Here is a 144,179-nt window from a genome sequence, read left to right as displayed (position 1 = left end):
AGAAGGAAAAGGCTGTAATGGAACAGAAGAATAACCTGTAATGTGATACAAAATGTGAAAATAGCATGCTACGCCAATTTTATGTACTTAGAAATGAGAATTTTAAGATAGTTAAAATTGTAGTTCGTAATAAAAGTTAAATGATGTGCATAGATTTCTTATTTTTTTCTTTCATTTAATACGGGTCCATCTAGTAATTAATGTATCTGATAACCAGCAATTTTTTTCGATTTTTATTATTTCTGAAAGCTTTGAAGCGCTTTTGAAACCAACAAACTTTTGACTCAAATGAATCATTATAAGTATGATCCGAAATTTGAAGCATGTTCTAGCACAACTTTGATTTCACGCAGTGCAAGTGCAAATAGTGACAATGTAGACTGAATATCTATGTGTAACTGCAACAGGCTAGAGTTCATGGGAACCTGGTAAGAATATCGCCAAACTATTTTAAAACTCTTTGCTCTAACTTTGTTCATGGTCACGCTACATAGCAACTAGAACTGCTATGAATATATTAGCTTTCGGCCGACGCGTGATATTGTTGACTTTTACATTTAAGTTATTGTCAGTTAATGAGGTTGTTAGTCTCAACATAATTGTATGAGCTGACCTGTAGGTGGATTTTACAGGAATATACATGCGGCCTCGTTGAAGCAAATGTGTAAGCATTCACCAGAATGAACTGAAATAAAACACTCTGCCATTGACGAAGCACAGTAATCGCCCAAATAGAGTTCATCGTTGGTGAACGACGACATATAACTTCCAAGAAAACTCGATTGTTCTTTATAGGCAGCCGTTTCTTCAATAATTAATTTTGCTGATATATAGAGCCTATTTCCTAATTAGCGAACTTCCTGCTTGTTCGTACAGTCCTTACGACGTATACTGTGTTTAGTAGGGCAAAAACATTCGCTTACGTCGTTCATCATTACCACTTTAATTTTTGTACAGATACAAAAGAATAAGCTATCTGCTCTGCCTTGAGTGACATTGGCCATCGGTGTCAGCCACCAATATTTATAATCCTCATAATGACTGTAGCACTTCAATGAACCACGGAGTGTCGCACTTGTCTGATGTGTTAAAAACAGTTAGTCCATTACTGGAATTATAATCCCTAGAATCGATTTTATTCTCGAATAACAGACAAGGAACAACGAAAAAAAATTGGCCTCTTAGAACACTTTATGAATAGTCGTACCCAGAAACTTCATCAGAGTAACTCAATAATATTTAATACTATTAAGAAGATATTGTCCACAGCCATTACTGTTAAGGACTGTTCGATCAACGAATCAGGATTTTCCATTAGCTAAATTGAGAGTACGGCTGAATCTCACGGTTACAGTCAGTCCACATGAGCAGACCGAGAGCTAAGGTTCCGCCTCTGCAGATGTGGGGACAGAGCGCCGCAGCTAAGAGCCTGCGGCCGGTGCTGCTGCTGTCTGCTGTTTTTGGGGTTCCGCTGTGTCGCCCGCGCAGCTCCTCCCCACTTGCTACCTGCGCACGCGCCTACAGCCTTGCCGTGGTGACAGGGGTCTTCTACTTAGGTTTCAGAGCACTACAGGAAGTGATTCTTCTAATGAACAACGAACTTTGGCACCGTTTTACATTGCCAGGTGCCATTATCAGCATACTGATGACTTTTATGACAGCCGGATCCATTCTTCTGTTGCACAGTCACCGCAAGAAAACAATCACGGAATTCATTGAGGACTTCCAGCATGTGGACAGATTGCTCGCACGTCTTTCCCAGCGAGGCGATGGGAAAGTAAATCTTATCCTGGCCATAATGCCATCAATCGTCCTCATTCTTATTATTGCCAGTGTCACTTTTTGTCTCCTTTCCAAACAAATCTATGTCTTGTCTTTTGTGATCGATAATGTCCTAATATTCACGGCTTTGCTACAGTTCATAGCACTATGCATCATAACAGGCAAAAGATTAGGATCACTTATCGAGTCAATCGGGGAAGTGTTCCCCTATCAGTCCGTGGAAAGTACACCACAAGGATTAATAACCCTGCTTGGAAGGCCCGTCTCTCTGTCGATTTCCACAATGAGTCAGACTCGTCCCACACAGACAGTCTTATCGTATATCTGTAACCGAGTGGTAGAGATTCAAGTTTTGCACATGATGTTAAGAAAAATGATTTCATCTTTGAATGATGCATACTCAGAGGTCATCGCACTGCTTGTTATACAAAACATAATGGCAAGCATACAGTTTTTGTTCCTCTTGTTTGCAATTTCTTTGTATGGATTTGATGGTATAATTGCTTATAATGTATTTTTCTTGTTTGTCATCGTTGTACTAGTTGCAGAATTAGCATCCTTAGTGTCTGCCTGCCAGTCGACGTCATCAGAAGCAAACCGAATGGCAACAATCGCTGAAGATTTACTTACGTGGAATGTTGCAGGTATGTATGATGATGATGATGTTTGGTTTGTGGGGCGCTCAACTGCGTGTGCAGGTATGTAATTTATGCCTTTAGCTTTCAACAATGTTGGTGTTACTGCTACCCTTCTTTGTATCCTTACGTTTGAAGGAAGCATTGAATCAGTGAGACATTGTTCGCAGTTAACAAGGTGCGCAAATAGCCGCGCTGTCAAAGTGATTTCCTGTCTCTGGGATGGATACAGCTGCCTAATGTTTTGCTTTGCAGTTTAAAGGTAGGGCATTTAATGTACCATGATTGTGACGGTTCTGTTCCCAGGACTGAACTGCCAGCACTCCAACGCCAGATAAGCACACTTTTACAACTGGTTCATTTGGGGTGCTTAGTATTTATATTTAAGCTGCGTCTCTCTTGTTGAGTCCCTACACATTTCTCTAAACATAGTTTCAAAAAATTATCTGGTGGGAGTTCATCTATCGTAGATTAACTCCTTAATCAGATCATCAAGTTTGATTTTCCTTTTGTATGTTTATAGGCTCTGTATCTATTTATTTTCAAATGTATATTACAAATAGGTAATTCTCCATTTCACTTTAGTTAGATCCATCTGTTTGTTTATATGTACATGATATTGTTGTTAAATAATGTTTCTCAAATTACACACAACGTTTGTTTATCTGTTTGGGTGGGTCTATTCAGAAAATATTAAGATGCTCAAAATGTATCTTCATGTTTCTACCGACTACTGTATTGTTACGCGTTTATCTTGTTCCCTATAGCCACAGAAGTTATATACGAAAGCCATTGTGCGAAATTGACAAATATAAATATGTTCTCTATGTCCTGTCATGGTCGACTTCCACCCCCCCCCCACCCCCCCCCCCCCACCCCCGCCCCCCCATGAACCATGGACCTTGCCGTTGGTGGGGAGACTTGCGTGCCTCAGCGATACAGATAGCCGTACCGTAGGTGCAACCACAACGGAGGGGTATCTGTTGAGAGGCCAGACAAATATGTGGTTCCTGAAGAGGAGCAACAGCCTTTTCAGTAGTTGCAAGGTCAACAGTCTGAATGAATGGCTGATACGGCCTTGGAGGGGTGCTACTGCAAATGGCTGAAAGCAATGGGAAACTACAGCCATAATTTTTCCCGACGGCATGCAGCTTTACTGTATGGCTAAGTGATGATGGCCTCGTCTTGTATAAAATATTCCGGGGGTAAAATAGTCCCCAGTTCTGATCTCCAGCCGAGAACTACTCAGGAGGACGTCGTTATCAGGAGAAAGAAAACTGCCGTTCTACAGATCTGAACGTGGAATGCCGGATAACCTTGATCGGGCATATAAGTTAGAAAATTTAGAAATATAAATGGATAGGTTAGAGATAGATATAGTGGGAATTAGTGAAGTTCGGTGGCAGGAGGAACTGGACTTCTGTACAGGTGAATACAGGGTTCTAAATACAAAATCAAATAGTGATAATGCAGGAGTAGATTTAATAATGAATAAAAAAATAGGATTAGAGGTAAGCCACTATGAACAACGTAGTGAATGCATTATTCTAGCCAAGATAGACTCCATGTTTACGCCTGACAAAGCAGTACAAGATTATATGCCTACTAGCTCCGCAGATGGTAAAGAGATCGAAAAAAATATATATGATGCGATAAAAGAAATTATTCAGATAGGGAAACGAAAATTTAGTAGACACGAGGGACCGGAATTCGATAGTAGAGAAAGGAAGACATGCAGAAGTAATAGTTAAATATGGACTTGGGGTAACAAACGAAAGAGGAAGCCGCCTGCTAGAATGTTGCCCAGAGCTTAATCCAATCATAGCTAATACACTACTGGCCATTAAAATTGCTACACCAAGAAGAAATGCAGATGATAAACGGGTATACATGGGACAAATATACTAGAACTGACATGTGATTATATTTCACGCAATTTGAGCGCATAGATATTGGGAAATCATCACCAAGAACAACCACCTCTGGCCGTAATGATACACCTGGGCATTGAGTCAAACAGAGCTTGGATGGCGTGTACAGGTACAGCTGCCCATGCAGCTTCAACACGATACCACAGTTCATGAAGAGTAGTGACTGGCGTATTGTGACGAGCCAGTTGCTCGGCCACCATTGACCAGACTTTTTCAGTTGGTGAGAGATCTCGAGAACGTGTTGGCCAGGGCAGCAGTCGAACATATTCTGTATCGAGAAAGGCCCGTACAGGACCTGCAACATGCGGTCATGCATTATCCTGCTGAAATTAGGGTTTTCACGGATCGAATGAAGGGTAGAGCCACGAGTCGTAACACATCTGAAATGTAACGTCCACTGTTCAAGTGCCGTCAATGCGAACAAGAGGTGACCGCGACGTGTAACCAATGGCACCCCACACCATCACGCCGGGTGATACGCCAGAGTGGCGATGACGAATACACGCTTCCAATCTGAGTTCACCACGATGTCGCCAAACACGGATGCGACCATCATGATGATGTAAACAGAACCTGGATTCATCCCAAAAATGACGTTTCGCCATTCGTGCACCCAGGTTCGTCGTTGAGTACACCATCGCAGGCGCTCCTGTCAGTGATGCAGCGTCAAGGGTAGCCGCAGCCATGGTCTCCGAGCTGATAGTCCAGGCTGCTGCAAACGTCGTCGAACTGTTCGTGCAGATAGTTTTGTTGCAAACGTCCCCATCTGCTGACTCAGGGATAGAGATGTGGCTGCACGATCCATTGACCCATCCGGTATAAGATGCCTGTCATCTCGACTGCTAGTGATACGAGGCCGTTGGGATCCAGCACGGCGTTCCGTATTACCCTCCTGAACACAACGATTCCATATTCTGCTAATAGTCATTGGATCTCGACCAACGCGGGCAGAAATGTCACGATACGATAAACCGCAATCGCGATAGGTTACAATCCGACCTTTATCAAAATCGGAGTAGACAACATCCCATTAGAACTACTGATAGCCTCGGTAGAGCCAGCCATGACAAAAGTCTACCACATGGTAACCAAGATGTATGAGACAGGTGAAATACCCTCAGACTTCAAGAAGAATTTAATAATTTCAATCCCAAAGGAAGCAGGTGTTGATAGGTGTGAAAATTACCGAACTATCAGTTTAATAAGTCACAGCTGCAAAATACTGAACCGAATTCTTTACAGACGACATAGGGGAAGATCAGTTTGGATTCAGTAGAAATGTTGGATCTCGCGAGGCAATATTTACCCTACGAATTATCTTATCTAGCGTTTGTAGACATCGGGAAAACTTTTGAAAATGTTGTCTGGAATACTACCCTCTTCCAAATTCTAAAGGTGACAGGGTTAAAATATCGGGAGCGAAAGGCTATTTGCAATTTGTACAGAAACCTGATGGCTGTTATAAGAGTCGATGCGCATGAAAGGGAAGCAGAGGTTGAAAATGGAGTGAGACATGGTTGTAGTCTATCCCTAATGTTATTCAATCTGTTTACTGAGCAAGCAGTAAATGAAACAAAAGTAAAATTTGGGGTAGGAAATAAAATCCATGGAGAAGAAATAAAAACTCTGAAGTTCGCCGATGACATTGTAATTCTGTCGCAGACAGCAAAGGACTTAGAAGAGCAGTTGTACGGAATAGACATTGTATTGCAAGGAGGCTGTAAGATGAACATCAGCAAGTAAATAGAGGATAATGGAAAGTAGTCAAATGAAATCAGGTGATTCTGAGGGAATAGGATTCGGAAATGGCACACTTAAAGTAGTAGATGTGTTTTGCTATTTTGGGAGCAAAATAACTGACGATGGTCCAAGTAGATAGGATATAAAATGTATACTGGCTATGGCAAGGAAAGCGTTTGTTGTCATCGAGTATAGATTTACGTGTCAGGAAGTCCCGTCTGAGAGTATTTGTATGGTGTGCAGCCATGTATGGAAATGAAACATAAACGATAAGTACACTACTGGCCATTAAACTTGCTACACCACGAAGCTAACGTGCTACAGACGCGAAATTTAACCGCCAGGAAGAAGATGCTGTGATATGCAAATGATTAGCTTTTCAGAGCTTTCACACAAGGTAGGCGCCGGTGGCGACACCTACAACGTGCTGACATGAGGAAAGTTTCCAACCGATTTCTCATACACAAACAGCAGTTGTCCGGCGTAGCCTGGTGAAACGTTCTTGTGATGCCTCGTGTAAGGAGCAGAAATGCGTACCATCACGTTTCCGATTTTGATAAAGGTCGGATTGTAGCCTATCGCGATTGCGGTATATCGTATCGCCCACATTGCTGCTCGCGTTGGTCGAGATCCAATGACTGTTAGCAAAAATGGAATCGGTGGGTTCATGAGGGTAATACGGAATGCCGTGCTGGATCCCAACAACCTCGTATCACTAGCAGTCGAGATGACAGCCATCTTATCCGCATGGCTATAACGGATCGTGCAGCCACGTCTCGATCCCTGAGTCAACAGATGGCGACGTTTGTAAGACAACAACCATCTGTACGAACAGTTCGACGACGTTTGCAGCAGCTTGGACTATCAGCTCGGAGACCATGGCTGCGGTTACCCTTGACGCTGCATCACTGACAGGAGCGCCTGCGATGGTGTACTCAACGACGAACCTGGGCGCTCGAATGGCAAAACGTCATATTTTCGGATGAGTCCAGGTTCTGTTTACAGCATCATGATGATCGCATCCGTGTTTGGCGACATTGCGATGAACGCACATTAGAAGCGTGTATTCGTCATCGCCGTACTGGCGTATCACCCGGCGTAATGGTATGTGGTGCCATTGTTTACACGTCTCGGTCACCTCTTGTTCGCATTGACGGCACTTTGAACAGTGGACGTTACATTTCAGATGTGTTACGGCCCGTGGCTCCACCTTTCATTCGATCCTTGCGAAACCATACATTTCAGCAGGATAATGCACGACCGCATATTGCAGGTCCTGTACGGGCCTTTCTGGATACAGAATATGTTCGACTGCTGCCCTGGCCAGCACATTCTCCATATTTCTCACTAACTGATAACGTCTGGTCAATGGTGGCTGAACAAATGACTCGTCACAATACGCCAGTCACTACTCTTGATGAACTGTGGTATCGTGTTGAAGCTCCATGGGCAGCTGTACCTGTACACGCCATCCAAGCCCTGTTTGACTCAATGCCCAGGCGTACCAAGGCCGTTATTACGGCCAGAGGTGGTTGTTCTGCGTACTGATTTCTCAGGATCTATGCACTCTAATTGCTTGAAAATGTAATAAAATGTCAGTTCTAGTATAATATATCTGTCCAATGGTTACCCGTTTATCATCTGCACCTCTTGGTGTAGGAATTTTAATGGCCAGTAGTGTACATTAGACAAGAAGAAAATAGAAGCTTTCGAAATGTGGTGCTAGAGAAGAATGCTGGGTAGGTCACGTAACTAAAGAGGAGGTACTGAATAGAATTTAGGAAGAGAAGGAGTTTGTGGTACAACTTGACCAGAAGAAGGGATTGGTTTATAGGACACCTTCTGAGTCATGAAGGAATCACCAGTTTAGTACGAAGGTAAGCGTAGAGGGTAAAAATGGTAAAGGGAGACCAAGAGATGAGTACACTAAGCAGATTCAGAAGGATGTAGGTTGAAGTACTTATTCGGAGATGAAGAAGCTTGCACTGGCTAGAGCAGCCTGGAGAGCTGCATGAATTAAGTCTCTGGACCGAAGACCACAGTAGCGGCAACATGTCCGTAATGAATTTAGGTGGCAGATAATTTATGCATTGTGACAGGATATTATTTTACAAGATACTCGCTGCAGTCGGTGTTACCTTACTATATTTGCGCTGCTTTAATTTGTCTCTATTCACTTCTGCATCTCTCTCATTGCTCGAGAAAGTTAGATGACAATTAAGTAGCCAGTTTAAAGTAGATATAACAGATTATGTATCAAATTCTATGTTTAATTTCGCATGAGGTTCTTATCATGTAGAAAAGAACAGAGATGGTTAATGCTTGATGTAGACATTGGTGAGACTGCAATCGGGACATAAAATTCTTGACCTTGCGATGATTTACAATTTCTGTATTTTATGCAATATCTGACTTGTGTGTGACGCCTATCTTAAGCAACGTCGCCATGAATTTTCACCTATGAATACGTTGACGAGCCTGCCTTAAAACGGACGACTACTGTTGTTGTTACCTGCTGAATCATCACTCACACTTAATGGTCAAATTTCAACACCTGCTACATTCCTCGCCGTCTTGTTTTTAATTTCAACGTGGACATACATCAGGAAACGATATGTTATGAGATTCCAGAATGGTTTGTGAAGAATTAAAGCCATGCCAACTGCTGTATATTGCTGCAGTACTGTATTGTCTGATACGACATGGCATACATCACATATTTCCTGTGCAAGAAAATATTTTACGCCTGGAAATATACAGGAATCAGCAAGGATAGTATTTTCTCTTAAGTCTATTAAAGTGTGAGGGGGGGGGGGGGAAGAGAATCGATAATAAATTATGGGGAGACAGTAAATGTGAATGCCAAATAACAGCTTCCACCAGCGATAGAGTATTGTTTATGGACGAGAGCAGAGAATGGAGTAACTGTAACGTCTCAAAAGGTAAATAAGATGGAAAACAGTGCTATTAAAAGAGCTGCACACACAAGTAATATGGCTTTCCATTTCATCTGTGTTCAACATCCTGTAAATCGTCCATATTGTAGTGAACTGAAACATCCTGTTGTCTGATATGAAATGACATGCATCTCCTTAATTACATTGCAACATGTTTTGCACCAAAAATGTAGTGATGTGACATAGTATGCAGATTAATAATGGAATTGCCCGACGTTGGCAGCCGAAACTGTAGTGAATTCTTCAAAAGTGCTCTTTGATGTCACATCGCTTGCAAATTTCCATCGATATTGTTTCACACTGGGAGCACATACTTAAGTGACATCAGTAATTAAGTGAAATCAAACATCAAAGGTTTATGGGATTAAGAGACTGGTAGGCAAATGGATTTGACGGTTTACAACATTAAAACACGAAGTATTTGCGTTTATTACAGCACTTTTCGAACACAAAATTACAAAACTCAGGGCCGACTTGATTGGGTGCGGACATGACACAGTTATTGTGAGGGGGAAATGAATCATTTCACCACTCTTCGCGGACATTCGTCTTGCGATGACGTCGGCTGCAGATGTTGGGCTGAGACGGCACAACGCATCGGAGCTGTGCGGTTTCGAGTCTGATCCCTCATCAGTGCCCCGCAGTTTTACAGCGAGGCCCAGGTGCGGATTCCACATAGTCGCCTTCAGTTGCTGTAGACGAAGCAGCAATGTTATGCTCTGTCCGGCGCATATGAGGCAAGGAAATTCCATGCTCAGTCGAGTGCTTCATTCCGAGCACTGAGTACTAAGGCTTCGTCCATTTATCACCACCGAACAGGAGTACAATGAGTCGTAAAGTGACACTGAACATTGGGATGTATCAGAATAAGATTCAACGCCAGTGGACTAAGTACTCAATGGAAGGGCCTCCACGGCGTCTTCCTCCCCTGCTGTCTTATTGACTTCCCACTTCTCATTACACTACTAAGCTCAGCGACACCTCGAATTTATGCCATTGGCACAACAGATTTGCAGTGCCGCCCAATAAGTGATCAGCATTCTACGACCACGCATCCAAGTGCAGGGTGGTACGTTTCTATCTTTTGTGGGCTGGTGTGTGACTTGAGAATTGGCATCTTTCTGACGTTTTCACCGCCAAGCTGTTCCCAGCCTGGGTCGCAGATCGTTCACAGTTTTTGTGCATTCCCTAACTGCTGTGAAAGCAGTCAGACAACACTTCGTTGTAACGACTACCTCGGCATGAGGGCTGGAGAGTCTCCTGCTTGTGTGCTTCGTCTAAGAAGTTTCTGGCATTCGTGATTTGTATGCAACCTCTTCACTGCCCACCACACAATTTTTTTTTTATATTGCGCTGACTTCTTCCGCAGATCTTTAGATTAATGCGCCTCCCTGTGACAGTGTGCTATTAAACGGTGTCATGGGATCAGGTTCGGTACAACTGTGGTGGGCAAGTGAGAGAAGACTCAAGGACACAGCCGTTTAAAGGTGTGTCACGCTCCGACAGTGGAAGTACAGGGGCGAATTCTTAATGCTTTGTGTTTACGCTCCATCGTAGTGCCTGCGAGAGTTCATGAATTATCGACACGTTCTCGGTTTTTAAGGCAGGTGAAAGTGGCTGCAGCCAGCCACGTGTTTCAGATGCTTCCCCACGTGAGCATCCTCCACCTATTTGTGTGTTTGCTTTATCTTAGTGCTTGCAAGCTCTCCGCAAGATGTAGAAAGTCCACACGTCCGCGTCTCTCCCAGCCGCTGAACTGGGTCTGACTTTTCCCCCCTCCTTGGATGCAGCGGCTGGAAAGTGGTCAAAGTGACCACTGGTGAAGCTATCACAATATGGTTGACATTTTTCCTTTTCACAGCAGTGTTAGGAGGTTACTTGAAACTTTACCCGCTCATAGTCTCATGTTAACTAACCTGCTACCCTGTTCCACAGACACTCTGCCTCGTGATGACTGGGTGTTGTGTGCTGTCCTTAGGTTAGTTAGGTTTAAGTAGTTCTAAGTTCTAGGGGACTGATGACCATAGATGTTAAGTCCCATAGTGCTCAGAGCCATTTGTTCCACAGACATTCACCAGAATAAGACACGGAATAGTTTGTATCACAGTACTTCCAATGCTTACTGCTTCACTCGTGGAAGTCTTTCTCTTCACTCCTCTGTGAAGATTTCTAAACTGTGCATGCAACCGAGTTCATGGAACGACATGGAATAATTACTGTACGAATCATCATCTGAACAGGTCAACTGCTGTGAGACGTAACAAGCAGTAGTTTAGTTTTCTTGTTTAATCAAAATAGGTATTTTTGAATGCGAGTGGTGACCTATGAGCTACTCGCCCTCAGTTATATAAATTTGACTGTTTCTGGCTGGTTTTCAGTAGTCTCATGCCCTCGAGCAAAATTGTAGAAGGGGAGCAGTCACATAAATAACGTCCTTTATCCCATACTTTCTTCTTCCATGAGAGAGAAACAAGAGTAGCTACTTCTAAAGAAGGAAGATGGCCTCTTTCCTAAATAGAACATCATTCATATAAATTAAAATTTTGATCGCACTTTTCCACGAAACTTTTTGTAAACATTCCATTTTCTGTAATTAGGTAATTATTTCACACCTTAAAATTAAAATTTTGTTTCTTGACGAAGAAATAAACAAAATAGTATGCAAAAATAATTGTACCCCTTAACCGGATGAATCTTAAGCTTCATAAAATAAAACTGAGATCTCCTCCATTCGTAAAAAGTGATTGTTAATACATCGTCTTTTTCAAGGTTAAAACTCATTCCTTCACAAATGGGAATAGACATCATCCTTTTTAAAAAGTATAAACGTTTTATCCTGAAAATTAGATTTTATACAGAAATTTTAACTGTCGAATAATCTCTGATATCCAGCTAAGTTTAATTTCTATGAGTAAATATGAATTTACAACTATTATAAAATGATTAATAGTAACCTATCACACGCTTTGTGTGTTTTCCAAGCTGCTGGAGTCTCTAATGTTCTTCATAACATATAACCGATACTCCTGTAATATGGATGGTTGAGTTGCGATTCTGAAGAACATACAACACCTAAATAATCAAGTAAGGCTATAATTTTTCACTCCTGGGAAAACGTTTTAATCCGTTATAAGACACCTGTTACTGACGGGTTTCTGCAGTTCCTTTTATTACAATAAATATTTTCTTTGTCTGACTCCAAATCCGTATTTCATTCTGATTCATAAGAAGATGCTCTATTGTTTCTACAGGTAACAAATGAATTAAGGCAACTATAAGATTCTGTTATTTATAATTCTAAGTAACAATTGCTCATATTGTATTATACATTTCAGTCCCTATAGAATAAGATTTAGTTGGTACAGGGATTTTTCTTTTCTACAGAATGGTTCATCGAAGAGTGATATATCTTCTTGATTCTTTTGCATATTTATTAGCTCTGTGCAATATTTACGTACATACTTTAAGACCTCATTACTTCGATCGGCGTAATCAGGTGCTACTGCACCCTTTCGCTCCAAAACCACAGAGAAGAGTTTCATTATCTCAGAGGTAAGGATGAGCATAAAGCACTATGTTATATCGGAAATTCTTGGTTCTAAAACTTTCGTCATTAATATGTGCAGCTGGTCTGTGAAGGCAGAACGTAAAAGTAGTTCCCTTACACACAGATCACACTTTACCAATGTTAATAGGTAGAATCCGTTAATACTGCTAACATGATGTCTTTCTGGGTATAATGTGACGAGTTCTTTCATTGTGGCACACAGGATGTGGACCTCTTCCAAGTTAGAGAATCAATAAAGGCATGCGGGCATGCTCCAGCAGCTACGCAGATTCTCAGTGACCGTCATCCAGAACGATTTTTCACTCTGCAATGGAGTGTGCGCTGATTTGAAACTTCCCGCGAAACTGAAACTGTGTTCCATTCCAGTTCTCGAACATTGGACCTTGGCCTCTCATGGGCAATTACAAGGCATGGAGTGGTACTAGAGGAAGTAGAATTTCTTGGACGGTTCTGGAATCGTAACTGGATAGTGGGTAGAAATATGGCCAGCAAAAGTCAATGATCCCGGGTTAGAGTCTCGGTGCAACACACTGCATGTATTAGAATCAGTCGTCAGTAATATTTTCCCCGATTTTTCCAAACAATCAACGACGCGTTACCCCACAAGATGTGTGGGTTTAGCACTACCTAAAGATCTTCTACGATGGGGGGCCAAATAGATTCTGCTATAGACTGAATAGAGGCACCAGGACTGGAAACAGTATGGCATAAAAACGTTGGTCCTGCAGTGTCGTATGATATGAAGATTTATGCCAGATCCAGGTTTTGTATTGTTATCTGTCGGCTCAGCCAGTGAGGCCCCTGAAAGGTGCCTTCGGAACCGTATTCGTTACTTCAGCAGACATTCAAAAATTGGAGAGATAATTGGGACGATGTACAAAGGATGACTAGAAAATCCGTGAAGCATTCTTCCTTTCTTCCTCATCCCGAGCGTTGAGACAGGTCTCATGCGCTCTGTAGGACTTTGCGAATGGTTATTGTGCCACATTCTGTTCAGTTGGTACGTTAAGTTCTCAAAATGCCATGATTGTTACGGGGCTGTTCCCATAATGCTCCATATACCCTCAAGTGGGGAAGGATATGGAGACCTTGGCCAATATAGGGTTTGAAAGCATGAAGGCAAGAAGTAGAATATTTCGCAGTCAGTGGGCGAGCATCATCTTGGTGAAATAGGCCTAGGAAGCCTCGCTGCGCTGTGAGCGTGACACAGAGAACTGTTATGGAAAGGAATGGCACACCAGACCATCACTCCTGGTTGTCGGTCCATACGATGGGCAACAGTCAGGGTGGTTTCAAATGGCTCTGAACACTATGGGACTTAACAGCTTTGGTCATCAGTCCCCTAGAACTTAGAACTACTTAAACCTAACTAACCTAAGGACATCACACACATCCATGCCCGAGGCAGGATTCGAACCTGCGACCGTAGCAGTCGCGCGGTTCCGGACTGCGCGCCTAGAACCGCGAGACCACCGCGGCCGGCAGTCAGGGTGGTAACCCATGACAATTCATAGCATCTGCAGACATCTCTCCGCTGGTCATCACACTCAGATCGAAGTGGGAGTCATCACTGCAAACAATTCTACTCCAGTGAATGACATTCAACGTCTAAGACGGGTCTGGTGACACCCAGTCAGTGTTGGGATATCAGCTTGACTTTCACCCACCATATGGCCCGACAACCAGAAATGATGATCTGGGGAGACATTTCTTTTCGTAGTAGTACACTTTTGGTTGTCATCTACGGCATCCTTACAGCACAGCAGTACGTCAACGATGTTCTGGTCCCAGATTTCCTGCCCTTCATGGCAAGCAATGCTGGGCTTACATTTCAGCAAAATAATAATAGGTTCGAGGTGCTCCCTGGTCCATAGTTTTGATTATCCAAGAAGCTTCTGAAATTACGTCCCTTGCAGTGCCTGTTTCTAAAGTTTAGGGTATCATATAAAGTATGAATAGTTTTTCAAATGATAACCAGTAGAGTCTGGCCTCATCAAGATCGAAGTACCTGGCTAAGTTTATATGCCATCCAGGGTTAAATGTCTGCACGAACCAATCAGTGTGTGTATTGCAGGTGGCGGCAGCGAACAGTTGACCCAGCAGCTGCGGCAGCTGTCACACCAGGTGCGCTGCAGCCCCGTCTCGTTCAGTGCGTGGTCCCTGTTCACGGTGGACGGCCGGCTGTTCACAGGATACGTGGCTACAGTCGTCACGTACACCATCATCCTTCTGCAGTTCACCGTAGACACTACGGTGAACAGTGCACCCACATCCTCTCCACGGGCACCTGCTGAAAGCTTGTGAATGAAGCATTGTAATCCCGATCAAGGATTTCTAATGCTCCTTACATATTAATCTACTTACTGTCCAATATGTAGCAGTCTGTTCTTATACACAAAATAATTTAATATGTACATCAAAGTGTAATTCAGATAAACGCGTAACAAATGATAAAAACTACAGGAATAAATGGCAGCTGTTGTCCTCATAAGAGGAATTAATTTTACTGACATGAACTGAATGCTGTGGTTGAATTCATTGAAGCTTCAGTGACATGGTATGATATCTGTAAAAACTAATCCAGGACGATGAACCTTCTATGTCGTGAAAGAGAGCAGGGACAACTGTAAATTGTAGCCTGGCCGAGATTCAAAACCAGAACTCATTAACAATGATTTTATTTGAGCACATCTCTACGCCCATCTCAAACTCACATGGTAACAGATGTTTTCTATCCATGACTTCTGAATACCACTATTAGGGGTTCCACGAGAACTCAGTGAAAGCGATATGTAATTAGCACATATCACTCTCAGAGACTAGGCAGGGTCCTCTTCACATACCCTGTAGGGGAACTTCCGGTAGTACTGTAGGGAATTCACAGAGAGAAATATTAGCGACAATGAAAGATAGAGGTGAGACTGTAGAAGAGAGGGACTGCTCAGATAGCCTAATGGCCAAAGGATTTGCTCACAATTGCTATGAAAATAGATATATAGGGATCGTACATTATATAAACTCAAACATAAATAGTGTGAAAGAAAAATTCTGTATGGCCACGATGTTGAAGTATGTACCTGTGAGGTAATATTGGTGTACGTAATATTTGTGACTGCTACTCTATACACGTTTCCGCTGGAAAATTTTGGTAGATTACTATGCTATTTGACAGAAAAGAGGTGTCAATAATTTGTGCTGATTTTGACGCAAATTTCTTGAAGTAATCTGACATACAGCGCGACCCACGAGACAGCCGATTGGTCCGCACCAGTAGCCAGCCCACTTACTGGTTACTTGTCGCATTGACGTTCACTGTCATCTGTGCTCAAGTAGGAGGTCGCCTCAGGGCTTGGCAGGCTGTGAAGACTTCCCTGGGGGCCAAACGTAACTCTTCTGTGGCCAGCCTGCAAACAGCTTACATGTGCCGCCTTTGGCCGACAATGTCCCTCCGCCATCTGCATTCGCTTGTCCTGTTCCAGAGGAAACTTCTCAGGCTGCAAGATCCCGGCAGTCACAGAGAGTGGGATTATTGGTACTTAGGAGCACCAGTGTTAGGCGTGTCATGGAACGCTTTAGGGACAGGTCTTCCTAGGTGGGGGAGAAAGCCACTGTGCACTTCGTGTGGGTACTGGGTGGAGTTAATTCATATATGAAATGGGCCCTTCCAGCACAGAGAGCAGCCAACTGCAGGTCATGGCTCACGTCATTACGAATGGTGTGTGTCGCTTTTGATCAGAAGAATTCTCTCTGGTTTCCAGAGGCCATCGTGCTAAGGGCCGCCAGTGTTGCCTACGAGATGAAAGCGGAGCTCGTCATTTGCAGCAAAGTCGACATAACCGATTGGCTACGTTTTGCAGCCGCTCGAAATTTAGGGGGGCTTTCAATGGAGATGCTTATAATAGTTTCCGTGACCAAACTTTGTCTCGAAACCTGACAGAAAATTCAAAGGGATTCTAGTCGTATGTAAGATATGCTAGCGGTAATACGCAGTGAATGCCTTCCCGGCGCCATAGCAATGAAATTACTGTGGTAACAGTGCTGCTAAAGGAGAGTTACTAAACACAGGATTGTGAAATTTCTTCACCAAAAAAGAAGAAATAATTATCCCAGAATCAGAATCAAGAATAGCTACCAACATGCGTAACTTAGAAGAAGATATCGTGGCACTAGTGAAGCTACTTACATCACTTAATAAAAATAAGCCTTCCGATCCAGGCTGAATAACAATTAGGTTCCTTTCAGAGTACGTTGATGCAGTAGCTCCAAACATAACAATCATGCACAACCAGTCACTCGACGAAAGATCCGTACCCAAAGACAAAAAATGGCACAGGTCAACAAATATTCAAGAAAGGCAATATGAGTAATCCACTAAATTACAGATCCGTATAATTAACGTCGATATGCAGCAGGATTTTGGAACATCATGAGTTACCTCGAGGAGAACGGACTGTTGAGACACATTCAACATGGGTTTAGAAATCATCGTTCTTGTGAAACCCATCTAGCCATTTACTCACAGGAAATGTCGAGAGCTATTAACCACTGATATTGCTAGACTTTCAGAAGCCTTTGTCACCATACCGCACAAGCGTTTTGTAATCAAATTGCGTGCTTATGGAATGTCATCTCAGTAATTCAAATGGATTCGTGATTTCTTGTCAGAGAGGTCTCAGTTTGAAGTAATTTATGGAAAATAATCGTGTTAAATGAAAGCGATTTCTACGATTCCCCAGGTTAGTGTTACCGGCCTTCTGCTGGTACTTCTCTACATAAACGATTTAGGAGAGAATCAGATCAGCCGTCTTAGGTCGATAGCAGATGATGTTGTCGTTTACCGTCTGGTGAAGTCATCAGAACATCAAAACAAATTGCAAAACAATTTAGATAGGAAATCTGTTTGGTGAGGAAACTGGCAACTGATACAAAATTACGACAAGTGTGGTGTCATCCGCATGAGGGCCAGAAGGAATCCGTTAATTTTCTGTTACACGATAAATCAATCAAATTTAAAGGCCGTTAATTCAACTAAATACCTAGGAATTACAATTACGAACAATACGTAGAAGACGTCGTGGAGAAGGCGTTTTATTGTCAGAACACTTAGAAGATGCAACATATCCACTAAAGGGACTGCTTTCACTACTCTTGTCCGTCCCTAATCTTGATCGACCTCTTCTGGAGTCCTGCTGCGCATTCTGCGATCCTTTCCAGACAGGGTTAACAGAGTTCGTACAGAAAGTTCAATGAAGGGCAGCACGTTTTGTATTATCGAGAAGTAGGGGAGAGAGTGTCACGGATATGATAAAAGTTATGGGTGGACATCATTAAAACAAAAGCGTGTCTCGTTGCGGTGGGATCTTCTCACGAAATTTCTATCAGCAGCTTTCTCCTCCGAATGGGAAAAGATTTTATTGATGCCGACCCACATAGGGAGAAATGATCATCACAATACAATATGAGAGATCAGAGCACTCACAGAAAGGAATATGCCTTCGTTTTTTACGCCCGCTGTTCGAGAGTGGAATAATAGAGAATTATTGTGAAGTTGGTTCGATGAGGCCTCGGCCAGGTATTAAGTGTGACTTACAGAATATCTATGTAGATGTGGATGAACTTCCTTACCTGAGCTACGGTAATAGTATTCAGTCCAAAAACCGGTTTCAAGAAGATCCCCACGCTAATTCATCGCATGTAAATTTCTTGTCATCTTCATCTTTCAGTAACTTCTGCAACGTACATCTATTTAGACCCGCTTACTGTATTTATGACTAGGTGACCCTCTACAATGTTTACCTCCCACGCCTCCCTCCTGTCTAATCTATATGAGCTTTTACTTTAGATGGAGCTGTGTTTATTTCTCTAATTGTTCTCTGTACCACTTCTTCTTGTACTGTTTTGCTTGCTGTTATGAAATGTTTGCAACGGTTTCCTCACCTTTCTTAAAAAAATAATTATTAAAGATATCTACTACAAATACATTATGATTTACAATACGCCTGTTCCCATTAACCGAAATACTGCCATCTCCCATGGATTGTTTCTGAGTCTCTATGTAATAATATTGTATAATGATTTAATGTCTCGTCAGTAAGTCCCTTGGAACATGTGCAAAATCTTCATGATTTACGATGTGTCCTAACGAGACATGGCTCGTTTTAGACTACAGTGACATAAATAACGTGTTCCCCTAATCTGATTCAGTACTCTCTCGTTAGTTTCTTGATCTGACGATCTGCCCTTCATCAGTCTTCATAGCATCACATGTAGAAGGCCGCTATTCTCTTATTGTGTGAATTGTTTATCTTGCATAGTTCTCTTCTATAAAAGGCAACACTTCAGAAAAATTCCTTTAGAAAAGAATTCCTAACGCTTTGTGTTAGATCCTAACAAAGTCCTGATTTTCACAAAATTCTTTTCGTGCTACAGCAATTCATCATTTTATATCATCCGAAATTATCAGTTTATTGCAGCCCAAATAGCTAATCTAGCCTATTACAGATATTGCCTTATTTCCAAATCTAATTCCTTCTGCATCTGACTTATTTCGACCTCGTTCCATTTCCCTTTTTCTATATGTTCATCTTGTAACCACTTATCAGGGCAGAGTAAACTTCATTCAGATGCTCCTGCAAGTCATTTGCTGTCTCTGACAGAGTTAGAATCATCAGCGTCTTAACTTCTTTTCTCTGGACTTTAAGCCCCTCTGCAAAATTCTCTTTCGTGTCCTTTACTGCTTGCTGAGTATACGTGCCGAAAAAGATAATGGATAGACTATATCCTTATGACTGCTACGGTGTACTACACTCGTAGAAGTACCTCAGTTCCCACTAGAGGTCCGTTTATTGCAATGGCATCGGTGGTCTCATGCGAAAGAGTCTGGTACGTCAAAAAAGTAAATAAAATGATGATCTCATTCAGAAACCACTGGTAGAGTCCTTGAACAATAACGTGGCTGGTAGATGCACATTCGGCATGTGGGAGGAGAGGTGGCGGTGTGGGTTCCAGGCAGGCGCTGCAGGGGAAATGCAGACCGCTGGAGGCGAAGTGCTTTCTAAACTGAAGCTCACATTTTTTTGTAAATATTAAGTGCAGCCCTTCTACGGCCACCCTTACGTTGTGACCATTCAAAAAGATCTGTCACCTCTGTTTTGATTACTGTCTAAAAAGGATCCCATTGGAAATTCAACAAAAGCAGCGGTGTATTTTCGCCTGGCTTGTGACGTGTAACTTTCAGTGAAGCGTCATGAGTAGCGAATTTTGAGTAAAGCATACACATTTCTCCTATTGCCACGGTAAAATTTTCTACTTTTGCTGAAACAGAGCGGAGTGTACACAGTGTCGCCTCACTAACATATTGTGCAGACATAATTGAGAGAGAATTCCGAATTATTAAATTTATTAAGTGGGGAACTGAGGAAAAGTAAGGTCAGTAGTTAACGCAAAAGCACATGCTCGGTAACTAAAAAAACGTGTAATGCCTTCTCAGATGTTGTTCCAGAGCCCATAGCATTTCTGCTTTCACCAGCTCTCGATGGCCCTTAATAATTATATTCTCTCACTGAAAAAGTCTCTAGTTAACGGAATATGGCGGTAAGTAATGAACTTTTGCATAACATCCTTATGTCAAAGTATTCTCCTCTTTAACAGGTTTTCATCTAACATTTTATGGGAAGTCTATAACCACTGTGTTCCATCAGTATTCATAACAGCTGCAAGCACATTAATTCAGAGTACAGCTCGTCAGTTAAGAGCAGTCATGGGGAAAATGTTGTGACTTGGCAAGACAACCAAGCCACTCTGAGGAAGCCGAAAGGCACGCGTTTAAGCTCACACAGGCTGGCGTGAGGTCTGGAACAGTTAAGGGAATTTATAGTAGTAAAGAACGTAATTAACTACTGGAATACTTAACTTTAATTCATAATTGGTGAACATCGGTCTGACGGTACATGCATCACAAGATAAATAGCAAATGGTAATGGCGCCTTGCTAGGTCGTAGCAAATGACGTAGCTGAAGGCTATGCTAACTATCGTCTCGGCAAATGAGAGCATAATTTGTCAGTGAACCATCGCTAGCAAAGTCCGCTGTACAACTGGGGCGAGTGCTAGGAAGTGTCTCTAGACCTGCCGTGTGGCGGCGCTCGGTCTGCAATCACTGACAGTGGCGACACGCGGGTCCGTCGTATACTAACGGACCGCGGCCGATTTAAAGGCTACCACCTAGCAAGTGTGGTGTCTGGCGGTGACACCACAGAAACATCTCCTATATGTTCCAACTGCACACAGCCGTTTTACAAACATGGTGACGGGCAAGACGGATCGTCACGTCCTTGTTGGTTGCTCAGTAGACGTACATTTCTACTCATGGTCGCTGTGTAGTGCAAAGCATTCCTTCATGCTTGCCACTTGCAAACGTCACACACACACGCACACACACACACACACACATACACACACACACACACTCGCTGCACAAGGTAAGCGTTACAATTCTTTACAAGAGCAGCTGCAGTTTGTTGTTTTTGACTCACACCACTGCTATTCGAAAACCTACATGGTAACAATCCTGTTATTAATGCAATTGATCTAACAATGTAGACCCATCATATGAACTGCAAATATAAATGCGATAAACTCTCTTAGAGCCTGTGCTCCACGACTGCCTTATATACGCCCTTGTATGGGAGTTTGGCATGTTTTTGCAGACACAGACGGCACAGAGTAACATGTGTTCCGTTACCTGTGTATATTCATATTGGTCTCCCTTGATATCAAGTGCCATGAGACAAAAATCGTATGACAATAATAGATCAGTCAGAAGAATTTATTGAATGAATCAAGTCAGAGTAAAATCCTGGCCCTAACTCACTTGGAATTTCTTAAAGGCAGCAAACTTTTACGTATTATTGACTTACACAGTAATGTGCTACTCCTGTTGCCACAACTTTACGTAATTACTTTCTTAGTAAAGTTTCGGTTTTCATCATCTCGTCCTTCTCCAACATTTAAATATGTAAGTAGTGTATGTGCTCGTAACACACAAAATAGCTCAGCAGTGTATTACTTAAAGTACTACACTAGTTACACACGAAAAATTTACTTCTTCTGTAGCTAGTACATGATAATGATCGTCTTTAGCTCATTCACTGGAACTGTATTTTTCACCATGTACAAATACTAATCTGTGGCTTCAGGTTCTCCTTCTACGTGGAATGTCTTTACTGCTTGTTGTTTTCAACGTGTCCAAAAGAGACTGCCATTACTCGAGCCACAAATGTACAACTTAACTTCATAATATAATTATTTACATACCACACTTGGTTGCTGTTACACAGAAAAACGGATCTCTATACACGCGCATACTTGAAACTGCTTCATGTAAACGTTTCCCATTCGCTTACACGACTCAGGGGCAACGACATATAATTGTGCAATACTCTTGCTATTGTCTTCCTTAATATTTTCACAGTATGACAGGTAAGGCAAGGAAATGCAGCACTGCGAGTTATAAGACTGTAGAAACGACGCCACTTCGTCTCACTTTCTGCAGCGCGCCAGATTTCCGATAGCTATGTCTCTCAGGTGGCATAAGTGACAAATGGCGAGTCATAAACCCGTCACAAGTCGAGTCTACAAGACCTGGCACAATACACGATGAACATCACTGCTCAGCGGTAGCCATTAGAATTCCAAATTAAATTATTCCGAAGTCTCGTTTGCAAAAGCTCTACAATCTCCTAAATACGATTCATTCAATCACAATATGTTTAAGGAGTTTATTTAATATATTGGGGCATGTTTCAGAGCGAAAAGTGGTTCGCAATTGATCATGAAGACACTGATTAATCAACAAGAAATGGTAGATTTCTCAAGTTTCTTGGAATTTATCCTGAAGAGGGCGCTCATCCCAAGTTCAGGAACCATAACATCGTTTTAGGGGAACGTTTTGGGTTTTGCTACGTTTGTCATCAATTATTGATATGCTGCTTAAAAATCTACGGTTAGGATTTTGGGCAGAAATAGGTGCAAACCTCCACAGCAGATTTCTGCTTTTGGTGTGTATCGAAGTTTTGAAAACTGGTAAAAAAAAGAAGAAAATTACGATCGAATTGAGTTCAAGAAGAAAGAAGTGAATGACTATCCACAGAATTGTGTACATCTGTTTGGATGATTATGTTGGTGGACAAGTTCGCAACGTTTTTGTTGTGCTTGTTCATATTCCGGTTGCTATGGATTTATCTACCGAATGTAATTTTGTAGTTCACTGTTGCTATTTGAGTTTACGTATCCTCATTTTCTCGTTTGGAGATAGTGAATGGAGCTGTGGATACTAGGCAGTGGAGTACCAAGTAGAGAAATAGGGATATTTTCCACGGATTCTTCTGTCTGAGTTCAGTAGATGGATGGCAGCTGCGGAGGCAGCCATAATCATTTGCTCCGCATATGAAGCTAATTGCCATTGGGCAGAGCAAGGCGAGAAAATGGTTTTCTCGTTTTAAGGAGGTTCGTTTTGGCATTACTGACGCTTCACGCTCAGGAAGACCGTTTAAACGGATTAATCCACAATGATCCGCATTATAAACGAGGGCGGTTAATAACTCAAGTTTAAGGGTACAACAGGCCCTAAGCCAAAATCACTAAAATGAGAAGGTGGCCGTATGTGCGTCTCTGCTCGCTCTTCATTAATACGCTCAACAACAATACCAACAATGCCTATCCTGTATCGTTACTGATGACGAGAAATGGTGACTTCTATGATAAGGAATGATTGAACCCAAGCAAAGCAGCAACCTCCCATACAAAGACCTGCCAGCAGCCTGAAAATATAACATTGTGCATGTAGTGGAACAGCGACGTTGTGGTTTATAATGAACTACTTCCCCGAGATTTAACAGTGACTGCTTACATTTATTGTCATCAACTGAGACGCCTTGCAGACGTAATCCAAGAGCAGCCACCAGGAACTGTGAGAACTGATACTACCGCACAATAATGCCCATCCGCATTCTCCTAGACTGACAAAAACAGTACGCAGGAGTTGGGATGGGAAGTCATTCCGCTCTCGCCTTATTCACCTGACCTTGCGCCATGAGATTTTCACCTTTTCCGGTCTCAATCGAACAACCTTCAAGTAACTTTCTCACCGGATGAAAGAATGTTCCGAAATGGCTGGACGAGTTCCTCATCCAAAAATCCCGTGGTTTGTACAGCAGAATCGATAAGTTAGCTCAGCCGTGGCAGACTGTAGCAAACAGTGAAGGAGAATATATTATTGATGACTACGTTTCTGTTACGTTATGTGTGGTATTTATTAAACTCACTGAAAAACGGCTCGAACTTATTCACCAACCCAATCATTTTCTTATATTCGTGTTTATTCTTTGCTAATTGTGTAGCATTTCATCGTTGTATAGATTTCAAATGGTCTGCAACAGCATCTGTATCTACAAGACTACTCTTCATTGCACACTTTCACTTTCATAATGTTTATCTATCTTTCCAGTCACGAAAAGTGTGCTGCAAAAACGAACGCATAGATCTTTCCGTTTGAGCTCTGATTTCTCTTATTATTATGACCATTGCTGCCTACGTAGGTGTGCGTCAAAAAACATTTTCGCGTTCACAGATGATTCGAGTTAAATTTCGAGAAAAGATCTCACCGCAACGAAAAACGCCTTTATGTCAATCATTATCAAGCGCACTCACGTGCCACATAGCACTCCCTCCCATGTTTCGCGACAGTACAAAACTAGCGCCCTCTTTTGAACTTTTTCGATGTTCTCTGTCAGTTCTATATGGTAAGGATCCTACACTTCGGAGCATAACTCTTGCAAAGGACGGACAAACGTAATGTAGGCAATCTATTGATTGGAATTGTTGCATCATCTAAATGTTCTGCCAATAAAATGGAGTCTTTGGTTCGTCTTCCACACACCATCTATGTGACTGCTTCAACTTCAGTGGTTCCAGATTGTTATAATGAGGTATTTAGTTGAGTTAACAGCCTTTAGATATGTGTGATTTATCAAGTAACCAAAATTTTACTAATTCCCTTCAGCACTCAAGTGTATGGCCTCTCTCTTTTCATTGTTTAGCGTCAGATGCTATTCTTTTTTTTTTTTTTTTTTGCATCATACAACTCTCTAATCTAAATATTTTGCAATTGGTTCATACCTTCTGTTGACTTTACTAGACGGTACGTGACAGTATTATCAGCAAGCTATCTCAGATTAACTGCTAAATCGTTTATACAGTTTAGGAACAGCAGAAGGCCTGTAACATTTCCTTGGGGAACACTGTATATCACTCGTCTTTCACTCCGTGACTTTGTGTCACTTACTGTGAACTGGGGCCTTTCTGTCGGATAATCTCGTATCCAGTCACACAGCTCAGACGACACTCCACAGGCACACAACCAGATTTATTTTTAGCATTGTAATCCATATCCCTTGGTGTGTTAGAACTTTACCCAGTGCCTCACCGGGCATAGTTGTATTTGTCAAAACTGGTAAATAAACAATATAAAGTTGCCTTTCACGAAATATTTTGGGTTCTGCAAACGTGCATATTAACAACATGATCACTTGGTAAGGTATTAACATACCAACAGACGTGTATTGAATTATTAAAATTTAATGAATTTATACATGGTGCCAGACTTACTGTATATGAACTCGATAACAATGTGTTAGTCTAAATCGGCAAAATGCACTGCAAATGAACGCCAAAAATATAAAGCCAGTAATGGGCAACGTTTTGTTTACGAAATGAAATAAATGAAATGTTAACGAAATGAAATATTTTCTTTTGAGACCAAACAACAGTTGTATATAAACGAACTTCAAAAAAGAGAGAGAGAGGGATTTGCCCAAGTTTCCTATAACTGCTACTCTCTAATTAGATTTAACTATCACCAGAAGCACGAATCAACATGAGGTCCTAATTGAAAAAATGTTTAGATGAAATAAAAACAGGATTTACGTTAGAAGTTTTCGAGGCTGTTTCGTTCTCACAGAGAACAGTTGGCATATTTAACATGATGATCACAAATTATTCTACCAATTTGAGTTTCAATAAACCCATCAGATAAATCGAATAATCAAACTTCAACACGAAACAAAGCTTAAAGCTCAATTTACAGAAAAATTTTAAAAGCAGGAGTACTTTAAATAATGGATATGTCTACCTTGAAGTTATAAAAAATGTTACAAGAATGTAGACGTTTACTTTAATTGTGCTTCCTTCAACTTACCTTTGTGGAGTTTCGTTTTCAGAAATGAACTATTTGAGCAATAAAGAACATAATCAGTAACCCAGCCATTTGGAAGACACAATGAGGATCGCATTCAAGTGCAAATGACGCAAATGTAGATGAGGTAGCCATAAAGGGCAGACATCGAAAGTCACATCAACGATTGGTATGTAAAATTTATGTGAAGAGAAGAGGCTCATTGGGTTTAAGTTATTTTCATAATTTGAGTTCAGTGGCATCAGAATTTTTGTGACGATTGGATTAATGTAAAATAGCGGCTCAATAATAAAACTAATTTTAGGGACAAAATACACTGATTCCAGACTCTTTTTCGATAATAACTCAAAATTATCAAAGCACTAACAAATTCTTAGTTTCCTGCACCCGTTATATGCACCTGTCAAGTAACATGAACAGTACAAGGCTTTATACGACAGGTGAACTTTATTTCACAGGGATAAGATGGAATGGACTCAGAGAGGAATACTGTATTCTTTTAATTCATTGAAAATTTGTCAGCAGCAAAATATGTTATTTTCTACACTCCGAAAGACGGTGACAATCGTCCTGTGGCATTCCATGTCAAATCCCATCGCTGTCACCAAGATTGTTCCAGCCAGCACCAGCGTTCGACTCTCATGAACACATCACTAAAAAATTAATTGTGGTCGAAACGGTGCTCGACTCCTATAAATACATCTCTGGAAATCTAATAACTGGGTTATAGTTCTCAAACCAGCGTGCGGCATTACCTAATTCTTATTCTTTTTAATGGAGGACGTTAATAACTTGGCTGAACATTGTCAGCAACTACAGTATTATTTTATTTGGCAAAGCATTCTGGTACACAAAAAAGCTGAGAAGGGTAAGTGTTTAATCTTCATCAGTCTCGAATATACATTTCCTTTTGTAATTGGTGTTACGCTTTACAGTTTCTGAAGATGGATTACTTATGTATATCCTAAATCGGTAAAGCTTAAATATTTGCCATCTGCAACTGCTGAAGGTACCTGACTCCTTCGTTGGATCAAAGATGTACAGGAGGAATTACAGTAGGCGTATAAACGTTGATCTATAACCTCAGGGGAGAATCTAGATGCAGGGTCACACAGATCTGCTGTTGCTCGGTGAGGAGACTTTGGAGAGGAAATGTTTTCGTGTTCGTCTTCCGTGGCTGACAACTTATGACCATGTGCGCCTTGTCCTGATCAGCTGGCTTGGCATAAATATCGAATATTATTCGTGAATTCACACTACAGAGATGCTCATCTTCTCATGCATTCCATGTTTTTAGTAATTAATATAAAATTAAAGTAAAGCACAGTGTAATAATTAGAAGGGAAATGACATGCAAATAATTTAGTAAACATTTGTAACCGTGACACATGTAGAATAATGCATTTAAATATCAATTTCTGTTATTAATCAGTTAGTCACCCTGTAACACAAGGAACATCACAGGCACTTACAGAGGTACATACTACTGGCGTGAGGTTGACTTGGAGTGGAAGGATCGGCTCAAGTAAGAACTGAACAGTATTCGTAAGAAGATTTTATTAACACTTGCCAAAAACATCTTCATTAATTATGCCTACAGGACGTTGGCATATCAAGGCAAACCTGTTAAATTAATTAAAATTACTTAAGAATTACAGATAATCGTTCGACGATGTCTTCAAATATTTCATTTGGATCAAATAAGAAAAGGTTTTAGTGTTTACTCAAATACTTGCTCTCAACTCATAGGAACATGAAGTATGAAAAATTGAACTTACAACAAATGTTGTTCTCGTTCCAAAAACAAACAAATCTTGTTTGCCACTCGTTTAAATTTTTACAACAAACTGGAATAAGAGAAGCAAGGTAATATTTTATCAATTGAAGTTACATAACGATCTCTTCAAAGGTTTCAACAGTCTTCGTATAGATAGATCGCAAACGTCTTTACACTCTGTTTCACTAAAATACAACGAATGACTGATGTTTAACTGAAAAGGAATTCATAAAAAGGAAACAAAAAGCAAAATAGCTGCTCGATATGAATCCACCAAACGTCTGGAAAATGGAAAAATTGATACAAAATTAGTCAGAGCAGCCCATCGGGCCATCGACATTGCTCATCTTACTCCTTCTTTCCTAATCAACCTGCGGGGACACGCCCCAAGGCACATACGTACAATGATTACCTGATGAACAGAGAATCAGATTTTAAGTAAAATGCGTAAAACCCAAGTCGTCAGATTATACGCTGGTGGCGTAGACAAATTTGTATAAAATATCGCTAAAAGGTAGTAGGGTAACCGGCCAACGCAGACACTTCCACTCACGTTCTGCGGCCAACCGAAATTGAGCTTCAAATTATATCGCGAGGCAGAAAGGGTAAATACCTCGCCACAGCGTGGGACGGACAACATAGGCGGAAAAACACGCGAACCGTAGGCTGGTGAATCTAACCCACGTGAAGAAAAGGTAGACTTGGAAGCGTAAGAGTACTAAAAGAAATCCGATAAATTTTGGGTATACGATAAATCTAAGGACTGTCAATTCGGCTAAATACCTAGGAATTACAATTACGAGCAACTTAAATTGGAAAGACCACATATATAATATTGTGGGGAAGGCGAAACAAAGACTGCGCTTTGTTGGCAGTACACTTAGAAAATGCGACAAACCCACTAAAGAGACAGCCTACATTACACTTTTACGTCCTCTGCTGGTATACTGCTGCGCGGTGTGGGATCCTTACAGATAGGGTTGACGGAAGACATCGAAAAAGCGCAAAGTAGGGCAGCCCGTTTCGTGTTATCGCGCAATAGGGGTGAGAGTGTCACTGATATGATACGCAGTCATTGAAACAAAGGCGGTTTTCTTTGCGGCGAGGTCTAGTTACGGAATTTCAATCACCAACTTTCTCTTCCGAATGCGAAAATATTTTGTTGACACCCACCTACGTAGGGAGAAATGATCATCACAATAAAATAAGAGAAATCAGAGCTCGAACGGAAAGATTTAGGTATTCCTTTTTCCCAAGAGCCATTCCAGAGTGGAATGGTAGGGAAGTAGTATGAAAATGGCTCGATGAACCCTCTGCCAGGCACTTAATTGTGAATTGCAGAGTAACCATGTAGATGTAGATGTAGATGTAATCCACCGTAATGCAAGCAACAATATTTTGCCGGCAAAGCGCATAAGCATAACTATATATATATATATATATATATATATATATATGTGTGTGTGTGTGTGTGTGTGTGTGTGTGTGTGTGTGTATGAGCGTATGGCATTGGTGGCCGGGAGACACTTCGCGGGGCGGTTCGGTCGCCGCTCCACAAGTTCTTTAACGCCACTACGGCAACTTGGGAGTGAATGAGGATGAAATGATGATGAAAGACGCACAACACCCAGTCATCTCGAGGTAGAGAAAATCCCTGAGTCCGCCAGGAATCGAACTCGATACCCCGTGCGCGGGAAACGAGAACGATACTGCAAGACCACGAGCCGCGGACAGCATAACTAAAGAAAGCGGCTTGGCGATTTACTACGTAAGGTAAATGAAATGTCGTGGGGCTAGGGCTTCCTGTCGGGTGGACCTGGTCTCCTGCGGCGACTTGCGTGTCGATGGGGATGAAATGATGATAAGAACACAACACCCAGTCCCTGAACGGAGAAAATCGCCAGCTCAACCGGGACTCGAATCCGGGCCCCTTGCATAGCAGTCTCCAACAACCAGGGACATAAGCCAACAACGGCGTCCATCTGTGATGTGCACTATGCTGTTTTCCTACCACAGCGATGACAATATCGAAACTCAACAGTCAGGCCATCCGTGGCGCCGACAGAGTGTTGTGGAGGGTGTTCGGTTTTCATTCGATTACCCCTAATGGTTCTGTCTTCGATTTGAAATATTGTCGTTGTTAGTACAAATGTCTTTGAAATGTTAACTGTTCTAATTGATCCTCATGTAGCTCGGCTCAAATTTAACCATGGCCAACTCTAGCACCCTTCTGAGTATGGCGCGGCAAGCGTCCTCTTTTGGTTCCAGGACCTTAAACCGGCACTGAGTGTATATAAATTACAGCAAAATACATTGTCACATACAGTATGGTATGGCATGTGAGCAGATTGTTTGAATCGAGCCCTTAGTTTGTGGCCGGCCCGAGTGGCCGTGTGGTTCTAGGCGCTGCAGTCTGGAACCGCGAGACCGCTACGGTCGCAGGTTCGAATCCGGCCTCGGGCATGGATGTGTGTGATGTCCTTAGGTTAGTTAGGTTTAATAAATTCTAAGTTCTAGGCGACTGATGACCTCGGAAGTTAAGTCGCATAGTGCTCAGAGCCATTTTTGAACCTTAATTTGTGTGAATTATGGGCAGCGTTGAGTTGGCATAAATAAACAAATGGTGACTAACGCGAAAGTTCTTCATTTCTTCTAATGGAAGTCACTTTTAAAAAACACATGGAAATCAACGTTCCTTGCATATTTCACAAAAACAAAGTTTACGAACTGTTATCCTGTGATATCCGGTTGATGCGCCAAAATCATTTCTCCAGGAAGGATATTTCTATTCCCCAACATCTACTTTTAGCAAAGGAAACGTTGGGTTTGCACTAGGTAACATTAAGTGATTGTAGGACTTTCGTGGACGTGTGTTGGAAGAAATGCGTTTGACTTCAGGTAACTGGTAACAATATTTACGGAAGACTTCTTCTTAATGAATGGCAAAGATTTAGGTAAGTTATTAAACTCAATATTCAAAAAAGACATTATTTTGTTTAATACTAGTACTACAGCTAATATTTGGCATGAAGCTATATTTATGCGCTTCTACCAATACATACTTCGCGTTATTGGAGATATCTAGTGAATTTTACGATTCTCTTCAAAGCGTATCTACCCAATTGTTCATTTTGTTTGCCTATGGCACTTAAACACAGGTAGCTTACTACTACAAAAATATTCCGTACGCATACTTTTGTGTCATACTTTAAGTGGAAATGGTGGCTATCACCATTGATCATAACGTATAATGTGCGTTACCGATTACTTCATTTGAGTTAAATGTAACATATTTCAATATATTCCATAGCCAAAATATCTAGGAGTTCGGTAGAACTGGTGATTGCCAATATCTAACATACATATGACTGTTAAGGGACAGTGAAGTCATATGTACACGTATTCACTATTGGGACTCGTATAGATAACATATCATTCTTCAAAACTTCTACCATTACGACACCATACACTAGAATAACATTCCACTAATTGTTTGACTAGGTTGTCAAGAATGTAAACCGCCTGGCGATTATGAAAATAACAATATTTTCTGTTGGCAATTCTTGCTAATACACAACAGAATAACTTTTAAATTCAAATCTAAGATACATACAGGATAAAAGGTTGATATTCGTAAATGTGGTTGCGTTAGCATCGCCGTTTTGTGTCACTACATGTGCGTATCAGTCAGTGGACGCCACGGTGATTTATCTTTCGTAGATCGTTAACTAAGCTGTATTACTTGTTCGAATTTCAATAGGACCTTATAAATCCCGACTAGTGTAGTGTGTTATGAAAGAGCTAAGATGAATGAAGGTTGCATCATAGTTTACAGAAGCCTTGATCTCAATACTTTTCTTAAATGTAATGAAACTGTATGTATGTTCATACAACCTACTTCATATTTTGCTGCGCTTAACTTGCACGTAATATGTAAGTAAACTTTTAGTCACATTATTTTTTAAAATTTATTTATCGATTTGTTTAATCTTGCAACATTAAATCTGTTCCATTGAAACAAGCGTTCTACATATTTTGGACTGCGTTCTCAACGATAAGCTGTACAAAGAAGAGAAAATACATTTTACAACAATAGTGACAAATTACGCAAAGCCAGATTTAAATTATGAGCGCTAATAGCAGTGGACATGCAGAATGGCTGGAGAAGGGAGAAAAAGAGGAATGCGATAAAACACAATTCATGTCGACAGGGGAAAAGAAAGTGACCCCCTGAGAAATGAAAAATAGAAAGGAATGTAACTGGGAGAAGAAGCGAGCATTTGCTTTACTTTTGACACAGAAAAATTGAATATACAGGGTGTTTCTAAAATGAATGTGAAAACAGAAAGGGCCGTTACATTAGGTCATAACAAGCAACTTTCACATAGCACCGTATGTGCGCATCCCTTAGCGTTCGGCGTTAGGCTTCGTTGAACAGCGTCAAGCACTGCTGGGAAGTTAGGCACACAGCCCTTCATCCGAGTCGAAACGGTAGCATATTCCTGGCGGGACAACGTCACGGAGTTCCTTCGGCAGTTGCTGGGCCGTGAACGCGTACCAGCTGGCAGTGCAAATGCCTGTTTAATAAGATGTCGCACAGAGGGTGCACCTGTGCACTCTGTCGCAAATGGTTCACCCTGCGTCAGTATGTCAACAAAAGGGAAAACACTTACGCTTGCTACTGTGCGGAGCTAACGCGAAATTGAGCGCTTTTCTTGGGAGGCAGGGGCAGACATGCACTGTGCTTACAAGTCGGCGGGTGGTAATGCTTTCCCTATTCAACGTTGTACGTTAATTGACTCGTGAAGTGCCATGTCCACAACTGTTCGCCGCCCCATACAGGTCCCTGCACATGAGATGAGTAGCACACTAACAAGGTATCGTAAAGGCGAACGTGTATTTAAGGCCTATATCGAAGACCGATGCATTCAGTACGTGATACACTTGCGAAGGTCGGGCATCAGCGGTCGTCAATTCACAATGCTTTTACCAGAGTTTGAAGAGGACGTGTCAGCAGTGCTGGAAAACGCTTCCCCCAATTATCTCTCGGAGTGTTGAGAAATGGGTGTAGCCTGTTCTACGGCTTATCGTGTGTGGAATGAAGATGATTTGCGCCCTTACCATCTCCAGAAAGTTCCTGCCCTTAACGCGGATGATTTTCCGCATCGCACTGACTTCAGCCAGTGGTTTTGTAAGTAGGCTGTTTAGATTTTTATATTGGTAATGCCACGTAGCGCTCTGTATGAAAATCACTGGCTGTGCTGTGTGCAGTCTGTGGCTAGTTTGCATTGTTGTCGGCCATTGTAGTGTTGGGCAGCGGCAGCTGGATGTGAACAGCGCGTAGCGTTGCGCAGTTGGAGGTGAGCCGCCAGCAGTGGTGGATGTGGGGAGAGAGATGGCGGAGTTTTGTAATTTGTCATGAACTGCTATATATATTATGACTGTTAAGGTAAATACATTGTTTGTTCTCTATTAACATCTTTCAATTGCTAACTATCCCTATCAGTAGTTAGTGCCTTCCGTAGTTTGAATCTGTTATTTAGCTGGCAGTAGTGGCGCTCGCTGTATTGCAGCAGTTCGAGTAACGAAGATTTTTGGTGAGGTAAGTGATTTGTGGAAGGTACAGGTTAATGTTAGTCAGGGCCATTCCTTTGTAGGGATTTCTGAAAGTCAGATTGCGTTGCGCTAAAAAAAATATTGTGTGTCAGTTTAAGCACAGTCTTGTATAATTTGTTCTAAGGGGACGTTTCAGTTTTTGCAGAAATGCGCTGTTCAACCTGAATTCCCACACTTCGTATTTCTTACGGATGAAGCATCGTTTGGAACGGAAAGTGTCCTACTCAATCCTGCAAAAGCGTATGTAATACCAAGATGATACTGCATCGGCGAACTTCGCTCATGCGATGCGAAATCATTTGCAGTGAGACTTCTGGTGTGAGGTGGATAGGGCGTGGTGGGCCGGTGGCACGGCCTACACTCTCCACCGACTTGGCACACTTCGGTTCTTCGCCCGTGGACACCTGAAAGCTGTTGCTTATGAAACACTTACGGATATGTATGAGTATGGAGGGCAGTTAGTGTGAATTATGCCAGCCACTGATGCAATCTCCACTTTGTCTGGGACGTTTGTAAGAGTGCGACAGTCACTCAGGCGACGTTGCACGGCGTGCACTCAAGCAGTAGGGCATAATTTCGACCAGTTTTTGTAACCTTTTGCAGATGAAGGTCATAAAACTTCAACCCAACCTCCTTTTTATTTGATGTCACAAAGATATTAAAAACGTGGTCCTGCAGACATGCTGCCGCGTCAACTCGGATGGCGGGTTGTATGCCTACCTCCCGGTGGAGCACGGCGCTTTTAAATGAGGCCTGACAATCAGTCTTAAGGCATGCGGAAGTGGGATTCTATGTGAAAGCTGCTTGTTATGACCCACTCCACCAGCCATTTTTTTTTTGTTCAGCACCCTGTATACTATAATTTTTGGGAAAATGTTGTGAGGATGACAGAAGAAAGTGAAATTCTCAGATGTATAAAAGACATCACTCTATGGAATCAGTGTAATGTGTCCACGTAAGGATAGCCGATAATCACTATTATCCTACCATATCAGTTTATCACATGCACAAAATCATATAAAATACTGTAAATAACTTCTTGTTTTGTTTTACATCATACAGGGTGAATCATATAAAACTTGCTCCTCAAGTGGTTCGATAATGGAAGGCGTCATTGATATGTGGATTTTACAGATTGGAGTGGTTGAAAGGTGTTCGCATTTGTAGTCCATACAAAGATTGTTACAAATTTTGAAACGTATGTTTAGTTGGAAAATGTACAAATATTTCAATGCCTATTTTCTATACCACAATGAAATTGGAGTAAATTAGAACATCAGTGGTGTTTTTGCCGGAGTCTAGTGCAAATATTTTATGAGATATCGTATACTGAACATTGTAATCACCGACAGTTTTGCGTTCCGTGTTTGAGCAGAATATCACATAGATGCATACATGGAGCCCTACCCAGACGTTAATACGCCTCGGGACGTGTCGTGTTGTTAAATGGAACATTCCCTAAGACAAACGTGTGATAAAATAAATGCAGTACCTCTGTGCGGTCCGACACTTAAGGATCCCATGTACCCTAAAGCTCGAGCACAACCAGCGTCGATACAAGGTTACATTTAGCCATGCAACTACTGATGCACACGTTCTGTTATTTCTGCGAAAATTGCAGAGCAGGCAGCAATAATAGTCCGTTTCAAATCATCTGTAGTTGTTTGAAGATGCTAAAGATGTTACGTCCACTTGCATATCTTTCAGCATACATGATACACGAAAGACCAGCATACGCCATTCATTCACTATAAACCATGAGCACCCCACTTTTTTCGCAATGGGAAATACCATCTTCCAAACACATCTTCCTACGTCCATTATCACACAGTGGGCAAGAGAACTGTCGTAATGCTATCGCAGTAAACACATGTGTTGTTGTTGTTGTTGTGGTCTTCGGACCTGAGACTCGTTTGATGCAGCTCTCCATGCTACCTTATCCTGTGCAAGCTTCTTCATCTCCCAGTACTTACTGCAACCTGCAACCTTCTGATTCTGGTTAGTGTATTCATCTCTTGGTCTCCCTCTACGATTCTTACCCTCCACGCTGCCATCCAATGCTAAATTTGTGATCCCTTGATGCCTCAGAACATGTCCTACCAACCGGTCCTTCTCCTTGTCAAGTTGTCCCACAAACTCCTCTTCTCCCCAATTCTTTTCAATACCTCCTCATTAGTTATGTGATCTACCCATCTAATCTTCAGCATTCTTCTGTAGCACCACATTTTCTTCTAGTCTAAAGTATTTATCGTCCGTGTTTCATTTCCATAAATGGCTACACTCCATACAAATACGTTCAGAAACGACTTCCTGGCACTTAAATCTATACTCGATGTTAACAAATTTGTGTTCTTCAGAAACACTTTCCTTTCAATTGCCAGTCTACATTTTATATCTTCTCTACTTCGACCATCATCAGTTATCTTTCTCCACAAATAGCAAAACTCCTTTACTACTTTAAGTGTCTCATTTCCTAATCTGATTCCCTGAGCATCACCCGACTTAATTCGACTACATTCCATTATCCTCGTTTTGCTTTTGTTGATGTTCATCTCATATCCTGCTTTCAAGACACTGTCCATTCCGTTCAACTGGTCTTGCAAACCCTTTGCTGTTTCTGACAGAATTATAATGTCATCGACGAACCGCAAAGTTTTTATTTCTTCTCCATGGATTTTAATACCTACTTTTTCTTTTGTTTCCTTTACTGCTTGATCAATATACAGATTGAATAACATCGGGGAGAGGCTACAACCCTGTCTCATTCCCTTCCCAACCACTGCTCCCCTTTCATGCCCCTCGACTCTTATAACGGCCATCTGGTTCTGTACAAATTGTAAATAGCCTTTCGCTCCCTGTATTTTATCCCTGCCACCTTTAGAATTTGAAAGATACTATTCCAGTCAACATTGTCAAAACCTTTCTCTAAGTCTACAAATGCTCGAAATGTAGGTTTGCCTTTCCTTAGTCTTTCATCTAAGATAAGTCGTGAGGTCAGTATTGCCTCAGGTGTTCCAATATTTCTACGGAATAAACACATAACACAATGTAAACCAACATTGCGTCACCACTTGGCATCTAAGCAATGGGATGGAACAAAGAGCTGTCGGTATTTACATTTTCCACAGTACGGTATCTCGTAAACTACTTGCACTATCTAGCTGCTATGGACACCACTGACATTCTTATTTACGCTACTTTTAGGATTTTACTGTCAATACACATTTTCTTATTTAAAAATTTGAAACCGTCGTAAGAAACAGCACTTTGTCAAGGTTTCAGAAGCTGCGTATTGGTTGCTAATACGCCCCCTAGCCTATAATTCGATTCTGTGTAAACTCCATATCGATAATGCCTTTCATGTCCGAAATACTTGCGGTGCAAGTGTTAGGTGATTCACCCTGTGTATTGAACCCAGACAAACTGTGAAATGTTCCTCCGAAAAGGACATTAAACTGCACCCAAATTAATTTACCACATTCTCTTTATTCCTTAAAATTTAACACAGTACACGTGAAGACGTTCTTGCAATCACTACACTGATGCTGCTGAAGTACATAAAGAACTCAGGTTGTCCAATTCTACACCCAAATCGGGACACACACAGTGCTGTGCCACTGCAGGACTTTCCTCACTGCTGTCCCAGGATGACTAGGTAGGTGACTACGACGGCGAGGGCAGAGACCAGCAGGCGCCTATCGACGACGACCAGTCCGGCGGCGGTGAAGCGCAGTCGTGGTCCTCGAAGTGTGAGTCGCATGAAGGCGTCCAGCTCTGGATCGCGCCAGTCGCAGACGGCGGACGCCCTGAGCAGCAGTGGCCCAGTGTCGGCTGCAGCGTCAGCAGTGGCCGCGCACGCCAGGGACATCACTACCAGCCGCAGCGAATGGTGGACCAGCCACAGCACAGACAAGCTGACCCGCTGGTAGGGCGACTGCCGCGTCCCCTCCGGGCTCAGCATTCCGTAGGCGTAGAACGTGATGCCACCCACGCAGTGGGCTATATTCAGGGCCACTGGCAGCCCGAAGTGCCGCTGCAAGGTTTCCCCCGCGTGCGTCAGCACCACGTACGCCTCCCTCAGCTGCCGCAGCCTCCCAGAGGTGGTCTGTGGTGACACTTGCTCATTCCCAACCCCAAACACTGCACGAAGCTCGGGCACACTGAGTGGTGGCAACGACTCTCTTATACTGGCGTTTACGCTCAGGAACCTCTCTCGTAGCTCCAGAACCAGAAAGACAAACTGCAGCGCTACTATCGACTTGTAAAGGACGAGGACAAGGAGGATCAACATCGCGTACATATCAAGAAAATCTTTTCGCGCTACCACAAGCATGGTGGTCGTCACCACACAATAGGACAGGAAGACGACATTACCCGTCATATGCTTCCAGTTTTCACCAACTATTCCACTTACACAGTTATCTGTGAATCTCAGGGCCCTCATGAATGATTTGAGTTGCTGTAGGCCAGTTATAGCGCATATACCATATGTAAGCAACAGGTACACTTTTCCCACCCACTTCTGAAGCATATATGCCACCGTTGCGAGATCCCATTCGTGGAAGTTCCAGTTGTCCTGGATGTAGCTTAACATTGCTGTCATGAGCGCTACGATAAACAGCCACATCGCCGGACATAAAATAGGCTTCCTGTCTCGGCACCACCGTGAGTTAGCCCAGCAGGTTTTACGTCTTACATCTTCTTCCATTGGTGCCAATCCAATTACTGTCCAAACTTCATACAAAACTGGAGAGATGATTCTAAAACTGGAAGTCTCCCTCGTATAGCACGCCCCCATACCGACTATTTCCCACTAGAGCTTACTAAGCTGATTACGTTGAAGAAAGTACTCTTCTTGTTTCCTTCACAACAACTCTGTTATGACGAACATCACTTTATTGACAGTGAGACCGGGCTATGTGTTGCTTTCAAACATCTCTCAACTAATTTGATCATCTTACTTCACAGATTACCTTAGTATTAGTTCTTTCATAAAGTGGATTAGTTCCTGCATATGTAATGAAGCTTTTCAATTACGGGGCCAAGAATAAACACATAATTCTGGTAGGTGAGGACAATAACGTCTATGACAGGTACTGCTGCAACAGCAATAAAGCAATTAGCGAAATTACATCTTGCTTTCACATCCCTCATATTTCGTCTTTCTCTTGCTCTTGTCTTCAGTTAAGAAAAATGTGATGGGAGCTTCCGAAGTTTCCACTGAGGTCATACCATTTGACACCACTGTTAATGACGTCTTGCTGGTCGGACTGGTTTTCAGCCAAGATTTTGCAGCTGGGGAAGGCAGTTATCATCCAATTTCTTACAGTTGGGAGTGAAGGAACACGCCAAATACAAAAAAAACAGAGTAACCATCACTGCCATATATTTCTGGATAAATTTTCAAATGTGTGCTGCTAGTCTAAAATTGGTCTCAGCGGTCAGTATTCGCATTTTCACCACTTGCAGGTGTATGGGACTCAATCATACACTACGGAGCCAAAACCATATGGCCGCCATTCCTCTAGTATTCCTGATGTGTTCATTTGGTTGCAGATCAGGATAATTTCGTGGCCAATACTTCACTTTTATGCTCCTCATATAACTGTAACACGGTTAGGGATTTGTGCCATGGACTGTTATCCTGCTGAAGATATCCTCGCTCCTGGGGAAGATACTTAGCATGAAACATGCAGGTACACCGCAATAGCGCCCGCGTTGTCCACAGCTGTCGTGGTGACCTCGATAACTATTGCAAGTCTAATGAAAGCCCATGTAATAATCCTTCACTGCACAGTACGACCCCCCGGTCTGTGTCTGTGGCGCCCTATTAGTTTTGAGGAGCCTTTCACCTGGATGATGGCATATCTGAACACAACCATTGACTTACTGTAAGGGGAAACGTGATTCATCTTGCTATAAGATATGTTTCCGTTGATCCATTGTTCAATCTTGATGATTTCACGCCCTTTGCAGTCATAATCGATGATGACACTAGTTCAGTGTGGGAAGGCATGGTGCTTGTCTCGTGATTTTTATATGTACATTACTGGCCATTAAAACTGCTACACCAAGAAGAAATGCAGATGATAAACGGGTATTCATTGGACAAATATATTATACTAGAACTGACATGTGATTACATTTTCACGCAATTTGGGTACATAGATCCTGAGAAATCAGTACCCAGAACAACCACCTCTTGCCATAATAACGGATTTCATCCGCCTGGGCATTGAATCAAACAGAGCTTGGATGGTGTATACAGGTACAGCTGCCCAAGCAGCTTCAACACGATACCACAGTTCATCAAGAGTAGTGACTGGCGAATTGTGCCAAGCCAGTTGCTCGGCCACCATTGACCAGACGTTTTCAATTGGTGAGAGATCTGGAGAATGTGCTGGCCAAGGCAGCAGTAGAACATTTTCTGTATCCAGAAAGGCCCTTACAGGACCTGCAACATGCGGTCGTGCATTATCCCGCTGAAATGTAGGGTTTCGCAGGGATCGAATGAGGGGTAGAGCCACCGGTCGTAACACATCTGAAATGTAACATCCACTGTTCAAAGTGCCGTCAATGCGATCAAGAGATGACCGAGACGTGAAACCAATGGCACCCCATACAATCACGCCGGGTGATACGCCAGTATGGCGATGACGAAAACACGCTTCCAATGTGCGTTCAACGCGAATGGGCCATGAACCCATGCTGACTGCTGGTCATCGGCGACGAAGGCTGGAATTTGCGCGCCAATACCGCAGCTGAGCGTCCACTGACTGGCGACAGGTGGCCTTTCAAGAGTGACTGCGTTGTATACTCTAATATGGGCCGATGACCATTGGCGTGTGCGGCGTGTAGCGTCTAAACCCAAAAACACTACAGCAATCGCCAGAAGTGTCCAGGCCAGAGGAGGAAGCGTTATCATGAAACAATACAAGTACGCATCTACCAGCAGGACTCTGCAACGTGCCACACAGCTCTTAGTGCATGCACAACGATGAGATTATCTTACTCCCTGACTACAAAACCTTCCAACAAATACCAATCGGGTAGAACCCGGAATCATCCGAAAAAATGACGTTTTGCCACTCGTGCACCCAGGTGCGTCGTTGAGTACACCATCGCAGGCGCTCCTGTCTGCGATGCAGCGTCAATGGTAACGGCAGCCATGGTCTCCGAGCTGATAATCCATGCTGCTGCAAACGTCGAACTGTTCGTGCAGATGGTTGTTGTCTTGCAAACGTCCCCATCTGTTGACTCAGGGATCGAGACGTGGCTGTACTATCCGTAACAGCCATGTGGATAAGATGCCTGTCATCTCGACTGCTAATGATACGAGGCCGTTCGGATCCTGCACGGCGTTCCGTATTACCCTCCTGAACCCACCGATTCCATATTCTGCTAACAGTCGTTGGATCTTGACCGACGCGAGCAGCAATGTCGTGATACGATAAACCGCAATCGCGATAGGCTACAATCCGACCTTTATCAAAGTCGGAAACGTGATGGTACATATATCTCCTCCTTACACGAGGCATCACAACGTTTCACCAGGCAGCGCCGGTCAACTGCTGTTTGTGTATGAGAAATCGGTTGGAAACGTTCCTCATGTCAGCACGTTGTAGGTGTCGCCACCGACGCCATCCTTGTATGAATGCTCTGAAAAGCTAATCATTTGCATATCACAGCATCTTCTTCCTGTCGGTTAAATTTCGCGTCTGTAGCACGTCATCTTCGTGGTGTAGCTATTTTAATGGCCAGTAGTGTATTTGATACTGCATTAATGTGAGCCACACACATGATACAGAATTAATAATCCACAGTTCCTTTGGATAAACATATCATCCATTCGTGTTTGTTCATGGCTGCAGGTCCACAGACCCATTTATACTTAAAAGGCTGATCGAGGATTCATGTATTGAAGAAATACTTTGAAAAATGTTTATTTACTTAGATTTGTAATTAAAATGAGTCTGATGAAAGTAACCTATCGAATGTTAACAGTGAATATGCCTAAAAATATCATACAGAACCATAATGAAGCAACATTTTGAGAGCTAGAAAATCCTGTTTCGATACCAAAAGTTACCGTAAATGTCATATCAGTAACTAATAAACAAAACGTCTCAAAATTATAAGCTGCGAAAGTCCCGAGGATACTTCGGTAAAATAAGTCAAGCAAATCATAATTTTGTTCACAGCTAGTTGAAAAAGTGAGCAGTCTCACTCAGGACATCGGGAAAGCTGCAATATGACAGGTTCTAGACGGTCTATGTTTCTGTTGACTTACAGCTCTGAGATTGAAAATCCCGAATTATACACACCATGTGTCAGTGAGAAATAAAGTACTTCATTACGGTTAGTAGAGGACAGAAACATCATGGCGCACTCAACAGCTTTGATCAAATCGACATAACCTAAAACAAACACGTAAAACTTTTTGACAACACTTCTCTGAATGCACATACGCCGATTCACAACCTCCCGGAACCACGTTCAGGTAAATCCAATGGCAAAAAAATAGCGAAAAGAGGCAAAATCGGCAAACGAAGTTGTAGTGAATTAATGTGGCTAAGTATGAGACCACATGTACTTGAATTTAGGTACTGAATAACTACTTTTATTGACATCACTTATTTGATCAATCAATGTAAATAACATTACGTTATAAATTATCTGAACTGTTAGCAGAGCGATACTGCTGTCGATGTAAAATTATAAAGTTGGGTCTCCAAGCACAGTGGATGATGTTTGCTCTGGGGAGACTTCTGGGGTATGGCGGAGGGGATCGAGTTCCTGTATATGGGAGAGGGGTAGGGCCTAGAATCCTGATGTTTATGTCATCGATTCCAGAAATGCTGATGCTGACATCAGTAACTTACAGTCCGAAACTTGCCCTGCCCTCCTATTATCCTCCACTAATGAAACACACTAAAATATCTGCAGAAATTAATACCCATTTCTATAAAATTTACAAGCAGAGCGTATATTTCCACACTATCAGAGTAGTCATCTGTGGCCAGTCCCTTCGTGTTCTTCTAGACCAGAGGTTCCTACACTTTTCCTTTCACGAAACAGTTTGAGACTCCTGGAACACCTTCTTATTTTGATGGTCGATGGAATTTTGAAAAGTTAGAGCAATTTATTTACTCAGTGGTTAGTTTAATTTTAAGTCACAACCGATAGCACAGAAATGATAATAGGATTTAAAAAATAGTATCATCAAAAGGTCGAAAAATGTTTTGCATTGTTAATGGTGTATCTCGGAGCACATATTCAGTTCCCACAGAACATCGGTCTGCCTAGATAAGTCCTAACAGCATAAAAAACTTTGTTTCACAGTACATTCTTCCATCAGAGCGCGATTTGCCAACCTTGCCTCAAAGAACCATCACAACCTCTCTTCATAGGAAATGTGTATCCAGAATAGAATCAGAAGCGTAAATCCAGTTACGGTGAAACTACAGGCAGGATGCTTCCAAAGATACTTAGGGGAACCTAGTTACCGTAACCCCCATGGTACAGGAGAAAATAATAACAATATTCATACAAAACTGCGTGTTGTTAGTCTTTTATTTGATTGACTTTATCCGTTACGTATTTATAGAGTGCGGAATTGAGAGGTGGCAAGCCACTCTCTCACTTCAACAACACCATAAGTGAAATTAGTATTAATTTTTCAAATCATGCTCTTTGTGTCCCCGAGTACTGCATTCAGTAAATGTGCTTTATGACTTTTTACGCGAGGAAATTATGGACAGAATGTAGGGAACATTCACACTAGTTGACATAGTGGAGACGATGGAGAACAGTGAGATAGATGGGTTGCGTGCCATAAGCGCTGTGTCCAGCGACCTGGCTGTTTGAGTAATTCTGGGAATTAGCGCTCTGTGGACTGCACGTACAGAGGGACTTTGGACCTTAGCACTACTCTGTTTCCATTTAGAGTTGAAGCAGATGGGAGCTGAATCACAAAACATTTTACCTGAGCCAGGCGCAGACCGTGTCGCGAAGGAGGCCAGTTGGTATAAAGTTGTTGGAGGTAGCCATTTAAGAGAGACTGCCGTAATCTGAGCTTTTGTGTAAATAGTGGGTCAGTCATAAAACTTCAAGCATTCTCATGTTAGAAGCTGAGATGACACAGACTGAGTGGTTGGTGCAGGTGATTAGTGGAGGCAAGACTGCGTTACAGAATCGATAAGTGATTTTTATCTATGACGGACTATTATCGATAGTTACATTTTATCTTTGACTAGTTTTCTCTCTGCTACTATGTGCAAGCTATACCACGCCCACTTTCCTCGGTATTTCGGCCGCTCTCCGATGACCGACTCAGTCGGCAAGACTCAACAGCACTAGCCATACCTCTGAAGATGTCCAACGTAGTATTGGACGAAACGTTAGAAATAGAATAATTTCATGGACCACGGCCATATAACCCGGAAGAATTATCAACAACAGTACCATCCGGTCGTGAAAGCCTTCATTGTATGATCAATCTTACTAAATTACTTAATTTCGGTTCTGAAAGAGACCGCAGACATAGGCAAAAATAGTGCCATTAACAAATTCACTAATTTCATAAATAAAAAATGAAGGATGTAGCTCAAGAATTGAAGATTATTGAAAACATAATAGTTTTCTTTATCTAAAGACAATAACATTTCATATCATTCTGAGATATATTTGTGATTAAAGAAAGCGACAGCTTGCAATTAGCAACCCTTGATCAGGACCTCGAATCATGGCGCTTTCGTGAGTTAGTGCGTTACTTTGCCGAACAGTCACGTGTTTTCCGTTTTATTTATTTATTTATTTTAATTTTTTTTGGAAGGGGGGGAGCAGAGAATGTTCAATGCTCAACGATATTGTATTGTGGAATCAAATGATCTCTGATCTGCTTTGAATGTCTTCACGACTTTTTACCATAAAATCATTTATTTATGATCATGGGTGTGTATCAGAGATCTGAAGGTCCACGGGATCAATTTTGACACCCATCTAACCATAAAACTTTTGCAGGCCTGCTTCAGTGAGTGTTTGTATGACCCCTGGTTGAATGAGGTGAAAAAAGAGCGTGGTTTCATTTCGTCTTTGGTTGGCAAAGCTGACATGGTGTGGCATTTCATTCTCAAAGACCCAGTGAGAGTCTCATAATTTCCTCTGCTCCATGTCACACTAACCTCTTTATGAAGTGTGACACACGCCATGCAGAAATTATTCGATAACAGGGTGGTAGTGACAGGTGGCATGCCACCCTCTCACATTAACAACACAGTCAATCTGGCTGATATTCATGTTTCAGGTCATAATCTTGATGTTCCCCAGTACTAAATTTGGCATATTTGATTTATGACTTTGCACATCAGAAAATTGTAGACAGAATGTTAATATAATTACATGTGTAGCATGTAGAGAAATTGAATTCGAGGGGCTGTAGTGGAGGCTATGAGGAACAGGGAGAAAGATGGATCCACCCTTTAAATGCTGTGAGCAGCGACCTGGCTGAGCGAGTGTTTCTGGGAAGCAGCGCTTTGTGGACTGTGCCTGCAGAGGGACTTCAGACCATGACACTCTTCTCTTCCCACTTAGGATTGGAGCAGGAAGGCGCCAGTTCACAAAAAAATTTACCTGGGCCATGTGACTGCTTGCCGCAAACGTGGCCACTGGTTGGAGGAAGCCATTTAAGAGAGACTGCAGTAGTCGTAGCTTTTGTGCAAATGGTGGGACAGTCGTAAAACTCCAAGCTGTCTCATGTTAGAAACGGAGATGGCACACACAGATAAGCTGGCGAAAGTGTTTAGTGGAGGCAAGACTGTTAACTCCGTGACGCCAGGAAGTCGCCAGTTTCTTTTAATGAGCGACAAAAACGTATATTTCACAAGCACACATGTCTGGGAAGCTTAACAGCCTTCTTTGAGAAATTGGAAACTGTCGGTCTGGACAGATTAAATGTCTCTAAATAGAGGGACTGTGGTCCCGTGGCCGGCCGCGGTGACCGAGTGGTTCTAGGCACTTCAGTCCGGAACCGCTCGCCTGCTACGGTCGCAGGTTCGAATCCTGCCTCGGGCGTGGATGTGTGTGATGTCCTTAGGTTAGTTAGGTTTAAGTAGTTGTAAGGTCTAGGGGCCTGATGACCTCAGATGTTAAGTCCCATAGTACTCATTTGAACCATGTCTAGGTAGACATTTTCTGCCGAAGCGTAGCCACGCTCACAGTGAGAACAACGCCTCCCTAGCCTAAAATCTTTTTTCACACGAGAGATATTTATGTCGCAGATTGCATTGTCTCACGATATGCAAATCATACACTTTGTCCTCTGGTGTGGGAAGTCCGGTGCTGTGTCTGGATTGGCTACCAGTCCAACAGAACAGCCAAGGGCGGAGATTCAGGGACTAGACGGTAGTTCGATTTCTTTGTACATCTACATCTACATCCATACTCCGCAAGCCACCTGACGGTGTGTGGCGGAGGGTACCCTGAGTACCTCTATCGGTTCTCCCTTCTATTCCAGTCTCGTATTGTTCGTGGAAAGAAGGATTGTCGGTATGCTTCTGGGTGGGCTCTAATCTCTCTGATTTTATCCTCATGGTGTCTTCGCGAGATATACGTAGGAGGGAGCAATATACTGCTTGACTCTTCGGTGATGGTATGTTCTCGAAACTTTAACAAAAGCCCGTACCGAGATACTGAAGGTCTCTCCTGCAGAGTCTTCCACTGGAGTTTATCTATCATCTCCGTAACGCTTTCGCGATTATTAAATGATCCTGTAACGAAGCGCGCTGCTCTCCGTTGGATCTTCTCTATCTCTTCTATCAATCCTATCTGGTACGGATCCTACACTGTTGAGCAGTATTCAAGCTGTGGGCGAACAAGCGTACCGTAACCTACTTCCTTTGTTTTCGGATTGCATTTCCTTAGGATTCTTCCAATGAATCTCAGTCTGGCATCTGCTTTACCGTCGATCAACTTTATATGATCATTCCATGTTAAATCACTCCTAATGCGTACTCCCAGATAATTTATGGTATTAACTGCTTCCAGTTGCTGACCTGCTATTTTGTAGTTAAATGATAAGGGAACTATCTTTCTATGTATTCGCAGCACATTACACTTGTCTACATTGAGATTCAATTGCCATTCCGTGCACCATGCGTCAATTCGCTGCAGATCCTCCTGCATTTCAGTACAATTTTCCATTGTTACAACCTCTCGATACACCACAGCATCATCTGCAAAAAGCCTCAGTGAACTTCCGATGTCATCCACAAGGTCATTTATGTATATTGTGAATAGCAACGGTCCTATGACACTCCCCTGCGGCACACCTGAAATCACTCTTACTTCGGAAGAGGCGGGTTTTTGCTAATTCTGCTCACGTAACTACGCTTGGTGGAATGTGATTGTGCGTCTATGCTGATTCGTCTTCTGGTCCACCCCTGGTGGAGAACTCTAGGTCGTTCCCTAGTGCGTGAGACTTGTGGTCTGCAGCTTGTATTTGTCCAAGAGCCAGTGGTAGTTTCCAGCTGTAGCGACAGTGGATCTGCATATCATCTCAGACACATTGTGTGTCACAAGGGTGAACTTATTCATCCTAGCCGGCCATCTGGCGTTTAACAATTGCAGCATTCTCCATCGTGCCTGTGAGTCATATTGGTTTGGCCAGAGCAGTGAATCGGTGCACATCGCACTGAAATCTGCCGGAATTTCATTGCACTGATAGGGAAGACTCCCACTTTCTAATAATGAGAACTTCACGTAGTTTGCTAATTTTTGTGGAATTATCAGAATATTATAGCTTCCACGGTGCGCTGCTCCTCGCACGCAGTGTGCCGATTTCTGTTGTCATCTGAATCGAGGTAAAAGGGTAAGGTATTGTTGCACTGACGCAGGTTTGTTAAGTAATATCTACAGCTCCCTGTTCTCCAGTAAATCATAGGGCGTGGTGCACTTGGTCATAGTTGATTCCATTTGAAAAGAATAGGGCCTGACAGTGGATTAGTGTAAACAAAGGCAGTTTGGATAGTAAAAGGGATTAATTCAGCGGAGAATTTGTATAGTCCACCCAAATTCATGCTTTGCCAATGAAGCACCATTCTTTTTCTGATTCGCTTTTGTCATTTTTTGTCAGTTTTCCTATAACATTTATCAGCTCGTTGTGAAAATGTGATGTACTTTGCCACTTGTGACAATGCATGTGGTACATGAATATATAATTGTGATTCTTAGTATTCATAGGTTTGTGGCAGTAACAAATTTCATGGACCTTATACTGATACATTACCTTTGTTAAGGAACAACAATGCAGGCTGCTATTCTCCCATGGAGACGATCGTAGAGATGCTGGATGTAGTCCTGTGGAACGGCTTGCCATGCCATTTCTACCTGGCGCCTCAGTTGGACCAGCGTTCGTGCTGGACGTGCAGACCGCGTGAGACGACGCTTCATCCAGTCCCAAACATGCTCAATGGGGGACAGATCCGGAGATCTTGCTGGCCAGGGTAGTTGACTTACGCCTTCTAGAGCACGTTGGGTGGCACGGGATACATGCGGACGTGCATTGTCCTGTTGGAACAGCAAGTTCCCTTGCCGGTCTAGGAATGGTAGGACGATGGGTTCGATGACGGTTTGGATGTACCGTGCACTACTCAGTGTCCCCTCGACGATCACCAGTGGTGTACGGCCAGTGTTGGAGATCGCTCCCCACACCATGATACCGGGTGTTGGCCCTGTGTGCCTCGGTCGTATGCAGTCCTGATTGTGGCGCTCACCTGCACGGCGCCAAACACGCATACGACCATCATTGGCACCAAGGCAGAAGCGACTCTCATCGCTGAAGACGACACGTCTCCATTCGTCCCTCCATTCACGCCTGTCGCGACACCACTGGAGGCGGGCTGCACGATGTTGGGGCGTGAGCGGAAGACGGCCTAACGGTGTGCGGGACCGTAGCCCAGCTTCATGGAGACGGTTGCGAATGGTCCTCGCCGATACCCCAGGAGCAACAGTGTCCCTAATTTGCTGGGAAGTGGCGGTGCGGTCCCCTACGGCACTGCGTAGGATCCTACGGTCTTGGCGTGCATCCGTGCGTCGCTGCGGTCCGGTCCCAGGTCGACGGGCACGTGCACCTTCCGCCGACCACTGGCGACAACATCGATGTACTGTGGAGACCTCACGCCCCACGTGTTGAGCAATTCGGCGGTACGTCCACCCGGCCTCCCGCATGCCCACTATACGCCCTCGCTCAAAGTCCGTCAACTGCACATACGGTTCACGTCCACGCTGTCGCGGCATGCTACCAGTGTTAAAGACTGCGATGGAGCTCCGTATGCCACGGCAAACTGGCTGACACTGACGGCGGCGGTGCACAAATGCTGCGCAGCTAGCGCCATTCGACGGCCAACACCGCGGTTCCTGGTGTGTCCGCTGTGCCGTGCGTGTGATCATTGCTTGTACAGCCCTCTCGCAGTGTCCGGAGCAAGTATGGTGGGTCTGACACACCGGTGTCAATGTGTTCTTTTTTCCATTTCCAGGAGTGTATATCACAGTTATGTGATATAGTAAGTGGCAGAAGCATCGTTCCAGCGATTCTCCGCACCCTCCTCACCCTGGTGTCCGTCCAGAAGTAGATCAAATGGTTCAATTGGCTCTGGGCACTATGTGACTTAACTTCTGAGGTCATCAGTCCCCTAGAACTTAGAACTGCTTAAAACCTAACTAACCTAAGGACATCACACACATCCATGCCCGATGCAGGATTCGAACCTGCGACCGTAGCGGTCACGCGGTTCCAAACTGACGCGCTTAGAACCGCACGGCCAAACCGGCCGGCAGAAGTAGATCAGATGGATATGCCTAGAGATGTGCCTCCTCTGCGATCAGTGCTACAGGTCTGGTCGGCAATGCTGTTCAGTCTCCCTCCCATTAGGAAGTGTGTTAGGTGAGGACTTCGCCCCCAATTTGGGAAATGGATCTTGCGCTCAGGGCGATTTATTTACGAGTACGGTAAATAGATCTTCTTCGTCTATAGCCGAGCACTTTACTGGGCTTTACTGAGACATCTTTTCGTTGAGCTGACCACGCGTGCTGTTATTCACGGGAGGCATCGATAAGTAATCTTCCTTATTGTGCAGCGGGCATGTGGTAATATGCAAAAGAGGGTGCGATGCTCCGTAAAAAAAAATTGTAACTCAGTCTTCTTTTAAATCGGAGAATGTAAGTCGTAGCAGTTCCCAGTAAGAACTAAATATTTCAACATCTATTAATGATTGAGGTGTTTCTGGGTGGAGCACCTGTAGATCTGGGTAAACATCCTTAGTTTCCGGCAAGGCGTCTGTACAAGATTTCATTTGGCCAGTGACAGCGACGTTGCGATAGCCGAGTTGGACTGTGGCATCGTCTTCCCATCATATGAAGAGTCCGAGGCATGGTTCCTCTAGACGGAAGATAGGGAGGTTGCCTCTAGCTTGACAATACTTCCACTTGGATGGCACGATATAATTTTATATTTCCGTACACCTATTATACACAAACGTTTTCCAGGTACTAGGATTACATTTTATTCATGCAAGTGTCATTACAGAATCCATCCAAACAGTTGATACGCTCATGTCTATGTTGGTAACCTTGCAGCAGTAACATAGAAGTCTCATTCCTATCAATGCTGCCAACAGTTCAAATGGTTCATATGGCTCTGAGCAGTGTAGGACTTAACATCTGAGGTCGTCAGTCCCCTAGAACTTAGAACTACTTAAACCTAACTATATTACGGACGTCACACATATCCGTGCCCGGGGCAGGATTCGAACCCAAACCGTAACAGTCGCGCGGTTCCGGACTGAAGCGCCTAGAACCGCTCGACCACCACAGCCAGCTGCCAAAAGTTCCAATCGTGACAACGTAACGTTTTTTTATGGGTGTTGGACTACTTTTATTACATTTGACAGAACTTGGTTCTTATTCTTAGCGGCTGACCTTGCTGTAGGAAACTGCAATGGGTACATGCTTGCCATATCTCTCAGAACAGCTGAAAGTAAGAACGGACTACAGTGAAGACCAAACGGAAATCTTTTAAATTTATACGTAGTCGTCCTTTGATTCCCGTTTGCTTCGTTCACCCAGTGGTTATTGTCGCTGTAACAGAAGACTCTAGTCAGGTGTCTATCGCTCTATTGAGAAATAACTGTAAGCTTCGTTGGGTAATATATACGATAATGGTCGAAAGTGGCTTTCGAAAGTGCATGCGTACTGCAGTTACTTCAGGAACCAGGTTAGTTGCGGTTTGTAATACGTTATTAAGAAACAGAGTCGTTGTAGTGTGAAGATGGGTTAAGTACGATTCGCCATTCCATGATTCCATGTTTCTCCTCATTACTATTCGCAGAGGCAAATATAAAAGTCGATTGAATTCGGGAGTGGGCTCAGTTCGAAATGTACGCTTTGAGTATAGTTTGACATCTGAGCCTGATATGCAGCACGTAGGGCATCATTCTTCTCCAGAGGTCTTTGCAACGTACGGAACCAATTTCGGCGTTACCGAGGTTCTGTCGAAGAATTAATTCCGATTATTGTGGACGACAGACTACTCTCCGATGATCGTCGACTGAATAGGAAGCGTTAAATTCCTGGAAAAGTTCTGAATCTGTCGCACTCATCGCGCTTCTTGATCGTCAAATATCTCTACTGCCCGTAAAACCCGGAAACTCCGGACTGTGTTGTCAAATACTTGATTACACGGCAGTTTGTGTAGGTTAACGATAGTTAGATCTGCGCAAATCCTTAAGCGGCTTCCGCTAAGTATCCATCCCAATTTCGAAAGCAGCAAGGCCAGTGATTATGAGACACATCTCGGTGCTGTTTCGTTAACAATTCTTCTATAATGATATGCACCGCTTAGTAACTCAGTGGGAGGATCATCGAATGCTTCTGCGGGGTCGGCCAGTTAAAAGTAAGTACAGTAGTGTGCTTCGTTTTGTATTCTTGAGGTAACTGTGGATGTCTTGAAAAGGAATGAAAACTGTGAGATGGAGTGACCTTAAAGTGAGCACGGCTTCACGAGCTTCCAGTGCCTGTCGGACCGGACATCCAGAACATGTTGTAGCGAATGATGACTCGAATTCATTGATTTTCAGTGGATGATTTGAAATTACTTGCAGTTTTAAGTTATCGATCAGCGAGCTACTGATAAAAGTAGACTTCCATCTAGAATGCAGCGTGTGCTTCTAATTATTCCAATGGGCCCTATTGCATGAAAACTGGCTGACTGAAACTATATGTATCCTAGATGACCGTTGTTACATTTCCGATGGAACTGTGTTCGACGATAGAAACTTACGAAGTAGAATGTACCGAATTCGTAAAGACTGACTTATGATAACCTTCCTTGTAAAAGAGACAAAACGCTTGTTCTTTCTCCCTGCTATGGTTTGCCCTGCTTACGGCAAAGAAAACATCCAGTACTTTTTGTAGGGTGGAGCCCCTCCGCGTCCATACCGGCATGATGGCCAACACACAAGATCTACGAGTACCGCCATGTCGGTAGAGGGTTTGGTGTCCACTGAGGTCTTTGCAGGATGGATCTCAAAATCTTCAGAGGGTCATGAACATTCTTTACAGTCTCGAAATATTGTGTACAGTGGCCATGGTGCTCGCAAAACCCACAGAAGAGTTGCGCATTCTGTATTGGTGCATGTACTGTACGTCCTGGCTTACAGTGAATTTTGAGGGCTGCCGTAGACGATACATTGTTAATTAACGTATGAGTCTCCACTCGAATACTTTGTGCCGTCAGAGCTCCATCTTTGTCTTTTAATAAGAATTCGATTAGATTCAGAATGTTCCCTTCTAATAATAGTATCCTTCTGGTATGGATTATTCAGCGCCGACTTATGTCTTCCGAGAAAGAGCGAAGTGTTTTGGGAACTAACACTCAACAATAAGATTCTGCTTTCTTCCCTGGCGACTGTAGATCCTGAAAACGCTTTTCGCATTCATTAAATGTTAAATTGAGAACTTCTGGCGACTGGCTTCCAGACAATCAAGGTGCGACTGAATAATTCTTTGTTACCATAACCCGTAAATAAAATATCTGTTGTTTGCTCGTAGGAAGCTGCAGTTACAGCAGTTCCTTCTACCATACTCTTCAGCACCGCTTCGATATAGCCTCTAAGAAACCCGGGTTCATTAACAGCTGACAAGCTTGGATCTCCGTCAATAGAAGATTCATACTGCTCTCAGATACGAGTCTAGTGCTCGCTGTTCCGGAGAATGTCTCGAGCTTAATCTACGATAGTCTCTGTTACACGACTGCGTACAAAGCCACGAAGTCGTCCAGACGCCGTGACATCTGAAATTCTTTCCTCAGTATCATGCTTTGCCTCCAGGATCGCTCGTTTCCAAAGTCTCTGTATTCTTTGCACTCTGAGACATCGGCTTCGTACTCTACGTCGTCGAGTAAGTCTTGAATAGCGTTATCCAAGGTTATTAAATTAACCAAAGTCTCCTGCAGATGACTACAAACATGTTTCTCCTCATTTCTAAACGCAGAGGTACGAGGGAAGATCGGGAAGTAAAACACAATAATTTTATCATCTCAGCACATTTCTCCCACCTTGGTTCGAGTTTCAGTGCACACTGATCGTAGAAGTCCGTGAGGTTGGAGTATGGCCATCAGCGGACTGCTGACTTCACTTTCGCATCTGTCGCAAAGCCTTGGATGTCCAGCGATTTCTCCACGTCCTACGCTCCACTCAATTACTATTTCCATTAATAGTGTGCGGGTGCTAATGTATTACGTTTTAGCAATAATTACAGATTTGCAGAATGTTGCAACCGTGAACAGCTCGACTGGAGGCGTGCGTTGCCCATCACACGCGAAGCGATCTGGCCGTGTGATCACCGCGTAGTCCCTCGGAACCGGTATGCCCTTGCTCCATGCGTCATCGACGTCCCCGTGATCATCAAAGTTCCTGCCTGTATCACCGCCTCCCGGGTTCAGTAAAAAAATGTTGGGGAACAAGTAGAATGAGAATTTCTTTGAACGTCAAATACTATTAATGTTATTTACACAGAGTTTATATATCAGAGAGAGCTTACATAACACGTCACTGAAATTTCACACATACAAGGCATCGCGAAAACGTCGTTTAGGCGATTTTCCACAAGCTTCTTCCCAGTTGATTACGTACTGATTTTAATTTTTAAGAATTTGGGTATATACAATGAGATACTGCCATTTGTTCACGGTGTAGGTGTACAGTGTACTGAAGTACAGGAGCTACACATATTTCTACCTCTGGCACTAAAAAGCATGTGACGTAATGAAAGACGTACGTAGCATTGTTAATGGATTTGTCATACTCAGACAACCAAACTTCATACTGATAGGAAACCATAGCCCACCCTTCTCCCACCCCTGCCTGCAATGAGCCCTGTCCAAGTAGTCGTCACTTTTCTGCTCCAGCCATCTTTACGGAATACTTATCTGGATAAGGTGTCTGTTCTTTCAGACATGTCCGAAAGAAGAGACACCATATCCATATAAGTATATAGTTCTGGCAATACCGGCCATAACCTTCTTCTTCTATGCGGATGCACACATATTACAACAACTCTTACGGGACTTGGTAAGAATGACTTCCAAAAGTAATGAGTGTGTTCGGTAGGGACACTACGAATTTAGTGTGTGGACATATAAGGTGAGAAAGCGGGAAGCGTGCGTGAGATGGTCCCTGCAGTCGCACTATCCTCTGTGTCCTCGGTGGCTACGATGAATAGAGCGTCTGCCATGTAAGCAGGAGACCCTGGGTTCGAATCCCGGTCGAGGCACACATTTTCACCTGTCCCCGTTGATATACATCAACGCCCGTCAGCATCTAAAGCTGTTAATGTATAATTCTAATCCTTACAAAACGTTCACAAAGCAAAGCGATATGCGTAGACCAACGTGTAAAAATCAGGTACTCAAGGTGTTATGTGTGATGTTTGTCTACTTCAGCTGAAAGTAAAATTAAATTCCTTACATTCATGCTTCCTTTTAGTCTCTACCTCTTACTGCCACATCACCTACTACGCATACCAATGGATGAGTTATCATCCATTTTTATGTCATCTAACTGTAAATACATTTATAATCATGGTAATTTTCTTTGAGACATCATTGTCCTGACTGGTTTGATGCGTCCCGCCACGAATTCCTCTCCTGTTCCAACCTCTTCATCTCAGAGTAGCAATTACAACCTACGACCTCAATTATTTGATGGATATATTCCACTCTCTGTTTTCCTCCACAGTTTTTGCCCTCTACAGCTGCCTCTAGTACCAAGGAAGTCATTCCCTGATCTCATAACAGATGTCTTATCATCCTGCCCATTCTACTTGTCAGTGTTCTTCACATATTCCTTTCCTCTCCAATTTTGCGGAGAACGTCCTCATTCCTTACCTTACCAGATCATCCAATTTTCAACGATCGTCTGTAGCAACACATCTCGAATACTTCAGTTCTTTTCTGCTCCGGTTTTCCCACCGTCCATACTTCACTATCATACAATGCTCATATAGAGGTAAAAGTGTGATAAATCCTCCCAAAAAATAATAAACTAATAAATCTTATTATATGGACTTTCCCAGAAAATTTAATTGATGTTACTTATTTTCTTTTCACGTGCACTTTGAAGAAAAGTTGTTCATTGATTTCATTTCAATTTTGGTTGCATCAGCTGGTCACATCATATTTCACAGAAATCAAAAACACCTTCTGTGTAAACTAATATGTAAGCCAAAAATTGTTAAATTTCTGGTTACATTGCAACAGGAAAATATATTCCATAGTTTATATATATATATATATATTATTAACTTATTTCATTTCTGAGTGAAGATCAACGATTTGAATAGAGGCAATCAATTTAGCTAATGTTTTGCAATGTTGTCGATTACTGATATGCACAGATTTAGAATAATTTTGAGTATTTGCATAAGTTTTCTTTAGTTAGTGAGGGTAAAATGTTACAAAACAGTAACTGAGGTTCTTCTTCAATTTTCTTTAGTGTATTTGTCATCTGACAGGTTTTAGGTGGAGCTCCTCCATCATGTTCTGTTCTGAGCATCTTCTTTCAACTACCCGTTCATTCAACATCTTTTAATGTCGTTCATCTTTCCTTTCCTTCCTACACCTTCCACTTTTCCCTCTATAATTCTGTATCGCAAATAGTTCCTACGAAGTATCAACCACAGTCAAAATTGTCTCCTCTTCCTCATCACTTCCAAATGTCTTCTTCCTCTCCTATTTCCTTCATTACTCCTTCTTTGTAGATTCTGTCACTCCACGTCACCTTACGAATTCTTCTCCATTGCCAAAATTTAAATCTTTCTAAATATATTTCTCCTTTCTGTAGATATGTCCAAGATTCCATGCTGTAAACTCCACACTCAAGATACAGTACTTAAAAACTCATTTTTCAGACACATTTGGAATTCTTGTAGTTCTTAGTAACTATTTGCCTTCGGATATGCTCTCTTTTCCCACAGACATCCTTCTTCTGATTTCTTATTTAGACCTTTCGATCCATGACATTACATTTCCCGGCAACAGAAAGGATTTATATGTTCTATTTCTGTGTATTTACGTTCAATCCACACGCCTCGCCTGTTCTTGCAATACTCTTCGATATCTGCTGTAGCTTCTCTTCTGATTCCGTCATTACTACCTGATCATCTGCGTATTTTTAGTCTTGATATCTTCCCCTCCAATTGCAGTGCCCTTTGTGTCATCTGAGGCGTTATCTATCAGTTCCTCCTCATATCTGTCGAACAGCTTCGGTGATAGCGATCATCCTCACCATACACCTCTTTCAGGTGTGATCTCTTCCGCCTCCTCATTACCTATTACTGATGTCACTTTTTGCTTCGTGTACATCTCCTGCACCAACCTATCTTACCGGTCTGTTCCAACACCTTATGAAGCAGTATATTCCAGCTGGCTATCTATCGAACGGATTCTCCCACATCGTAACTGTACCTGTAACTACTGATTGAAGTTATCGGGCCTACAATTACTCTAAAATTTTGGTACCGTTGTGGCACAGGGATGTAAACAGATCTGGTACATTGTAAATATTCTGCCTTGTAACATGCGGGAGAACGTGCTTCACCAGCGCATTTTTTTAGTAATTATAGATTTGTTGCAGTCACAAATCGAGTAGGTCTAGTAACGTAGATAACAAATCAGACACAAAGAACTGTGTTCTATGTTCAGAGACATTTATTCGTTGAAGTTTAGACTAGAAAGTGATGTCCCTTCCTGACAGTTACTTGTTACTCAATGAACAGACCATATAACGGTATCACACAACGAGCCTCACCAGCCCCCTTTTTTGCTTTACTTTTACTGTAATCTTGCGGTTCTGTGACAAATGGCCCAACAAACGCTTCAAACTGAGATCCACTTGCTTTGGTAATGCCAGGGGAGTATACGACAAGAATGTTACGACTCACAGTAAGGTGGAACAAATATAGCGTTTGTTATCGGAAGAATGATGTGATGGTCCGAATCAAGGAAGTATTGGATGACCTGTAGTCATCATTTAACACCAGCCAAAACTGAACGAAACACATGGGAAAATTAATGAATCGCAATAATCGAAGTTTTTACTTGTACTTCATGTCTCATACGCACTTTAGTAAGTTGTAATTGACAGGTTAGTGCAACTGTTGTGGTCCATAGGACCCTTAAAATGATTCATCTTTCACCCAGACAATGCCGGTAGTCTTCTCGATCCCAACGTTACGAAAATGAAGTCTTTTTTATGTGAATTTGGTGAAAATAGTCCATCCAAGGGCCCACAGCAGAGAATTATAATTTAAATCACTAAAGTAGCTTAGGAAGTTAGCATTTAACTTTAATCATATACATGTTCGTTATCTATATAAATAAATATGTAAACGTTCGTTAATTCAAAATAAATCTATGAATGTTCTTCACTGATTGTCGATTATTTCCAAATTTTTACCCAACCTTGCATGCAGATATGCGTAAGTTTTCATAGCTACTGGAGCGCCATATATATAATCCCAAGGAAGTTCAGCTATGCTGATGATATGGCCCTAGCTATCCAAAGCAAGCAGTTTGAAGACACTGAAAACATCCACACAACTGACCTAAACAATGCATGAGTATTATGAGTATTTCACCAAATAGAGGCTAATACAAAATCCCACCAAGACTGAAGTCAGCTGTTTTCATTTGAACAACAGAATGGCTGGGTATGAGCTGAAGGTTCATATGAATAACAGTCAACTCCGATATCACCCACATCCAAAGTACCTGAGGGTCACTCTAGATAGGACATTATCCTTCAAAAGACACCTGGAAAATGTATCCAATAAAATAAGCTCACGGAACAGCCTCATTCAGAGGCTCTGCAGCACTAACTGGGGAGCAGCAGCAGACACTCTACGAACCTCTGCACTCGCCTTAGTGTACTCTGCAGCCGAGTACTGTGCGCCAGCGTGGTAAACCAGCAAGCATGATAACAAGGTGGACACCCAGCTCAACGCTGCTATGAGAACCATAACTGGGTGCATAAAGACTACCCCACCATATTGGATTCCAACACTTAGACATATAACTCCACCCTCCCTGCGAAGGCAGGAAGCTCTGATGAAGGAATACACAAAAAAAATGAATAACCCCTACTTCCTATCCATTTAGGTGTCCGAACTTTGAAAAGAATACTACTTCACTCCAGAAATCCTCCTTTCAGACTGGCCCAACAACTGTCAGCTGCCAATATCAGCATGGATACTAAATGGCACGAGAGATGGAGTGACATTGCCTCGCCTGACAACCCTGAACTTATCTGTCAATTAGAGAAACCTAAGGGCTTTGAACTTCCACGACAGCCATGGAAAATCCTAAACAGAATCCGAACAGGACGTGGACTATGTGCACGCAATCTACACAGCCCTAGCTGTGACTGTGGGGCACCTAATCAAATCATACAGCACATCGCTCAGGACTGTGAATTAAGAGCCTACCACGGTAGTCAGGCTGACTTTTTCAACGCCACACCGCCCTGCCTCGAATGGATCGGCAATTTGGACGTCAGAATTTGAAGACTTGTGTAACGCAAAATATCTGTTGTGATGTTACTTTTTATTGTGTTTATGCATTACATTTTATCTGAATCTATACTTCACTTATGTATTTTAATAGTGTATTTTATCGTATAATTTCATAATGTAATAAGTGTAAACCATGTGTGTAGTGCGATACGCTAAATAAATAAATAAATAAAATATATATTTTTTTACTTCTTATGTATACAACATCTATATTTACATACAAAATGGCGTCTTCAGCAGGTACCTATAGGAGGGCCATATGCTCTTACATTGTCTATATTTTAATGAAGAAGATACATTGTTAACCAAAATCTCATGTTTGTTTATTCTAAACCTTAATTATCCGAAAGTTCTACACCGATTGCTTCGAAATTTTGACACAAAGTTTCTCTCAAACAAGCGCATCTTTTTAGATACTATGTTTTTATATATATAATGCATAAATAAATACACAATACATAAAAGTGAATTCCATTAGCAAAACCTCGAAACGTTCTTCACCAATTTCCTTCAAATTTTTACGCAATGGTCAAGGGATCATTCAGACGGTAATAAGCTGTATATTTGTAATACACACACACACACACACACACACACACACACACACACACACATATATATATATATATATATATATATATATATATATATATATATATTGGCTTATTGGTAAATGGTTAGAATCCTACTACAGCATCTGAATTTGCAAGAACTATAAACAAGACTAGAGGACAGAGGAAGTGAGAAAAGGAAATGGACAGAGGGGTCAGAGAAAATCAACATATAAAGTGAAAAGCAGGAGGCGGGCAGAGAGAAGGGGCGAGACGAAGTGGGGAGTGATGCGAAGGAGTAGATGGACATAGACATGGGGAGGGGCTGATGGACAGCGAGAGGGGGAAGGAGGAAGACGAGATGGCCAATGAGAGAGGAAGGAGGAGATGGACAAAGACTGGGAACAGAAGGAGACTATGATGTACATCCAGTCTCCATACATACTAGAAACATATGTTTCCTCTTTTCTTCCTTTAACAGTTAACCGGACTCAGCCACTTCAACGGTTGAGCAGGAACAGCTAGTCGCTACATAGTACGTGGAAGCTACTGGTTTAAATAACATGTCTAATCTTTAAACGTATTCAAACATTACTCTGTGTTAATTATGAATGGAAGTCCGTTGTAATTGAAATCTAGTGACTTGCCAAGAACTGGGATAGGAGGTGTTGGATTTTAATTGTCTTTGTTTGCATAGGATGTCAGTAAAGGTATGGTGCCGCTGAAATTTTGAGCACTTCCCTGTCGTTAGTGATTCACATTACTATTACATAAATCTCAAACATTTCTAACTGATCTGAACAATAGCAGATTATTCCATTTACATCCATCTCATCGTCTATCTCCCACTGGTTGTTAACCTTAATTCCATGTCAATCGTTCTCCCAGTGATGCACAACCTACTGTATCAACAACGAAGTGACTGTTAATGAGGGGAAGCCTCATTGCGATCCATTATGTATAATGTTAGTCATTTTACACATTAGACACGCACACAGATTTGCATCCCACTCAATTTTTTTGTTTCTTAGTTTCGATATGCTCTATATGGAATGAATGTTTTACTCTGCTGCAGAGTGTGCGTTGTTATAAATCTATCTTTACTATCAAAACTGTCTATAATATCAGCCCTTCATCCCGGAACCCTGCCTTTCTGTTCCATTTTTCTCACCTACTGAATTACCCAGGATGACCCGTCCTCACAGCTTCATTTCTGCCAGTACTTAGGAGAGAAGACCTTGCAAGAGCTCTCCTGCATATCTTTTGAGACTATAATACCTGGATTTAAGTATATGGGGGCAAATGACTTAGTCTCCACCTTCTTCATAACATAGGGAACAAATTTTGCACTCTATAGTCATGTCTGTATAGTACTGAGATTTCTTGTAAGCTTGAAACTGTGCGCTGGTCCTCAACTCGAAGCCGGATCCTCGCGAAACGAGCTAGTGACACAATACAAAACTTTTCCCTTTTATCACTGTTAGTTTTTGATGTCTTCAGACAGGCAGATTCTTCACTAACAGTGCATTGGGTGTTTTGACAGTGTACTTAGTTATTATGAGGATAGTCTATGGGACAATAATACAGTGATGTCTACCTGGTGAAATTGAATAACGAACTCAATATCTGACAAAGTGAACGTTAACTACCCAGACCTAAGTGAAAGAGCTACTTATTTATCGAAGATATTTCTGCAAACAAAGAAACATGTTGCATGTATGAATAAGACTAAAGAGAAGATTATCATGCACACAACTAGACAGCTGTTAAATACAAGGCGGGAGTTTCAAGAAATTGTAATAGAAACGTAATAGAAAAATCCAAATTAAACAGAACTATTTGGAAGTGAATTCATAATTATGTGAGAAAATAAGATGAAAGGGAAATAGCCAAAAACCATAACATTACGAAGAAAATGAAACAAGAACCACATTTGAAGGACTCTTACTTGTGAAAAATCTCCTCAATTTTTTGTTAGTTTTTATGTAATCTGCCATCCCTACTTCATCAGTTAGGATGTCAGGTAGCACAATAAAACAGAGAATTGTATAAGCAACTTTTATTTAATTTTTGAATACTTAAGAGATGGCAAAGGAGAAAAACGTTACAATATCATCAAGCAAAATAATAAGCTGCCTTTAGAAGTAGGTATTTTGCAGTCAAAATTTTGCTAATTTATGAACGAAACAGTAAAATAGAACAATAACTGTAAGCTATAATGTTTTCTGGAATTCGTTGGTTTCTAAAAAGCTTTTGTATCCGTTTATCAAAATAACAAAGACTGTGCTTGAGAGGAAAGATGCTGATTCAGGACATATTAGTTTAGTGAAGAATGTGTATGTCGGTGTTACCGACTCCGTTACCGATCAGGACTGAATGCGGAACCAGCCAAGGATATTCCATATCATTAAAAGAATATTCAACAATTCGTGTGGAAATTTTCAGCTCCTTAGTTTGGTATTATGAAGAAGAACTATGATACAAAATAGTGCAAATTAGGTTCAGAAAGAAAGGGAAACTGTAGATAACGTTTGATTGTGTGCCTTAAAATCAATTTTAATAACACTAAAATAATTTGAAACCAACAAGTCAAAAAGACAATATAATAATCAACCATGACGTACTAAAATCAGTTAATCATTTTTATTTACGTGTGGCATCGAATATGATCACTGGATGGACATCATAGAACAGAAACAGGTGAGTAAAATAAAAGAGTTGTAATAATTCATCAGAAAATTGCTCCTCTTATTTAATATTTGTGTTCTGTTTTTGTTATTTTGCTGTAGAATTATATAAACTGTATACTGTCAACACAGTTAACAATGTGACTGCCCATATCGCAGCTAATCAGATATATATTGCTGTTTACCGCTGTACTCTAAAGAAGTTAGATTGTTTCATCTTTAAAGCCGTCTTTTAGACATGTATTTCATATTGCGTATCAGTCCATGGGTTGGGAGTTACTTGCACTATGCAATGAGCATAGACTTCATACTGTCGACTGTTCGTGCAGTACACTCATATGCATACCTGCAGCCGTTTTACACGTCCCCTAGATCGGCTGGGATCCAGCGAGAAAGTTCAGACAATGTGTCTTGTGAATGATTTGAGTCTTTCCAATGTGTAGCTCTCAGGAGTTCTGATAATGGCGTTGCTTGCATGCGGTGCATTGGCGTAATTCCACTTTACATTATTTCTCAGATGCACTTGTGTACTTATGTGTGTAAGTTTAGGTCTTTTGTTCTGATCACACCCTTGTCTGAATACGTTAAAATTAATGTCGGTGTCTCATTTATTCAGCCGAGAATATAGGTCGACTTTCACGCCACTTTCCTACTCAATAGATAGCGTTGTGGGGGGATTGGAAAGTGCATAAGATTAATTTTCTGTTCTTTGTTAATATGTGCTTTTGTAAATTCCCTTGTCCTCTGGCAGTCTTTTGTATGTGATGTCCATAAATTTTGGTCTATATTTTGAATAATATTTTAAATTAACTCGATATCTCTCACGAATCATTTTCTGGTGGAATCTAATTTACGAGTTTTCACGCTCATATCGACATGTGCTAGATTAGTTTTTGCTCTCATTGTGAGTAGTAGTAGGTGTGAGACAAAATTACTGCAAATCATCTGCCTTTATCAGAATTAATACTGCAGCAAATGCCCTTCAGGGCACAGAATATTGTCTAATCATCTTGCGAATGTTTCACTTCTTCTTTTTCTAGTCTAATGTGTAACATTTCTGCCCATCAAGTTAAGTTGGGGGGTGCAGCGTACTTCAAGACACCAACTGCAGTCGTAAATACTTCTATTTCAGTGATTCATTCTTCTCGTTGATAGATACTTGTCATACAAAGGGTAGTAGCATCTGAATTTAATTTGTCTTCTCTACAAGCACATAGGCATTTGTATTTGTAGGATGTATTAGGACGGCTGAAGATTTAGTTATAAGTTTGTCTTACTTTAACACATGTCAGAGTACCCTTTACATATTCCGTTGTCTTGTGAAAGTTTGCTTACTACCTGATATTTCATTACCAGTAGTCAGATCGTGCTGTTTCTCATTCATGGGTCATCAAGTGATGCATCCTAAGGTAAACCATGAAAAGAGGCGTCAATGCTTTCAGCTTTGGTATTTTCAGTTAGGTACCTCACAGGCCACCAATCTGCACAAGGAAAGAACATATACAATCACAACTAACGATAAACCTTTCTGTTTGCTCCACTCATAGCAATCAATCGTGGAAGCTTAAACTAGTTGTTGTTAGTGAAGAGTTGATACGTGTTTTCAGTTTTTCACTTCGTACTGAACGATGCATTAAATCTGGAGCAGTCTCAGAGTATGGCCGAAAGGTCAGCGCAAGAGTTACAATTTGAATAACTGCATGCACGAAACATATTAGATGAAGAATACGAGTTAGGAATTAAGCTCTTAACAATAACATTTACGGTGATTATGTTATATATGTAAAACATGTGGAAATCTGTGCAGTTAATATTATGACCTATTTTATAGAAACGCCATTTGTTGTCCTGAGTTGCATATTTAGTTCTGCGGCATGTGTGGCATTTCATATTCTGCCTGATTTGCTGGATCTGTTTATATGCTGGATGTCCCTTAAATACTGCAGTACCTTAATCCAACGCTACTATGTTAAATCATAAATTCCACCTACTGTCCTAAAGTAGCGTGTATTTCTTTGCCAAAGTACAGTTCCAGGCACAGCTTTAGCATCAGCAGAATTTCAACTTACTTTTGTTTCTCATTCACTAATATGTCAGTCCGACAGGATCAAGTACATGCGGCGTTCTTAAAAGTAAAGAGCGAAAGCCTTAACCGAGAAAATGATTTTTTTTTTCAAATACATCCTTTCAAGATAGTTGTCGGAATTTGTTATTTAATGTTGTGCTAGGCTCTAAGGATACTAATAAAGTCCACAATCGTACAATTCATACAGTTTTGTACTTACATAACTTTAGCTTGTACTAAACCAGTCAAATCCGTTTTTAGCTTGTCAGAATTCTAGTCATCACTAATAAATTCCGCTCGGTCTTTTACTGGTGCTTGTGACGGTCACGTTCAAGTAGACAAGACGACGCTATACATTAACTTGTTAACTTACGTACTATCCAATAATAAGGCAAAAGAGCATTAACTACACATACTTCTATTTGTCAAAACAGCATCTAATGGAGGATTTGGAAGTGTCTACGTTTCTTCTAATCTTCCATTTTCGAATAAACTAGTCAGCCAACACAGCTCAGTGAAGAAGTAGTTCAAGAACACTTGACCCTTGTTAGGAAATGTATCCTGCGCTCCTTGCTAGACGTGGCATCGATTGCCTGAAAGAGATTGACTCCCCTGTCAAATGATTTCCATCGCGTTTAACACACACAAAGTAGAGGCTGTTCATTTGCAACACAGAGAGGGAAAATGAAAAATATGGTGACAAAGAAAACTAAGGCGACCTCTTACGATAAGTCTATTGTTCATGTAATCGTAAGCATCTCATATTTTCCATTCCTGTCAATGTATACCAGAAGGTCCTTCTTCGTGTTGTGAGCTACAGGTCACAATGTACAAACGAATCGTATCATTATTACGAAGGTGTACACCTCGAGCAAGAAAGACCAATATCCATAAATATGGAGTGATTTCTTCATTTGTAAATTAACATTACATAACAGTGGCTGTGCAGTAGCGGTGTAGTATTTTATCATTCTAATGTCGTCTAGTGTGGGCTACCAAAAGGTATTTCCCCTGTGCTGTCAGAGAGTCATTTACCGAATAACAGACACGATTACTAGCGACCCGGCCCATCTTTGCAAAGATAGCATCAAGTATTGAAGGCCAGACAACTCGACTGGCGTAGAGCGTTTTGTCTGGGAGCCACGAATTAACTTCTGAGAACCACTTTAAGTCTGGAGGTATGAATGTTATGTGTTCCATACCGAATTAGTATTTGAAGTTACGTTTTATGGCAATGATGGGAGCATATCGCTTACAACTGATGTAAGTATTGTATATCAACAATGGTGTACGTGTGTCTGAACAAATAACCGTGATTATGTGATGTATGTGCGACATGTGGAAATCTGCGAATTGATATTATGACCTAAGTTGAACAAGTAAAAGAAAACATAAGAAAAACACTCACGATCTACATGTCATCCCGTTCTACAGCACTCCTCTTGTGATCTTACTGGGCACTATGAAACATTGTTGAGACTCATTCCAGCAGTTCTTCGTCGTGGACTCTTTACGCAGATGTCTTCGCCGTGCTCAACAAAGGATAGTTCCACGTGTAGGTTTGATTAATGGAAACCAGAAACCTGAATGTTGAAGCAACTACGGCGCTTGTGAAAGAATGTGCTGTATATAAAAAAAGCAAAGTTGCTCAAATACTTTTCGGAAAATGTTTTACTTAATGGATAAAAAATTAAGCATCTCATTTTTAGCATTCGCACACTTTGTTGCTGTCAGTTGTTGAAGACGATTAAAGGTAAGCTATTGGTTACAAATATATGATAATTCCAAATTGTAAGTCTTACATCCCTGTCTTATCATGAAGTGGTAATCTTTTCGTCATTGCCGGCTGGGGTAGCCGAGCGCTTCTAGGCGCTACAGTCTCGAATCGCGTGACAGCTACGGTCGCAGGTTCGAATCCTGCCTCGGGCATGGATGTGTGTGATGTCCTTACGTTAGTTAGTTTTAGGTAGTTCTAAGTTCTAGGCGACTGATGACCTCAGAAGTTAAGTCCCATAGTGCTCAGATCCATTTTATCCATTTTTTCGTCATCAATCATATTTATCACGATATTTCAAAGCTAAGTAGCTCACTGCCCACTATTCGGAGAATCTGCTGTGAATTAAGAGTGCGAATTGTAACTGTTAATCAGAGGGAAGAAAATATTGGAAATCTGAAATTGTCGACATATTTCGAAATGCGTCCCTCCTCCTTATGTAGAAGTGCTTCGAAATCTCTTGGATTCATCTGCAAGAAATTTCTGAATTTGATTCAAGAAGATCATGCCCATCTTGAAAAGGCTTATACTTCTTTCTTTCCAGTGGAGATTCGTTTACCAGTCATCTATATTATTTGAAAGTGTCCAGACCAATAATACCTTTGGCACCCCAAACAGAGAATTGTGTGTAAGTCTATGTTGGACCCACGAAAAGTAGGAAGCTTGAAGTTGAGCCACGTGCATTGATGCTCCAAAGCTTTCCCTGCCCCTCCCCCACTTCCACTATCTTTCCCCACTTGTAAATCGGTAGGAAAAAATTAGAATATTTGCTGATCTACTAGAGTTGAAGGATGTACAGTAGTCTCTCTCTTTATTTATTTTTGAGGTTATCCTGTGTGTTTACCCAACTTTGGGAGAATTCAAATTTTTAGCCTGAGATGTTGGTACTGGACAGAGATCAGTTTAATAACTGTATTACCTGAAAGCATTCCACCGAGGACTGCGTTCGCAGCGCCCTATATGAGTATTGGAAAGGAAAGATAATGGAGGAGCATAGGAAAAGGTGATGCAGCAGGACGGTTTGCCATATAATCCAATAGTGTCAATTACATTCCAAAGAATATAATAATATATTGTTAATTTATAAAATTGCGTTCGGATATTCTTTATTTAATCAGTCTTCAGGAGACACAGCTGTGAATCTCTCTATTTGCCGGGAAAAGCTCATCATTCGCTGATGTTTTCGAAGGCGCAAATGTTGTAAAATACTTCGAAAAAAATTATTAACCTATCAAAGAGTAATTTAATACACAACAAGGCCGCTTTTTTCGATCTTTTATGCAGTAATGCCACGAAATTGACGTCGGTATCAACATAAAGCAAGTAATTACGCCTGTACAGAGTGTTGTGACATTCCCAGTCTATGATGTCCTGTTGTAGACCATCCAACAACACATCGCAAAAAGCCGTGTCTATAAAGATTCAGAAACATCGCTAATAAAGATGTAAACATAACGCCTAACACGTACTGAAAATGGAGCCTGTAATTATACATGCACCTTTCCAATAAGATGCGCAATACTTGAATACACCGTTAGTGCCGTGTAAGCTTTGGCGCTGGGAGCACATTCACTCGCTGCAGCAGTCAGTGGTCTATGCTGGTGCGGGCCTTTGTTTCTTCACCTATAGACTGGAAGTGGCTCGACTTTTTCAGCATCTTGTGGCCATTGTGTCAGTTTCACTTTGATGTGGCCTGTCAGCGTGTAGCAGTTGCATCAACGACATACCTAGTATGATGTGGTTCCTGGAATGACGATGCATTTCCTGTCTCCACACATAGACACATGGCTCATACAAACACACACAGTCAGAAGTGCATGCTTAAATGGCATCTGGATACGTTGTATGACAAACACGAGGACGCTGACTATGGCTCTGATGTAGCTGGCACCCGGTTTCCCCTGGTGGACCAGTGGATGACGCCAAAGACATTCCTAGATCATTGACCTTGTGAATAAGACCTGTCGTAGAGGTTTGTACAACAGCTTTGATGTAGGCTAAAACAGATTTCCTCTGGGAGGACTGTTGAATGCTAGAAAAGATATCCTCACAAAAAAAAAAAACAATTGGTTGCTGTTACACAGCTTTCTGTGGAACACAAACAGCTAACATGTCTTAACCTGCTTACCAGGGATTTACCCCACTTGGGAAATTGGCAGGAGACAAGTTCAAGATACTACAATGAAAGGGAGCTTGAAATTGCGACATCGTGGGCTTTCGTCCCTCTGCTGCCCACCCCTCCATTCCACTCGCCCCATCCCCACACCAACTGGGAAAATGGTGGGGAACATCATTCTGTGCTGAGCTGTTGGTTCTGAAGAACGTGTCTTTATATCATCATTTTTTGGGATGTACAGGTGTTATCCTGTTTTAAAATGCTTCCTAAAATGTGTTGTGTTTGTTCACCTTGGTATGTGGAGACTGAATGATCTATTTCACAATGCCACCACCAGATGGCCTTCGAAATTGACAAGAAATTCATGTTTTTTTTGGGATTTCCTGGCATTACCTCATTGAAAAATACTTCCTAATATTTTCTTTTGCGTGTACGTGTGTGTGTGTGTGTGTGTGTGTGTGTGTGTGTGTGTGTGTGTGTGTGGTTGGGTGGGTGGGTGTGTGGGTGGATGATCTGCCAAAGTAGAGTGACTTTTTAAGGCAGCGTGGTCCTCAGAATATCTCGTTTTCGCCGATGGAGACAGATTGGCATGAACTACAAGTTAACTGATTGATTACAGCTCTACAGACTTTGTCTGTGGAAACATTCTTAGTGTTTGAATTTTTCTCTATTGAGTTCTTTGTGCGGAATGATATTTGTAGTTCTTGTTTCTTCAGGATGTTCCCCACCCTGTACATGACTTTTGGTGCCGTACGTTGGTACACTTATGTGCTATACTGCTGTGTTCCTTGTAGAGTGTTCCGCTTCGCTGTCTTTGTCCAGTGTTTGTGTTCCTTGTTCTTTGTTGTGGCTGGTAATTTTTTCACGGTTTGCTGTTTTTTTAATTTGCGTATTTATTTTGTTGTTCAGTCTGTTTCTATTATTTTTGTGTTGTACCCATTCTCCCTGGATACCTAGTGATTGTGTTTACTTCCTGTGTGCAAATAAGTTTTCCGGTGAAATTCTGGTGAACCTGTGTTCCGTGCGCCTGAAACTTGAGTGTTTTTGTGCCAGGGGTGAATGTTGTACTAGTCGCCGTAAGTTTCCTGAATATTCCCAGATTGTGTTTCTTGTTGATTCTGTGTATAGTGATGTTTAAGAAGTTTCGCTACTGCTTCTCTCTTAATGGAGATTTTTATTTGAGACTGAACTGTGTTTTTGAGACTATGTAGTTGTTTTATCCTGGTGTTCGTGCCGTTTATCAAGCAAAGGATGAAGGAACAACGGTACCAGCGTATAAACGTGTAGTATTTCCGATAAAAGGAAAGAAATTGTATTTTGCCTAGGAAGAGCTTAAAAAACGTTAATTTTCTACATCCACGTCATACTCTGCAAGTCACCGAATGGTGTATGGTGGAGAGTATTTCCGGTTTCACTACCTCATAACCCATTCCCTGTTCAACTCGGGAAGAATGATTGCCGGTAAGCCTCTGTGTTAGCTGTAGTCTGTCGTATTTTCTTGTCATGGTCATGTCGCGAGATGGATGTGGGAGGAACCAATTATATTCCTAGAAATAACCATAGTAAATCTCTACGTGGTGCACAACGCCTCTCTTGTAGAGTCTGACAGTGGAGGTTTTTGAGCATCTCTGTAACTCTCTCGCCGACCAAACGATTCCGTGGCTAAAGGCGACGCTCCTTGTTTGATCTTTTCTGTCCCTTCTATTAGTCCTAACTCGTAAGGATTACAGGCAGGTGAAAAATACTTATCAATCATTCGAGCAAGCGTCTTGTATGCCACTCCCTTCCTTGGAGGAGTTATTATTCGCGCAAACAAAGTCGACACTCGGTGCGGTGGCTGATGGGAGCGACTATAAATGAGAAATGCCTTTACTGTCGCTCCCATGAGCCACCGCACCGAGTGTCGACTTTGCTAGCGTGTGTATTACATTCCCTTAAGATTCTTCCTATGAATCTGTCTGATATATGCTTTTCCTGCTATATGCTTTATGTGGACATTCCACTTAACGCCGTTCTAGACAGTTATTCCTAGATATTTTACTGTAAGTATCGTTTACAGCAATTTGTCATCAGTAACGTAATTGTGCAGAAGCGGATTTCTTTTCCTGTGTGTGCGCAATAAGTTACATTTACCTAAGTTCAGGGTCAACTGCCAGAGCCTGCACAATTCACTAATCTTCTACAGGTCATACTGCAAATCGATACTATCTCCTGGCGTTACTACTTTCTTATGGAGAACCGCATCATCTGCGAACAGTCTTGAATAGCTTCATACGCTTTTTACCATATTATGAATTTACATTGTAAACAGTAACGGTCGTATCACATGTCCTTGGGGTACTCTGGTAATTACATTTACAACTCTGATTTTGTTCCGTGAAGAGCTACGTCTCGAGTTCTATATGAAAGGAAGGCCTGAATCCAGACGAAAATCTAGCCCAATACTCGGTAATCTCGAATTTTTTTCACTAAACGCCATTGTGAGATGGTGTCAAATGCCTTCTGAAGGAAACTGGACCAATCAGACCGCCGCCATCTACAGCGCTGCATTTGTAGTTGTCTTTCTGTTCCGAGAACGGTTACCACAATATCTGCCATTCCGACGCTCGTACGATGACTGAAAGGAGGGACCGTGTTACGATGTTTCGTGGGGAAACAATGTCGGAAGAAGGAATGCGATATTACGGCATTCTCCCTGTTATCTTCAGTTTCATTGCCAGAATGGTGTTTGAGTGAATGAAGAGAGGATTTCGAACCGCTTACTCATTTCCCATACGACCAAACCCTCTTTCTTACTCGGACCGGTTGACTAAATTTTACTTCTTAAATCAATGAACGCATCTACTTACGCACATTTCACTTGATTATGTTTTGTTTTGTCAGCTAGGCTTCGACTTATCTTGAATCTGTGATCAAACTCTCTTTGTGTACGAAGCAATTTTCTAACACGGCTATTAAACCACCATGGGTCTTTCACAACCTCATGATCTTGTTCAAACTGTACTTGTCTAAGTTATATTCAACGATGCTTTTCAGTTTTTCCCACTGGTGCTGCACACCTTCGTGATCAGCACCGAATATTTGATGCTGACAACTCAGATACTACTCTAACTCTTGATAACGAAAAATATTTGCCTAACTGCTTCAGCTTCCTTGTAAAACCTGTGGTCATAGTTGTCATCACAGCTTTGTGATTACTGATACCTTCCTGTACGTTAACTGATTCTGTAAGTCCAATACGTTTCAAGCACAAACACGAAAAAAAAACATCTAAAGGAGTTTCCAACCCGAGTACAGGATTCTAAATATTAATCAATTTTTCGTTTTATATTTCTTTTCATTGTTGCGTGCCGCAACAGAAATGAATGTCGTAGTCTCATTATACCAATTTCTATGTCTACAATTTCATTTATTGGAATTAACTACTGTAGGTTCACCAAACATGGACCTTACGGTCGGTGGGTGGCTTGCGTGCTTCAGCGATACAGATAGCTGTATCGAAGAGGGGCAGCCGGCTTATCAGTAGCTGCAGGGTCAACGGTCTGAATGATTGATTGAGGTGATCTTGCAACGTTAACCAAAACGATCTTGCTGTGCTGTTACTGCGAACGGCATGCAGCTCCATTTTGTGGTTATATGATGAAGGCATTCTCCTTGGCAAAACTGATTCTGAGCTAAAACAGTCCCCCATTCGGATCTCTGGATGGTGACTACTCGGAAGGATGTCATCATCAGGAGACACAGAACTGTATTTCTGAGGATCGGAGCTTGGCGTCTTACATTCCTTAATCGGTTAGATATCTTAGATAATTTAAAAAGTAAAATGGATAGATTGAAGTTAGATATAGTGGGAATTATCAAAATTCGATTGCAGGAGGACCTGGACTTCAGGTCAGGTAAATACAGAGTTATAAATACAGAATGAAATAGGAGTAATGCAGGAATGGGTTTAATTATGAATAAGTAGTTAGGAATGATCGTAAACTACTATGAACAGCATAGCAAATGCGTTATCTTAGCCAAGACAGACACGAAGCCCACATCTACCACAGTAGTACAAATGTATATGCCAATTAACTCCGCAGATGATGAAGAGATTGAAAAAATGTATGATGAGATACAATAAATCATTCAGGTAATTAAGAGAGACAAAAATTTAACTATGATGTGGGACTCGAATTCGATAGTAGGAGAAGGAAGTTAAGGAAAAATAGTAGGTGAATACGGACTGCGGATAGGAACGAAAGACGAAGTCGTCTGGTAGAGTTTAATAATATCTCCCACTTGGTTTACGAATCATGAAAGAAGGTTTTATACTTGGAAGAGACCTGGAGACATTGGTAGGTTTCAGAATGATTATATATAATGGATAGACAGAGATTTACAAACCGCATTTTGAATGGTAAGCCATTCTCAGGGAGAGATGTGGAGTCTAATCACAATCTATTGTCTATGAACTGTAGACCAAAATTTAAGAGATAATAAAAAAGGTAGGAAATTAAACAAATGGGACTTGAATAAGTTGACATTTGAGAGTTTGAGAGGAAGCATTAGGTAACGATTGAAACAGGGGAAAGGAACACAGTAGAACACGAACGGATAGCTTTAAAAGATGAAATGGTGAAGGAAGCAGAGGATCAAACAGGTAAACAAACAAGGACTTATGGAAACCTTTACACAACACAAAAAATACTGAAATAAAATGATGAAAGAAGAAATTATAAAACTGCACCAAATGAAGCAGGAGAAAGGGACTCCAGATGTCTATAAAATGAGCTTAAAGGGAAGTGCAAAATGACTAAGCAGGAATGGACAATGGACATATGTAAGGACTTAGAAGTGTGTTTCAATAGTAGATAGACACCACCTACAGGAAAATTAAAGAAGCCTTTGGAGAAAAGAGAAGCAGCTGTATCAATATCAGGAGCTCAGATGGAAAACAGTCCTAAGCAATGAAGTGAAAACCGAAAGGTGGAAGGAGAATATAGAGTATATGAAAGGAGATGAAGGCAATACTACAGAAGTTGAAAAGGATGGAGATGAAGATGGGGTGGGAAATACGATATTGCGAGAACAAATTGATAGAGCCCTGGGAGCAGACGGCATTCCATGAGAACTACTGATAGCTTTAGGAGAGCCACGCACGGTAAAACTCTTCCGAATGGTGGGCAAGGTATATGAGACAAGCGAAATACCCTCAGACTTCAAGAAGAATGTAATAATTCAAAATACAAAGATAGCAGGTGCTGACAGATGTGAATAATACCGAAATATCAGTTTAATAAATGATGTTTGCAAAGTATTTGCACTAACTCTTTACAGAACAACAGAAGAGCTGAAAGAAGCTGACCTCGTGGAAGATCTCTTTGGATTTCGGAGAAATGTAGGAACAGGCGAGGCAATACAGACTCTTCCACTTATCTTAGAACATAGGTGAAGGAGAAACTAACCGAGCGGTCTAAGGCGCTACAGTGATGGACTGTGCTGCTGGTCCCGGTGGAGGTTCGTGTCCTCCCTCGGGCATGGGTGTGGGTGTTTGTCCTGAGGATAGTTTAGGTTAAGTAGTGTGTAAGCTTAGCGACTGATGACCTTAGCAGTTAAGTCCCTTAAGATTTCACACACTATTGAACTTTTTATTTTTTTCGAGAAACTAACCTATGTTAAGAGCATTGGTAGACTTAAAGAAAACGTTTGATGATATTGATTGGAACACTCGCTTTGGAGTTCTGAGGGCTACAGGCGAAAAATACTGGGAGGAAAAGGCTTTTTATGGCTTGTACAGAAACCAGACGGCATTTGTTAGAGTCGGGGGCCATGAAATGGAAGCAGTGGCTGAGAAGGAAGTGAGACAGGGCTGTAATCAACCCTCGATGTTAACCAATATCTACTTTAAGCAAGCAGTAAAGGGAACAGAAGAAAAATTAAGTAAAAACAGAGACAGCAAAGAACTTGGAACAGCAGTTGAACCGAATGAACATTGTCGTTAAAGGAGAATATCAGATGAACATCAACAAAAGGAAAACAAGGATAATAGAATGTTGTGATGCTGTGGAAATTACATTAAGATACGTGACGCTTAAAGTAAAATATGATTTTCACTATTTAGGCAGCAAAGTAACTGAAACTAAAGTACATTTTAGTAGGTAAATGTGCAGGTTTGTACGTGAAATTTACCTACTAAAATGTCCTTTAAACAACGTCAACGATTAGCTGAACTGCTATATTTATGGATGCAGCGAATATTATTGAGAGGTTTTTGTTTATGTTTATGAAAAGTCAACTTCATTTTATACTAAGATAAACAGGTATTGCAAAGATGTAACAAATAACAAAGAAAATAAATTGCTCCTAACTTTTCCTATCCTACCGGACACTGAGTCCAAAGATAAAAAATGAAAAAGTCATCTGCTTGTCACAGGAATTTCTTTGACCAAAACAATTGGTCACTTAGCCATCAGTCATTCAGTCATGATGGGATACTCAGTGATGAAACAAAACAGTAGGCTCTGCCGGAAACATATACGCTTAGACAACGTGTTTAATAGTGTATTTTAATACGACAGTATGCCATTTTAAGGAATTAATAACACTTGTAAGGAAGCGTTATAAATATGGATTCTTGCAAGGTTGTATCACTTGTTATGTATTTCACTGTAATTGTCTAATCTGCTTTCAGAAAAAACCTGAAGCTGAAATCATGATTGCGTAAGTGAAAATGTAACACTGTAAATAGATAACAGTCTAATGGCGGAACTGACTTCAAAGAAATATATTATGACTGTGGCCCCGCATTATGAAAAAATTATGAGATGTAGACTTGCAATCGCAAAAAAATAGTTTCTGTAGAGATGAAACTTCTTAATGTCGATTACGAACTTAATTGTTAGGATGTCTCTTCTGGAGATATTTGTATGGAGTGTCGATATGTATGGAAGTGAAACATGGACCTTAAACAGGTTACACAAGAAGAAGCTTTTGAAATATGGTGCTACAGAAGATTGCTCAAGATTATATTGGTAGATCACTTAACTAACAACGTAATGAATTGATTTGGGAAGACAAGAAATTTGTTGCACAATGTGACTAGAAAAAGTGTAAGGATCTACATCTACATCTACATTTACGTGATTACTCTGCTATTCACAATGAAGTGCCTGGCGGAGGATTCAGTGAACCACCTTCAAGCTGTCTCTCTACCGTTCCACTCTCAAAAGGCACGCGGAAAAAACGAGCATTTAAATTTTTCTGTGCGTGCCCTGGTTTCTCTTATTTTATCGTGGTGATCATTTCTCCCTATGTAGGTTTGTGCCAACAGAATGTTTTCGCAATGGGAGGAGAAAAATGGTGATTGAAATTTTCATGAGGAGATCCGGACGCAACGAAAAATACCTTTGTTTTAATCATTGTCACTGCAATTCACGTATCATGTCTGTGACACTATCTCCCCTATTTCGCGATAATACAAAACGAGCTGCCCTTCTTTGTACTTTTTCGATGTCATCGGTCAGTCCCATCCGATGGGGATCCCACACTGCAAAGCAATACTCCAGAGTAGGGCGGACAAGCGTGGTGTAAGCAGTCTCTTTAGTAGACCTATTGCACCTTCTAAGTGTTCTACCAATGAATCGCATTCTTTGGTTTGCTCTACCCACAGTATTATCTATGTGACCGTTCCAGTTTAGGTTATTTGTAATTGTAATCCCTAAGTATTTAGTTGAATTTACACCCTTCAGATTTGTGTGACTTATCGCGTAATCGAAATTTAGCTGACTTCTTTTAGTACTCATGTGAATAACTTCACACTTTTCCTTATTCAGGGTCAATCGCCACTTTTCGCACCATACAGATGTCCTATCTAAATCATTTTTGATCATCGTATAACTATACAAGACGGTAAATGACAGCATCATCTGCAAACAATCTAAGGCGGCTACTGAGATTGTCTCCTATGTCGTTAATATAGATCAGGAACAATAGAGAGCCTATAACACTTCCTTTCGGAACACCAGATATTATTTCTGTTTCACTCGATGACTTTCCGTCTGTTACTACGAACTGTGACCTTTCTGACAGGAAATCACGAATCCAGTCGCGCAACTGAGGCGATACTCCGTAGGCACACAGTTTGGTTAGAAGACGCTTGTGAGGAACGCTCTCGAAAGCCTTTTGGAAATCTAAAAATTGATTGATAGGACACGTTCTGAGACGTCAAGGGATCACCAGTTTAGTACTGGAGGGAAGTGTGGGTGATAAAAATCATAGAGAGAGACGAAGAGATGAATACGGTAAACAGGTAGGGAAGGATGAACGCTACAATAGTTAATCAGAGCTGAAGAGAACTGCACGGGATTAGCTTGGAGGGTTACAAAAAACCACCCATCGGACACAAGATCGCTACGACAACAGATAGGTCACTGGTGCAATGACAGACGAGTTTGTATCACTTAACGGGGCAAAATTGCGACACAGTTAGGTGTCCCAGACGTGGATCCTGTTGAATAATAAGTAATGATCACAGGCCTGGTACCGCTCGTTTGGAGAATGTTTCCCACACTAAATGAAAAAGGAACATGTACTTTTACATTTGAACACAAATTGATCGCTTGGTTTACCAGTCTTGCTTACCCGCAAATTTCATACTAATTCAAAGGGGATGAGGCATTTAGACAACTAAACTTTTGTGATATGTAACGTGTTTGATAATACTAAGAGGTCAAGAACTGTGGAAGTGAACCGAATTATTACTTTAAAGCCCTGCTAGAAATAACTCAGTGCAGTATTTCATTCAGTTTCAAGTGGCTTGAAGGTTGTTTCACCAGATCTTACTCTCTGCAGAGGATGCAACTACCCCACAGTTTACAACTATATGCCGAATGGAAACACTAAACTGCACAGTGGTTGTTAGCAGGTCGGCTCTTAATGACGTCGTTAATTCGAATGACAGAGTTAGCATTGGCAGCAAAGTCTAATATGCTCGTTTTATCTTTTACTGAATCAGCACTTAGCTGTTCCCTTCTTAGTTGATGTGGATAGGTAATTATCTAAAAGCGCAGCACCGAACTGTCACCATAGGATGTGAGCTGAATGTAATTCATCAGGCATATTGATGTGTGCCCAGTACAAGGCATGCAATTAGGTGATACTTTCCTGTGTCACTGCAAGAGATACAAGCGAGTGCCACCCTATAAATGAGTCAGTTTCATTATCGCACCGCTGACGTGATGCGGCAGGACCTATTAGCGAATGAAAGCTTAGCTGACTTATTGAAGCACAGCGTTCGAACCTCCCTGTTAGCTGTTAATTATTTACCCGCAGCTTGGCGTCGTGTTTGACTCAGGATAGGAAACCTTACTGGTCGTTTGCGAAGCTTCAGTACAGCGCCAGTCCCGCGACAGCGCAGTTCCTACTTCTATACTGAGCAGCGATGGCTCCTCTTCTGCAGAGTGGAGGCCGTGCTGACCTGGAAGGCGTTCTGTGTCCCCTGTCGCTGCTGTCCTCACTAGCAGGCGTGCCGCTGTCCAGACCCACCCGGCTGCTGTTGATCGCGTGTGCTCGCGCTTACAAGACTGTAGTCGTAATGACTATCCTCTATCTCGGTGTCATTTCCGTGGTGCAGGTGCTTGGAGAGCCGAGCATAACGATCCCCTGGATCTTGGTACTTGTGTGCTCACTGTCCAGTGTCAACATGGCCACCTGTGCCCTAGCCTGTCCACCGAGGAGATGCAAGCCGGCCGGAGTGGCCGAGCGGTTAAAGGCGCTACAGTCTGGAACCGCACGACCGCTACGGTCGCAGGTTCGAATCCTGCCTCGGGCATGGATGTGTGTGATGTTCTTAGGTTAGTTAGGTTTAAGTAGTTCTAAGTTCTAGGGGACTTATGACCACAGCAGTTGAGTCCCATAGTGCTCAGAGCCATTTGAACCATTTTTGAGGAGATGCAAAAGTTTCATCGAACTCATTGCCGAGATTCAAAAAGTAGACATACAGCCGATAAGAGACAAAAAACATGCTATCCCGTGTATCAAGTTTTTCTTGATAGTTAGCCAATCTGTAGTATGCCTATTTTTAGTTGGCAGCTTAGTTTATTATGTCGTTACAAGAAATAATCTTGTTGTAACCGTTATGGTGCACCATTTCATACTGTCCCTGATTTTACTACAGTTTGTAATTCCTTGTCTGCTCCTCAGACAGAGGTTCAGATGGCTTAATGGTAGTATACTGAGGAAATTAAATTACGTTCCTCCGGGACAAATATCCGGAGGAATACTGTACTTCCCTTACGGACGTACCATCACTAATACAACGTCATCTAGACAGCCGTATCCCAAGAGGAGGATGATAAGAAAGCGAGTGATGGAGATTAAAGTTCTTCATCTTAGTCTATCAAAACTGGCAGTAGCTCTGAACGACATGTACAGCTTAAGCATTCTAACGTCTGTAGCGCAGCTTCTCCTGCTAACGATTAATGCTGAGTTTTTTACCATCACCGTCTCCATGACCTCAGTTTTCGCACCACCTTTAGAGAAATCAAATAACATAATCGTACTAGTTCTGTTACTGATGCAGATGGCAACTATTACCTTTGCTTGTCAGTCAACATCTACAGAGTCAAAGAGGACAGCAGTGCTTGCGGAAGAACTAATAGTTTGCAACGATGCATGTTTGTGTTGTTGCAATATGCTATTTTAAGTTACTGTGTCTAAATTACTTCTCGCGATAGCTTCACATAAATTCTCATTAACGTTGAACCTTTAACACGTTCGGTATATTCATACCCCCAAGTAACCTCATCGTTTCTGATGACCACAAGGCAAGGCAACTATGAATAGCAACGTGTTACAGAGAGGCAAGAGGTATTGGAATAATGAAGGTAGAATGAAGATTGGGGTTTAACGGTCCAGCAACGACTGCGTCATTAGGGACGAAGCACAAGCTCGGATTTGGAAAAATGGGAAAGGTCAGTCGTTTTAAAAGGTGCCATTTCAGGCTTGCCTTATGTGGTTTAGGAAAACTATATTCATCAAATGAAATTTTTCATTGTGCTGTGCTCATCACAGTTAGCGATAAGAATATCAGAAAGATAGTAACTGCTGTTGACGAAAACTGTAAGTGCAATGCACGTCAAGGTATATCTACTCAACACCAGGATAAAAGGTATTCCAGTGAGTGATGTAGAAAAATTTCGCTTTCTAGTGTTTGTGTTATCCATGATCGGTGAAGTTTTATGACTACTTCATAGGTGCACCTTAAGAGAGACATATGACAAATTCAGATATAGACAGTTAGTGAATAAATGAACAAGAAAATAAAACTTAAAATAACTTATCACATCTTGTATTTTAGTGCAAGTTAACTTGGAAACGACCAAGTAATTCCAGACTTACTTAGTGCATATGGCAGAACAAATTCTTTCTCTACATCGCCACAAAGCTTGGATATAGCCTCATGAGGCGTTTCGTTACACGACAAAGACTTTGAAGCGTCACAAGATGGTACCGCTCTATCCATTATGTAGTTATTTACCTGTAGTAAGCAGTGGCAGTGTCGGTCTTTGCAGTTTTTTCTACGTTCTTGACGGATGTTATAATTTTATTTTACAATCTAGAGTTATATTGTTGATAGAACATTGGAAGGGAAGAAGTAACTCTGAAAGGAGTCTATTTTATCTTCCCTCCTTTTACTTTCACCCATTTCTTGCAATCGTGAACGAATTGAAAATTTGACAAATTTATGCTCCTCTAATCTTGCGTCAACTAAATCAGCGGCACACTGACGTCCTCAGTTCTATGCAACGAGGATCATTCATGGTGGTGAAGTGATCTTTATTTGCTGAAGATTTATAATTCGCAGTGGTACAATTTCAGTACTAGAATGCAGATACGTCCTGTATACTATTTTACTGTTTTCATTTCTGGTTGCAGCAATGTTGGGCTCAGTTTAAAGCTACCACTGGGAGATGTGTGTTGTGTCAGTTATTCCTCGGTTGATTTCCAAGTTTGGTTTAGTTTACTGTAGTCAGCACGAAGGGCGCAGTGCGTTATGAACTGGAAACTATCGTACAGAAATATGATTCACTTTATTCGTTTTTTCTTCCAACTGCTCGTATAGCACAATCTGATCTTTATTCCGTTGAATTTTCTAAAATGCGTTGCACCAGTTAATCAACCATTACATATTTATTGACTTGGGAAGGTCCACAGCCAAGGAAGGTAAGAGAGAGAGAGCAATCCATGATCTTCAACACATCCTGAGCCTTAGAACTAACCTACCCATACAGTAGGATTCATGTTGAACACAAATATGTATGTCATGCCACTTTCGAAGATTAAATAATTTTGTAGTTGATGCCTTCTTCTTTGGTTTGAAACAACAGTTGGTCTGGACTTTCTACCTTGGGATAAGCTGACTTTACCTACTGTTTTGTAATATTCATCGTTCCCAAATACACCTTCAGTACTACGATGCAGATCTGTGCTGTGTGCTATTTCACTGAATTTTTGTTGTTATTGCAGCAATGAGGATAATACTATAAATACACTTACAGAGTACATTCTTGGCTGATTTGCGAACCATTTGATACATTTTTCTCATTGACGTCGACTATATTTAATTTTAATGTGTTGTTGGGGTGACATGCTTAACAAAGAACCACATAATTATTAAGACATTAATTTATATTTATCATTATTCATAATCTATGGTCTTAAGACTGAGGTACGTTAGAGGTAACAACTACATAATTTTTCAGACCTCATATTGTAAAAGTAGATTGCAACCTCGATGTTTCGCTAAGAAGAATTTAGGTTGCAGACGGCGATTAATTTTGATTGCTTTCCCTTGAAATCCTTACATGAACCGAGCTCATACTCGCGTGAACCTGGCTGATTTCTATCCCATGCTATAAATATTCGTAGTAGATTTCTTTTGAGTAATGTCTTCTGAGTGGAATGATGCGTCCGAACACAAATTACTCTCTGGTGCCTCATCTCAGAGTAGCACTTGCACCCTACATCCCCAGAAACTTGGATTAATGCCAATTTCTGTATTTAACTATAGATTTTACCCTCTAATTCTCCCTCAAATATCATAGAGGTCGCTCCTTGGTATCTTAACACTTGTCCTGTCATCATGTCCCTTCTTCATCTCAGCATTGTACACGTACTACTTTTTACAGCGATTATGAGGAGAACCTCTTCATCCTTCATCTTCTCAGTAACCCATATATTCAATATTCTTCTGTACCACCATGTCTCAATAACTTCGATTCTCTTTCATTCCTGTTTTCGCACTGTCTAAGATCCCTACCGTACATTGCTGTGACCCAAACGTACGTTCTCATAAATTTATTCCTCAAACTAAGGCCAGTGTTTGATACCAGTAGAGTTCTTTTGGCCAGAAATGCCGTTCATCCTTGTGCCTGTCTGCTTTTTATGTTCTCATTGCTCCATCCTTCATGGGTTATTTCAATTCCAAAGGAGCAGTATTACTTTAGGCCCACTTCGACTAGTTCGTGATCAGCAATGGTGATGTTAACTTTTTCATTGTTCTCATCTCTATTACGTCTCATTAATTTCGGCATTCTTTGGTTCACTCCAAATACATACTGTGTCTCATAAACGGTTAATTACATTCAGCACATCCTGTAATTCTTTCTCACTTTCACTGAGGATAGCAATGACATCAGCTAATCTTATTATTCATATCCTTCCAAAGTGAATTTTAGTCCCACACTTCAGACTTTCCTTTGTTTCCATCATTGCTTCTTCGATCGTCAGATTGAACTGTAGAGTGTAACATTATGTGATTGTCTTATCATTTTAAATCATTCACTAATCGAGCAGTCGCTCGGCAACAGCTACAGTTAGCAAATAATGCTGCGAGAATGTAAAAGGTGAACGACCTGTGACCTAACTTGTTTATTGTCGAAGCGCCGTCAGAGATGCAGTGAGTTATTGACTTTGAAAACCGCGGCGCGAAAAACGGACAGAAGAAGAACACTTTTATTCCATTTTTTTTGAGGTACGAGATATTCTCGATGAACAGTTACTCATTCTTCTCTTGTCTCTTGTGTCGGACGCGCATGTCTTGCCGCCGTATTATTATCGTTAAAAAAAATATTGTTTTTGTGAAAAGTGAATGTGTAATACTAAAAGTGCCTAGCAGTAGATTTATTGTGCGACGTGTATGTGAAAACGTCAGAGGAATTGTTTTCATTAAGAGAAGTGCCAGTCAAAACGGCATCCATGTTAAATCCTTCATTGCAGTGTAAGTTCGTCTATTAAGTGCCATAAATTCAGACGTAAATGGAACTAGTGTATGGACTATTTATTTAATATAGAATCTATGTCTCACTCCTTCATGAAGTTATTTAATTTTCTTTATGTTTCTGCCAAATAGAGAGTTCACAGTCACGAATTCTTTCGTCGAGTTCGGACGGAAGTTGCATGCGGCGAAATATTTTCTCCGCGCCATATTCTACTGGTAAATGCATGATAAACTACGGTCCCTTAGGAAATTCATGTTGAGCTATCCAAAATAATTATATTTTGAATAGGCGTTTACTCTCCTCTGCACTGCAACTTCCGACTGATCAGACGATCCAACAAGAAACAGCCGCACACAGTCGGCGTTCGCAAATATGTTTCCACCGCTGATTATAGCTATATGTTACAGCACAAAAGTAACATATTGTTATAATTAGCGACTACGAACGGGGACATTTATAACTGTATGTTTATGTATACACATTACGTAAACATATCGTTATAATTGGCGCCCGAACAGGGACATGAATAAAAAAAAAAATACTCAAAGGAATAAAAATTTATATAAGATACGCATTGTGGGAATATTCATAAATAATTGTAGCTAATCTTGTGCTTTTTATTTGTTGCATGACATCAAACGCCATCCAATAAAATTTCCATTGAGCGAAAGAAACGAGATATTCAGAGAAAATTACGGAAGAGAGATTTTTTTTGGAACAGAATTTGTGCGAAAATCTAGTTGCAACGCCCAAGGCAGTCATCAGTAACGTAAGTTAAAATTTCGTTAGCCGTAGCCAAGCTTCCTTAATTTCAGCCGACATTAATCAATTTGTGGCGATCTTTATTAGTTGCAGTAAAATTTGCTTTGAATTCAGTAGATTGCATTTAGTAGATTAGTAATTTCTTCAAGTATTGTTTAAATTCCATTGTTGTGTATTGCATATCATTTGTTTTTAAATGTCCGCTGCCTGTTCACGGAGCTGACCAGCCTTAGTTTTCATTTATTTTGAACAGTGTGCAGCCATACTTTCTTTACGGTCCAGAATAGTCTCTTGTTCTCGTGACGTGCATCTCCCGACATTCCGATCTTGTGACGTAGCAGTGACAACCGACTCGCAACCGATAAATTACATCTCTGTCGACAGCTGACGGCCGTAGCTCAAACGAACTTCATTGACTTACTGTTTGTAAATAAGTGAGCTATGGCAGACGATAAAATGTCATCACTAGATTCAAATGAACGGAATGAAACGAGTGAAGTGTCGCGTCGCTTACGGTCCCGCACCGTAATTAGTAGGGCTGAGACACCAATTGAAACAATTGTAGAAAGTGAAGTGGGAAATCTTACGGACTTTAGTGCCTCACACCATAATGTTACTGGTACTGAACTAGACAATGCCAGCATAGTTTCTGCCACTAGTAGTCGTAGCCATATACCGGTTGCAAGGGAGGCAGGTGAAAGCAATTCAGGGGTAGTGACAGACGATGTATTCAAACAGCTACTGAGTCAAATAAGTCAAATGATGCAGGACGGAAATCGCCAATTGAAAGAGGAAAATCGGCAAATGGTGAATTCCATTAAAATTATTTGAAAGACGAAAATAGACAAATGTTAGCCTCACTTGAAGATAAACTTTCTACAGTAATTGAAGATAAACTTTCTACAGTAAGCGAAGAAATAAAAACTGTTAGAGAAAACGTAGCCAAAGAAGTAGCAAAGCAAGTTAAGGATGCTGTTTCTCAAATGCGAAGTGGAATAATTTTCGAACTGAATGACACTTTAGCTACCATGCAAAGCGAGACAGCTGACATCCGAAACGCAACCAAGAATCTTGACTCCACCGTAACCACGGTTAATCACAGATTAGACAGAGTAACTACGCAGGTAGAAAAACTAACTGAGGGAATGTCAAATTGGACTCTGGAAACGGAAACGAAAGTAAAGGAGAGGCTAGATAGTCATGAGAGAGAATTTAGAGAAAAGTATGAGAACTGGATTGCTGGAAAGGACAAATTTGTCGAAAATAAAATTAACAAAGAACTAGTAGAGACTGTGAAAGCTACCACTCTTGGTATCTTGTCAGCTCCTGGAAGCTCCGGAGATACCGTAATGTCTGAACTCGGTAGTATTAGGCGTACCCTTCAGCAAGAATTACCAAATTGGAAGCAAGAGGTAACGGAACAGCTAAATAACCTGAAGGCACAAGTGAGTAGTAGTTCCCGAATACAGAGACCGAATTATCCTAACTCTTTAGCCTCAGAGGAAGAAGATGAATTATTTCGGCAATTCCGAATACCTGTTGTATCTAATGAACACACTTCACCACCACATATTCCAGTTAGTCACCGAAATCAAGAATCTGACTCAGTAGTAAAAATGATGAAGGAAGAAAGCATGATAAAGCATCGAGTTTTTCAAACCTTTAACCCAGAAAAACGAAATATCCACCCAATTGTCTTTCTTCGTGGATTCTCCGGCATTTTTCCAAATTCGTGGACTGATAGACAGTGTATCCAATTTGTTACCGGATATATAGGTGGCGAATCGGCAATATGGGGAACAGAAATGGTTGATAAGTGTCGAACATATGAGGAGTTTGAGCACTGTTTCCTCAGCAAATTTTGGAGCGAAGGTGTTCAGAAGCGCCTTCGTAAAGAAGTCTATAATGCAGAACAATTTGACCCCAGGAATAGTAGCCTGAGAAAGTACTTCGAAAAATATCTTGGCAAAATTAGGTATTGGGATAACCCCATCAATAGTAAAGATGTAATTATGATTCTCAAGTCTAAATTACCCATTTCGATTCGTGAAAAGCTGATAGCCATACCAGATGATGATCCAGATACCTTTCTGTCGATATTAGATTCCCTAGACCTGATCTATGAGGACATGAGAGCTAACAAACCGCGGAATACTCCGCACAATTCTTGGCCACAACATTACGACAGTAACGGCTATGAAAAGCCAGGGAACGGTTCAAAAAGTAGTAACGATTGGCAAAACGGAAATAAAGGCAGTGGGTATCCGCACAAAAGGAATAGACATAATCAACACAACCGATTCAATCCCGTGTATAACACGACTGGTAACCAGTACGGCAATCAATCGTGCAAGCAGAAGTTTGGAGACGGTTTCAGTCAAAAAGGTTGGCAACAGCAGAGCGGATCGCAATGGAATGCACCGTACTCGCGCAGCCAACACTCAAATTACGGGCAGCAACAAACAGCTGATAACGCCCACTCATACCAATACAACTCCGCGCCTAGTAAAAATCAAGCGCAGGGAATATACAGAAACACACAGTTTAACGGCAACCCACAGTGTGAAGGTGGATTTCACAGTAACAATTCCGGAAATCATAATAGTAATAAAAATCATCAGACCCCGCGAAGGCATTACAATCCCCCTGTATTTTTCGCAAACGCGGAAGACAGTAACACGTATTGGACACCAGAACAAACGCAGCAACATTTTGACACGAGGTTTGTGCATAACAGTAATTTTGTTCCTCAGTGTTCTCACAATGTCAGATTGGTCGAACTTTCTAATCATGAAGGCCAATCAAAAACACACAAGCAGGAAAACTAAGTTCAGCACCTGAAAGCTCCCTAAGTGATGCTGTGAGACAGAATGGGGGCGACCACTTCGACGTAGAGACTAGCCATGACGTACTTGTACTGAGATACGGTGTTAACTTATAAAGTAGGCGAAAAGGTCTTGCTAAAAACACACTTTAAACCATCGTTGCTCTTACACAAAAATCGAAAATGGCAAAGTCTTTTTGAGGGACCTTACGAGATCCTTCGTATACCGCATATAGGTTGTTATCTGATTTCTGATCCCGCAAATGGAAAAATAAAAGGATTATACCATCACTCTGATCTTAAAAAATATCATGCTACAGAATAAGTCAAAAGGAAAGCTTTATAATGACAAGAGAAGGTTAGCCGCTAGTGACTAAGTGACAACTGATTTGACTTCGTTAAAAAAAAAAATGCTTAGAATATATATTACACGACAGTGAGTCTATCTTGCTATACAGCAGACAATTTAAAATATGTTATCTTGAGCCATAATTTAAGTACAGACAAGCTGATAAAAAAAATCTTGTTTAACAAAGAAAGTGATCAACTCCAAGAACTCTAGTTTTAAGATTTAGTTTTAAGGAGATAATATTTAAGAGAGAGAAATGAAATACAAAGCGAAAGATGTGCCTAACAAGCCGGCTTCTGCGATATGAAATGCTAAAGAAGTGAAAATAAAACACAGTATGTAAGAATTTTTTTTTAAGTTCAAGGAGCAATGATCCAGAAACGAAATTTATTTTCGTCAAGGACAAGGGTCGCTTGACAATTATTGGTTCCTGATCCCACTAGAAAGGAAAATAAGTAACTAGTTTCTAAGTCAGCTATGTCTAGATTAAGTTCCAATGTACACAGAAATCTGGAACAGGTTCATCTCTGCATTAAAATAATGTAATGTTTACGAAGCATGTGAGTTACTTGCAAGTACCAACATGACCACGAAAGCGCTATCCTTCAGCTAGATTAACAAAGTAGCATTAATTGTAATTGCAATACGCAGGACAGATACATTCAAAGCCATAAGTGAAATAAATACCAAGTATAAGAGTGTAAGTGGCAAGGACAAAGCAATTATGACTTAAGGTCATATATAGAGGCCAATGCAGTGTAGTGCAAGCAGGCGTCAAGGCGAGAATAAAATGACAATGAAACCGCCGGCAAAACAAAGTAGCTAGTTTGTAATTGGAGCGTGTACGCAGACGTACGGCGCAAAGGAAAATTAATTTCTGAGTCATAAGGAACAAGGAGTTGTTTGCTAGATTTCTTCTTCTATGTACTATTATATCTATGTCTTTCTTCTGAATTTGTGTAAATATCCTAACCCGCCTAAACCCGTCCCGTAGACTTGACGTCACAGATTGAGAAATGCGGTTGACGTGGAAGGCTGGTTTGGCATACGATTTTCAAAAGGAAGTGCGTGAACGAAATCGGGAAAAGCTAGTTTTGAAATGTCTTTATTTTTCCTTTTAAAGTCAATCCGAGACGCAAACCGAGATCGCGATAAGGAATTTGAAATTTTCTTGAATGGTGTTCTGTTCTCATGTGAGAGGGCAATCAAATGTGACTGATTGATCCTCACATCTAGTAAAAAGAGAATTTTTGTTGAAATGACAGTGATAACTTTAATGAATCTAATAAATAGAAAGAACGATTGAAATGAATTGAAATAATAATAATTGCTAACAGATCGGAGAAACTAATGTATTGTGACTGTGAACTAAAAGCATAATTAGTCTTAGAGAAAGATGAGGAACAATGTAAAGCGAAATGTTAAGGTAGTTACCAACAAAGTAACAGAAATTGAAATGGACATGATAATCAAAGCTCTGAATTAACAAGCTTCAAAGTGAGACAAACTATTTGATTATAAACTGTAAAAAAAAAATTGTGTACATAGTAGTGTATAAGTGAAGGCTTAAAATCGTGTGGAAGTCTGCCACAGACACGAAGCAATACATCGTTGTTATAAGTAAGTGATAATTTCATTCACGGTGAAGAGAAAAAAGTGTTAAACGTGCAGATAGGCCGACGGACAATGATAGTCCGGTTGTGTAACCGAAGGCGGTGATGTGATTACGTGCAGTGCATCGGAAACCAAGTGTGTTAGCTGCTTTGCAAAGTGCGAGCGCTAGCCTACCTTAAAATCTTCAAAATTGGCTGGAAAATGTGGAGACAGGGATGGTTTCAATGGAGCCTCTGTCCCTGGTAATCCTCGTCCCTCCTCACCAGCTCAGCAAACCACAAAATACCACAACACCATCGACGCAACGTGTTCACTGAACCGTGCGCGGAAAAGCTGAAGTACCGCGTGGAGGCTAGTGAGCGCCTCGAGTTGCGATTCAGCTCTAACAATCAGCCTGTGTCAACGTACATCGACGCAACAAACGCGTGTGATGTACTAGCACAGCACTCCCGCTGCAGTTCGACGAAACGGACTTTCCATGAAAGCCGCTCCCAAAATAAAAGACTCTTATATGAGTTCACAACATATCACATACAATGCTAATGTTATATCCCGTGGATGAAATGTGAACAGCCAAACCACACGCGAATAGTGACAAAGTCAAATTCCTATGAATCCCAAGTCCTAAAATAGATTTAAGCTTAGTTTTTAGACTAATGGGTATTTATATTTCTTTTGTTACATGTAACGTGTGTACGTAACGTGCGAGTGAGACTCGCCCGCCAGAGCTGATGAAAAGTTTTCTACTCGGAGACCGCAAAGTAGCGATCCAACTTCTCAAGGCATAAGCTTCACCTGGAGAAGAATCAAATTTTAACTTACCTGTCAATACACAAACAGTGAAAGCGTAAAAATCATGACAACTAGTGAGCAATGGAAAATGGACACGTGTGAGAAATTTCATGTGTGAGAATTATATGTGTATAAAAATGGACACGTGTGAGAAATTCCATGTGTGAGAATTATGTGCGTATAAAAAGATGAATCCTATGTGTTTTCTTTCAGGAGCAAAGAGCCTATGAGCTCTGGACAATAACTTGAGGCCACAAGGATGGTCGGTATGAACTCTGTAAAAAAAAAAAAAAAAAAAAAAAAGACTGTAATGAGTATAATGTATAATGTCCATTGTAAACTTCGTAGATTTACTGTCTTAGTTTTTTAATTTTTTTGTGTATCTTTACCTTAAGAACTGTCTTTGTCTATGAATGAGAGATCACCATATTTGTGTAATCCTAATAATCAAATGACAGGAATACTGTGTTTGATCAAAGTAAATCTGTAAAGTACTCAATCCCATAATGTTAACGGCGACATGTGAATCTTGGTAATCTCCTTGATTTCCAAGATTCCCATGGAAGGCAATGTAACATTATGTGATTGTCTTATCATTTTAAATCATTCACTAATCGAGCAGTCGCTCGGCAACAGCTACAGTTAGCAAATAATGCTGCGAGAATGTAAAAGGTGAACGACCTGTGACCTAACTTGTTTATTGTCGAAGCGCCGTCAGAGATGCAGTGAGTTATTGACTTTGAAAACCGCGGCGCGAAAAACGGACAGAAGAAGAACACTTTTATTCCATTTTTTTTGAGGTACGAGATATTCTCGATGAACAGTTACTCATTCTTCTCTTGTCTCTTGTGTCGGACGCGCATGTCTTGCCGCCGTATTATTATCGTTAAAAAAAATATTGTTTTTGTGAAAAGTGAATGTGTAATACTAAAAGTGCCTAGCAGTAGATTTATTGTGCGACGTGTATGTGAAAACGTCAGAGGAATTGTTTTCATTAAGAGAAGTGCCAGTCAAAACGGCATCCATGTTAAATCCTTCATTGCAGTGTAAGTTCGTCTATTAAGTGCCATAAATTCAGACGTAAATGGAACTAGTGTATGGACTATTTATTTAATATAGAATCTATGTCTCACTCCTTCATGAAGTTATTTAATTTTCTTTATGTTTCTGCCAAATAGAGAGTTCACAGTCACGAATTCTTTCGTCGAGTTCGGACGGAAGTTGCATGCGGCGAAATATTTTCTCCGCGCCATATTCTACTGGTAAATGCATGATAAACTACGGTCCCTTAGGAAATTCATGTTGAGCTATCCAAAATAATTATATTTTGAATAGGCGTTTACTCTCCTCTGCACTGCAACTTCCGACTGATCAGACGATCCAACAAGAAACAGCCGCACACAGTCGGCGTTCGCAAATATGTTTCCACCGCTGATTATAGCTATATGTTACAGCACAAAAGTAACATATTGTTATAATTAGCGACTACGAACGGGGACATTTATAACTGTATGTTTATGTATACACATTACGTAAACATATCGTTATAAGAGGCGAAAGGCTACATCCTTGTATTACACTGTTTTAAATCCGAGCAACTCGTCATTGCTCTTCCAATCTTGTTGTCCCCTATTGGTTCTTGTTCATATTTTATATTACCGGCCTTTCCCTAGAGGTTACTTAAATATTCCTCGGAATTCCGAATATCTTTATTCATTTCACATCATCGAAAGCTTTTAACAGTTCAACAAATGCTATGAACGCGCCTTGATTTTTCTTCCGATACAACGTCAGAATTATTAAACGCAATGTAGAACCACCTCTCCGCTTCCTTTACCTTTCCTAAAATCAAACTGATCTGACGCCACGTCCTGTATTTGGTTATTGATTCTTGTGTACATTACTGTTTACAACCGCTTGGATGCATGAGTTAAGCAGATTGTTCTATAGGTCTCGCAATTATCTGCTCTAGCTTTGTTCAGAACTGTGTGGAAGGCATTTGCCGAAAGTGTTGTGTTTCGTCACCCGTCTCATAGATTATACTCACGCCGTTTTGTTGCCACTTCCCAAAGATTTTAGTAATTCCGAAGGAGTGTTACATTTCGCTTCTCCCTTCTTTGATCTCAAGTCTTTCTAAACTACTGTAAATTCTGACTATATTGTATCACCTATTTCTTCAATGTCGGGTCCCATTTCTTCTTCTATCACGTCATCAGACAAGTACCTCCCCTCATAGAGGTAATCAGAATATGCCTTCGCCTATCCGCCCCCTCCTCTGCATATTACAGGGGAATTCCCATTACAGTGTTCATATTGTCCTCTTATTTTTAAATGTACCGTAGGCTGTTTCTACTTCTTATCTGCTGAGCCCTTCTGACCATCATTTCATTGTGGATTTTTTCACATTTTTCCTACAGTCATTTCGTCTGGACTTCCTATTATTTCAGTCCTAAATTATTTACATTGCCGCATTCCTGAACATTTTAGTGCTTCTCCTTTGATTTGAATATTTCTTCTCTTATCCCAGATTTCTTTGCAGTTACTTTCCTTGCACGTACGGTCGTCTATCAAACATCCCTTGTTGCCCTTTTTAGAGATATTCACACCTCTTTCACCGAAATCTCCACTGCGGCATTGCATATCAGAGTATCCACATCCCTAGAGAACTTCAAATGCATCTCACTATTCCTCAGTAACTCAGCATCCCTCTTCTTTCAACAGTGATTCTTCTTGTCAAATCTCTTAAATTTCACACTACTCTCCATCATTACTAAATTGTCACTCGAGTCTATATCTGCATAGGTACACCTTGTAATTCAATATCTGATTTCGGAATCTCTGTCTGAGCATGATATTATCCAGCTGCAAACTGTCCATGTCTCTGGGGCTTTTACAAGCATACCTCATACTTTTTTCATGCTTTAATACAGTAATCACAATTACTAGCTGCAGTTTATTGCAAAATTCAATAAGTCTTTTCGTGTCTCATTTATACTACCAAGGCCATATTCTCCACTAGATATTTTCCCTGTTACTTCCGCTATGATTACTTTCCTACCCCTGTGATTATTAAAATATCACATCTCTTTACATATTGCATTGCTCATTGACCCTCATCTCTCTTTATGTTGTGCATGTGATGCCGGCATGCAACCTAAGCTAATGTTGTCATTGTTAGCTTTCTGTCAAAACCGATGACAACTACTCCGCTACTCGGTTGCTGATGTGTTCCAAGTGGCTTACTCTCTGCCCTGCCTTGCTACTCATAACTAATCCCACTCCCATCGTAACATTTTCTGCTGCTGATGATGCTATCTTAAATTCGTCATACAGAATTTCTCGTCTTCTTTACATTGCACTTCACTATCCCTGCTAAACCTTGAATGAGCCTTTGCATTTTCCTTTCCAGAATTTGTAACTTCACCACCACGTTCAAACTTCTGACGGTATGACTCATACAAAATTATCGTTTGTTGGTGTTTACACCTTTTCCTTATGATCACCTTCCCCTGATCATTTTGTTCCTGGATGTCGGAATGGGGGTCTAATACGTGACCGTTTGTCATTCGTGACACATTTTCAATTACATACCATGTCCATTGAGAATACACATTATGTGCCTTCATTGCAGCGGTGTCCATTGGTTTTTACATCCTCATGCCACTTGTCATTGTCGATTCTTACACCTTGTAGAGTGGTTTCCACATCAAAGGCAAGACAGTGCTATGAACCTATGTCTGCTCCTCTACCCGTACTGACAAGGCAGTTGGCAGAATGAAGCTTACTCTTTATGCTGCAAATCTTCACAGTTACTGCTGATAATTTTTATTCATAATGTAAGCAGTACGTGAGTTTGGACCTGGGACCCAGGACGTTTAGCATTAGCATCAAGGGAGAATGTGGATGAAAAGTTTTTGTACTGTTGATTAAAATTACTTAACCTCTAATTTGACATCTTAGTGTGTTCAGTTTCTCTTAAGTAGGTTTCTCCTATAATTAGTACTGAGACGTTATGTTTTATTTATGTTTATTATAAACATTCTTCTCTTCATTATTTGTGTTTTTCCCTTTCTTGCAGTATAAAATTTTTACTCTGATGAGATTCCTTATAAGGTTTCCTTTGTTATTATTCTTCAGTCTTTCAGATATGTAATTAAACTGTTTTGCAAGGTGCAACCTTTCCCCCTTTATCAACTTACTTACCCTACTACTACATTCCTGTTTTTAATATAACTGTTTGTATAGCTATTTTTTTAATTTTTGTCTTCTTTTCTTTTTTGCCGTATTTCGTGTGTACTATGCAGTAGTGACTGCCATTTGATTGTCAAATTTTAATTATTTGTGATTAGTTTCTTTATTTTCTGTTACTGAAACTATTTCAGAGCAGTAAGAGTAGACTTAGCTTTATTGCCTTTAATAAATATCATTGGCAGATGTGGTATGTATTTCATTTTATTGCTTTTCAAATTCATTGTTAGTTTATTATTATTTGCTTTTGTCTGGATTGCACTACTTTCACTTTTTGTTTAACAAGCCATAAGGAAGCCTCGGAAATTGATCATGATGCAAATAAATTTATTGTCTTTTTTGTTTCATCTGGAGCGGTTGTTTTCGTTAGTTTAATTACAACTTAAAATGTAATAGGATTTGATATCTATTCATTCGATAAGTGTGCTGCTGCATCTCCCGATTTTATTTAGGTTTCTAAACTTTACTCAATTTATTTTGTGACAAAATGACAGCTGGCCGGTGTGGCCGAGGGGTCTGGGCAATTGAGAATCCGCGCAACCGCTACGGTCGCAGGTGCGAATAATGCCTCGGGCATGGATGTGTGTGATGTCCTTAGGTTAGTTAGGTTTAAGTAGTTCTAAGTTGTAGGGGACTGATGACCTCAGATGTTAAGTCCCTTAGTGCTCAGAGCCACAAAATAATATATTTAGCTAGAATAACATTTCCCTTTTCATATTTCTAATTCTTTTTTCGGACTCTATGAGTTTATTAGTGCCATTTATCTAGCAAAAGTTTTTTATTATTTTCAAAAATACGTTACTCATGAGCTAATACTTGTTCAAATATCCTTATTAAAAAAGCTCCTTCCCTTTAAAAAACTATGCACAAAAGCTCTTTCACGCAATAACGATCTGATTGGTACTTGAAGGCATAAAACTAATAAGTTATTAAAACCTACCGCAGTTACAGCCAAATAAACGAATTTTCAAAACTGTGGCCAGTTGGATTAATTGCGTACAAATAAAAATAAATGCTCTTGTCTCACAGGTAGTCATTATGTAGTGCAACTGATGTGAGTTTTTACTTAGTTTAAAGAGCAATGAATTGGTAATAGTCAAACAACTTAAACTGAAAAACATAATACAATTAATTTGTAAATTCTCAGTTTCCGGTATTAGTAATTAATAGGGTATTTTTTTCTATGAAATAAACATTACAGTATTAGAAACTGATAATTGTGACAGAGATAAAAAAAATATTTTCCTTACATTGCTACTTAAATTGAGTATGATAGGAACAGTTAACAATAGCAAAAATTTCAAATGGTGTAATTTCTATATTTTTAGCTGCCTCAGCCAAATGTGGAAACGAACAGCTTATTGCACTCCAGTTTTGGGGCGTCAGTACATAGCTTTATAAACACTTTAGTTACCTTTTAAACAGTTGAAAGTGATATTTTGTCGCAATTCGATGGATAGCGTTTCTATCTGGGGAGTCTGAGATTTTGATTCCCACTACTTTGAAACTGAAACTGAAGTATTGCCTTACCGCATTATTCTAAAAATGGCTACTCATATCTCATTTAATTAAAAAGTCTCCATTTTGTAAAGAATATTTGTGCTCTACCCCAAATTCATTTCCTTCCATGGAACAGGTGCATTGTACACAGAGGTGTGAAGAATACTGTAAAAGATAACAATCTGGCAGATGCTAGTCTTCCTCTTGCATGTGTAAGTGGCAGTAAGCTGAACAAAAGCCCCTATTGCTGTCTCAGTTGTGTTGTAGTCCAGATTTTTTTTTGTTTTACTGTCATCTCTGTTACTTATTCCCTTATATTTATGTATGTTATCGTCAAGATGATTTCTTTGACGTTTCTTGCTCCATAAACACGACTGTATTACTCTCGCTAAAACAGGATTTCGATCAGTTATGTTCTTTGGGTCATGTGTTATTCGGGAGTTGAGGCTTATAATTATAAGATGTCTTTTGAGCAAAACTTGACCCAAAGAATGATTTGTGTAGAACTGTTCTACACACATCAAAAAAAGTTTGGCATCACCTCGGTTCAGAGAGTTCCGGAACCTGTACTGAAAATTAGAATAGATATCGAATTAAAAATCATTGTCCCTCTTTCTATTCCTCATGAAATCCACACATAGCATGCTGTACCACCATGTAGTGAGACGTTCAGAGGTCGTGGTCCAGAGTGCTGTACCTCAAATACCCTGCAGCACGGCCTGTTGCATTGATGCATGCCTGTATTTGTCGTGGCATACTATCCACAAGTGCATCAAGGCACTGTTGTCTAGATTGTCCCACTCCTCAACGGCGATTCGGCGTAGATCCCTCAGCGTGGTTAGTGGGTAACGTCGTCCATAAACTTCCCTTATCCTCTCTATCCCAGGCATCTTTGATAGGGTTCATTTCTGGAGTACAGGCTGGCTAGTCGAACGATGTCCTTATCCTGCAGTAAGGTATTCACAAGATGTGCTCGATGGTGGCGCGAATTGTTGTCCAAGAAGTCGAATGCCTCAGCAGTATGTTGCCGACATGGTTGCACTATCGGTCAGAGGATGGTATACAAGTATCGTAGAGCCGTTACGACGCCTTCCATGACAACCAGCGGCGTACGTCGGCCCCACATAATGCCACCCCAAAACAGCAGGGAACCTCCACCTTGCTGCATTCGCTGGATAGTGTGTCTAAGGTGTTCATCCTGACTGGGTTGCCTCTAAACACGTCTCTGTCGATTGTCTGGTTGAAGGCATATGTGACACTCATCGGTGAAGAAAATGAGATGCCAATCCTGAGCGGTCCATTCGCCCCATCTGTACCGTGATGCATGGTGTCGTTGTTGCAAAGATGGATCTCGCCATGGGCGTCAGGAGTGAAGTTGCGCATCATGCACCCTACTGCGCACATTTTGAGTCGTAACACGACGTCCTGCGGGTGTACGAAAAGCATTATTCAACATGGTTGTAGGCGTTGCTGTCAGGGTTCCTTCGAGCCGTAGTCCTTAGGTAGCAGTCATCCACTACAGTAGTAGCTCTTCGGTGGCCTGAGCGACGCATGGCATCGACAGTTCCTGTCTCTCTGTATCTCCTACAAGCGCGAACAACATCGCTTTGGTTCATTCCGAGACATTCTGTTCTTTCAGATTATGTGTTAAATCCATCACCACAAGCATCTCATCATTTTTCCCAGGATTTTTGGCTGTTAACTTTCACGTACCGATATCTCTTTTCAGAATTTAAGAACTAGCTCTGTCAGTGTCTATATTTTAACCTATATTTTGAGCGTCTGCTTGGTATATATTGACAATATCTGCATAAAGCCAGCACATGCTCTTCCATGGTAGATTTGTGCCGTGATTACACACTGAAGCGTCAATGAAACTGGTATAGGCATGAGTATTCAAAAAAAGAGACACGTTAACAGGCAGAATACGGCGCAGCGATCGACAACGCCTGTATAAGACAAAAGTCTGCCGCAGTTGTTAGGAAGGTTGGTGCTGCTGCAATGGCAGGTTATCAATAGTTCAGTGAGTTTGAACGTGGTGTTGTAGTCGGCGCACCAGCGGTGGGACACACCATTTTCGAGGTAGCGATTTTCCCACACGACCATTTCACGAGTGTACCGTGAGTATCAGAAGCTGCGGCCGCAATTAGATTCTGCAAGAACGGCGCCTACTACGACTGAAGAGAATTGTTCAATGTGACAGAAGTGCAAACCCGCAAACTGCTGGAGATTTCAATGATGAGCTATCAACAAATGTCAGCGTGCGAACCATTCAACGAAACATAAGCAGTATGGGCTTTTGGAGCAGAAGCCCCACACGTGTACCCTTGATGACTGGACGACACAAAGCTTTAAACCTCGACTGGGTCCGTCAGTACCGACATTAGGCTGTTGATGACTGGAAATACGAGTATGTTGCCTGGTTGGACAAGTCTCATTTCAAACTGTATCCAGCGGATGGAGGTGTATGGATACTGAGACAACCTCTTCAACCCCTGGACCCTGCATGTCAGTAGGGAATTTTTCAGGCAGGTGGAGGCTTCGTAGTGGTGTTGGGCCTGTGCCGGTAGAGTGATATGGAACCCCTGATATGACAGGTGTCTCGTAACTAAGCATCCTGTCTGATCACCTGCATCCATTCTTGCCAATTCTACATTCCGCCGGACGTAGGCAATTCCAGGAGGACAGTGCTACACCCCACACGTTCAGAATTGGTACACAGTGACTACAGAAACATTCTTCTGAGTTTAAACACTTCCACTGGGCACCAAACTCCTCAGACATGAACATTATTAAGCATATCTATGATGCCTAGCAACGGGATGTTCAAAAAAGATCTCCACCTCCTTGTACTCATACCGATTTATGGAAAACCCTGTACGATTCAAGATGTCAGTTCCTGTCTGCACTATTTCACACCTTAGTAGAGTGCATGCTGCGTCGTGTTGCTCGCGGGGGTCCTACACGATATTAGGCAGTTGTAAAAACTTCTTTGGCTCGTCAGTGTATCATTTCGGTAGTATTTACAAATACATTTTTCCCACAGAACTCTTGTAAAAACTAACTTGCATTTCATTTTCACGTTCTTCAAATCACAATTTGTTTGTTATTACAGTAGGAAATATGGTTCTGAATACCATCGACTATATGTTTATTTACCGTATGATTTATACACACTAGCCAGTAATAACAAACCGATGTAATGTACTATAATCTAATTAATGCCAGCTACCACGATACAGTTTTTGACCATCAGTATGAATCATTTCCCTCACAATACTCTGAAGAATATCGTTCATGAGCGCTTGGAAAGAAATTACAGCATATATTATTGCATCAGGAGTTGCATTTATAATACTTTTCAGTGGTTGCTCCTTCAGCAGGTGGAAACGATTCTAAGTTCCACTTGATATTTTTGCCTTTTGACTAAACGACTTGCACCACTTACACATTGCCACATGACGTTCTACACGTAAAGTGTCTTGTGACATATGATGAATAAATATTGTCATCATTGGTCTGCTATTCTTCTTTGGAGATATAGCATTACATTTAACTCGATTCTAGGTTCTCACCATCAAGAAAATGTTGTGTCATGATACTCACACATAACATTAGGTGAATGCACTGCATCTGCTCCAAACAGCTGATGATACATTACTAGTAACGATAATGCTTTCACAATTGTATTGTAATAAGCGATTTGCATCTTTGTGTAGCGTTACACATTTCAACACTAAGCTAGAAATTAGCTATATTCTTATCAAAAATCCATTAGGCACATGTCTCAGAGATTTAGAAATCGGGTTTTTACTATCGAAATCTGTATATTTTTGACGTTTTAATCACCTGGGTCATACAGAGCCAAGGAATACAACTGTAGAAAATTAAACAATAACAAGGGGAAACCCTATTTTCTGTTCGTGGGGGTAGCTATGTAGAACGTACAGAAAGACAGTCATTAAGTTTTGAGTACTAGCATTTAAGTACAATAATCATGTGGAAGGACACATTCCTTTCTTGGTCATACTGATCCAAAGATTGCATTAGGAATAAATAATTATCTCCTGCGTTTGCTACATGGACGTAAATCAGGAATTAAGTAATATAAATAACTGTTAATTTTTGGTACTGTTATTATATTTGGTTCTTCTACAGGTCTTAAAATGCAGCCTAATATGACAACAACCACTACTACAGTTCAAAATAAACCAAAATTGAATACTTTCAAATACTATTTTACTACAAAAAGCTTCAACAGTTAAAATCCTTATTAATAAAAATAATACTATAGCTCCTCCAATCTTATTTTGAACTGTTGCATAAAGACGTGAAAAACATAATTCTGCTTGAATGTGAACAAGCATTACAAAAGGAAGGTAGGAGACGAGGTACTGGCAGACGTAAAGCTGTGAGTACCGGGCGTGAGTCATGCTTCGGTAGCTCAGTTGGTAGAGCACTTGCCCACGAAAGGCAAAGATCCCGAGTTCGAGTCTCGGTCGGGCACACAGTTTTAATCTGCCAGGAAGTTTCATATCAGCGCACACTCCGCTGCAGAGTGAAAATCTCATTCTGGAAACATCCCCCAGGCTGTGGCTAAGCCATGTTTCCGCAATATCCTTTCTTTCAGGAGTGCTAGTTCTGCAAGGTTCGCAGGAGAGCTTCTGTAAAGTTGGGAGGGTAGGAGACAAGGTACTGGCAGAAGTAAAGCTGTGAGTACCGGGCGTGAGTCGTGCTTCGGTAGCTCTGTTCGTAGAGCACTTGCCCGCGAAAGGCCAAGGTCCCGAGTTCGAGTCTCGGTCGGGCACACAGTTTTAATCTGCCTGGAAGTTTCATTACAAAAGGAGTCACTGGGTAAAATTATACAAGATTTCTAAAAGATCAGTGTTAATGAAACAAAATGTAATTAATAATGATATTTTAGAAAGACAGTGTAATAGAATGATTAAATGTAAAGTAAGGGTAAAATGGAATTGCATTTTTTCCATTATTCCCATTTAATGCTATGGGATTATTTAAACGTCTCTAATGAATGAAGGACAAATTATTTACAGTATATAGCTGTAGTTACAAATAATAATACATAATCTGTAGTAAATAATGTATTTGATGTATCTCTCAAACTCAGCAAATGAAATCTGTTCCTTGGGAAGCTATTTGCTGATAACAGATTTGTGAGTGCTGATAATTGTTCCAATTATTCTGACGTGACATTGAGAACGAAAACTCTCCTTTCCATAACAGTTAACTTTCGGATAATACAGGAAGAGTGCCACATTTTAAGAGTTAGGAAGATAGGATTATGGTTTTATTGCTGAAGACCATGCAATGTGCAGTATTGTTAGTAAATAAAAGAATCATTCTTAATCCACAAGTAACATAAATCTGTAATAATCATCCATAACAACAGTTGCCACTAAATCACAATTTCATTATGTTCATCATACTTACATTGATTAGCTCCTTGTACAGTCTAATTAACGATATTTTCAGAGATATCAATGATACTTCTAATATGTTTTATCTCACCAACGTTTCTTCACATCAATCACCTTCTCTGCCTTGACAAGCATCTCCTTTTTCAGCTCTGCCAGTTTAATACAAGACTACATTCTTCTTTGCATGAGAACAGATTTAGGTACACCAGCGTCAGTGTTACAGTGAACTTTACCTTGAGGTAGGACTTCCATATTCTTGTTCATGGCAAAAACAAATCTGTTGGCTTGAGAGAATTTGAAGCGTCACAATGCTGGAGGTCTCACACATTCTTACACAAAAGATTTCCAATCAAAAACCAGTCTTTCATTCACTTTACCATACTACTTGAAATGTTTGCTGTACCTGTCAGTGGTAAGGGCCATTTTAGTTTTTCTGATCGGTTCTTCAGTCCTACCAAAAGTCCCATCAGGTGGAAGGAAGGGATGACCTATTACAGCACACATTACCACATCTTCGCTATTGGTAAGAGCAGCAAATACATTGAACCTTTCTCTGACCACGCCCATGAACAAAGTGATTTTGGTTTGTCCTGAGCATCCATTTGACCATAAAAAGGTGCTGTTCACTCCAACTAGACTGAAGCTGCTTAGATATTCCTAGTGAGCAAATCAGATTTCGTTAGACCCTTTCAAAAGCTCGTTTTCCATCTGTGCATAAATAGTCGTTTTCAAGAGTCTGAGTCGTTGTGGGATGTCTAATAGGACAGTCAAGTTGTATTTATTTAACTGTCTGCTGTAATAGGCAGGCTGGTAAGGTAATTCTGACAATACCAAGTTTTTTGACAGTTAATAAATACTATTGTATTGTGATTCTATGGTTTTTAATATCTCATACAATACGTCACACTCAATGTTTTGCACCCTATAATAATGTATAAGCAAAACTCTCTTCTAAACTGAGCCATTATGTGCTAATTTCATTTGAGACTTCAGCTTGTGGAAAGTGTATCAGCACCAGTGGATTTAAAACTCAGGTAACGTTAAAAATGTATCTCAGGATTGAATACATAAATCTTTGCACATTTCCTACTTTCATTTCATATTTAGGTGACCGTTTAGTAAAATCGTTGTATATTTTCTCATGAGTGTAGTGCGATTCAACCAGTTTTAGCTTTTTTATAAACTCAGTGACAGGTTTCTGTTTGTATTGCTACAGCTCTGACCGTCTATCATCTCTTTCTTCTTTAGGAGACATGCCTGCTCGAAGATGTTTTCTGCAGAATTTGTGCACTGTCTAGTGCAAAAACTCAGAACAGAGGAGAAGGTTTTCACGTATCTGAACCTGATGACTCGACTATTTCATAATAAAATAATGGATCCGTCGCACATCTTGCATGGGAAGAGAAGAATTGTGAAAGTCTGTGTACTGCGGTAACACGTCGGGATTTCGCGTTATACCAGAGTCGTAAATTGCCAATATTGTGAGGTATCGATATTTAATGCTTATCTTACTCAAATAGTACGCAAAATCCCATGATGATTCTCGTCGACGTAAATGTAGGTGACGTTCACCTATAAGCTGTACACAGTAGGTGGACTATGCTTTCATAAAAAAAAACACAGTTACTTGTAACATTAGCGAGGCAGGTTGTATTGTAATAGTTTACCATTTGAATTATTATACATCTTTCGCAATAAGGGTAAACTAAATTTACGTTATTTGTTTGAGCTTCTTTCTTCTTTTTGCTTTCCCCTTTATTTTTCTCTCTGTGCCCGCCATTTTCCGAAATTATTATCCACAAAAGCTATTGATTAAAAAGAAAATATTCAAGGAAATAAAGGCAGGTGTCTGTCAATTAGTTAAAAGTATGGAGGTGATCTGTCACATTTTTGAAACCTAACTTACTTTCTGATGCTATTTAAATGATGAACAAAGCAGAGCTGGCAGCTGATGTAACTTTACTTTGTTTAATGATAAAGAAAACTTGCCAACATTTTATTTACCACCGGAACGCAACATATAAACCAAAAAAATTAAGAAATTTAATAGGGTTGGGCATGGCAGCTCTGTGTCAAATTCTTAAATGTAAATATACAGTCAGCCTTGGAAAAGAATAATTTTGGTGAGCTCCATCTTTATATGAAAAGGAGAGGTTTCGCATCAGTTCCGTTTCAGAATGAGAGTTTTGAATCAAACTTCAGTTTTTGAATTTAGTTTTCCTATGGAAAGAAGCACTTCAGGATAAAAATACTCACACTTTTCCACACACAAGTGGCAACTGAACAATAACATATGGATAACTCAATTTTCTTAAAAAATGGGAAAAAGAGTTTCATTTCTAACCCCATCATGTATAATAATCGTAAACAATCCCTCATTCTACTTATAAACACGTGTTTTTGTCCGCAGATAAACTTCCAACTCGTTCACATGGAGGAAGACTAAATCAAAACTGGGAATGAAGTCCACCAGCTGACAACAGCACCATATTAAATTCCAAAAATAGCCGAATGTGCAGTGAACGATCTTATTTGAAAAGATGTGCTTCCACGGGGATCCACAGGATCCAATTATTTATAAAAGAATACATTGTCCGTTTTAGGCTGTATTGTGCTTTATCAAAATCGTGCCATTAGCTAATTTTGGTCGAGAGCTATTATCAAGCTTATTTACCATGTCATGTGCTACATATCGTGCTCATCACATTCTTCTATGTGGCGTACATAAAACCAGAATTTGTACTCAATCTTCTTGCAGCACTTAGAGTATGTTATGATCGAGTAACTATTTTCCTCCACAGATCAGTTCCACATTAACCCATTAGAACATCTACCATGTTTCACACACTGGACCTCAGTGAGTAGCTGCACTTAAATAATTACTTGTGTAGTATGTCACTGAGTCTTCTTTAGTGTGGGTTAATTGTTTTGATTGCACCCATTCTTCATTTTCCTCCAAACTAGGTAACTGTGTTCATATTCAATTTCTACCCTGAAAAGAGGAGCATATACTGGCATTCACCAGGATGCCAGTTCATACGTACATTCAAAATTTCAGGTTTAAAGTTTCTATGGTTTCACTAAATCACATAAGGTGAAATCCTGGAGGTTTTTTTTTAATGGGCGTGACCGATTTGCTTCCTCAGTCTCAGTTTTCGTTCCATCTCTAATGATCTCGTTGTTGACAGGTGACGATCCACGATCCCTAAACTATCTATAGTACCTTTGACTAGAGGAGGATTAATAGAAATTTGGTAATTCTTCCAGAATAGATTCTTAACCGATCTTTATCAAACGACCACTCCTTTCTCAACTAATTCTCATTTATAAATCCAATTAAATATTTATCCAATTTTTGATAATGATAAAAAAAATTTCTTATAAATGAATCAAATGGTATAAACAGATCATACAGATTATAAGTCTCAGTTATATAAAATTTTGATTAGCTGTAAATCAACATTACATATAGTATTTGTTGGATTCCACCATTACTTTCCACAGGGGATGGCGAAGAGGAGCTGTCCCAGCAGTTGCGTCAGCTGTCACAGTAGGTACGTCACTGCCCCATCTCTTTCAGCGCCTGCTCCCTCCTCAGTTTTGACAGTGGCCTATTCACAGGTTATCTGGCAACAGTACTGACATATGCTATAGTACTGCTGCACTTTCGTGGATAGCCCTCTTCTGATGGTGCCTTCTGACATACAGCTGCCCTGCTTTACTGGACGACAGGACATAGAAAAACATAGTTAATTAACTACAACACTAGTTGAAAATAGTTCTGTTAATAACGTAAATATCTCAAAGCAGATTTTAGTCACCTTCCACTTTATAGTTATGACACAAGCAAACACAATAATTACAAAAGCTGCTGCTCCTAACATTTATTAAAATGATGTACTTTTATTACTCTGTTAGTATTGTCCCCTCAAGGCATCACTCCCTCACAAAGTATCATTCATTAGCTGTCAGTAGGTGTAAAATCTGTGTTCTAGTTCAAGTTTTATACGTTTGCAGGACGATTTTTATGAATTTTTATCGAAATTTGGTAATTCTTCCAGAATAGATTCTTAACCGATCTTTATCAAACGACCACTCATTTCTCAACTAATTCTGATCTATAAATCCAATTAAATATTTATCCAATTTTTGATAATGATAAAAAATTTTCTTATAAATGAATCAAATGGTATAAACAGATAATACAGATTATAAGTCTCAGGTATATAAAATTTTGATGAGCTGTAAATCAACATTACATATAGTATTTGTTGGATTCCACATATTATATGTTATTTTGTTTGTAACCAAAGAAATAAAAAATCTTTAAACTTTATACAATATCCTTGATATAATCATTTTTAAAATTATTGTTTCAAGAATATGATGGCAGTAAGCTCTTTAAATAGTTAGTATGTAGCCTATAACGAAAATGTGAAACATAAATGCTACAAGTTGATGATACATTTACCTTTGTTTGATATCAGACTTTATTTTCATGATTACATAACACAATTCAAAAACACTATTGTCCAATTCTATTTTTTAGTGACTACATGGTTCATTATTGCATTACTAACATTAATATCAATATGTTACAACGATTCATTATACATTTTATAATACCATTACATTTATTGTTGTAAAACATTTCTGGCTGATGTTAGAACAGCAGAAACTATACTCTCAGTGGGGTAGTCTATTGAGATGAACACTAGGCCAAAGTCAGTGTTGAACAATGTTTAAGGCCAAAATATTTGTTTAACAACGTATGAATACAAGATAAATCAAACCACTTAAAAAGATTTATTTGTAAGCTTCCTACAATTAATTGAAACGTGTTCAGAACAACAATAAGTTTCAAACGTGATTATATTACATAAATGTCCATATTCCTCTAGTGTTTATTTCTCATTCAAGTAAGTCTCACACTGACCCACATTGTACTGCGAAAAAAATATGAAACCAGAATGTTGTATATGGTTATGAATATGTCTGTGTTCAAAGACATGAGCATTGTACTTAGCTATCACAATTAGGGAAGAAAATAGTTTCAACAATCCATATCAGAGCGGTAAAGAAACTTGTTGCAGTTCCTTAATAATTAATCTCTTATCACTAAGTTTCAGCTCGTGTAATGAGATACTATATTACCACATAGAAAAAAAAATTAGTACAAGAGTATGTTACACAAGAATGACGAAAAAACTGAATACAATATCTATGGTTCACAGAAGAATTTGTGTCGCAAATTCCTTAGCAAATCACCTCATCAGTTTTCTGACAGCTTGTTTAGTGATGTACAATTGCTTGGTATCAATGAATGTTCTGCAACACTACTGACCAGAGGAATGAGACTTACTAAGACAATGACCTTAATATTTACATTCAGTTCAGCAAGATGAAAGCAGAGCTGACCATTTGCAGCATAGTCGACAGGAGTGCTTGCGGACTTCTGGTACAGAACCGAGTGGAGAGTCTGAATCAGAGGCTCAGACGGTTCTGCGACCGTGTAAGCTGCAGATTCCTCTATCTGCGCCAAAGGGTGGTTGGGTTTCGGGTTCCGCTGAATAGGTCAGATGTCGACTCTACGTAGGAGGCGGCTACACGAGTAGCAGGGGCTGTGTGGCGTGGACTGGGTGGCTTTTAGGTTAGAGGGTCTCGGAAAAGCACAAGAAGGGCTTAAGTCACAGAGGGTGCAGGCCGAACACAGGAAGAACGTAGATACTGGAATCATTGGTATAACAGTTGCAAATTGTCGAAGCTGTGTTGGGAAAGTACCAGAGCTCCAAGCGCTAATACAAGGCACTGATGCTCAAATCGTTATTGGCACTGAAAGTTGGCTAAAGCCGGGCATAAGCTCAGCCGAAATTTTTGCGAAGAACCTAACGGTGTTCCGAGAGTATAGGCTAAACGCAGTTGGCGGTGGCGTATTCGTTGCAGTTATAAGTAGTCTAACTTGTCGCGAAATTTAAGTAGATACTTCCTGTGAGTTAGTACAGGCAGAGGTCATTGTTGGCTACCGGAATAAAATAATAATAGTATCCTTTTACTGACCTTCCAATTCAGCTGATACAGTTGCTAAAAGGTTCAAAGAAAACTTGAGTTTGATTTCAAATACGTACCCGACTCATACTTGGTGGTAACTTTAATTTACCCTCGATATGTTGGCAAAAATATAAGTTCAATCCCGGAGTTACACACTAAAATATCATCCGAAATTGTGCTACACGCGTTCTCTGAAAAGTACTTCGAGCTGTTATTTCAAGAGCACAAGCGAATAGTAAACGATTGTGAAAACACACTTGACCTATTAGCATCAAATTATCCTGAGTTAATAACGAGCACCAAAACCGATACAGGGATTAGTGAACACATGGTTGTCGTAGCGAGACTGAATATTGCAATCCCAAAACCTCCAAATATAAACGAAAAATATACCTAAAAATTTACTTTACGCCTTCCTGAGAGACAGTCTCCACTCATTCCAAATTAATAATATAAGTGTAGACCAGATATTGCTTGATTACAAAGAAATAGTATCGGCACCAATTAAGAGATTCATACCAAATAAATTAATAAACGACGGAGCTGATACTCCTTGGTACATAAAACGGGTTAGAACACTGGTGCAGAAGCAACGAAACAAACATGCCAAATTTAAAGAGACGCAAAATCCCCAAGATTGGCAATCTTGTACAGAAACTCGAAATTTAGCGCGGACTTCAGTGAGAGATGCTTATAACAGTTTCCACAACGGAACTTTGTCTCGAAATCTGACAGAAAATCCAAAGACATCCTGCTCGTGTGTGAAGTATGCTAGTGGCAAGACACAATCAATGCCTTCTCTGCGCGATATTAACGGAGATACTATTGAAGACAGTGCTACCAAAACACAGTTACTAAACACAGTCTTCCGATAGTCCGCCGCTCGTGGTCTCGCGGTAGCGTTCTCGCTTCCCGAGCACGGGGTCCCGGGTTCGATTCCCGGCGGGGTCAGGGATTTTCACCTGCCTCGAGATGACTGGGTGTTTGTGTTGTCCTCATCATTTCATCATCATCCAGGAAAGTGGCGAACTTGGACTGAGCACAGATTGGGTAATTGTACGGGCGCTCATAACCACGCCGTTGAGCGCCCACAAACCAAGCATCATCATCCACAGTCTTCCGAAATGCCTTTACAGAAGAAGACGAAGTAAATATTCCAGAATTCGAATCAAGAACAGCTGACAACATGAGTAACGTAGAAGTAAATATCCTCGCAGTAGTGAAGTAACTTAAATCAGTTAATAAAAGCAAGTCTTCTGGTCCAGACTCTATGCCAATTTGGTTCGTTTCGGAGTATGTTGATGCATTAGCTCCATACTTAACAATCATATTCAACCGTTCGCTCGACGAAAGACCGGTACCCAAAGACTGGAAAGTTGCACAGGTCACACCAATATTCAAGAATGGTAGTAGGAGTAATCCACTAAATTACAGGCACATATCGTTTATGTCCATATGCAGCAGGATCTTGGAACATATATTATGAATTACCTCGAAGAAAACTGTCTATTGACACACAGTCAACGTGGGTTTACAAAATATCGTTCCTGTGAAACACAAATAGAACTTAATTCACATTAAGTGTTGAGTGCTATTGACAAGGGATTTCAGGTCGATTCCGTATCTTTGGATTTCCGGAAGGCTTTTGACACTGTAACACACCCGTGGCTTGTAGAGAAATTGCGTACTTATGGATTATCGTCTCAGTTACGTGACTGGATTTGTTATTTCCTGTCAGGGAACTCACAGTAGGTAGTAACTGACGGAAAGTCATCGAGTAAAACAGAAGTGACTTCTGGCGTTCCCCAAGGTAGTGTTATAGGCCCTTTGCTGTACCTTACCTATATAAACGATTTGGGGGACAATCTGAGTGTTGTTTGCAGATGACGCTGTCGTTTATCTACTAATAAAGTCATCAGAAGCTCAAAACAAATTACAAAAAGCTATAGAAAAGATATTTGAATGGTGCTAAAATTGGCAGTTGACCCTAAATAACGAAAAGTGTGAGGTCATCCACATGAGTGCTAAAAGGAATTCGTTAAACTTCGGCTACACGATAAATCATTCTAATGTAAAAGCCGTAAATTCAAATATATACCTAGGTATTACAATTACGAACAACTTAAATTGGAAGGAACACATAGAAAATGTTACAGGGAAGGCTAACCAAAGACTGCGTTTTATTGGGAGGACACTTTGAAAATGAAACAGATCTACTAAGGAGACTGCTTTCTCTTCGCTTGTCCGTCTTCTTTTAGAATACGGCTGCGCGGTGTGGGATCCTCACCAGATAGGACTCACGGATTAAATCGAAAATGTTCAAAGAAGAGCAGCACGTTTTGTGTTATCACGAGATTCGCAGAAATGATACAGGATATTGGCTGGGCATCATTAAAAGAAAGGCGTTTTTCGTGGCGACGGAATCTTCTCACGAAATTCCAATCACTAACTTTCTCCTTCGAATGCGAAAATTTTTTTTGACACCGACCTACATAGGGAGAAAAGATCACCATGATAAAATAAGGGAAATCAGAGCTCGTACGGGAAGATATAGGTGTCTGTTAGTTCCGCGCGCTGTACGAGATTGGAATAATAAGGAATCGTGAATGTGGTGCGATGAACCCTCTGCCAAACACTTGAACGATATTTGCAGTGTATCCATGTAGATGTAGATTTAGAGGTAGACACACATTTCAAAAGACACAGAATGTTCTAAGAAAACCAAGACAGGTACAATGTTATATCAAAATTTTTTTGGGCCACATGAGCACTGTTGATCAAGAGGCTGCACAACTAGCCCTGCGACCTCAAAATCTAACCTGGAGCACCTAGGTAGTTACTCATTCTAAATCAGATACAGACATCTTCCAGATAATCGATACAAATCTGAGCATGGCACAAGTTACTGCTAGTTTTAATATTTAGCTCCTCAGTGACGGAACTGAACAGAATAGGTCTATGAGCGCAGTTACACAACCACATGCCAATAACGGGACAGAAACTAAGCCCTACAGTATTAATACATAGCAAAAAAGCAATTGGGGCATTAGTATTACTGAACACTCACCAAAAGCTCAACCAGCTGATAAGAAGAATTGCCGCCATTTCAAAATAATGCCAAATGGCGTAACAATAGCAAGGGCCATCAAGTTGAATGGGAAACCAACAATATTTAAATGGGTGCACACAGGTGGCAGACGAACTTCGATAACATTAACAGAAAATACGTTAAATATACAAAAATTGATATGAACACTTTTCTCCCAGAATCACCAAGTTAAACAGTAAGCATCAAAGCCACTCACAGCAATAAATAAAGTAACATAAACTAAAGTCCACAAGGATATCGTATATGAGAAGCTAAAACCACAGTATGTCTCAATTACAGAAAACCACAAATTTATGCTGATATAACAAGCACTTTGTACAAACACACGTAGGCCTCTTGAATTCGCAATCAGCGTGCCCACGAAAAGAGTATAAGAAAGCAGGAAGGCTGACCAGGTGTATGTGTTGTGCTAATAGCCAAGAAGGCTGGTGGGGCGCACAAGCAGACGGCGACACTTTAGGGAAGTCAATAGAAAGGAACATTTTGCGAACCTCAAGCTGTCCCCAAATTCACTAAATAGAAGTAAGGCACCTCACTATAGTTGTAATATGTCACGCTTTCCTCTTAACCATGACATCGCAACCCTGGAAGTCCGTGGTAGGAATAACTATGGCCACCTCGAGTCCTCCAGAGCTGCCAGGATGATAACTTATTCTCAGACACACGATTGCAAGCAGAATACCAAAGTCCAATCAGCCGACAAAGAAAGTGGACATCTCAAATCACAACACGCCATGCCTGAAGAGCCCTTCCTGCTCCGCTGTCTGTCACCATTCGACTCACTCCTCACACTAACAGTTTCGTCAAAATGGCATGCCCTCTGTTGGAGTGAAAGGTGGTATGTACAGCGATCTATCGACAAGGTATGGGTCAATCCTCCCCACTCCCAGCCCCCACCGAAACTGGAACCACGAGCGAGGGTTTACTGATTTCGACTATTTCTGACCTCGTTTGGCTTGACTCATATGGACGCTGAGTTCACCTCCACTGTCTCCCTTTCTGACCCTGCGTGTGAGTGAGTGGGAACCTCCAAAACTCTATATGCTCCCATAAAATGGGGTGACAATTTACTCGGAACCCTACTGCATGAATCCCTACACCATCATGTTTGACAATGATTTTATCCCCGACTCGAATGTTTCCCAGACAATGCCCTTTATTGTACCCTGCAGCTTTCCTCCCATGGGCACGCTGAATATTACCCTTGACCCTTCACCATGCATCTGTGATATAGTTGACAGTGGGCTTCTTGGCCAAAAGTCCTCGTATGCACCAGAAGTTGGCCAAGAGAGTGTTAAGGGGATAAGATAATGTAAGCAAAGGGCGAGCAGTGTGAAGGGTTTCTTGCCTAGCTGTATTAAAGGCAATGTAAGGTGCCAATTAGTTTGAGCCTCAGAGTGGAAGGCATTAAGTGAGAATTAATAAATTACGATTGACCCATTCAACTAATGATGGCTGGGGATAACAGGGCACAGTGGTGGCATGTTTAATATCAAAGTGGAAACAAATTTACGAAAATAAGTAAAAACAGGAGCATTATCACTAACCAGAACACTTGTGGGACCCAACCAAGCATAAACTCTACTCACATTTCTAATATCCAGCGTAGCCATAACATTCGTATTACGCAACAACTAGATATACCTAGTAAACCCATCAACGACGACTAAAGTGTATCGATACCCACCCTGTGTAACAGGCAGAGAAACGAAGTAATTGATAAAGAAGCCTTCCATGGACGTCTCGGCTCGACTAGATCTAAGTATCCCCCTTCGAGCACAAATATGGTAACTTACAAATGTGGCGATACCTAACGTACCACCGCTGGCTCATCAAGAAAACACTAGTACGTGAATCTAAAAGGGAACACAAGGTCTCATTGTTAACCTAAGTACACAAAAAGGGGGAAGGATTACTATTTTCAGCTTTCAATGCCGTTCAGTGAGCAGATACGATAGAGAAAATTCACCGTCATCTGCTCCTCTGGCGTCAACTGATCAGAACATGTTTAACATAAGCTCGGCGCCGTCGGGCAATATAGCCAGGCTGGCCGCAGTGTAAGCAATTTTCTCTAATAGTGGCTTGTTACTGAAAGAGGCAACCTCCAAATTGGTGTCCATGTGCATCGGAACCACTGTCCTGACCCCTTCTCTCCTCTGATCCTTCAAATTCTTCCACAAGCATGGCAATATCATCTGAGTCACAGTAGCACTAGGGCATTCAGCAAACAATACTCTTGACTGATATTCCGGTTTAATGCCTTGCAGTATAGTGGCAAGAATTTACTGCCCAGGGAGCTGCAAATCAAAGTCTACAGCAGCAGTTCCCACCTCCTGGACATACTCATTCAAATTCTCGTTAGTATCCTGAACATGATAGAAATGTTTGTTAACAACGTCACTTTTAACTCTAGCAGATAGATGCTCTCCGGTTAAGCGTTTGCCCATCTCCTTTAAGACCAACTGTTGGCATGAACTCTGGAAAACAATTTTCCATGATAGCTGCAAAACATTAACTTCCTCTTCGAACTTCACAAGAAACCACAAAAAATGAGCTGCTCCACCACACACGACATGGGCAAAGAAGGACTGGGCAACTTAGAGATGGGCACTTGTGCATCCTCCATCTCCAGACTTCTGGGTCCTCAAAGGTCTCTTTCGACAGCCCCTAAAAATCTGGTTGCCTCCCCACTCTAAGATACTGAAATCAATTTGTAAACTAAATATTTAACTATGCTGTTGCTTGATAATGGATTCAAAGTTGCGATCCGTCCTCGACAGCCAGTGCGAAATTTGAGCCTGCATACGATAAATCTGATGACGTGAAGGAAACTATCTTTTGTAAGGTTTCCTCTAGTTTGGGTAGGGAAGAGGTGCAGTGCTGCATGGCGAGGCTTACTTTCCCCACCAGCTCCGCTGTTTCCGGAACCGGAACACCCACCGCCGCCCACAGTTGCGCTGATAACTGAAAAACGTCGGCATTACCTAAAAGGTTTGGGATCCTACATTCATAATGAGGCTGTTCCTTTCCCAAACACCGCACGCCAATCAGAGCTTGAGGCTCCATCCGGAAGGCAATCGCCCTGCAGCACCACAACCCCAAAAAGAAAGCAACAACCTCTCGTAGTTACAACAATCAATTACATCAAACAACTTGAACGATTGGTGTCCAATACTGTAGAACTTCCCTGCACCCAAAGACAACCACGCTTTGCTACCAAAATGGTACTTAGCTACTGTGTAGGTCTGGATGATAATGATAAGTAAATCAAATATATATTACTATTGATAATGATAAATGAAATATGTACAACTATTGATGATGAATATTTACACCTAATGGTAATGATGTAATTTACAATAAACTATATTGTCCAAATGGGGTTGTTTAGGCAGGGGAGGCACAAGGACCAAGTAAGGATTGAATACCATTCATAAGAAATATGTTTGTTTAACATGTCTGTTTACAAGATAAATCAAACCTGTTGAGAAAAAATTACATGTAACCTTTCTACAATTGATTAAAAACACATCAACAAGCTTTAGAAGTAATCAAATTTCGTAATTGTGCACATCCCTGAACATGTCCTGCAGTGATTATTTTTCATACAACTGTGACTTTAGTATGCTGTCACACTGACCCACATTGTACTGATAAAACGTTGCCAAACCCAAAATGTTGTATATCGTTACGAAAATATCTTTGCACAAAGACAACAAATATGCTTTGTACTTAGCTATCACAGCTATGGACGCAATTAGTTTCCACAATACACATCACAGAGGCAAAGAAATTTGTTGAAGTTCCTTGAGAACTAATCACCTATCACTGTTTCAGTTCCTATAGTGAGATACCATATTAGGACGAAAAAAATATTACTGCAAGCATATGTTACAGAAGAATGATGAAAAAATTTAATACAGTATCTATGCCCCAAAGAAGAATTTGTGTCATATGTCACAAATACTTTAGCGGTTCACCTCATAGATGTTTACTAATTTACAAGTGCTTGGTGTCAATGACCAAGGAAGTGAAACTTAGTAAGACAACGATCTTAATATTTTAATATTTACATTCAGCTCCCCAAAAAGACACACACACACACATATTTCAAAAAACACATAATATTTTTAAAAAACCAAGACAGGTACGATGTAGAGGCAAGAAATGTTTTTTAGCCCACATGAGTACTGTTGATCCAAAAGCAGCACCACCTGCGACCTCAAAATCCTATGGGCTGCTCCCAGGTAGATCAGATACAGACGTCACCTGGATAATGGAGACAATCCTGTGCATGACTCAAGTACCCGCTAGTATTACCTGGCAAGGAAGAAAACCTTTAAGTTGAACAAATAACCAAATCATAAATGATCTTCAACAGCTCAGTCATGGTACTGGAAATAATATGTCTATGAGTGTAATTACACACCCACATACCAATATAGAGGCAGAAACCAAGCCCTCCAGTACTAATAGCAAAAAACCAATTCTGACTTTATCATTGAATACATACTAAAGTTTCGACAAGAAGAGAAGAAGATTCGTCCGCCAGCCACAATTCAGCTTAAAATCAATACCCAATGGCGCAACAGTAGTGAGGGGCCACCAACTAAGACGGGAAATTAACGAGACTTAAAGGGATGCACACAGTTGGCAAACCTACTTCGATTACATTATCAGACAGTACTTTAAATACCAAGAAATTGGTACACATCCGTTTCTCCCAGAATTAACAAGTTAAGTAGTAAGCATCAAAGCCACTCTCAGGAATAAATGAAGTAATTTAAATGAAACTCCACAAACCTATCATTATAAGAAGGTAAAATCACAATATGTCTTAATTATCACTAATTTAGGCTGATTTAATGAGCATTTGCTACAACCACGTGCAAGCCTCTTCTACTCGCAATCAGCATACCCACAACCAGGGTGTATATAAGTAGAAATATTGATTTGGTATTTCTACAGTACTGACAGTGATGAAGGCCAGAAAGGCGCATAACCAGACGGAGAGGCCTTAGAAAAGACTATAGAAAGTAACCTTTTGTGAAACTCACACTGTCCCCAAATTCACTCAGCAGAAGTGAGGTACCTCACCACGGTTGTAAGACGGCACGCTTCCGTGTTAACCATGGAACTGCAACCACGTACTGCCAGTGAAGAGTAGCTCTGGCTGCCTTGTGTCCTCCGGGGTGATAATTCATTCTCAGAAATATGACGTCAAGAGGAATACCGAAGCGCAGTCGTCTGACAGAGAAATCACTGGGTCAAATCACAACACGTCATGCGTGAAGAGCCCTTCAGCTCCACTGCCTGCCACTGTCCAACTCATTCCTCACTCTGCCACTTACGTACTTAAAAATGGTACGCCCTCCGCTAGAGGCAAACATGGCATGCTGAAGATGTATCATAACCTATCGATGCAGTACAGCACAGGTTCTTCGTCGTCATGTATAATCATGAACAGCTGCCAAAATGTGTAACTTAGAAGTAGAAACCTCTGAGCCGTGAAATAACTTAAATCACTTAATAAAAGGAGCTCTTCTGGTCCAGACTGTACATCAGTTTCGTTCCTTTCAGAGTATGCTGATGCAATAGCTCCATACTTGACAATCATATACAAGGGCTCGTTCGACAAAAGATGCGTATCCAAAGATTGGAAAGTTGCACAGGTCACACCGATACTCAAGAAAGGTAGTAGGAATAATCCAATAAATTACAGGCCCATAGCATTAACGATGATACGCATCAGGATTTTGGAACATATATTGTTTAGAACATTATGAATTGCCTCGGAGGGAATGGTCTATTGACACACAGTCAACCCAGATTTAGAAAACTTCGTACTTGGAAACACATAGGAAGTGTGTAAATTGATTCCGTATTTCTAGATTTCCGAAAGGTTTTTGACACTGTACCGCCGCGTGGGGTGGCCGCGTAGGCGAGGACACCATGCCACGGATTGCATGGCCCCTCCTGCTGGAGGTTCGAGTCCTCCCTCGGGCATGTATGTGTGTGTTGTACTTAGCGTAAGTTAGTTTAAGCAATGGGTAAGTCTAGGGACCGATGACCTCAGAAGTTTGCTCCCTGAAGAATTCACACACATTGTGAATACTGTACCACATAAGCAGCTTGTAGTGAGATTGAGTGCTTATGGAACATCTTCTGAGTTATGTGACTGAATTCGTGATTTTCTGTCAGAGAGGTCACAGTTTGTAGTAGCTGAGGGAAAGTCATCGAGTTGAACAGAAAAGATTTCTGGCATTATCCAAGATAGTGTTATACGCCTTCTGCCGTTCGTTATCGATATAAACTTAAGAGACCATCCGAGCAGCAGTCTTAGAAATTTTGCAGATGACGCTGTCGTTTGTAGTCTGGTAAATTCTTCAGATGATCAAAACAAATGGGAAAACGTTTTATATAAAAGTATCTGAATGGTGCGAAAGTTGGCAATTGACCCTACATAACGAAAAGTGTGAGGTCATTCAGATGAGTGCTGAAAGGAATCTGTTGAACTTCGGTCACACAATAAATCAGTCCAATAATAGACCATAAATTCAACTAAATACCAACGAATTACGATTATAAATAATTTAAATTGGAAAGAACATGCATAAAATGGTGTAGTGATGGCAAACCAAAGACTGTGATTTGGTGGCAGAACACTTTCAAAATTGAACCAATCTATTAAAGAGACTACCGACACTACACTTGTCTGTCCTCTTCGGAGTACTGCTACGCAGTCTGAGTCCTTACCAGACAGAGTTAAGGAGTACATCGAGAAAGATCAAAGAAGAACACCACGTTTTCTGTAATGATGAAAAAGGGGAGAGTGTGTCATGGACATGCTAAAATATTTGGTATGGGCACCATTAAAAAAAAGGAGTTGTTAGCTGCGGCGGAATATTTCACGAAATTTCAGTCACCAACTTTCCTCCCAGATGCGAAAATGGTTTGTTGACGCCGACCTAAACAAGGAGAAACGTTCGTCATACTAAAATATGGGAAATCAGAGATCACTTGGAAATATAGAGGTGTTCGTTTCTCCCGTGCGTTTTTCGATACTGGAGTATTAGAGAATTTTTGTCAAGGTGGATCGATGAACACTCTGCTAGTCACTTGAGCGTCATTTGAGGAGTATTCATGTGGTTATGGATGTACATACAGAAGAATATTTTTTACTGTAAATTTGAAGTTTATAACTTCCAGCTAAATTCGTGGATCTATGAAAATCACTATTACTGAATAAATATGATTTGTAGCCATTAAATGTGAACTACTTTCCACTAACAGTTTTTATAAACTTTTGATTTTTTACGTAGATCATTTCCCAAACGATATGCACACCTCATAGCTCCCAGTCCATTAAATTCTCTTAATCTTTTTTAATTACATTTGTGTTTCATTTTTCCTAAAATCTGTTTATTAACTAGTAGTTTACTATATAAACTGTCATATAGATAACTACAAGTGTCAAATTCATCAAGTATACTTTTCATATCTGTAGATATAAGATAATTATTTATATTCTATGTTCAACTATCTGTATCTTGAAAACACATTTCAATACTTGTGCCAACATTTGTCTCCAATACATTTTAATGAAAATTATGCATTACTTCAATTAATATATTTAAATGTACACATCAATGCAGGTTGGCTTGTTGAATTTCATTTTGGTTTTATTCATATGAATTACTACTAGAATTCCTTTAAATTATCTGTGTTTGAAATTTGGCTTAGCTATTTTTATAACATTTTTTACCATCTGGTACAACCTTCATATAGAGACAGTTACATGTATATTCCATAGTTTTTCCAACTACACTGTTATTGATGAGTGTATATAAATTTTTTTCTCATACATTTTTGCTGTCATTCTAAATTTTTATAAATATATTTTACAACACATTAGATAGATTAAATTTCAAAATTCTATCCATTTTGTTTAATTTAGCTAATTTAACCCTTATTTTGTACATAGTTTGAAATTCCTGTAATAAGTCACACACACAGAGACACATGCACTCACACACACACACACACACACACACACTTTTATATATATATATATATATATATATATATATATATATATATATATATATATATATATATATATATATATATAAGCGTGTGTGTGTGTGTGTGTGTGTGTGTGTGCGTGTGTGAGTGCATGTGTCTGTGTTTGTGACGTTGTACAGGAATTTCAAACTATGTACAAAATAAGGGTAACCACTAGAAACAACAAATGGGTGTCAGAGGTAAAAAACGACATGAACCAAATCAACATATCAGCAGACACAATAAACGACAGAATAAGATTAAGAAACATCATTAAGAAAAGTAAACTACATGAGATACACTGTGACAAACGAACAGGCGTAAAATGGACCAAAGAACGCAAGGAAGATCACAGCCGCAAGATGAAAGAAATATGGGCGAGGAAAAAGGCAATCAATATGAAGCCGAAGACACAAAGCCGACAAGAAGCATGGTCAGAAGACCGGAAACAAAAACACAGCGAGCGAATGAGGGAAATTTGGGCAGCAAGGAAGGCAGCAAAAGGAACTGGCCACGTAGTTTAGTCCAACTGCGCTGTTTAAGGGCAAAACACCAATAATAATAATTTTGAGGTACATGTTAATTTCTAAGATCAAATTTATTGAGACAAACTTTTACTCCAAAGGTATGGTGTTTATTACATAGGGGGCTATTACTATCTTTATGTACAGCAGATCTATGTGTATTTTCTTTACACATTTTGTTACCTTTACTGGTCATTTTTCGTACTTTTAACCATATGTATATACATTAACTGACATAAACACTACGTGATCAAAAGTATCCAGACACCCCAAAAACATACTTCTTCATGTTAGGTGCATTGTGCTGCCACCTGCTGCCAGGTACTTCATACCAACGACCTCGTTAGTCATTAAACATCGTGAGAGAACAAAATGGCTCAAATGGCATTGACTACTGCGGGTGTTAACATCTGAGCACATCAGGCGCCTAGAACTTAGAACTACTTAAACCTAACTAACCTAAGGACAACACACACATCCATACCCGAGGCAGGATTCAAACCTGCGTCAGTAGCAGTCGCACGGTTCCAGACTGAAGCGCCTAGAACCGCTATGCCACATCAGCCGGCCGTTAGAGAACAGAATGTGGCGCTCCGCAGAATTCACGGACTTCGAACGTGGTCTGGTGATTGGGTGCCACTTGTGTCGTACGTCTGTAGGCGAGATTTCCACAGTCCTAAATATCCCTAGGTCACCTGTTTCCAATGTGGTAGTGAAGTGAAAACATAAAGGGACACGTGCAGTACAAATGTGTACAGGCCGACCTCGACTGTTGACAGAGACCACTGACAGTTGAAGAACGTCGTAATGTGTAATGGGCAGACATCTATCTAGACCATCACACAGGAATTGGTGCCACAGGAGGACGTTCTCCTGACGTCAGATAATGACGCAAGTACCGTTATTCAAGATGGCTGCACCTGATGTATCCACCACGAGCCCCAGAGCTCAAGTGGTTTAGTTCATATCGTCAACACCAGAGGACGCCACCACGACGTCGGGTGATGATGCAAGATCGTCTGCTCTCTCTCGCCCGCGCGCATTATAACCAGACACGCGCCGCGCCACCGGCCCGCAGTCGTCCGACCACTTACGTCACACACACCCGGCCGCCACGTCCATACACGCGCCGGACATAGCCTTCTGTAAATATTCTAACTAAAGTGACACCCACATCGCGTATCTAACCTAGCAGTTACCTAAATACTTCAATTTTAATCATATTCAATAATTCAATTTACAATTTCAGTATTCAATGATCAAATGACAAGTTCCACATTTTCCCACTATCAGTGCGGTGTTGATATAGGTCCGAAAAGGGATTCGCTTTGCTTTCAACTACCTAGTTTCAACTACTTCCTCAGAAAACGTAACTACCCACTGCATAGCAAGAACACCTTATCCTGCCAAAAAACGATAAACAGTCTCCTATTTATGATGATCCATTAGCTCCTTTTTCATAGTTATAGTGAAGAACAACAAATTTAGGTAACTGGGTGATAGGAAAAGTAGTTGAAACTAGGTCGTTGAAAGCGTAGCAAAGTAAATAACAGCCCAGAGCCGGCTGAGTCGTTTTTCCTCACCATCTTGGTTTATGTCACGAAAATGATGACAGCGTTCCCTGCTGGAGGTAGTGGGTACCAGACCTCGTGGAGAACACACTGTTTGCCGCCACCAGTGATAACTGTACTTGGATCATCAGCTTTTTTCACGGAGGTGACCTTTGGTGGCGACGAAATGTACTAAGACAGTTGGGGTGTGGAGCTAGTGTTGAACCCACTATGTGGCGCCATCTTAGATTACGGTACTTGTGTCATCACCTGACGTCACTACAGCGTCCTCTAGTGGCATCGATATGAACTAAGTCAGTTGGGCTATGGACTCAAAGACGAATACACTTGGTGGTTGTGCTGCCTCTAATTGTTTAAATAAAGACTAGTGTATGATGTCTAAAGCTGACAATTATCAAGCATGTTTGCAGGGTCTTTTACATGGATTATTATTTTGACAATTTACGAGCTGTTTGGCTCTCTCTACGTAAATGTATTGCATTATTTACGTTATCCAAGATGACGTCATCAAAAATGGCAACGATGACGTCATCTAAGATGGCGGATTTTGGCGGGAAGTTTGAAATTTGGTAGGAAGGTCAATTGGGCTACCTTCACTAACCTAAACCCCACCCCCCACAGGAAATGGCGGTAAGTTCAAATTCCAACGTGATAATGCGTCACGCGTAGGAAAATATTTTTAACATTTAGCTAACGAGTCCACTCGAAGTATAAATGATCGCGAAAACATATTTGAGTTATTAGCAACAAATGGTCCTGAGCAAATTAGTAGCACGTGATGGAACAGGAATTAGTGACCATAAGGCTACTGCAGCGAGACTGAATTCCATAACATTCAAACCGGCCAGATATAAAAGCAAAATACATTTGTTATCGATGCCAGTTCCACTAACGCGGATTTACTAAATATGGTTTTCCGAAATTCCTTCGCCAAAGACGACGAAGTAAATATTTTAGAATTCGAATGAGAAATTGCTGCCAACATAGGTAACTTAGAAGCAGATACCCTCGCTGCAGTGAACTGACTTAAATCCGGTCCATATGGTATATCTGCTGGATTTCTTTCAGTGTATGCTAATGTAAGAGCTTCGCACTCAGAAATCGTACATGGATTATCGCAGGATGAAAGTCCCGTATCTGAAGACTGGAATGTTATACAGGGCACGCCAGCACTCAAGAAAGAAAGATACAGGAGTAACCCGCTGAATTACAGACCCCTATCACTGACGCAAATTTACAGTAGAATTTGTATCGTATGTTGTGTTCTAACATTATATATTACCTAGGAGGAAACGGTCCAATGACAGTCAGCACTGGTTCAGAAAATACCGTTCTTATCAACCACAACTACACGTTTCTTGTCACGTAGTAGTGAGTGCTATCGACAGGCGATCTCAAATTTAATTGATATTTCTAGATTTCTGGAATGTTTTTGATACCGCACCTCACAAGCTGCACTTCTATTGAGTTCGTCTGAGTTGAACGACAGGATTCGTGATTTCCTGTTAGTTAGGTCACAGTTCGTAGCAACTGACAGAATGTCATCGAGAAAAACATAAGTGATATATGGTGTTCCTCAAGAAGGCATTATAGGCCCTCTTCTGTTCCTAATCTGTATAAAAGATTTGAGAGTCAACCAGAGCAACCTTCCTGACTGCAGATACTTTCATTTATTCACCAGTAAATTCATCAGGTTAACAACAAGGGCCAAATGCTTTAAAAGGATCTGCATGGTGTAAAACGTGGCAGTTGATCCTAAACAATGATAAGGTGAAATTATCCACTTGAGTAGTAAAAGACATCCGTTAAATTTTAGTTACACGAAGAATCACAAAAATTTGAATACTGCAAATTAAGTTACCAAGAGCAAACAGTTTCGAACAACTTAAATTGGAACGATCACATTTATAATATTACGCGGAAGTAAAACCAAAGACTGCGTTTTATTGGCAGGAAAGCTAGAACACGCATAAAATCCATTACACTGCCCTTACTACGCTTGTTCGACGTCTGGTAGTGCGCCGCTAGGCTGTATGGGAGGGATGTCGCGATATAATGGACAGTGTGTCACGGGGACAATCATTTCGACAAAGGCGTTTATCTTTGCGGCCGAATCCCTCCATCAAATTTCAGTCTTCAACTTCCTTCCCCAAAAGCGAAAATACTTTGTTGATTTTGGTCTGTAAGTTAATGAATAAAAATAAGACATAAAAATTTCCCAGTATGTAATATAAATGCTTATAACGTAATGTGACTGAGAGAATGATACTTACATAATGGTAGAGCTTTAGAAAGCAAAACAAAATGGATTAATGTGAAGTGATTCGGAATAAATTATATTGGAATAGTGATTGGTAAGATGGAATAATGAATTTTCATTGTGTTTTAAGCCGTACCTTGTAGACTCGACTTATACCTGGCAAATGTGTTGTCATTTATGACTTTTGCGCCAGAGAAAGCTATTGAATGAGAGCTGGTGTGCTGCAGAAAGTGAGACATGGTGACGTCGCTTCTGCAATCGTAAGTAGCGTAGCAATGCATTTACTTAGCCTTACTTGTCGTGTAGTGAAAATTGCATGTAAGATAATAGCGAAAGTGTTGCATGATTCTTATGTCGTTGCCCCTGAGTGAAGTGCAGTCTAAGTGAATGGGGAACGTTTTCATTAATTAATTTTAAAAATGAGCTAATATAGTGAGCGACACCTAATACAACGCTTGGAACTGTTGGAGTCGAGCATATTTGGTATGACTGCGGAGGAGTTAAGAGAAACTGCCGAGAAAAATTATGTTGAGCGCTGATTCAACGAGGAAAAAAGATGTATGCGTAGGATTGTGCTACTGGCTTTTTGAAGTGAAATCCATACAGTTTCCTATGTAAACACGATGCAACATCTGTGGCTAGGGCAGCAGGATTTAACAAACCTACTGCGCAAAAATTATTTTTGAGTTTTGGAGAAGTCATGGAAAGTGAAGGTATTTCACCTTGTAACCTTTGTAATGTCGATGAATCTGGTCTGAGTAGTGTACAGAAAACTTTGAAATTGTTTGCGCAGGCAAGAAAAAAGCAGGTAGTTGCATTAATAAGTTCAGAAGGCGGTGTTTAGCCGCTGTGGTTTACTGCAGGGTCCCTCTAGCTTTGTCCCACTAATACTGATTTGCCCTAGGAATTACTGGTAAAACAAGTAACTGAAGAAGCCCCTTTAGGAACAGTTGGAGATGCCAAGGAAATAGGCTGTATGAGAGGAGACACCGTTTTGCTGCAGCTCATGCATTTTTGTTCTTTTCTCAATTCCTCTCTAGACAATAAGATAATTCTCCTGCTAGATGGACGTACAAGTCACAAGGATGTTGAAGCCGTCACTTTTGCTAAAGAGAATGGTATTATGCTTTGTTTTCCTCCACATTGCACCTATAGTCTCCAGCCATTAGATGTCTCACTTTTTGGCCCACTAAAAACTTAGTGTTCAACAGGTAACAAAATGGATTCTGTGTAATCCCGAATGAACAATTTCCTATTACCAAATACGTTCTCTACTTCGTAAAGGCTGTCGGAAAGCAGCAATCGTGAATGTTGCTAGTGGTTTTCAACACACTGGACTTGGGTCTCGTAACTGTGACATATTTCCAGAACACCTCTTTATTCCAGCAGCAACTACGGACAAACCCAAATGTGAATTTACAAGATTGTCTGAAGTATCTAATAAATCGAACATCTCTCTTTGTGAAACCAAAGACACGAAACAACATAAAAATATTGAAACTGTTGGAGTGAATGTGACTCCCATACCATTAACAGTGGCAGATATCAATCCCATTCTTTGCATCTCATTCTGAGATGTATTCCGAAGAACTGTGCCTACCATCAGCCCCCACGAAAAGAAAAACTTCAGTAGAAATGTGAGAAAGGAGAACACGCTGAAAAGAGAAAAGCAAAGAGTACCCTTAGGTTTGGAAAAGAAACATTTTACAAAAAAAGACCTTTTTGACGGCAACAGTGCTGCTTCCGAAGATTCAGAGAATTATAGGCCCTACTCTCATTCAAATCCCAGAGAACACTAGTTAAGGCTTCAGCAGTGTAATATGTGTGCACAGAATGAAAGTACTAGAATAAGCTATAGAACCAAACACATTGTCTTTTATGTCTACAAACAGATGACATTACTGAGAATTATATTTTTTTGTATGAAGGAATAAATATTTAAGTTCCATTTTAAATCCAAAGTTTTTGTAACATTTAACTGGTAAAATTTAATTGGTGTTGTTGAAAAATTATGTCAAGAACAGTTGTTCATAATTATAAATCTATTAAATATATCAATTATGTAACTTTTATCTAAATGTCTAGCCTTTTCTTACACCTGTGTCATTTAACCTTACATGTCGAAAATGAGATAGTATGAACTTTTTGCAAGCATGTCAAAAGTTTATGGCTTGCATTGATTTAAAAACATGACACCAGGATAGCAGACCTTACAACTAAATTAGGACAACTGAATTATCCAAAGTCTTGATACAAATTAAAATTAATGTCATGGTTTATGAAGAAATAATGACCTAAATGCGAAAGAGTACGTTATTTTAGCCAGTCTTCCCCTGTTTTGTATGAGACTGTTGCCAGAGTGACCTTTGAGCTGTTTTCAGACACCTAATTCTTATTCTATCCTTCCTATGCACGACAGCACATTCCATGATGTAGCTTGAATCTAGAATATAAAGTACATTCAACTAGCTGTGATGATTGCATTTAGTTCTATGCGATGTGTGTGTTGCTGATATCTATGAGAATGAAGAGAGTGAACTATCTGATCAACAAATAAGTATTAGTAGATAAGTTCATCCTTCCTTAGACAGCAATAACAATAAATATTATGATTTAAAACATCACAAGAGAACACACAGATACAGCTAAAAACAATGAAATGATATTGATTTGCTGCCCATTTACAGCTTTTTATAGATAAACATTACTAATCATTCGTGTCCAGTAATTGTGCGTGTGCCAGTGTGAAATAGACCACAAAACTTTGTCTGCTGTTGACAATAGGGTGGAAAATTTTCATGACAGTGCGCGACCATTAGCACTACCCGGTGCACATGTTGCAAGGTCAGTTACAGCAGCAGCAACCTCGTCAGTACCTTCCTCCGGGATAAGACGCCTTCCACTCTCAACTGGCACACCAAACTATCGCGTGTTTTAGAATTTAATTACCATCTTCTTCAAACCACTTAACGACATCTGGCTGTTCTCAAACGTTTGCGTTGGGGATACTCTCTCAATTCAGCATTCTAATTGCTGTCATTACATAAAATGGCTTTACTAACAGCTCACTTTTTTTTTCTCGTTAGCCATACTGTTCACCGACGATGCGGCTTGGCAAATGACAGCATCGATGTCATACCGTCATAAAAACATTGCACAGCGCCAGATTTGCACCTCGTAACCAAAACTAAGATTCATTTTTTTTTCCTACGTAAATCGCTTTCGCGTTAAGGCATTGGCATATCTAACAAGTCTCGCTGCAGTGCGATAATTACAGACCACACTGTGAGTAGATGCAGTGTGGTCTTTCTCGAGAAAGGTAGCAAACCGTATTTGGTGACGCCATTGTGATCGCTCTGCAGTATTTTACAAGATTGTTTCATAAACGTTACGGTATACTGTGAACAGACCACCTTGATATTTAAACCTCTGTCAGTGCGAGCAAAAGTCACTGTAAGTAACGACACTTTGATTACGTCGCCTCTCCATACATACCAATACACAGCCGTCAAAAGCCGGCCGCGGTAGCTGAGCGATTCTAGGCGCTGTAGTCCGGAACCGCGCGACTGCTACGGTTGGAATCCTGCCTCGGGTATGGATGTGTGTGATGTCCCTAGGTTAGTTAGGTTTAAGTAGTTCTAAGTTCTAAGGGACTGATGACCTCAGATGTTAAGTCCCATAGGGATCAGACATTTTTGAACGGCCGTTAAAATATTGTATGTGACGTCAGAAAGAACTTGTAGCACAGCTGCCGTACGGTGCGTTTTGCAGAGAATATAAGTATTTATAAACACCGCTCTTTTCAGATGATTCAATGACCTGTTTCTTTTCTCTTTAGGTGTGGATACTAACGCATTGAGCCTATTCTCCTAGTTTTTAGTAAGCATGTCATGCGGGTTCTGTGTCAATATCATTCCTAACGGGTCCACCTTGTCAGTTCTTCGCAGCCAGCATGTTTCGATATTACCACTGGTAGGTTTTATTGGAAAAATCTTGCGTTTTTGTTCATTTAACTTCGCAATGCAAGCGTTGGCATAAGCCGTAAAATCCCCCTAGCAGTTTCGGTCTCTTGGTTCGTGTTGATAAGAATGTATGGGAGCAGACCGTTTTGATGGTGAAAATTTGGAAGCTTTTAGATATCAGTACTGTTATAGACGTATAGGTTCCACAGCTTTGCTGTACAGAGTTGTAGACAAATGACAGTCTCGTCGAACAGATTGATTGATCGACACGAGGTACGTTACGTTGCCATTATGAACTTACCATTAATCTTCATTCTGGAAAGTGTTCCGACAATTTATTTTCGTATTAAATGTGATAATTGAGCATTACAATCCATTTCAAGCATCACATTTAACAAAATTTTGTAGTTAATCCTGTAAAAGCTTCGTTAAAACATAACAACGTCAGTACAATCCGACATTTACATAACCATATTAAGTGTAAGAGAACACTGTATTCGCTTAAGACGTTAGTCATTGATGCTCTTGAGCCAGCTCCTGTTTGGTATAGTCGAAGTGTCATCACGATGACTGGTTTCAATCTGGTATTTATCAGACTTGTTAAAGTCTTGAAGTCAGAGTTAAGAGTTAAGCAGAGTAACCGGTCAAAAGTCATCCGTCGTGGTGCGTCTTCGGCACGAAGACTACCATGACTTCAGCGAATTTTGCAGGAAAGCCCTCGTCTGCTAACAGTTCGTTGTACATTATTGTTAATTTGCGGCCAACTGCATTCAAGAATATTGCATAAAAGTCGACTGGTACGATATCTGTTTCGTCTGCTTTGTTCCGTGGAGATTCTGTAATTATTGTTTTCATTTCGTCTTCCGAGGTGTTGTCTAGAAGCCTTTCATTATCTTCTGTATTAATTGGTGGTAGTGTGTTGGAGGGTTTTAAACTTCCTGGACTCGAACTCAGGATCTCCTGCTTACATGGCAGACGCCCTATCTATCTGAGCCATCTTTTTTTTTTTTTTTTTTACTATACAATCATATGAAGAACATAAGAACAAGAACAAAATAATGAAGTACTGGAGCTGATTCAAAACAAATTATGTCCTACAATAGACCGAAGAATACATTTCAATAAACTTAATGACATTTCGAAGTTTATAAAACATAAAAAAAATTTTAAACTGTCAATATCATCTTCAGTCCAGACAGAGACATAGAACTAAAACGCAAACACATTAAAGAGAATTACAAAAAAATATAACTGACTGTCTTAACTAGAATTGCAGTTCTGTCAATTGATTCACAACCGTCCAAACTCTTCATAGAAAGTCATTTGGAGCATACAAACTAATGAAGAAGACATGCACAGGCAACATACATTAAGGAAAACGTGATACTGAAGTTAATAAACACCGCTGAGAAGTTGGGAGCAGTGCTGGGAACAGGTCTATCCCCTTTTTTGTTGCGTATTTTGTCCGCTACTTCGTCGTGCATGTGATTTGTGCCCTTATCGGAGTCGAGAATTATACTACGCCTTGTTTTGCAAAAATTATGTCTAACATGTTACCAAACATCATCCTGACATTTGGGTAACGTTTAATCTTCCAATGTGCCATTCTCATATAAGCCTGGAAACTAATGAGATTATCTTCACTATTGTGGATGATGGTATACGCCATCACGGTGTTGTTCTTGATAGCGGGAAAATGTTTCGTGTCCGGCCAGAGCAGGATGTCGGTGCAGTGGCTGGCTGGGGTGCTGCAGGTAATCAAGCAGCCATTTCCAGTTAATGAGATGACCGCCACAAATGAAGCGATGAGGTAAGGTGTCGACCAGACCACAGCGGACGCATTTATCACTGTCACATAAGCCGATCTATGAAACCATTCATTAGTGGGGATAACATTGTTGACCACTTTACACCATGCGGATGCCACCTCAGCAGTGTGGACGGATAAAATTACGTTGTCCCAAACTGCTTTCCAATGAACACTAGAGGTATTTAAGTTCAATGAGATTCCGGACTATTGGAGATGTCCATCTCCTTAATAACATGTACGTCGTCGGTAAATCCTGCGTGAGACAGTTTCAATCAATATAGCTTACTTCAAGAAGAAACTGCTTGACATGTCGTAGTTTGTAATTCATTTTACCTATATCATTGGGTGGGTGCCTATCGGTGGGTTGTAAGGATCGGAAGAGCCAACTGGTTACTCTGAGAGGTTCCTTGTCCAACAAGTGGGTGTTTCGTTTAACATATAACACCGAACACTTTCGGTTAATGTCTGGTATGTTGAGTCCGCCGGCCTGTCTGGATGACGTCAGCGTGGTGTATTTCACTTTAAACAGATGCCTTTGCTTGATAAATCTATTAGAGATTTTCATCACGTGTTTGGCCTGCATCTTAGGGACTGGAAATATTTGAGCTGTATAGTACGCTTTACTGAATATATAACTGCTGAGGAGTCGTATGCGTTGGAGAATGTCAACGGACCATCAATTGTTTTCATTCACGGCACCTTGCATTTTACTGGTGACCTCATTCCAATTTGTTGCATACATTTTTAGTGGCCATTTGTCAATAATCATCCCCAGAGTGTTCTATTCTACGACACGTTTCGCCCATGGTACAATAACTGCGTCGAATCCCCAAATGCTGACAAAGGCGCCGAATTTATGTGCGTTTATTTTACCACGGGAAACACGACAGTACTCGTCTACCGTGGTCTCGAGGGTTGATACGTCTGCGTCGTTCCGCAGTAACACTCCGACGTCGTCAGCGTAAGCACGAACCACGAAGGACGTCCCGGCCATCGACAGACCTGCTAGTTTGTCATGAATGGAGCGTAAGAGTGGCTCGAGCGGTAAAACAGATATCATCATTGAGAGAGTGTTCCCCTGCGGCACTCCTCTTTGGACCTCGATGGGCTGAGTAAGCTGTCCATTTACGCTGACTTTGATTGTAATGCCCGTGACGAAATGTTGCACTACATAAATAACCCGTTGATCAACACAACACTGCTGCAGTAGCTGTAGGAGGTACTCGTGGCGGACGCTTTGCAAAAGTCGATAAACAGCAATGCAGAATTCACGTTAGTGACTGACGCTATGGCTATTACATCTCTATATTCCGGAAGGGTTGCCATCATAGTGCGACCAGGGAAGTATGATTGATGGTTGTCATTCACTTGCTTCATTAATGTAGACAATCTGCTGTTCAGTGCTCTGGCCAAGGTTTTGTAATCAAAATTCAGTAAAGTAAAATGTTCAAATGTGTGTGAAATCTTATGGGACTTAACTGCTATGGTCATCAGTCCCTATGCTTACACACTACTTAATCTAAATTATCCTAAGGACAAACACACATACGCATGCCCTGAGGGACGACTCGAACCTCCGCCGGGATCAGCCGCATGAGTAAAGTAATCGCTCGCAAGTTCTCTAAGGTTTTTCGTTGTTTGCCTTTTGGAATCCATACAATTCGACCATCCTTCATTTCAGCTGGTACGTCAGTCCCTCGCGTCACTTCACTGAGAACATCTGTAAATGCGTGTCCGATTATGGGCCAGAACCGCACATAAAATTCCCGTGGCAATCCATCAGGGCCAGGGGATTTATTCGATAGTGGGCCAGAAATCATTTCAGTGACTTCGTCTGTAGCAAAATCGTGGACCGCCGAGTTCTCCACAGGCGTGACTACGGGGAACAGAGCACGCACGATCTCGCCGCCGTCATCACCATGTGTATCGCATTGCGAGTGCAGATCCGTGAAGTACCGGTAAATTGCAGTAAGAATATCACTCTGTCGGGTCATACGGAGTCCATCATCTGTGTCCAGCTCCCCGATAAAAGTTCGCTTGCGATTGGCACGATGTTTTATGAGGCGATACAGCGATGCAATTTCGTCCTCTTGAAGCGATTTTGCTGTAAATCTGATCTTCAGTCCTTCAAGCTGCGTTCACTTTATGGCTATAAGCCTGGCCTTTATGTGTTTGATGATCGACAGCTGCGTGTTGGTTGGTGACGTAGTCGCATACATCTCTCGATAACTGTCTTGTAAAAATCAGTCGTACGTTTGACATCTTGCGATTGTTGCCAACGGTAGTTCTTCAATGATAATCGTATTTTCCGTTTGATCGCAACATTCCGCCAGGCTACCTTGCTCGGATATCTGCAGCACTGTTTGAGACAATCCGCCCATTCGTGGAGATGACATCTCGTAGCGCTGCATCGGCGAGAATATAAACATTAGGCTCCACGGAATCCTATGCCATTTAGTATGCTGTTTGGCCAGATTTATCGTGACACCGAGGGTGCAGTGGTCGGAGAAACTAGTCGGAATGGCATTGGCGTCCAGAACATGTTTGCAAATATTCTCAGAGATGTATAAACGGTGTAGACGGCTACATGCGGTGGAGGTCAGGTACGTGTACTTTACTAGGGTAGGAAATTTTAGTTCCCACGCATCCTTCAGCTGCAGGTGGCGCACCCGATCATGTAGTTCCCCACAGCAATTAAAGTTCGGCGATTGATCTTTCCTGTGGATCACACAGTTAAAATCACCGCTAATTACCAACTGGGTTGGGTTGCGGCGTAACAATCAGATGACGTCTTGTTCAAAGAAGTTAGCTCTTTCATATTTTAGATTCGTTCCAGAGGGCGCATAGATATTGACGACGGTGACGTCAAAAATTTGGCAAGCTATGCCTCTAAAGGAATCCAAAATTTCGATATTGCTCACTGGGATTCCGTCTCGTGATAGAATGGCTGTACCTGTACCCTCGTCCGCCGCGGTGTTTACGATTGTTGCAAATGTTGATACATGAAAACTTAAGACAGACACTTCCTGTAACAGAACTGTATCAGCTTCGGATTCATAGATAAACTGCCGTAGCATTTCTAATTTTAATTCTGTCCTAACTCTGTTGATGTTCAAGGACAAAAACTTATAAGCTTGACTCATGATCGTCAGAGACGTGTGGGTGTTGGGAAGCTTTGTAAGCCCAGTCCATCTCACTGTCGGACTTCGAACCTACATCCGAAAGTTTTGTACCAGTTTTTGCGCTGACTTTACTTTGTGACTTACTTCTAGGCACAGAGTCATTTGGTTTAAATTTATTTTGCCCCTTGCGCTGACTTTACTTTGTGACTTACTTCTAGGCACAGAGTCATTTGGTTTAAATTTATTTTGCCCTCGTACAGTCGTCCGAAGTGTCATAGAAGACGGTGGAGTTGGCGAGTCGTGGCTGTAAGCAGTATGTGAAAGTCTTTGCTTCGGGACTGGTGACGGCAAGTCCGAAGACGCGTCTTCAGTAGGTTCAATGTATTTGTTTGGAGCCGCACCAGCTGTTTGTATACAGCTTTCCGGTTCCTCGCGTTGTTTGGAAGCAGTTCCGAGGTGGCGGTTGTTTATGTTATACTCTATACCGCGTGCACCATCGGCAGTGTTTACGATTATCAGTTGGCTGACTTCCGCCTCTTGCATGTTGATCACCTGTGGCGAATCGAGAAGCGGGCTCGCAACGGATTGCTGTACACGCTCGACTGCACTCGTATCGACAGTATCTGCGACGGGAGTTGCAATGTGAATATGGCGGTTCGTAACTGAGCCGTCCGACATAAGCGTGTCCTGTGTGGACGCCCGTGTCTCCGCGTCATCGGTCTGATTTTTTACGACCTGGTCACCGGAGCCATTACCGACACTAGTACGGCGTCGTTTGTTACCGACAGATAATGCAACGCCGGCGGCTAATGGGTGACTGGCCATGGTTTTCTGAGGTAAAGGAGAGAAGGTGCCTTCACCGAGATTGTTGTCCTCTGACACAGACGCACTTCGTTGGGAGTCAATCACAGAAGGTGTATGACTATGAGTTAGGACATCAGCCAATGTTAATCTCTGTCGTAGTTGGAGATTGTTTCGAAGTACGAAAACGCGCCGTGGGCAATCATCTCGTGAATGGCCACTCCTGTTACAGATAAAACAAGTGCCTACTTGTCCATCGTAAATTACATGAGCGTTATAACCACAAACCATCATATAGGATGGGGTATTGACTTTAATGGCCATGCCAACTGAGCGAAACCCACTATAACATTGGAGTTTGTGGCTGCTCGACCGTTTCTCGTTTCTAATCTGTCGGATGTTACCGTATTTGGCAAGGTCATCTCGAAGAAAACAATTCTCAACCTCAGGTGGCAAATTGAACACTCGCACTTGTTTACATTCGATGACAGCGTTAGTAATTAAAACTGTTCTCACCGACTGATCACGATGTCGGGACTCTGCTTTCCCACCAGTATTCACAAAATTATATCCAGTTGTATCTGATCTAAAAACTTCACAAAGAAACAGTATTCCGCCATGTCATAATACGCTGTGTGGACCTGGTCGGACGTGATGCCAATAATATCTACTATCCAGTCATGGATTTCTAGAGAACTCGGTTGCACATTCCTGGAAGAATTCTCATATGTAAAACACGGGGTATTCTTACGTGGTACACTGGGAGTCATAACTGCACTATACGAGCTTCCGAGACCGCTGTGCGTTAATTAATAAGCGTGTGTTCGACGGTAGTGAAGAAGCACTGAGAATATCGCAGGTCACAATTCAAGAATTTCTATAAATACGGCTTGCGGCGCTACGACTACGCTGAAGTACCGACATGTCCGGTCGCTGTCGCGTCTTAAGCGGAACTGTCCACCGAGGGCACAGAGGATAGTGCGACTGCAGGGATTGATCCCTTGCACGCTCCCTGTGAGACCCACCTTCCCAGCTTAATGTCCACACACTACATTCGTAGTGCCCCTGCCCATTACACTCGTTAATCGAGGCAGACAATCGAACCGAGTCCCGTAAGAGTTGGGGCAATGCGGGTGCATCCAGCACAGAAGAAGAAGGTCAATGGCCGGTTAACCTCAACTATATGAAGATGGTATCTGTTCTTTTGGACATGTCCGAAAGAACAGATACCATCTTTATATATCCTCCATAGTCGGACGTGTCTCTGATTGAGAACAGGGCTCCGTGTAGCATCGTATAACATGTAGCTTAATTGCACATTGATTATCCTTCATCACGAAAGTATTGAAAGATTTCTGTTTCCTCTTTTGACTTCCCTTAGGATAGGGTATATAGAAACATTTTCTTGATTGATGTCACTCGAAAGTCGGATGCGCACATTTTTGTTTTCCAAAGAACGTAATTTTGGCTTTGGTGCATTTTATTCGAAGATTGTTTGCCTCCAAGTTCGTTAGGTTATTGTACTACTCTCTCGTAGGCATAAGAAGAAGTATACCAGCGACTGTTTCCGCCGATAGGCATTCTTTAGGGGACATTGAATAATACACTTTCTTATTCGTGGTTTTACAGTTCAAATCTACCAGCCTTGGGTATCTTGGCTGGCTCAGGCGGCGTCCTGCCCGTGTCTCTGTGAATGAGTGGTTCAATCCCTCGGCATCCAGGAGTGAAAGGTTTAGTTGCCAGATCCTTCGGCTCAGGAAACATTTCTATTTCCAGTTGTGAGTTATGACGTGACGGGCACTTCGGCCCGAAAAAATTTAGTGGCCATTTCTTGTTGTCAAGCACATTATGAAAAAAAAAATGTACAAATGTGTATGAAATCTGCTAAGGTCATCAGTCCCTAATCTTACACACTACTTAACCAAACGCTCACACCCATGCCCGAGGGAGGACTCGAACCTCCGCGGGGACCAGATATATATATATATATATAAACACTTCAGCCGCATGTATACTGTTTAGCCTACCTGTGGAAGTGTTACTGTATTAAGTATACCCTTTGGAGCGTGGGTGGATGTGGATTCGTGTACCTATTAAGTCTAATGCGGCCGTTAACACACTTAACTATTCAGAAAAATTAAAATTAGGGCACTGATCTTCCCAACGGAAAATACAATAATTTTTCTCGTAAAATTGCGTTAGTTCGAACGTCCATTTGTAGATTCACTATCTCGTCACGAAACAAGGTTCCTCTGTCACGTTTACCTGTGAAGCCAACCGGGGCATAAATATATACAAAGAAAAAGTTGTGAAATTGTGAATTTTTCCGCAATCTCCCCACCATGCAGTATCTGTATTGGCTATTTTTATGGTTCAAATGGCTCTGAGCACTATAGGACTTAACATCTGAGGTCGTCAGTCCCCTAGACTTAGAACTACTTAAACCTAACTAACCTAAGGACATCACACACATCCATGCCCGAGGCGGGATTCGAACCTGCGACTGTAGAAGCAGGCTATTTTTAAATCATTATTTTGTGATGAATTTCAAATATACCTAATGATTTAACACTACACATTGGATCGGCTTGTACAAAGCATTTAAATTTACTAATTAACCACATAGAGTGACATCTCATTTATAAATATAGACTATGACTTTTAGTGTCAAGTTCTATTCTCTCTGTAATTTCTATTTTGGATTTAGACTGCCATATAATACACATCAGTTTAAAATACTACATTTCTGCCATATAAATATATCACAGAACATACAGTTAATGTTTGTAAGAGATACTGAGACTTACATTTATCCACAAAAATTATATGGGCTTAATCAGTAAATTAAATTTTCTACCAGAGCTGGGATTCATAGCTGAGTCTCATGCTCAGTAGGTAGATGCGCTATCTGTTGCACCAACCTGCTTTTCTGAGTCTACAGCTGCACTTCCTAGGGTAGTTCAGGCAGCTGTAGTAGTCTTAATAACTTTGTGACACAACTGATAGCCCATCTGCATACTATACAGAAGAGACATGTTGGAATCACAGCACTGGGCCAATTTTTAATTCACTGCTTCAGGATACATCATAATCATAGTTTACAATACGGTAACTGAAGATTGATGGTGCATGATGCGTCGTTGGTGAAGCACATTACCAATTTATGGGAGACCCGTGTCACAATTTATTCTAAACTTCCTACCGCATATCGTTTCTATACTATTCTCTGAGGTCACTATATACTGATCTACGTTTGTTAGCCTTGCTAGTATGTGATGGGATTCTGAACTCTACACTTTTGCATTTGATATGCCTTCTGTGGTTCCTCTTGGTGTGCCGGAGCGAGCACACTACTCCACAGTGAACTGCATCAGGATGATGGCGTACGTGACGACTGAAGCCACGTAGCCTGTGAGCAGCCGTCCGTCCACCGTGAACAGGGAGCACGCGCTGAAGGAGACGGGGCTGTGGCGCACCTGATGCGACAGCTGCCGCAGCTGCTGTGTCAGCTGTTCGCTGCCTCCACCTGCAGGAAAAGGTTATCACCTACTGTAGTAACCAGGTGATGCTGGATTTTAATTAAAGTTTACATTAAATATGATTTCCACTGACGTTGTTGCTGCAGATCGAAATTTATCAAAGGCAATGGGCGAACGTACAGTAGAAATGCTACAAGTGATATTTCAGAAGAAAATTATCTACGGTAAATGAACATTCCGTAAACTTCAATGTCGATCTCGTCGGAGAAAATAAGTACAAAGGTCTTCCTGCATGGTGCTACATTCTATGATTTAAGCTCTAAGCCAAAGATGCACTGCATTTAGAATGCAACTGATAGAAGGGAAATAGCGGACAGAAGGAGAATTTCTTGTATTGTTAATGAAGAGTATGGTAAATATTTCTTGAAAGTACAGCAATAGCGTAACATGCATGCTTTTAACTGTACTTACAGTACTATTTAATGCATGTTTAAATAGACAGCGTTTCGAAATACCGTTTTTGTAACATGATGTAAAATCATACTGACACGATAGAGGCTAACTTCTTTGAACCTGGCCATACAATGTGTAATGTGACAAAGATTTAGGTCTCCCTTTAAAGACAAAGAATCACTTCAAACACCTGACAAGAAATTCCTCATTTGCTGTAATTTACAAAGTGCCCTTTTTGCAGTTGCTCAAATACATCTAGACAATAGATGGAGCAGGACGCTCTTGTTCTGATACAAATGCAGAAAAAGGGAAATAACTTCTTGCTGGGCTCCTGGGCACGTAAGGATCTGCGGAAATGAGCCTGCTGATGCGGCTTCCAAGGAGGCTTCCTCCATTCCACCTCGTGCTCAGTGTTCTGTGACCCTGCTGGCTGTTGCCTGTTACCACACACTTGACCCAGAATACCATGCATTGATCGGAGTCTCAGTGCTGGGAGTGAGGAATAATGTGGTGCGTTCAGCGAAATCTTCAGTGCAATTGTAGCTGATCTTCTTCCGACCATGATAGGCTCAAGAAGTATACCTTACAAGGCTTAGAGTGGGTTATTCCCCATTGACATGTGAATTTGCCTGACATCACAAGCAGCGCTCAGTGTGTCCCAGAAGTGAAAGACAGCTGTTTATTCGATGTATTTTATTTGAGCATGTTTTGTATGACGACCCGGGAGGGTGGGGGGGGGGGCAGATATGGGTCGCCCACAGGACCAACCCCCTATTTTCATGGATACTGGGTCAGCCTGGTCTGTGTTTTAAGATTTTGTGCGAAGTGCGGACTTCCTCCTAAAATACTGTGTGTGAAGTTTCAGAGTGCCACACATTGGCCCTGCGACACCTTTTTCCTAAGTGACCTCCCAGCCATACTCATCTGTCCCCTTTGTAACCGTGCCCGTACCGGTACTTTCTCCCTGAATGCATCTATTCTGCTGGGTTTGGCTGTTTTTTATTGATGATCTTTTCCGATGCATTAGAAAGTTGCAGCGAAATGCAGGAAGATCTGCAGCGGACAGGCACTTGGTGCAGTGAGTGGCAACTGACCCTTAACATAGACAAATGTAATATATTGCGAAAACATAGAAAAAAGGATCCTTTATTGTATGATTATATGATAGCGGAACAAACACTGCTAGCAGTTACTTCTGTAAAATATCTGGGAGTATACGTGCGGAACGATTTGAAGCGGAATTATCATATAAAATTAATTGTTTGTTAGGCGGGTGCCAGGTTCAGATTCATTGCGAGAGTCCATAGAAAATTTACTCCATCAACAAAGGAGGTGGCTTACAAAACACTCGTTCGACCGATACTTCGGTATTGCTCATCAGCGTGGAATCCGTACGAGGTCGGGTTGACAGAGGAGATAGAGAAGATCAAAAGAATAGCGGCGCATTTCGTCGTAGGGTTATTTGGTAAGCGTGATAGCGTTACGGAGATGTTTGGCAAACTCAAGTGGCAGACTCTGCAAGAGAGGCGCTCTGCATCGCGGTGTAGCTTGCCGTCCTGGTTTCGAGAGGGTGCGTTTCTGGATGAGGTATCGAATATATTGCTTCCCCCTACTTATACCTCCCGAGGAGATCACAAATGTAAAATGAGAGAGAGGCTTTCCGGCAGTCATTCTTCCCGCGAACCATACGCGACTGGAACAGGAAAGGGAGGTAATGACAGTGGCACGTAAAGTTCCCTCCGCCACTCACCGTTGGATGGCTTGCGGAGTATAAATGTAGATGTAGATGTACATACTCACCTTAATAAGGTTTCTTTTCAATTACTTTAAATGGATAAAACTTGCAAATTGAATTCATTGTTATTTCTTTTTAGAACTGATCCATACAGCTCTGTACCTAGTTCAAGCGAGAGCGCAGATAAACTTGCTGTTTAGCGCCCAAACCCACAACGCATCATAACTATTCTTGTTCAGATTGTCCGTTACATGATTTTAAATTGCATTCTGCAGTATTTCGTAACCTGTAGTAATTTTTGCACACAGCCCAAAAACTGGACATCACAGTAATGCCACAGATCATCATTGTCAGAGTAAACACACTTTAGCGCTTATAACAGTATCATTAACAAATTATCAGAAATAGGTTAGACTGTATGTTTTTCTTTAATTGCATTTATATATTTAAATATTTTACGCTAGTGATCGCCTTAGAACCATCGTCTTTCCCGAATATATTTCTGAACAAAATCCAATTCTGGTAGCAGGGGTCAAAGATTTTATTAATCATGCTTTTTGCATTCTTGTAGAGATATTTCAATAGGAACTTTAATACCATGACACATATTTGTTTATATATTTAACCTAGAAGTGAAATACCAATTTTCATAGGTTTAGATTTACTTTTTTTGTGTAGCGAAATATATTATTAAAAAATTATCATTCCCTATACATTCCCTTCGTAGTTGAATTTCCGAAAGTTTTGAAAACCACGACCCTTTTTCTCACTATTTTCAAATAGCCTTTCATCCCACATTTGGCCCCCTTAGGAGTATAATTTCCAACAGTGTGTCCTTATCTGGCAACTACGCTATATGATGAACATTCCCTCTAAACTTCAAGTTTTACTACTTAGGGGGTATGGCCTGGGCAATAATAAATCAGTGAATCAATCTGGCCCTATTACACCACCTTAAGTGGTTAAAAAAAAAAAGTGAAATGAAAAGTTTTTTGTTTCTAACTGAGAAGCCAAATCGAAATTTTCAAAGATTTCGTTTCTAAAATGCGTGTTTAATGATATAAATCCACAACAATATTCTTCCCAAATTTCAGCCCCATGATGGCTGCATTTCCAGAATAGTGAAACACATATTATTTTATCAAGATGCCAAATCACAATTTTCATAGACTTAGATTTTAAAAGGCTTTCGTAAGCAAATAGTTTCGTAAAACATTTCACCCGCTATTTCAACCCCTTAGGGGTTGAATTTCCAAAAACACTAAAATTTAGCCGCCCGGCGTGGCGTAGCGGATCTAGGCGCTAAAGTCTGGAACCGAGCGACCGCGAAGTTCGCAGGTTCGAATCCGGCCTCGGGCATGGATGTGTGTGATGTCCTTAGGTTCGTTTGGCTTAAGTAGTTTTAAGTTCTAGGGGACTGACAACCTCAGAAGTTAAGTCCCACAGTGCTCAGAGAATTACAACCATTTTGAACTAAAACGAAATTTTTTATTTGCAACCAGGAAGTCAAGTACCAGTTTTCGTAGATGTTACTATAAAAATACTTTAGTAGCTTTTAGTTACCCTTTATTTAAACAAATTTGCCCACTATTTCACTAACATACGTTACAAATTTTCAAAAGGGCTAAAACACATTTTATTTCAGAGTGAGAAACAAAATACAATTTTTGGTAAGTCTATCTTCGATATTTACATGAGCCATTTCACTCTGATATTGATGGAAAATCGAAACATCCGTTCCTAGACAACGTCTACAGTATAAGATCGAAAACCTCTACAAATATCAAGTTTCTAGCCTGAGAAGTTTGGGCTGAGCAGTGATGAGTCAGTGAGTGAGTAATTGCTCAGGACATTGCCTTTTATGTACAGAGTAGCTTAACGCAGGCTACAATGTTTGTGTTGGTCTTTTCAATCTAATTATTATGTTGTTGTCATATTTGCGCTAATTAAGGCCAAAGAAGCATGGTCTTTCCAGAATGTACTGCTGACTTAAAACTGACTCTGATAGCTGGAGTCCAAAGATACTGTTAATCGTGGCAGTTTGCATTATTTTAGTGACATTTCCATAGAAAGTTTGATCCCCTAAGAATTATTTATTTATTTCTAACGAAGAAGTAAAACATCTATTTTGATTTATTTAACTTTTTGATAGTATAATTAAATATTTTACTTAAGAATTTCATCACCTACCTCAGTCCCTTAGTGGCTGAATTTCCAAAAACTATGAAAAACGTATTTTTTATTTCCAACAGAGAATCCGAACACAAATTATCGTAGTGAAATAATTTCATAAAACTGTTCTTCCCCCATTTCTCCCCCTTAGAAGTGGAATTTCAAGCAATTTCTTCTTGAACGATGTTTACAATATAAGATTAACACCATCTCCAGATTTCAAATTTGTCTCCTGAGTAGTTTGGGCTGGGCGATGATTCAGCTGCTGAGAATTCTTCCGAGTTGTACTGCCGTGGTCCATGGAACTCTTCTATCCCTGACATTTCGTCCTCGGCTACGTTGGATATATTCGTAGGTGTTCAATGTTGTGCTGAGTCCTGCTGACTGACGAGTCGGACGTTGGAGAGCGGCCTAAATACCGCGGAAAGTGGGCGTGGAATGGATTTCACGTGATAGCAAAGATAAATCTTATCAAAGATTTATTATAGTTATATTATAGTATACATATTATAGTATATATATATATATATATATATATATATATATATATATATATATATATATATATATACAGTATTAGTTATATTTTAACTATCGATAATAGTACGTCAAAGCGAAAAACTTGTCATCGATTCTGCAGCGCCACTGTCAATATATCACTGAGTTTCCTAGCTTCTTCTTTTCTGTTAAAATTATACCCATTTTAATGTATTTCGGTGGCTTCTCTGTAGAGCCGTGGATAATAGTTCGTCATAGTACATAAAACTTGTTTCCGAAAATTTGACTACGTGGTCACCTGACTGAAGAGCATGTTGCGCCATGGCTGACTTGTATGTTTTCCCTGGTCGGAAAAGACTTTTATGTTCCTTCGACCATGTATTCATACTTCTCTTTGTAGTTCCTATGTAGACCTTACCACACGTACACGGAATCTTGTATACACCACTTGCAGACAGAGGTGGACGTTTATCCTTAACGGAACGAAATGCTTGTCCTATTTACTTAGTTGGTCTGAAAATTGGTCGAACGTTATGTTTCCTTAAAATCTTGCCGATCTGATCCCTTACTTTTTTGATGAATGGTAGAGAAACCGTATTCTTCCATCGCTGTGTCCTACTAGAGTACCCATTCTTCTCAAAAGCCTGCTTTAGATGTTTTATCTCGGCGTCCATGTATTGCGGCGTAAATATCCTTTTAGCTCTGTCCACTAGACTTTTAATTACACCTTTTTTCTGTTATGCAAGTATCTATCGGTATGCGTAGCCTTAAAAAAGGCGTTATGTTTCAAGCTGCCATCAGTCTGACTCATAACGAAGATATCCAAGAAGGATACTGCATTTTTTGTCGATTTCCATGTTAACCTGGATTATGGGATTTGTACTATTTAAATAACAAAAGAATTCCTCTAAAGCCTTTTTACCATGTGACCAAACCACAAATGTCTCATCCACGTATCGATACCATCGACATGGTTTCTTATTCGCTTTTCCCAGATCTAATTGCTCGAATTTTTCCATGCAAAAATTAGGGATCATAGGACTCAATGGGTTACCCATGGTCACACCATCAACCTGCTTATAAAACTCATCTTCCCACTGGAACTGACTAGAGCTAAGGCAGTGTCTCAACAGAGCAGTCAAATCTGCTGGGAAAACATCAGCTGGTAAACCATAGCTTCGTTAAGTGGAATCACCGTAAATAAAGAAACTATGTCAAAACTGACAACAATATCCTTAGGAGCCAAGGTTAGACCCTCAAGTTTCTCAGTGAAATGTCGCGAGTCTCTTACATAAGAATCAGTTTTGCCAATATGTGGTTGGAAACAAAATGCCAGATATCTTGCTATTTTGTACGTTGGGGAATTAATGTCACTGACGATGGGTCTCAGAGGTAGATTAATCTTATGAACTTTAGGGAGGCCATAAAGTCTGGGACACATAGCTTCACTCTTCAACAAATCTTTCTTCTCCACCTTTTGAATTGAAGTAGATGACTATCAGCGTATTTGTTTTCCTCAATATGCAACTTGTTTACAACCACGTAGTAGCCGATCTCGTAGTGAAATTTTCGAAAACTGGAGTTTTATGTAGTAAGACGAACTATTATCCAGGGTTTAATAGAGAACCCATCGAAACATATAAACATGGGGATAGTTTTAACAGAAAAGAAGAAGCTATGAAATTCAGCGATATATGGACAGTGGCGCTGCAGAATGGATGAGAAGTTTTTATCTTTGACATACTATGATCGATAGTTATATTTTATCTCTGATATGGTTTATCTCTGCTGTCACGTGAAATCCAGACCACGCAAACTTTCCATGGTGTTTAGGCCGCTCTTCGACGTCCGACTCGTTAGTCACAAGACTCGGCACAACCAGGAGCACCTCTGAAGATGTCCAACGTAGCCTTGGACGAAACGTCAGGGAGAGAAGAGTTCCATGGGCCACGACCATACAACCCGGAAGAATTCTCAGCAGCTGAAACGTCTGGTCGTTAACGTCTTCATTGGGTGTTGATTGCCGTGTTTCACCCCCGTAAGTATTGTATCTCCAAAATCAGTGAAACACGTGTTTCTTCATTTCTAACCGAGAAGTCAAATACCAATGTTTCCGTGATTTGGCTTTAAAATGTTTTCACAATGAAATATTTTCATAAAATTTTTCACCCACAATCTCACCACCTTAGGGGTCGAATTTCGAAAAACACTGAAATGTATACGTTTTTATTTCAAACAGAGAAGCCAAATATAAGTTTTCAGAGATTTAGTTTCTAAAATGTTTGCATAATGAAATATTTCAATAAAAATTTCTCGTTTTCGTTTTCAAAAACAGTAAAACTTCATTTTTCATATCTAACCAACAACACAAATTCAAATTTTTGTAGATTGGACTTCAAAATACTTTCAGAGAGAAATATTTTCATGAAACAATTTATCCCCATTTTACATGCCCCCCCCCCCCTCCCAAGGAGGCTGAGTTTCTAAAAACACAGTATATTTTTTTATATGGACCCAGGAAGTCAAACACCAATATTCATAGTTGTTGCTTTAAAAATACTTTAGTACCTCTTTTATAATCTCTCATTTTCATAAACAACTTTTACCCACTGTTTGATTCCAATAGGAGCTAAATTTTAAAAAATTCCGCAAATGTATTTCTTTATTTTTGACAAAGCAACAACATGCCAATTTTCGTGGGTCTAGCCACAAAATTGTCATAATAGCGACATATTTTTCAAAACTCCTTCCATCCCCTATTTCACTGCCTTAGGGATGTAATTTCAAAAAAAAACCTTCTTAAACGACGCCTGTAGTGTAATACCAACGCCCTGCGCAACTTTTAAGTTACTGTGCTTAGTAGCCTGGGCTGGGCAGTAACAAGTCAGTGAGTAAGTCAGTCAATTGGGACATAGCCTTATATATATTACAGATTTAAGTGTCCTTTCAAAGCCTACACATTAAGAATTAAGAGCATTTTCCAAATGCCTTGAGAATGAAAGCATGTGAGGATGGTATAATTACAGAGATTTATGATCATGACATATATTGGAAAGTATATTAGTCTTAATGCTATTTTATATTACTCTGACGCCCAGTGACGCTTTATGACAAAAAGATCAGGATAAGAGTGACTGCAGGAAGATTATTCAGTATCATCCCGAATATTTAGGAATGGCTGATGAATATTTTCTCTAAAAACATTTCAAACGAGTGTGAATTCCTAAGGGACGAAACTGCTGAGGTCTTCGGTCCCTGCACTTACACACTACTTAAACTAACTTATTCTAAAAACAGCACACACACCGATGCCCGCGGGAGGACTCGAATCTCCGTCGGGTGGGGCCGCGCAATCCGTGGAATGGCGCCTCAAACGGCGTGGACATGTTTTCTCTCATCGTGACATATGAGTGGAGTAGCGTGCTGGACAACGATCGAACAGAAATGCCTCATTTGTTGTAAATCAATTGTAGGTGAGATATTAAACGCTGTCCATTCAAAGTCTTGTGTTAAAAGAAATAAGCAAAACCAATCATAGGAGTGATTTATACAAAACAGTAAAATTCGCTTTCTTGCGATCAAACTCTGAACAATTTTTCTCAGAAACTTTACAGTGCAATCAGCAGCAAGTATCACGTGCAATTCAATTACAATGGAGAAGCGCATATTACATACCTGCAACATTCAACGTGAAGAAGTCTTCGGCGAGTGTTGCTGTTCTCTTTGCTTCTGAGGTTGTGGACTGGCAGATAATGACAAGAGACGCTATTTGTAGAACTAATACAGCTATATTGAGTGTACAAGTTACTTTTTCTGCCGTTTTCACATTAACGTTATACGAAACTATTATAATGGCGTAGGTTACACACTGTATGGTAACTACGAGATTTTGTATTACAAGCATTGTAAGAATGGGGCCATATATATCATTCAAAGATGAAGCTAATTTTCTTAACTTCAAGTGAAATACTTGAATCTCAACAATTCGATCACTTAACGATGTCAAGATTCTGTTTGTAGGTCGTAACTGGGTCACTTTGAAAAAAGAATGAGCGTTATATCTGCGCAGCCGTGTAATTAAATCTTGTGATCCGTTCTCCATGAACTCATAACGGATATCAGCCGTCATTGATTCGTTGACTGATTTAAATTTTTGTCCTAGTATCAAGCAAAGTGATAGGAACTGTAGCAACACCACAAATATAATGAAATTGTCAATGGCGGCAGCTAAGAAGTAATTATCTTGATAATACAGACAATTAGTGACAGCAGCAATCGAAAGAGTAAGGATGAATGATGGCATTACAGTCAGGAAAACTCTTACTTTCTCATCACATCGCTCTGGGAAACGTCCAAGTAATCTGTCCATGTGTTCTATGTCATCAATGAATTCCACAAATGATTTCTTGCATTGACCGAGCATGACAAGGATGGAGCCGACTGTCGTGAAAGTCATCAATGTGCTGATGACGACACTTGGCACTGTAACGCGGTGCCAAAATTTGTCTCTGGCAACGAAAACAGCATTGTGGAGTGCTCTGAAACATAGGTAGAGAACCCCTATCATGACGACCAGGCTGTAGGCGCGTCTGCAGGTAGCGAGTGGGGAGCTGCGCCAGCGGCACAGCGGAACCCCAGAAACAGCAGACAGCAGCAGCACCGGCCGCAGGCTCCTAGCGGCGGCGCTCTGTCCCCACACCTGCAGAGGCGGAGCCTTCGGTCTCGGATGGCTAATGAGGACCATCGTGGACCAAAGCGATTCAGCAGCACTCTAAGTCGACCTGATTGACTAGCAGAATGTTAAGCTACATTAACACAGGTTCGATCGTACAGCTTCTTGTGAAGCGTGTCAGTACTTCCACTCTACTTAATCAATTACTGCTTCCTTCATTACTTGATAAGAAAATGGATTTGTTGGGTTAATTACGGTAATGGCTTTCCGCTTCTTACCTCCTCTGGTCAACAGTGCGATGCAGAAATCTGTTAAAAAATTATGATAGCAGTAGTCGTAACAAATGGTGAACAGTTTACAGTGCACAATGCAAATCACCTAAATATCGATTAATTGTGTCTTTCTTGTTTCAAGATAATTATCTGTTTAAGGTAAATACCAGCTGCTGAAAACAGGACAAGAAATATACTAAATCGATCAGGACTTTAAAACCTTTAAGATCACTAAACAAAGCTACAACTGTAATATCATGCTTGA

Source organism: Schistocerca cancellata, chromosome 2, assembly GCF_023864275.1.
Source record: "Schistocerca cancellata isolate TAMUIC-IGC-003103 chromosome 2, iqSchCanc2.1, whole genome shotgun sequence".
Lineage (NCBI taxonomy): Eukaryota > Metazoa > Arthropoda > Insecta > Orthoptera > Acrididae > Schistocerca > Schistocerca cancellata.
This window is presented reverse-complemented; position numbering follows the sequence as displayed.